This window comes from Gymnogyps californianus, chromosome 2 (assembly GCF_018139145.2).
Source record: "Gymnogyps californianus isolate 813 chromosome 2, ASM1813914v2, whole genome shotgun sequence".
NCBI lineage: Eukaryota > Metazoa > Chordata > Aves > Accipitriformes > Cathartidae > Gymnogyps > Gymnogyps californianus.
This window is the reverse complement of record NC_059472.1, coordinates 35544086-35688264: the sequence shown is the minus strand read 5'-3', so window position 1 is coordinate 35688264 and position 144179 is coordinate 35544086. Positions and strand designations below refer to the sequence as shown.

Below are 144179 nucleotides of genomic sequence, written 5' to 3'. Positions count from 1 at the left end.
TGTGTTTTCAGTCTGTTGCGAGCCTTCTGCTTGTGATTGCTCTCATTCTACCTGGCACATACACAGACTGGTCACATTCATTGATTTACATCACCCATAATGGTGGATTAAAAAATACTAGCAGTTACTCAATACGACATCAAACTTCTTTGCATGTACTGTTATTTCCATGAAAGATAAGTATATTGAGCTGTTGAATAGTAGTGTATAAATGCACCATCTACAGTGTTATTGTGTTGATCTTCCACAGATAACTGTGAACTTTTTCAGAATTTCATCCTTGGGACCTACCTAAGATTTTGTCTTTTTCGCAAGTAACCTAAAGGAAAGCTCATGATCCAGCATTACTAAGCACCACTGGAAGTCTGATAGGAGTCGTGGTTGGTAGGCAAATGGCACCATGTTCCAAGTTACAATAAACTATTTATCATGGAGATGAAGGAGATTCACTTAGGTTCTGTGACTGAGCTGACTGACAGCTGATGCAGTAGTCAGTTGTGGTAAAGGTTCATTGAGTAGTATGGGCAAAAGCATCCTCCCTGATAGGACACTTTATTGTCTCTGCCATTGCCTCTGTTTCTGGAGGATTTCTATATAAATTCACTGATTTTCTAATAGTGGTTGTGTTGGCTACACTGTATGCTGACCTTTTATTTCAGTATATCTTTGGCAAGAAGCCTTTGGTTGTTTATGGTGTCTTACGTTGCTGTCAGGACTACACATACATCTACTGTGACACTACCATTCTCAAACTCATACGCAATGTGTTAGTGATATTCAGCATATAACTGTTACACAACTTTTCCTGACGGAATATATAGTTTCCTCTGGGACAAAAGACAGCAACAAAGGTTGATAGGCAGTTTAAAATGCAATGATCATATGATTCATAACATTAATATAATAAAAATATAGTCCTGAAGTTCTTTGGCTTGGAAGTATCTTTTACTGGTTTCAGAAGACACCTTATCTTAGAGATAAGATTATGTGTAGTTGAATATCTATTAATCAATTAAAGGAGCCAGAGCTTTGTTGTCAGTACAAAGTATTTTATCTGATTAGTGCAGGTGTAACCAAGAAACATAGTTTTTCCCTTCTTGAGGGAATATATTTGCCAAGTTAGTTGTGCACCAGGACAGCAGCCCTCTTTTTTACTCTTAGTTCATGATTTGTCTTGCTTATTTGCTGCTTGACTGCTTTTGTGATATGTGATCAACTGCACATGGCACTTAACCACTGTTCTCCTGGCTTGGTCTTTAATAAATTTCAAAATGATTTGCAGTGATTCCTCTAACCTCTGTGACAACTGCTAGCTTTTTCCATCTGTGCAGTAACTGTTTCTTAATCAGATACAATTGCTTTCTCAGCAAAGGGATCACCTTCATATATCTGCTTATGCTTCAGGTGTCAGTTTTGACTTATCATTTGCTCAACAGTGTCTTAGGAAGTGCTGCTTAGAGACAGTGCAGAATGTTTTGATGCATTTGGTTCATTTTAGTCTACTAATGCTTTAGTCTTCCCTATTATAACGTGAAGTTGGTGCTTCAAATGCACTTTCTTAGCTTCCTTTTCTTAAAATTGAGGCAGTGAGATGAGAGCAGAGAAGCTTTTATGACAGTGGCTGTTGCTGACTGCTCTTTGCTTGGAGTGTTGAACCGAGGCTGGTACAGACCAGCAGTGCTACTGTAGGCAACCATCGAACAGAGTTTTTTCCTTATTTCTTACAGTGATAAAATCTGGCAGTTGTAGCAGGCACATAGTCTGGTGAGGACTTTCTGTTTGGTGACTCCTTCACCTGTTAATAGAAAATTGTCCATCGTGGCATGAATAGACCTTTTAAATAGTGCTGACAAATTGCTCAGCTGGGCATATCTTCCATTGTGGTTGTTGATGTGTATCTGGCAGATTCGTAGACTCTGATGGGTGTGAATGAATAACAGTATCACAGAATCACTGAGGTTGTAAGGGACCTCTGCAGATCATCTAGTCTAACCCCTCTGCTCAGAGCAGGGTCACCAAAAGCCAGTTGCTCAGATATGTATCCAGTCAGGTTTTAAGTATCTCCAAGGATGGAGTCTCCACAGTCTCTCTAGGCAACATGTTCTTCTTGACTACCCTCACAGTAAAAAAGATGTTCTGATATTTAAATGGAATTTCCTGCATTTCAGTTTGTGCCCATTGATTCTTGCCCTGCCACTGAGAAGAGTTTGGCTCTGTCTTCTTTACCCATTCCCCTGATCAGGTATTTGTACATATTGATAAGATCCTCCTGAGCTGTCTCCTCCGGCTGAACTGTCCCAGCTCTCTCAGTCTCTCCTTGTATGACAGACCCTCCAATCCCTTAATCATCTTCCTGACCACTGCTGGACCCACTCCAGTATGTCATGTACCAGGGAGCCCAGAACTGGTCCCAGCACTCCAAGTGCGGTCTCACCAGTGCCGAGCAGAGGGGACAGATCACTGCCTCGACCTGCTGGCAAGGCTTTTCTTAATGCAGCCTAGATGCCGTTGGCCTTTTTTGCTGCAAGAGTGCGTTGCTGGTTTAAGGTCACCTTGGTGTCCACCAGAACCCCCAGGTACTTTTCTGCCAAGCTGTTTTCCAGCCAGATGGCCCTCAGCCTGTACTGGTGCATAGGGCTATTATCCCTGTTGCAGGCAAAACAGTCTTACTGCAGTGAATATTTTCTTAATTTAATTTATTGCTAATTAACACAAACTTCTAATCACTGATTTAATATTGAGAGAAAGAAGACATAAAGAATGAAACAAACACCTAAGTAAACACATCTCCTCCCACTTCCTAGCTTCCATGTCCCCTGTGTTCACTGCAGGCTGGGGTTGTTTGCTGAATGGTTTCTGTTTGACACTGTGCTTATTTTTCAAAGCTGCACCTTTTGCTTTCTACTGACTTGTTTTCCCTCCTCCTTGTTTCTTAGTGTCCCTGCCCCAATGCGGGTGGCCTGTGGCAACAGTCCCTCAGGGGTGTCCCTGCTCCGGCATGGGTGGCCCGTGTCCACAGTCCCTCAGGTGTGTATGCATGTGCCCCTCAGCCCCACTCCGCCCTCATAACTGCCCGTTTCCTAAATCATCTGCTGATAGGCCCTGTGGGCTCCTCCGACTGCCTGAAGTACTGGTGCACACCAGGGTGCTTGCACTGGTGCCAGAGCTGTTTGGAACCAGCTGTGGCCAGCACAGAGCGGTCCATGGCCTCTTCCCACGCCCGTCACCCCCACAGCCTCCTCCTGCCTAGACCCTGCTGCTCATGGCTAGCACACTCCCCAGGTGCAGGGATTTGCCTTTCCTTTTGCTGAACTTCATGTGGTTCTTGTTAGCCCATTTCTCCAGCCAGCCCAGGTGTCTCTGAATGGCAGCACGACCCTCTGGTATATAGACCTCCCACTTCTGTAGAGGGTGTGCTCTATCTCATTCTCCAGGTCACTAATGAAGATGTTAAGCAGGACTGGTCCTACTATCAAACCTTGGGGAACACCACTAGTGACTGGCCTCAGCTGGAGTAGGTGTCACTGATCACAATCCTTTGAATGTGGCAGTTCAGCCAGTTTTCAGACCACCTCACTGTCCATTTATATAGTTTGTATTATTATTTCATCTGTTTCTCTGTGTGGATGGCAGGGTCAGAAGTCTTGCTAAAATCAAGATAAACCACAGCCACTGCTCTCCCCTTATCCACCAAGCCAGTCGTCTCATCATCAAAGGCTGTTGGGTTGGTCAGGCATGACTTCCCCTTCAAAAATCCATGCTGACTAGTCCCAATAACCTTTTTGTCGTTAATATGTTTGGAAATGGTTTTCAGGATTGTTTGCTTCACCACCCCTCCAGGGATCAAGGTGAGGCTGACTGGCCTGTAGATCCCCAGATCATCCTTCTTGCCCTTCTTGAAGATATGAGTGACATTTGCTTTCTTCCAGTTCACAGGAACCTCTCCTGATCACCACGACTTTTCAAAGATAATTGAGAGTGACCTTGTGGTGACATCACCTGGGTCCCTCAACATGCATGGGTGTATCTCATTAGGTCCCACGGACCTGTGGATGTCCAGTTTGTTTAAATGTTCCTCAACCTGAATGTTCTTCATAGAGGGTAAGTCTTCCCTGCTCCAGACTCTCACACTGATCTCAGGGGCTTGGGATTCCTGTAGGCCAATCCTACCAGTAAAGACCAAGGTGAAGAAGGCATTGAGTACATTGACCTTTTCCATATCTTTGTCACCAGGTCTCCTGCCTCATTCAGGAGCGGGTCCACATTTCTTCCTTTGACTTCTGATGTACCCACAGAAGCCCTTCTTGTTGCTCTTCATGTCCCTTGCCAGATTCAACTCCAGATGGGCTTTCTTAGCCCCATCCCTGCATGCTCAGACAGTGTCTCTACATTCCTCCTGGGCCTTCTGTCCCTTCTTCCACTTCTTGTATGTTTCTTTTTTATGTCTGAGTCCCTGCTGTACTGTCACGGTGACCCTGGCTAAATGTAGATGAACACTGAAACACAATGGATTTTAAACATGTTTCCTTCACTCCTGATTTTCTGTAATCCCTTAAAATTTAGGGGGAAAAAAAAGGAGGCTCTGTTTTAGCTCCTGTAATGAAATTTGTTGCACAGAACTGGCAGGTCCTTTGCCTCCTTGATTACATCCATGAAAAACAATCAAGACTTTTTTGTAAATTTATCAAATTCAGCATATGGCTGAATTTATCAAGTTCAACACTAAGGGAAAAAAGAACATTCAGCTGCTGGCCAATTAGTCTGCAATGGTAACATCTCAGAATGGGGTACATCAAAGCACTCATGGGACTTATTAATACACCAGTTTGGACTATATTTCTAATATATTTGAAACTCGAATGACAGGAAAGGCCATCTCAAAGGGCCTGATCTCTTCTCTGTGTAATGAATTCTAATGAAGCTAGAAAACAAGGCTGCCTTTATAGAGAAATGGGAAAGGACGTAAAAGTAGATATTAGCTTAGCACAACATGGAAAAGCCTGGAAGATGGCCAAGACCTTCTCTGTTTGTGTAACCATTAAGGAAAATTTATTGATTGTATCTCATGAGACTTAAATTAAGGAAAACCTTAAAAAAAAGAAAGAGTCCATAAATGCTGGAAAGCATGTGACACAGTAGGTGTACACACAGTAGGAATGGCCTGGAATACCAATAATTTATAGGACAATGAAAAGCAGAAGTTTTAAGATAGTTAGATCCAGGATCTGTCAGTCAGTGGAATCTGTTGAGTTACAATCCAAAGAACTGGACCTATTGATAAAAAACTACTACTAACAGCTCAGGGAATGATAACTTGGCAAAAGAAAAGAGTAGTTTCTTCTGCTGTAGTGGAATAAAATATATCTTTTTTTAATGGAGAAAAGTTTTAGGCAACTTTATCTCAGACTGTTCCTAATGTAGCTCCCACTTGTGAAACTGGAACAAAATAATGTTAAAAGACTGACCAAACATAAACAGGTCTTTCAAGGTTAATACAGTTTGTTAACTCTTATATGGGAAATTCTTGTGTATTAATAACAAAATTACTATAGGTGTAATATAAATGTGTACGATGTAAGCTTTATCACCGGTGCTGTGTGGTACAAACCTTCACTATATGTGACCTGTTACTTTAGTACCATTAGCTTCCAAAGTCACTAGTAAAAGATGTTTTCACTCCAATAACACTTTCTTCTCTGGTAAAACACGAATTGTTTAGTTGATGTTTAGCTCTTCCGTACATCTGAGATCTTGTACTGTAAAAAGCTGGAAGCACTGAACATTACTAAAGAGTATTAATGAGCTCAATTAAACTTCAAACCATGCACGATTTTTACTGAGCCTCCATATGTGCTGGATTTCCACACAAATGCACTTAATTAAAATGTTTTGTGCCGTGATACCTCCTCATGCAGGCAAATTAATATACATGCACTTTTTGATATCTTGTCACAGAAGTCATATGCAAAGAGGCAACCCAATGTTTGCGTGGATAAACACACTCATATATTTTGAGCAGCTTCTTATAGAAATAGCTAGAATAATATAACAAAGTGAGTAGTAAGCCCTACATCTAATTTTATTCTGCAATGCAGCTGTTTTCTACATTTATAATGATGGACCTGATTTGTCACCCTACTTTGAGTTTATCCTATGGAAACTCCAGTAATTTAAATGGTGCCAGAAGAAAATTTGGCAGATGTATTTTTCTGTGCAACCAGCTATTCTTCATACAGCCACTTGTGTCTGCCAGCATTGCATACAGCCTAGAAATTATGTCCAGATTACGAAAATCGGCAATAAAGCTTCACTCTGTATCATACCTAACACTGCTGAGTGCATGAAAGTAGCCACGAGAGTTTGTGGGAGAAACAAGAAGAGTCAAATGGTCATTTTGCAGTCAAAATCTGTTATCATAATCATTTAATTTACCAAATAAATAAATAAAAAAATAAATAATTAGAGAGAAAATACTAATGTGCTTGGGCGTCTGTAACACTTTCTATTCTGCACTTGACTTTTCCACCATCTAGTGTTTACTCTGAGGATATGTTATTGATGCTCCGAGAAGCAGAGGCATTACCTAAGTTCAATATATTGAACATTCTTCAAAGTTGATGTGAAAAATAAATACCAGATAATAACCTCAACATTTTTCTTTGAGGATGATATGGAGACTGACTACACTGACAGTGATTAAACATCCTGAGAGATTGATCTGAGACGTGGTGGAAAAACCCAGATATTGAGAACGTACACCTGTCTGCCAGATGTGTGTTATGGCAATAAGGGTGAGGAAGGAAGACTACTGCAACAATTAAGGTTCAGGTTTTATTTTCAGACTTGAAAGTGTGCATTAGAGTGAGTGCATGGATTTGATTCTTCATAAAACCAACTCCTTTTCATCAGGTTTCTCTTACTTTTGGTCCTTGGTTAATGCACGTGTAAATACATACACATGTAAACAAACTTATTTTAGTCTGTTACGTACAGCATCCCTAACAAATGAGACACATAAACGTGAACATTAGAAGAGCTGCAGTAAGTCTGAACATTTGGCGTTGTAAAGAAAACTTTATTATTGCAGCTCCTGTACAGTAAAGGTTAGAGCAGAAATTCCAGAATTTAATTCATGGAGTGAGATCTCATGAGTGGGAAAGGCCTCGTAACAAAATTCACCCACAATACAGTACAAGATGACCACATTAAAAGATGTCCTACAAAGACTCCATGGACTCCAGCTGGCCTGGGCACCTGACTCTGAGCCGTTGCATTGGAAAGTGATTTTCTAAATAGAAAATTCAAGAAAATTTGTGCTGCAGATTTTGAAGCCTTACCTGTATCACACATTTTGTGTGAGAATTCATCTGCCCATGACTGAGAGGAAGTATGTTAATGCCTGTGAACCATAAATGTGGTTTCTCACAAAGATCTTGTGTGGTTTGCCAAAAAAGCTAATCTCCTTCTCACAAGTAGATCTAGTGGTCCCCCTGAAAAACATCAAGTGTTGCAAAAAGCATGCTCTCTGGTTGTCCAGGAGGACACAAATATTATAGCAACAACTCTAACCAGCTGTTTTTTAATCTTTTTTCTCTGATGCTGCTTGAACGCTTGCATATGGCCAGACCATACAAATGCTCTCTTGAGTCAGACCCAGTAACTGAGGTAAGTTGCTCTAGCTCAGTATTTTTTCTGTGACAGTGTATGAAAGTGTATTTCTAGAGAAGGGTGTAATATCAGGATGATCATGTACAAAATTTCATGTTTTTCAACTGCTTAATGCACTGCAGGGTAAACACTACCCAAAAGGTTTGACTGAGGAGAAGAGAACAAGGGCTGATCATTTCTTCTGACCTGCAGTCTGAGTGAAATAAAAAAACAGAAGAAAGGCACTAACATATGCTTCAATCCCTTCAGGATTTAGGGAGGGTGGGTGTCTGCTGCTTAGGAACTGCGGGGCAGGACACTGTTGCCTCTCGTGAAGACGTACACTAAATACGAAATAAAGCAGTCTATGTCCTCTCTAAGTTGCCTAGTTAGCTTAAAGGCATGGCTAGCAAGTGAACACAAATATATTTATTAGTAATGCTTAATAAATGGTTCTTGACTAGCCTATTTTGTCAATTTTTTTCTTTCTGTTTGTCTAAGAACAGGTATCCAGCAAGGGCAAGACAAAACTGGGAAAGCAAGGTGTGTTTTAAACCGGATTAGCAGAGATGTTTTAGCTAATGTACATACAGTCCACGATCACATCTAGAACATTCATTTTAGCTTGGAAAAGGACAACGAAGTGTGCATCAGAGTTGAGTCAAGCAACCCAGTCTTCAATGGAGGTGGAATTCCAGAAACTATTCAAAGTCTCTGGGGTACTTCATGTCATTATAAAGAGCCCAATCTCACATATGGTGATGAGGAGATTTTATTTTTTTTTAACCTTTGACACTGCAGGAGTACCAGGCCCTCCAAAGTTACCAAACACATCTGAAAGTGTGTTCAAATGCAGTTTGAAGACCTGGTGAAGAAACAGAGCTCTGGGACATGGGGAAAGAAGGAGAGAGAAATAGTGAATAGGTGAATGCTTGGGAGCGATTGCTGTAAAGTAGGAGGACTCAGGGAAATTTTTTAGGAGGGCTGGTGGTACCAGGTGCAGGCAGAAGCTCAGGAAGTAGAAAAAGAAGCGCAAAAACCATTGGAAGAAAGAACAAATTGAAGACTTTGGAAGAACAGAAGTCATTTAAGGAAGGAACGGTAAATTAGAAAGAAGATAGGTTATGTTGTTTTCAGCTTTTTCTGGGGCATAATAAACCTTGCCTTGCATTTAGATTACTTATTTCATCCTAAAACAGATGACTGAAATAGGCAAGCTGACTGACACTTTAACAGGCCTTACTTCTCTTCATTCACTCTACAGAGAGCTGATCATGACTACATGGATATAGTGGGTGACTGTAGAGGTGACTACACTAGAGACATCTAACTTTCAGGAGAGATGAATGGCAGCCCATGTTTTGTGCACTAAGCTCAGTCTGAATGCGATCTAGCCTAGATAGAGCTGCAAAACCTGCCAAACAAAGGATCAGCCTTCCCTTCAACAGAACAACAGCCATTTCAGACAAAGACTCACTAGCTCTGGCAAGGGGAAAATATCAAGACAGGGGAGCCAATTCAGGCAGTGCCCTGAGCCACTGGCTATCTCCTACAGGAAGAAAGGATGGTAGGAAGGAGGGAAGGAGATATTCTGTAGCCACCCTTCACAGCTTTCCAGGGGAATGCTAGCAATTCAGCTTCTGAGTCATAGCCACACGCTGCTCTCCTGCAGAAGGGGCAGGATTTGGAGCAGAATGGCTTGAGTCACTCCTTGAAATTGGCCCAAGTGCCAACTCCCCAGGTCTGATGAAAGCAAATACATTCAACCTGGGATGCAGGACATAACTGCATGTTTCTTTATCCATGAGAGGTTGTTAAGCACTTGTGGCTTTAATATTCTGTGCTAGCTCCAGCACTGATACAGACCGAGTCCTTTAGCCTCCCTCTGGAAAAAAAAAAAAGAGGGTTTAAATTCATTCCAGCCACATCCGCACGTCATCCTGCTGTGCAGTCTCAGAGTTTAGGCTACAAAAGTATGTCGAAGACACCGTATGTTCCAGCTCCCCAAGATTCCCTTAGGCCCAGGAGTGCTAAGTACTTTCCTCTCTTTGCACTCTAGATGTGGGTTGGAAATTTGAGTGTTGCCTCAATTGGGACGACAGAGCCACCATAATGAACAGCATTTTCACATTTCTATAGAGTAGGAACATATTTGCACCAGCCTAGGAGATGGGAGAATCTATCCAGAAGCAAAGTTAACGCTCCCAAAATAAAAAAAAAAAAAAAAAACAGTAAGATGGTTCTGCAGTCATTATTGTGGCAAAGATAGCAAATAGGAAAGCACTCTATGTTAGACTGTACAAAGCAATTTGATGTAATTTTATCATTCTAGCCCCACTGCTAATACAATTAAGGTTCTGAAAGCATTGCAGCTTTCTCCACTTCCTCTGACATAGGTGAAGGGTTACGATCAGGTACAGGATAGAATAAATACATTTTATGCAAAAAATCCATAAAAATTACTGTCAGTTTGTTTCTCATATAGTGCTTATAATGCCACTGGTATATATAAAAGTTGTCCTGAGTTTGTAGGGGAACTAGTCATATTGAAATGATTAAAGCAAGCCAGAGGGAGAATTATCTGAGAAATCCGTAGTATTTTATGGATGAGCTGGCATATATAGTATTTACCATATCATAACTCATACAAGTCTTACTTACTATCTTAATGAGTGACAATAGCATATCTGGAAAACATCTGCCCTGGAAAAGGACACATCAACTACTCTGTCTGCTTGAAAAATGTAGATATAGTATTACTCTATGTCAGCCATGCATATCATATGTGGTATGAAATGTCTTCAGTGGTAAAAGAATAAGGAGTACATGTTTCATTTCTAAATGCCCCAGACTAGACTCTGATGTCCTTTCTCAGGATGAGTACCCCTTACTCCTTGAGTAGGCTAATGGAAAAAGGGGTATGCGTTTTCTACTCTGCAGGAGTTCAGGTTACTCTATGAATTAAATCCCAGCAGGGCTAAAATAATTTCCCAGCAAGTTACTAAAAAAGTATTTTGCATTGAAATATAATTGTTCTTCATGTTCTTATGAAGAGATTGGCATTAGGAAAAAGAGAGAAAGGCTTAAAGAAGGTGTTTCTTTTGCAAATTTAAAAGAAATCACTTAGGTTACCATGGCCGTTTATATAGCTGCTCTCTTTTCCTTTTCAACTGTCATGCATGTTTTGGCTGGCATGATTACAGTATATTCCTAATCCCTAGAACAGCATTTTTCCCATCAGAACCAGCAGCAGCTGCAGCTTGAACATGTTTATCAACACACCCACCTGTGTTTTTGTCATGGACCGCCAATGATGCCATAACTCCTCCTGTTCTTTCCACTATGTAGGTGTTTTTAGTGTCTTTCCAAAGAACTGGATTTTGAGAGCTGGGATATTTCCCATTTAATATAGTATTTTACTAAATTGAACTTTGCTTTAATGGAAAAACTCCAGAATGATCAGAGTTACAGCAATTATAAGAGGTAGTAAATACATCCTGCCGGTTTTAAAGAAATGTAGTGTCCAGCCCTCAACTCTTTAAAAAGCAACTGTTTTCTAGAATCAGCAGAAGTTTTTTGCTGCTACTGTGGACACTGCCCTCTTTTTTACATAAATTGCTAAAATACTGAACCCAACAGCATGTTATGTTTTGTTTTCTGGCTCAGGGTGCAGATAGAGTAATGGGAAAAAGTCAGCTTCGTGGGCATCTTGAATGTTTGCAATAATTCTCTTTCTTCAGTAGTTATGCTTTGTCATTAGAGAGTGTGAACATTTTCATTCTTGTTAACAGAGTGATCTTTAGCCAAGGAATTATCTAATAGAACAGCTGGGACACTTTGAACCGAACTGTGAACTTAGTTTAAGTTCACAATTCAGACAACTTTGCATTGGCTTAGCTTTTTCTTTTTCTTTTTCTTTTTCTTTTTCTTTTTCTTTTTCTTTTTCTTTTTCTTTTTCTTTTTTTTTTCTTTTTCTTTTTCTTTTTCTTTTTTCTTTTTCTTTTTCTTTTTCTCTTTTCCTTTTCTTTTTCTCTTTTCCTTTTCTTTTTCTCTTTTCCTTTTTCTTTTTCTATAAATAGAGATCTAAAATATTTTTCACCAACCCCTGTGCTCATCAGGTATTCTTATATTAACTAAACTAAGGAACGTAAGGTGGAGATAAAGATCTGTGTAGCAGCTGTGATGCTAGTGTTCATTTAAACTGGAGTTCCAGTTTATTTTGTTCACCAAATATGGGTTTTCATGACTATCCCACATGCCTTTAAATGATATTTTTCATCTCCTTACAAAGGTCCGTTCTTAGATAGAGAACGCTGTGGTCTAAACTAGAAATGTGAGAAGACTTATATTTATTATCTTGTTAGTTCCAGAAGAGGAATCTACCAGCACTTACAGAAGACTAAGCAGAGTTTAATGGTAGTTTATGGGCTCTGTCTCTTAGCAGAATCATGTACTGTTTACAACTGTTTCCAAGACATGCAGGTGCATTGTGAGAAAATGAGCCACTACTGAAGTCATATTATAGACACTTAGTTACAAGTGTTTCAGTCACATAGCAAGAAATTAACAATGCTGCATTTGTTTTCTTTTTAATATTTCTCATATTTCTTACTCTCATTCTAAAGGAATGCATTCTAATCCAAGGACACATTCTCATACATTCATTAATCCTGCTGCTCTAAAATGTTTCACATGAAAACTCAAAATCAGATGGCTTTATGCGTTCCAACTGGGCTTTTGTAAAACAGGGTCATCCTTGAACTTGTCATCTGCTGAGGTATTAAATTCCAGATTTCACTCAATTACATGATCTTAAGAATGTGGCAAGTTGCCATTTCTTTCTCAACTTTGAACAAATGTTATTGCATCTAACTGTTTAATTTCAGGAATTCCTCAATTATAAATGACCCTTAACAGGAAGTTGTACGTCTTTTAAAAATTTACCTATGAAGGGAATGTAAATGTTACTTACTGCCTACGTTCTGTTAAGACTAAAAGACTTCTTTTTTTCATCCAGAGTTTAGCAAACATGATTTAACAAATTAATATTTATTTCAGATCTGTATGCAAAGTTTGTTTTTCCTCACATTAGAAGACAGTATTATGAAACCTGATACACTGCCTTTGCAGAAATATTCATTGATCATTAAGATGATCCATTTATTAAAGTTACATTTCACTACAGCAAAAAATGATCTAAAATGGGGCAAACTTTGAAATAAACAAACATTTCCAATCAAAGAATTCAGTTAAAGTAAAATAAAACTAAGCATGCTATGTTAAAAACAGTTGTTTCAGATAAAACCTTAACTCTGTCCTAAAATAACTGCATACAATACATTCCTTCTTAAATAACATTTTTTTTGCTGAACCAACTTTCTGAGATATTCTCCATGTCTTTGCTTCCATAGCAGCACTCAAAAGCTAAGTTCACTGGATTTTTTGAATGAGTTCACTAGACATATCTTATTGCAACGTAACAGTTTCACAGAATGTGTACTAATTATGCTATAATTATTAAAAATAAAAAAAAATTCACATAACTGCAGACTTCAGCTGTCTGATCGTATGTGGAATATTGCTAGCCAAAAAGGGTAGATTGCTTATTAGAGCAGAGTTTTACATTTTACCAGAGAGGTTTTAGACAAGCAAATCTGCACTTTAAGCTTAAATTTATATGCAAAAGAGATAAATTATTTTTCAACATGTCTTGCATAGCTGCCCTTTCTCTCATTTGGACTTTCTCAGTTGAAACAAAATGCTCTGGACAAGTGTGTAATGTTGGACAAGACCAGGTAGGACTATGACTGGGCTCCTCCTCTACACAGAAAGGGACACAGCGGTGTTCAAAGGGTGGTGAGTGAGCTGCAAAGGCAGAGTCAGCGTCCTCCTAGCTGGGTGTGGAGGGAAGGCAGCAGGGCTTGATAAGTGGTTGCAGGAGGACTCGGGAGGAGATAAGGGAGCAGGGCTAGGACTTGAATAGCTGGGGGGGCAGGAGAGGGCAACTGGTGAGAAGGACAAACCTCTCTCAAAAAAGGGAGACCAAGAGAAGTGAACAGCTGCTGCAGCCGCAGGGAGCCCGGGAAACAGTAGCTGGGAAAAGACTGACTTGAAACGGGACCTACAGGAGCTAAGCCAGGAACAGCTGAGAGACTGCGGGAAGGAAGGACTTCTGGGGGTCTTCCCGCTGCAGGTAGAGGGCAGCTCAGGCAGCCAGCCACCTTGAAACCTTTGCCAAGCTGTAGCGGAAAACATCTTTTCAGTAAATAAGACATGGAAAAAAAGCATCAGGCTTTTCAATTATGGGCTTGTGAAGGGGAAAATGGGCTCCTGGACAGTCAGAAGTTGGAATCTACTCCTGGGTATAAAATGAGGAGGCCGGGAATGGCTTGGATTTTCTGTGGGGAAATGCACATGTCTGTGCTTGGCACTCTGGCTGTCACAGGTGGAGAGAACATGAGAGGGGAGATCTGGGCTGTCACTTGGCATGGACTTGCTGGAGACACCAGACCCTTGTCAGATCATCAGCATATGAGTAACTCACATGTTTGCAAGACCAACAATTCTAAGACTTTGCTTGTCGTAGGGAATTAAACCCGCCCAGGAAAACGCTCTGGCTGTGAGGCCAGCTAGCACAGAGTAGCCTGTGTCCATGCTGTTAAACTCTCTCATCATCCAAAAAAAGGCCAGTCTTATGCAGCTGCCTACCTGGAAGTGTCTGTGACCTACATGTTCCCCCAAGTGATGCCAGGGAGTCGTCTGAGGGAACGTTCTTTGGTCCAGACAAGAGCCATTCCTGAAACCCTTCTGATGCTTTAACCATATCGTCTGTTGAGTTTGAGTCCTCGGAAAGATTTTCTGAAGCTATTAATTTACTACAATGTTTAATTTACTAAAATAAACATAGCCTAAGGGCTCTTTCCAACCAAGATGGATGGAACTGAACGGTTCAGCTACACTGCGTACTAAGAAACAGCTTTGGATTGATTGAGGATACTTGTTCAATAATTGTGGCTTTACACTCATTTCAGTCATAACAGATCTGTATCTGTAAGCATATTTTCAAAAGCATGTGCAGGTTATTTTCTTCTTTTCCAATGTCAATAATGACAGGAGGAAATGTTCGGGTTTTGTTTTGATATGTTGCACAGAATAAAAATAATTTCAGATATTTCAAGCTGTGTAGACCCACTACTCTTTTTTTTGTAATGGCCTGCTTTGTCCTTTACCTTGACTAGTTTTGTTGTGGTCCTGCCAGAGAGTTAGAGAACACTCGGTTTGTAGTGGATTCGTTTTGCTGATATCATCTGCCTCTATCTCCATCATGCTTGACTGACTGGGGCTATAGTAGTAGAACAAACTACCCCATCCTGGGTGAATTTAGGCAAGAATCAGCTAAATTGAATGAGAACTAAAATCTAAACAGTGCAGAGAGAACATCAGCGGGAGAGGAAGGTAAGTCAGCACTACTCCAGAATGACTGCAGTCACCGCTGGTACACAGTCTGGGTTAGGGTACAGTGGAAAGCCCAGGTATGAACTGCAACCATGGCACACCTCCATCCGACGTTGGCAAGCTTCTTCTCCAAAGTGACTGCCGTTCTCCTTGCCACAATTCTCCACACAGCTTTCTCTCCAGGTTTAGGTTGCTCTCAGGCACTCTAAATACAGCATTGTACTCAGAATAGTTTGGAATATTGTAGCCTGTTTGGTAAATGGAGGTGTTGTGACTGTATTAGACTCTGGCAGTTACTGATAACTTTGGCTTCTCTAAAGCATCTAGGTGGAACTCGCATTTTAAATCAGAAATCCCCAAATCACTTCACTTGAAAGTGAAGTGCCTCTCTCCTGATAATGCAGGCTCATGAAACTGAAGGTCTTTAAGAGGGAGCTGCTGGTGGAGTGTTTTCTGTGAGGCATCTTCCATTTTGGTAATTCTTCTCTGTTAGCCTTTGGGTGCATTGTGAATCCCATTGTTCCCATCACTTATGAAAGCTGATGAGGAGAGCATGGACTAAGGCAATTTTTAAAAAAACTTAATACTGAGCTAACATCCAATTTCAAAGTTAGAGTTTTGAGCTGGCATCCAATGTGAATGACTAAATTTGAGTGGTTCTTCTAATAAATAAATAAATAAGAAATAACAGCCCTCATACTTCAAGGAATCAAGAGGTTTGTCTAGAATAAGTAAAATTTAGGGGAGTTAACATAAGTAATTAGCATAGCTGAAAATTTTACAGTAGATATATAACATGCATATTTTACCGACTGTACTGTACCTGGGTGTATACAAGATTGTGCTTCCCTGATTGCCTAAACCGGCACAGCACAGGGAAAGCTGTGGGTTGTGGGGGGAAATCCTGGGCTTGCTTTGAATCGAAATGAGAGTGGCAAAGAAAATAGGAGACTTTGCGCATCTAGATTTCACATGAAAATGGCACCAGGACACTGAGCAAGAAGCTAAGCAGAACTCTCTAATACAGTGCTCTGCGTCTGTATTAGTGTCCGTATTTCTGCAGAGATACTTAGGAATTTCTTGACTAAACAGATACAGAGCAAAATTCAGACATAAGCACGAAAACTTTGTTAAAGAAGCCTTTTAAAATAAAGCACTAATCCAGGAACAAAGATTATGTAAGTGGACATTTTTGAAAATACTCCATCCTAGTGTCAGCCATGTATTTTTTTATAGGCTGAAAGTTAGTGAAGTTGTAGAACCTGGTAAAAGGGGAGGTTTTAAATACTTGCTTCAAACACTGGAACCACTTTGCTTTAACAAATCCGTAATTTATAGTAAACTATTCCTTAATCACTGACATATTCAGCACAGCTGGTTTACTTGGTCTCTCATTCATAGCAAAGCAGTATCACAGCATGGTAGCAGGAAATAAAAGGGATTTAGAAAGAACTGGTCACAGAACAGGTTAAGTACAAAATCTAATTAAAAATACTTTGAAAAGTTATTTAGTCTCTGTAACAGTGTAGTGGATTTCTTGTTGGGAATATTGGGTGCTTCAATAATTAATGACAGCAGTGTATATTCCCAGTTTATCTTTACTGTGACATATAAGCTTAATGCTTTCATTCATATGAAGATTTTGTTTTATTCATAGTTACCTAAATTCTACAAGAATTACTATAGAAAGATTTTTCCTCCTAAGTTGATTGTAAGATATTAGGAAGATCATGGTTTCAAACCAAAAAGGCCACTGACTTCCTAGGTGAAAGTGGATAAACTGCTTGAAAAAGAATGTTTTGACAACCTTGATGTAGATTTTTTTGGGTTTTTTTTGTTTAAAGAGCCAGCTCACATGTTCATGTTATAACAAAAAATAATTCCATATCATAGCTGATAAATATAGGAATTGTAGAAACTGTTTGGTAGATATTTTGGTCTCAGATTTTTAAGCTTTAGTTAAAAAAAGCCTAGGTCACATTCATAGTAGTCGTCTGGTACGTTGCTATGAGACATGCCCATGGAGATTAGATGTGTGATTATGTATATGATCCTGATTCACTTTGTGTACAAGTGACTTTTGAAGAGGCGCAACTCTGTAACATGCCTCTGTCATTTGTCAAGGACTTTGTCAAGGACACTTTGCCAAGGACACAAAGCTGTTAAATAGCCTACAACAAATCAAAAACTTTCCAAAACAATGGTGGGACGTGAAGTTTCCAGAGCTGACTTATAAACCAATGGGAAGCTATGCCTGGGCATGAGAAATGGACCAGGAAAAACACAGATCAATTCATTTCCACTCTGATCTGAAGGTTTTTGTAACTGCAGTCAGTAGCAGACTCTCCGTAGGCTTCCATGGGCCCATGCTAATTGTCTAAAATGAGTTATTTTCTTTAGTAAGCTTCCCTGTGGCTTTTGGCAGGTTTTTGCAAGCCATGCAGCCATAATAAAACTCTTTCCAGTGATGCCAAAACTAACGATATTCTCTTTTTCTATTTTTTGTAATGTATACATGTGCAATGAGAAAGAAGAAGAAATCCCAGCAGGGAATGTTCAAACAGCACACAAAACCATATAAGGCTGCAGTTTGCAGGCTTTTATCAACTGAAATGGCTCTGGGTTTTCAGTCCCCCAAGAACCTCAGAATCAGGCCCCAAGAATTTTCTGCAGAGCCCCAGAAGTGTGGTAAAAGAAAAAAAGTTTAATGCATATTTTAGATACACACAATTACTCTTTTGCTTTCTTCTGTTTTTATGAGAAAAGATGCAAATGTTTTGAGGCATGTCGTTTTCCTTCTTTATCTCTCTCCTTAGTTCTACAGCATTTTCACAAGGAAAAAGAAGAAAGAGGCCTGATTTTCTACCAGGTATGGGGAAAGAGACATAGTATTGTATTCCTAGATTTTGAAAGGAGATGAAGGGATGGGAAGAGAGAGTGAGAAATCATGGGCTACTTTTAATTTTTCTCTTAGTTCTGCTTTTGAATAATCCTTGTGTGTTGCATTCTTGTCTTCTTTTTCCTTTGGCTTATTGCACCAATGTTTTCTTTTTGTTTACTTTAGTGATGTAAGCATCGAACCCTAAGAAATAATTTTATTTGTGCTTTACTGATTAAGGTTAGTGTAACTCAGCTCATCATGTAGCTTGGCCTCATACAACACAGAAGTAGAATTCAGTGACTGGGAAATAAGAAAATGCACATATGTATTAAGAAAATGCACATTTGTATTAAAATTAACTGTCAACAATGAATGGTTCTTATTTTCATCCTAAAGGAGAAAATAAGAAGAAGTGATGTTAAAAGAAAGGCAAGTCTTTTTACCAAATCCAGTTTCAGTGGTTCTTGTATCCTGTTCTGTGCAGGACTTTAATATACTCATTCTACTGTTTGAATATGTCCTGCTAATACAGTGCAATCCAACCTTGGCAGCTGCAGAGATATTCAATTTATACAGATTTAAGCAAAAAAGATTCTGAACATAATTTTCCTGTCTCAATTCCCTCATTTTTCCATAACATTAAATAGGTGAAGGAGAAGTCTTCTAGGATGGTCTAGGATCAGTGTACACACAGATAAATAGCATAGCTTATAGTTTGTTTTCTTGTTGATCTGCTAAACTTCAGCGCAAGTAAACTGAAGTCTCTGCCATGGAAGTGCTCACCCCTTCCTGTGTGAATTGCCCTCAAACCGTTTCCAGCCCAGATCTGTTCTTCTTTAAGGTTGTCTTTGACAGTAGCAAGCTTAAAGGTAGCAACTGCATTTATACAAACTCCTGCCATCTCTAGACTAATGAGAGAAAACTCAGCAGGAGGGATATTTTCTTCCATATTTTTGTTTGGTTTTGTTGTCATCTTTCAAGATTTAATGACCCAATTCTAGTCCTGAACCTAGTCCTGACAAAGGATTAGCCAAAAGCTGTTGTGCTGGGTTTGTGTAGCGGGTGAGGGGCTACCGGGGTGACTCCTGTGAGGAGCTGCTAGAAGCTTCCCTGGCTCCAACTCGGGCCTGCCGCTGGCCAAGGCCGAGCCCATCAGCAACGGTGGTAGCACCTCTGTGATAGCATATTTAAGAAGGAGGAGGAAGAAGAGGAAGAAGAGCTACAGTAAAAAAAGAGGAGAAGAGAAGAAGATGGAAGAAGTTAGAGGAGCTCCAGTGAGGAGAGGAGTGGGATGTGAGAGAAACAACCATGCAGACACCGAGGTCAGTGAAGAAGGAGAGGGAGGAGGTGTGCCGGAGCAGAGATTCCCCTGCAGCCCTGGAGGACCCCACGCCGGATCTGGTGGCTGGGCCCGGAGAAGGCCGTGACTCTGTGGCAGAGCCCACGCTGGAGCAGTTTGCAGAGGACTGCAGCGCGTGGAAAGGACTTGAGTTGGAGAAACTCATGGAGGGTGACCCCCGTGAGAGGGACCCCACGCTGGAGCAGGGGAAGAGTGTGATGAGCCCTCCCCCTGAGGAGGAAGGAGCGGCAGAGACGTGGGACGAACTGACTGCAACCCCCATTCCCATCCTCCTGCGCTGCTGGGGAGGAGGAGGTAGAGGAATCAGGAGCAAAGCTGAGCCCAGGAAGAAGGAGGGGGGGGGGAAGGTGTGTTTTTAAGATATGGTTCTGTTTCTCATCATCCTACTCTGATTTGGTTGTTAACAAATTAAATCGGTTTATTTTTCCCCAAAATTGAGTCTGTTTTGCCTGTGACCATAAGTGGTGAGTGATCCTTCCCTGTCCTTGTCTCGACCCTTGAGCTTTTTTGTTGTATTTTCTCCTCCCCATCCCGCCGGGGGGAGGGAGGAGTGAGCGAGCGGCTGCGCGGTGCTTTGTTGCTGGCTGGGCTTAAACCACGACAGATGTATACCAGTATTACCATTGACACAATTTGTATATTGGCAACTGTATAATAATATGAAGCAGAATTAATCAGCCATCCATAAATGCCCATCAATGTCACAATATCTACCTGTTACATTGTATGAAGATAACAAAAGATTGTGGAAAAGATTAAAAAAAAAAAAAGGTTCTTCAGTAACTGTTGGAATTAAAATGTAATAACTCTACAATAATACGTACGGTAGAAATGTAACATCTGACAGCCAGAGTGACAAAAGTCACTAAAAAGGGAGTTTTCTGTTGCGTACAAGAATTGAATAATAATATTTTGCCTATGATGGAAACAAAAAAACTCCCATCGAACTAGAGTTTCTGAGACTATGTTGTTCTTAAATCGGTGAACGTGATATTTCAGTACCCAGTAATTCACTCCAGGCCATGCCATTACTGAAACTGTCCATTTTATTTCAACTACTGCGAGGGGAACGGACAAAACTTGGGGCTGGCCACACGTGTTACACCTTGGTGGGCAGCTCAGAAAACCCCAGCCCCAGGCGGGACTGCAGGAGTCTCCAGCGCTCTGGGCAGCAGCTCTGCGGCAGCACACCTCCACACAGGAGCATGGTGTGCCCACCCTGGACCAGCAGGCACTAAAATCTTGGTGTCACCAGCCCTGGGACAGCCTTCTTGAATCACCCAGGCCTGCACATCTGCCTGGGCACACAATGTCTGCCTGGACAAGGACCAGCAGGCTCCTAGCAGCCTACCCTGCAGCCGCAGACCCCGGCTTTAAGATGTTGCTGTCTTTTGGGAAATTTGCCAAAAGATCCCATCAGCAGCTGCCTTTGACTTGGCTTAATACAAATTGAACCCTCATAGTTTACATCTGTGGCTCTAGGTGGGTCTGACCACTTGTTGCACAGGAGAAACAATTAATCTTCTGTCCTGCGGAGCCTGGACTGATGGCAAGAAACAGAAAAAGAATCAGAATGAAACAGCATTTTAGCCCAAACCAGCAGAAATGAGGCAAAACAACACACTAACCAAATGCCCTGAAGTGCACAAGAAAGCTTGCAGCATTTGAAGACAAGGGAAAGCCTCCAAATGATCGGAGGGTTTAACAGTGAAATGAGAAACTACAGAGAATGGAGAGTGCATCAGTAGATTTAAAACAGGCCAAGGAAGGTTGAAGGTAAATCAAGCTGAACTTCTGCATCTTGGCTCAAGATAATAGTGGATACATGAATCTTCCAATGTTCAAAAGGAAGATTTCGGCAAATTACTAAGAGGTTAAAGAAAGAGACTGAACAGTGTGCAAAGAGGGCATGGAGGAGAGTCGCTAACACACAGCAGGCTCTGATAGTCAGTAGAGTCCTGGGGATGATTGATGAGAGAAACTGAGTCTTGGTACCAGCAAGGGAGTTAGCGCATAATTAGCTGGGCTTTCCTCATGGGATTTGATTTGCATTGCTGTATATTTAATAGCTGTCAGTGGATTTGCAGTCACAGAGTCAGAGTCAGTCTGGGATGAGGATGAAAGAGAAAGTAGAAGATCATAGGGGAGCAAGCTGGCCAAGACCCAAGTAAGAAGAAGTTATGGAGCAGGGAATGACAGACAAAGAGGGGAAGAGTCAGTGAGAGAGGAACCCAGAGGAAACATGCCTTCAGCAAGAGCTAGAGGTATAGGATAACAGAAAGAAATTGTAAAGGAACAGGGTGGATGATGTCACTGACTGACTTACATATTCTTCAGGCCACTAGCTATTAGAAAGAAGTATCTCAAGGAAAAATCTCCTGGAAATAATTTTCCTATTTCAAAGAGAATTCATAGAGGTACAAAAGTACCCACAAAGGTCTGGTTTTGCATGCAAAAAGTTGAATTTAATGTATGAATTAGATGCTCCCAAGCCTGGGAATACAGTGGGATAAGGCCAGACCAGGGCCCAGATTCAGCAAAGGAATAAGCAAATGCTTGAAAGGTTTGTAGAAAAAGTAACTGAAATCATGTAAGAGGAGCTTCTTCCAGGAACTGAACTTGATCAACCATCTCTGAAGTCTGGATGGGATGATATCTGAACATCTCATTTGACCGGCTCCTTCTTAAATTTTCCTTTATCATGCAACAGCCTTAAAAATAACAGTATTTTCTCAATTAAATACTGAACCAGTCATTAAAATCTAAGAGGGAAAAGATCCAACAGTGCATAAACTCTTGTTGTGATGAGTCCATTTAAAATCTCCATAAACAGTAAAATAGTTATTGCACAGTCACTACGTCAGTCAGTCACTAAAGGACCGTAATTAAGACTATATATACACTAAAATTCTGTTCTTTATATCAGATCTAATGGGAACAAGTTTGCATGTAACTTATTGATTTTTTTTAAACTTGCGTCCCTAGCATAAACCCCATAGCATTTAAACAAAGATTTCCCCTTCATTCATGTACTACATTGCTGAAAAAGACAGAGGCTTTTTTTTGGTAGAGATAAACAGAAAGTATGAACACGAAAATGCCTAGCTTGCTTTTGCACAGACCTGCATCTCATACAAAGCAAAGCATGTCTGTTCCCTGACCAGCATGTTGTATATCAAATTTCAGCCCAAGTAATCTTTTAAGGGTGAATTATACACTTTGAAAGTGGGAACTTACTTTCATTACAATCAAACAATGAAAGAGGTAAATGTTATAAGGAAATTGCATCTCCCTGTTCAAAGCACAGTGCTGTATAATCTGTGCTGTGACTGCAGAATGCAGGAGTGATGCAGAGACATAACCCCTTCTGACAGAAGTATACTACACTTGGGAGACTGCAAGAGCAAAACCACTTTCAACAAGTTCCCTCAGGCTTTCCTATTTGCTCTTTAACAATCCTCATTTTCCAAAATAGTCTTTGGAGTAATTAAGTCTTAAACTCTGTGAGGAAGACCTGTTAAGCCTGGAAGAGGTCATCTTCTTAAGTCACTGCAAGTGATGAAAGAGTTTCTGTCAAATACTTAAAAAGATTGAATAAAAAAATTGACATAGTGCAAAATCATTAAAGATGCCTAAACATTGAACATAGTCTATCAGATAGGTCTTAAGCTGTGACTTAAAATGGGGAAATGTCAAAATGGTGTTTGGAATGGGATTCCATTCATACATTTAATAAAATTATTTGGCAGAAAATATAAAATACTTACTGAAAGAGGCTGAGGATGATTCAAAGTATATGGAAAGCATCTTTTTTTCTAAAAGATGATCTTGTTCATACAACAATTAAGGCTACAGCCTATGACATTAAAGGAATGAGACAAACAAGAAATCAAACTGGGTGATAACACTGGGCCCTTCTGAAATGATGTCTTTTCATCTAAGAATCTCTGAAATCCAATCTTTCAAATAGCAATCCAGACATGAACAGCAGTAGAGGTGAACAAGAAGTTAGAATTTCAATTTAGATATAACTCTAAATATGTTTGAGACAATACTGGTTACATTCTCTTGTCAAAAATACACTTCTCTAAATTCTAGGGTCTTGATTTCCCTCCTTTTAACTGGACAGGCTTTATTCTTGATAACTCAAACACAAGATCATAAATTAACTATAACATATGTCATCATCCATATTAACCTGTGAGTCCCTTATTTGAACCAGTGTTGAGTTGATCACAAATCTAAACCCTCTCCTTGGAATTCTGTTGAAGCATATTTTACAAAAATGGAAAATCCTGTCAAACAGGAGTGCACATACATGCTATATTGTCTAACCATTGTCAAGATGAGGAGTAGGTAAAAGAGGACTTCCAGGAAAAAAAAAAGAATAAAGAAGTCTGAGAACCGAAGGAAGAAGTCAAATGTCTTGCACTAGCCGTAACTCACTATGAAGATCTTTCTAATTGTAACTTAAGACTCTGCAATGCAGACGTACTGCACGTCCCTTTTGCTATATGGTGCAGAGAAACAGGCATTTCTTGGGCACAGCAAGCACTGGCACCTGACTGTTGACCGTCTACTTTAGGCTGAAGTTAACCATTTCTTGCAAGTGCCAGCCATAGAATTATAGAATCATGGAATATGCTGAGTTGGAAGGGACTCACGAGGATCATCCAGTCCAACTCCTGACTCAACACAGGCCAACCTAAAAGTTAAAGCATTTATCTAAGAGTGTTGTCCAATCACTGACAAGCTTGGGGCCATGACCACTTCCCTGGGAAGCCTCTTCCAGTGCTTGACCACCCTCTCAGTGAAGAACTTTTTCCTAATATCCAATCTGAACTTCCCCTGGAGCAGCTTTAAGCGATTCCCTTGCGTCCCATCACTGGACACCAGAGACTAGAGATCAGCACCTCCCTCTCTGCTCCCCCTTATGAGGAAGTTGTAGGCAGCAATGAGGTCACCCCTTAGTCTCCTCTTCTCTAAGCTGAACAAACCCAATATCCTCAGCCACTCCTTCTAAGTCATGCCCTCTAGTTCTTTCACTTTTGTTGCCCTCCTTCGGACACATTATAATATTTTTATATCCTTCTTATATTGTGAAGCCCAAAACTGCAGACAGTACTCGAGGTAGGGCCACACCAATGCTGACTATAGTGGAACAATCACTTCTTTCGACCAGTATCTTGATGTTGATTATAACGGGAGTCTAGGGCACTAGCTTAGATGAAGGCATCTGCCCTGTAGACACCTCCACTGGGAGAGAAGAATCCTGCCCTTACAGTCCATCTCAATAAACAGTTGTAGTAAGGTTGGACTCCTAAAGAGGGCATCCACAACCCAGCGTTCAAAGTGAAACCCATTGGACTGGACCACACTTCCATTTGAAAGTGAAAATGGTCACTGCTCATACCTCTTATCTGACTGCTGCTTTGAAAAATTCATTCAAGTAAATCTGTGGGACTCCCTTGCATATGGACAAGATTACTCAGGTGGGCAAGAAAAAATAGCTTGCGGAGGGCGAGATTGCAAAAAAGTAGGCCTGAAGTAGCTGAATCATTAGGGATCAGAATTAATTTCCTCCTTTTACCTAATGACCACAGAGGAAGCCAAATAAAGCATGGAGACTTGGACTGACTCAGTGGTGACATCCACAACAGTCAGGCTCATCTTCGCTGACATAGTCAGACTCCTGCTAGTAATAGCTCAGAGTAATGGATATGCATATGTACAACAAACTTACCATTTTCAACAACTATTTTAAAGTCTTAAGTGGCACTTAAGTGGCAGAGTAATAAAATGATGTATTAAGTAAAGGCTTCGTTAGCTGGCATAATTCCCAGAACATACTAGGGTAAAATTTTTGATTTGAGATATTAGTAGGTGATAATTTTTTTAAAGATTTGTGTACATTTTTTCACAGCCTCTGAATAAAGAGAAGGCCAAGCTATCACAAAAAGGGAGTATTAAATTAAAATTCCACCCTAAAGTAAAGGTGTTTGGCTTATGCTGTCACATCAGATTTTACTTCTGACAAACCAATATATCTGGATTTTTTCAGAGAGTGAACAAGAAGTCCTGTGCATTTCTGAGACCTAAGTAATTACTAAAAGACTAACAAAATCATTTCAAAACAGCTGATGGGTTTTAGGAGAGCTAGCTGAGATTCATCTGTCTTGAGGCTGGAAGGGATTGTTATGATCACCTGGATTTGTGGCCCTATGTGCCACACAAGGAGGTGGTCCAAAAAAGATGCCCATGTAATAAAGTATTACATTAAAGACTGCCACTGTAATGAACTTTGTCAAAATAAAGGCACCAATTCAAAGGATTTCATTCTGCCTAACAAGTGTAGGTAGAAAGCAATATATGAATCAGAAATGCTCCCACATATATATATAGGAAAGCATCATCCCACCTGCATGTTCTCCCTCAAGGCTTGTCTCTAAGAAGAGCGCTGTTACAGTAGGTGTTGAAGAGAAGTTGAACCAAAGAACTGAATTGAGAAGAAGAGTCTGGAGAATGGTACTATCCTTTATGATAGTATGTGTGGTCCTCAGGCCCCTGGAAATGAACCATAGCCATTCCCTTGATTAGATTGGCAAAAATTGCTTGCTCCAGCTTCTGCTGAAGGTTCATGTCTGTACAAAATGCCAAAAATGCACACTAATAAAATCAACCATCCCAATAACTCTGCACATACCCTCTTATTGCCATGCAATATCTAAGTGCTTTTTGGCAGATGATGAACAAGCTTTTGTCATGCCTTAAAATTAAGCCTGTTTTACAACTGAGAAAAATAAGAACCCAGATACAATTTACTGAGATTTAGGGGCTGTGCCTGAAGTGTATTCTGGGATGAGAGTCCTCCTCCACATACTCCTGGGCTACTGCCCAAACAAAATAAAAGTTCTTCTCTTCTCTTTTCTTTCCTTTTCTTGACGTGATAGCACCAGTCAAGAAGGGACTCTATCAACTGTGTTCCTTCAAGCTCCTCTTCAGAAAGTTGTTTCTAGCCCCAAAGCACCAGATCCCTGTTCTAGGAAAATAAAGAAAGAAGTCAAAGAATTTAAAACCTGTTATGATTAATTTTTCTCTGTGCCATGGTTTAACCCCGCCTGGCAACTAAGCACCACACAGCCGCTTGCTCACTCCCCCACCTGTGGGATGGGGGAGAGAATTGGAAGGGTAAAAGTGAGAAAACTCATGGGTTGAGATAAAGACAGTTTAATAGGTAAAGCAAAAGCTGTGCCCGCAAGCAAAGCAAAATCAGGAATTCATTCACTACTTCCCATCGGCAGGCAGGTGTTCAGCCATCTCCAGGAAAGCAGGGCTCCATCACGTGTAACGGCTACTTGGGAAGACAAATGCCATCACTCCGGAATTCCTCCCCTTCCTTCTTCTTCCCCCAGCTTTATATGCTGAGCATGACGTCATATGGTATGGAATATGCCTTTGGTCAGTTGGAGTCAGCTGTCCCGGCTGTGTCCCCTCCCAGCTTCTTGTGCACCCCCAGCCTCCTCGCTGGTGGGGTGGGGTGAGAAGCAGAAAAGGCCTTGACTCTGTGTAAGCACTGCTCAGCAATAACGAAAACATCCCTGTGTTATCAACACTGTTTCCAGCACAAATCCAAAACACAGCCCCATGCTAGCTACTGTGAAGAAAATTAACTCTATCATCCCAGCCAAAACCAGCACACTCTGATAGATTTGCCTTTATACTTCCATTGGTCCATTCGGTTACGTGGTAAGGTCCTTAGGACAAAGATCATGTCTTCTCAGCCTTGCACAGGACTGAGTGTATCATGTGAGCTGAATGAATAAAAGAACATGACTCAGTTAACATTTCCTCTAACTCTGATTTTGAAGGCTGCTACCCAGCCATCATACTTCCTCGTTCTCTTTCTATGATACCACATACATTGCCTTCTGTTTCTGGCGGAGGGAGTTTATCCATATCTTGCTCCTCAAACTGCAACATCCAATGCACATAGATTTAAATATTAAAACATATAAGCACAAACAATCTATGCTTTTTATAGTTAGACACTACATCAATTATTAAGAATTCTATTCCAATCATCTACATATGCAGATATACCTAAATTAGGCCTCTATTGTAGATGATGTGCATGCAGACCTAATTCACTTGCCCAGACCTTGGATAGAATCAGGCTTTGAATCTCCTTCTAGTCCGGACTTTCTGGACCAGAACTACTCACCATTTCTTTGATTAAATCAGTGTCTACCTTTCTTGAACTAAACTGGTAAACAATTGTTTAGCCCTTTACCAAAGTTCCTAAAAATCAGACTAAATAAGACTGTTCATTTATTACATTTATTTCTCTCCATTTCCTTAGCTTGTTTGCTTGCTAGCTTGCACATGTTAGCCTGTTGTCTGTAAAAGAACATGTTTACAATCATCTTGCCTGTCATGTATCTAATGCTGCATGGGTGACTAATGGTTCCTGGACAGGAGGCTGGGAAACACTGCTTTTGGTTTCTGTTTAGGAATTTCTGAGGATGTCTTGCACTTCCTTCCCTACAACATAAGCGCTAATGAGACTTAATAAATCCATAAACACAGATACTTGCAAATGCACTGTGGTTTACCATAGATAAAACCACATTCTGCTCTTGCAGCTCTAAGCTTATGTAGACCACATGCTTGAAGCTGTTATTCTTTTCTATACTGTGTTATGTTCCAGTTCCTCTGCCTACAGATAACTGGGAGATCGAGGGGCATGCAGACATTCAAATACGTACCCCTAGAATGGAGAATCTGGGAGCACTGCTACTCTCAGGTGGGTCTGGTTTCATACAAGCCATGAGCTGACTTGTGCACTGGAATGAGACTCTGGTGTACCCCCAAGGTGAGGTGGTCTGCAAGCTGCGTAGGAGCTATGGTGCACTCCAGCAAATCCCCAGTCTGAATGGTCAGGGAACCAATATCCCAGAAGGCAGCATATCACACACCTGGAGGTCAGTCTTTCAGTCTAAACACTTTGTGGAAGGACTGTAAGCAAAACAATCAGTTATTTTTTTTCTTCTGCAGATGCTTTTCTTGTCTTCTCCTCCTTTTCCCAGAGGAGAGTTGCATGCACACCTGTGGTTCTTGGTTTTGGTGAGTGACAGGTTCAGAAGGATACTGGTCATTTATGAATGACAAAATTTGTACTAAGGTAAATTGAGAAGTTTTGTTCCTAGCTATTTTCCCTAGTGCGTTGCATTGTAAACTCACACCATGGAAAGGCTGGTACCAGCAGAACAAGGCTATGTGAATGTTAAAGTTAATAAAAAACCAGCATCAGACACAGAAATTCTGTGCTAACAGCTGATGCTTGAACACCACTGGTGAAGCCTCACTGCTGCAACTGGTTGCACTCAAGCAGACCCTGGACACAGTCAGATGAAAGCTCAGTGAACATAGCAGGTCTTCTCAAAAAAGATCTCCACAGGTCACACACCTACATTCCTTACAACTTCTTGTGTATTACATAGCACAGATTTGTTTTGTGGTCATTCTAGGAAGTAGAATATTTTTTTCACTGATCTTTTAAATCATCTGAATAAGTAAACCAGCACTGTCTGTTAGGTGCAAAGAATGAAGTGATGTTATTTCAGAGTGGGGGAAGGAAAAGAATTGCTGAACGAAGTTTCAGATGTCTTCAGTCATTTTGCAAAAATGCATTGATTTACTGCCAAGGCAGGCTGACCTTTAGCACTGCCTTGGTGTCCTCCAGAAGATTCTGTGGTCTGTGGCTAACCGTCAAGGTAAACTGTTGCTTTTTATGCTTTATATTCCTAGCGTATTGATCAATAAACCTTAAAGTGAAAAATTGGAAAAAAATAGCTAAGGTTTCTGAACTGTCCAGCTGTTCCATGCAAGTATCCTACATATATCCTAGAGACCTAGGACAGCTGCTGAATAGGTAGTTGGCATGGGATTGAAAAACTAGTGCCAGGAAATGATGAGCTTTGTCTTGGCACTTCACTTTAAAAATGACCACCCTTTACATGGCTGAGAAGTTTTTGTTTTATTAGGCATTTGACTTTTAGCAGTATGCATTTATTTTAAAAACATTCTAGCAAGACCCAGGTCATGGATGTTACAGGTCTGGTAGAGTCCCACTGCATTTGTTGGAATCAAAAGGGTTCAGCACTTTGCATGCTCGTATCAAAAAACCAATGAAAACAAAACCATTTGAATTTGTTTGTTGATTCACTCTATGCATAGACTACTCTCAGCTATCAAAAAAGGTTTTCACTGCATTGCAGATACAACTGACTACCCATAAAACATAATATTAAACATCCAGTCCATATAAATACTCTTAAGACTAAGCTGCTACATTCCAAACTGATCTCTTGACTCTGATTCCTTCCAGCTTTAACTGGGAATTCTTTGGACTGCCAAATGTAGTGATAAAAATATACTTACTTTACAACATTTAACTATTGAAACTAGAACCAGCTAAAATTTCAGCATAATTTCTTGAGCCAAACCAAGCTATTTTTTTTTCTAAAAGTAATAATAAAATTAACCAATAAAGCCAGAATTAAATTACTACTTTGAATGATAACCAACAGGGTGAAGGAGTGCAAATAGGTTAATAGTCTTCTTTCTGAGAGGTAAGGTATAAGCAGGGTCAGTATATTTTCATAAGATTAGTGCATACCTGTTGGAAATGAAGTCTAAACAGCTTCTAAATATATCATGGGTTTTTTTCATACAAAATTTCCATGGATTGTACCTCCATTCATCAGCAATGTAAGATTATCGTCTCTATCACAGCATTGTTTGATAATTTCTTATATCAATCTGGTTAAAATAAATAACTGGGGATCAGGATTTCCACATTGCTTTAATGTTTTATGTCTCTATTTGCAAAAGTTCAGTCCTCCAGGATATGTTCTACTATAGGTACTGGGATGGGGATTATTTGAGTAGAACAAGTTTCTGGAGCAGAGTGTCTGTACAAAACCTCTTTCAAAGAGAGGAGATTTTTACATTTTGAGCTGACTAGCAGAATACTTCCTCTCCCCTAATACATCTCTATATTTTTTTCTTACCACAGGATAAATGTGTGGAGGCAAAAGACATGTTGGTAAAGGGCTCAAATTCCTGACTTATATGATGAGCAAATGTTTCTCAGACTTGCCTGCAAGGATATTTACTGTGAAATCACTGGAGTGCAACACAGCATGACTAACATCATGTCCTTTAAAAAGAGTGTTTACAGTAGCCAAACATTCACTTTGGAGTTTAGAATTATTAATTCTTTTACTAGTGCTAAAGCAATGAGAGGAAGAAGTAATGTAGGAGAAGTTTATTGTGACTCCGTTCACGAGGGCCAAACTTGAAGGTGCAGAGTTCTTCCTGCACTGCTAAATCAAAGTTAAAGCTTGAAAATACAAGACCTCCTCCCTCCTATATCCTTTCCCAGTTACTCTCACTTTCTCCCAGCAAAGGCGGATGACTGCTACTTCAGCCAAAAGTGCCTCAAACAAGGTCTGTTTCAGCTAGATTAACAGGATTCAGCGTAATCCAATTCACGGCAAAACCCCAAATTCTTCTTTAGGTATAACAATTGCACTTCTCAGTTTTGGAAAGAAAGCTGACAGTTTCTCAGTTTGGGCTGGGACCCTACCTAAAGCCATCTCCCGGGAAAGATGCCCTTCAGCTAATTCCCAGTGCTCACATGCTCTTTTCCCACACACAGGTTCACCTTCCCTGTCCCCTTCAGCAGACCTATAGCATGACTATATACAGGAACACTAGACACAAATGTTAAAGAGCTTTTTTTTAAACAAAAGGTTAAAAATTTACTTCCAAGTGGATGAAATGGGAGGATCACATTCGTAGCAGTTATCTTCAAGTGACTGAAAAATGTCTTCCCCAGGACTTAGTTACCAGAAATTTGAGCACCCTGGCAGGGGCTGCAGCTGTCGTACTCTCAATTATTTCCCATCTTATCTCCCTGGTTTTAACTGTGCGGCTGCAGCAAAATTGAGTCTGAGTAATAATAGGATGTGCACTGGGAGCATCCGACTCCTCGTGTCGAGTGTGAGGAGAACCAGAGCTCCTGTAAACCTCCCAACAGCCTGGGGCAAGGTTAAGGAGAGAGGGAGGCACTTAGGGAAGATTATGTCCCTCTCCCTGACCCGTCTATGTACAGCAACTTGAAAAAAAGATCGTTCAGCTTGCTCCTGATTAGGTGAACTCTTGTTAGGGAGAAAAATAATGACACTTGTGTGCATGGCACATATCAAAGGCTTTCTGTGCACGTATCTCCAAGACAATGACTGTTAAATATCTGTCTATGAAGTTCCTATGATTGTTTGCTTTTCCTTTATAAATAAGGAACACTGTATCACAGTGTTTTTAACTGCTCAGTTAAAGTAAGTATGAGTAAGGTCAGGTTTTTTTCATTTGAGAAATTATGTTTTAAAATTATAATTTTCTTCTTCCTTTCTGGTTTTATGATCTCAATTTATTCTTGTGCAAGTTTATCCAACTGTTTTCTTAAGTATCAGTTACATTTTAGATTTGAAATAAAAGATTTTAATCGGAAATGTTTATATTTGAAATGTTCATGTAGGCATAAAAAAAAAGCTTGAGGCCTAATTAACTTCATTATGAGGAAAACACACGTTCAGACATAAAGGGACTTAGGCTGTGTGCACAGCCAAAGCTCTCTTCCCCCGTATAGAAATTCCACAGTTATAAAAAGCTCAAATGTTTTGTCTAGGCCTACTTTTCCTTCAGGATTTTTAAGGAAATTAGTATCCTTTAGTCATGTGAGATACGTCTCCACAGTGCAACACTGAGGAGCTTGATGTAGAAGAGGGCAGTGTTAGTGACACACATCACCAGCGCTCATTAGCCCAATGACAAACACAGTGTATTAGCTGGAGAAAGATGCATTGGTAAAACCAGCTACATCGCTCTGATACCCCTAATCAGCACTCACTTGGGTTCCTATATTTGAAAAATTTGTCCTGGATACACACACACACACACACACACACACACACACTCTCTCATACATACATATATAGGCATATATGTATATATACATACATATGCATATGTATATTTAAGCTATAATTCCATTAATTTATTTAAAGTTAAAATAAGATTTATCATTGCTGAAGCTGAAATCAACTTTCTTTTACTATGACAAAAACTTTATTCCACTAAAAGAAATACATTTACATTAGATACAGCCTTTACCATGCAGCAATACTTGCATAACCATTTACATGATTTGGGCCTTAACTTTTATAGCTTAGAGCACTTTCATGAATTTGAAGTTAAATATCCTATCAACAGCAGTGCAAAATACATAAATAAACAAATGAAAACAAAGAAAAAGCCGTTATTGTAATAAAGTTTTTTCTGAATTTTAATTCAAATTTGTAAAACCGTAAATGCTGGAATGATTTTACAAATGCTCAACACACTTTCATGCATGCAGTTAAACATTAAAAAACTCCAAACCTACCTCTGATGTAAATCAGTGCCTGATCTCATTTACCCTGCTGCTAGCCACTTTGTCATCCTTCAGTGGAACATTTTCAATATCAACTATATTCTTCTTGCAATAGGTAATCTAATTAAGATGTATAACATAGCAGCCAGGACCATATCATTGCTCTATGTAAATATATATCCTCATTTCCAGGGGTGCTGAGATCTCATCATGCTTCTAATAGGATCATTTTTATATTAAATTATATTAGTTTTATATTATCTCCTATCTCATTGTTTAAAAGTGCTACATTCCCTGCCACAGCAGTGTGCATGTAGTTTGCTGCTGGTTCCCTGGAGTATCATTCTGAACTAAATGTGAGCACTGCACTTTTAACAGGATACACTTATCGGTATAAATTTTTGATTGGTGGTATAAGAAGAACTGATTTATCTTAACTAAGATTTTGGTTATCTGTGTGAAGGTTCTTCGATGTAAAATAAAGTCCCTGTTTCCAGAATTCTTTAACTTTGTACTTTGCCTCTAATTAACATCTGAATCAGTCAGATTTCGTCAACCAGCTCTGTACAGCAGCCAGTAAATTAGCAAGGGCAAATCTGGTTCAGATGACTCATTTTTGGAAGTTTCTTCCAAAATTGTTATGAGAAAGACAAAATGATCAGCTGAAACGTAGTCAAAGCTGAAGTTTTAAACAGTAAAAGTTGGGAACAAGCCTGGATGTAAGTAAAGACAAGCCTTCTTGGGAAAAGCAAATTGTTTCTGAAATGGCTAGACGAATGTAAAGAGCCAACAAAATTCAGGCTTATAGCGTAGTGCTTGTAGTGAAAAACAAGCTGGTGTTTTGCATGGATAGGGAGGGGAAGAACACGATGTGGATTCAAGCAATTCTGTTCCGGCTGGGAGATAACTAGAAACTCACTGGGATGAAGTACCTCGTAAAACAAAAACCTTTAAAAAGTCAATTCTTATGTGAGATTTCCAGTCCAGGGACCAAGATGAGAATTTATTGTGAACCCATCCATCTGGTGCAGAAATGGAGCAAGTGTGTGACAGTTCTGCTGCCGAGCAGATTATATTTTGGCTGACCGACATCATGGTAATGAGAAATTTCTGAAGATCCAATGCGTACTTGTATCAACTGGCAAAAAAACCCTTGGCAATGGAATGGATCTGTTAGGCCTTTGGATTCACCCTTCAAATTCAATGTCAAGAAAAAAAATTGAGCTTGATCTTTCACAGCTGTCTAGCAGCTGAGTTTTTGGTTTAGGCAGAGCATAGTCAAGATAAGCTAGTAAAGCTTGGTATGGTCACTATTCTCCTGTGGGGAAGACCAGAAAGTTATTGTGGGTTATAGAGATGGTTCATAACTCTGATTTTGCCCATTTAAGCTCCCTAGCGTATTAAAATTGATGGGCTTATCAGCAGGTGCATTTCCTAATATTTCTATCTAAAAATGGCGTAGTCTGTTTTCATACCACTCATAATGAATACAGTGTATTATAAGAATCATGATGGATTATCCTCGCTGAATACAAAGTGAATTTCCCTGAGCTTATTCACATTGATTAGATCTGGTGTTAAATTAAAAGACCTGAGTCTCACACTGGAGATTTTTCACTGCGGACATTCTCTAATATTTAATTTCTATCATCTGCCCAGTCCCACGCAGGTTTAATTTCTGATTTTAAGGGTTTTAGTTTCCATTTCCTCATTTAAATCAGCAGCGATGGGCTCCGCTGATTGTTTATCACTGGGACACCTCGTGCTAGCAGACACTGCGTTGTCACTGTCCAGGTGTGAATTCTGCCATTATTATTTCACTGCCACTCACAACTGCTTTGGAAAGACATTGGCGAAGAACTGAGGTTGATATCTACCAGCTTTGAGGCAGCCCCTATAAATCTCCCTACCCGAATGGCACTAAGCAACTATATAATGACAACATACTAACTGAAGCCCCATATTGAACAACTTCCACTTCGTAGCCATGCTGCTAATCATGCACTGTCAAAATAAGCTCCCCTTTTGTGCTGAAATACAGGCAGTGAGGTTATTGAATGAATTAGAAGGAATAAGTACAATTTGTCTCAGAGCAAAGTTAATGTGAAACCTTTTATCATGTCTAATCCGTTCGGCATCTGTCAAGGAGATTTTTCTTAACACAGGTTAACCTGGTGCAAATAGCCATAAACTCGCAAGAGTGGACAGTGGAAAATATTTCATGTTTCAATATCAGGAAAATATTTCAAAGATTCAGAGCCATGCCCTTGCAAAAGCAGAAAGCAAGTGCCCATTTTTAACCCTGGCTTGATTGTTCACTCTGGGAAAATAGGAAAACAAACCCATGGCCAGATCCTGACCTCAGTTCCAGAGATGTACCTGGATGGCTCCAGTACCATGGAGGTGACCTGCTGTGACTCTGCTGAGGCATTAATACAGATTTACCCGCTTCTGCACCGCAGTGATTAAAATTGAAATCTGCCCCATATTTAAGCAAATACGGATCCTCTCAGCGGCTAAAAGCTACATGACACTGAAAAAGAAAGATACACAAATATGACCTTTTTCTTATCTGCTGATGTGAAAATCCATTCTCATAGTCTCTTCTGCTGTAATAATTATTGTTCTACCTTTCTTTATTGCTAACAATTCTAAAATATTTGTACATAAAATTAACCATCAATAAAATAATAAAATGATGTTAAAGGGTAGCAATCATTGGTTTTAGCTAGCAGCTCACTCCATACATATACATGTGTATTAGACTGACAATTTGAGAGTAAACCTATTCACATCAACACATGAGTAATTTAATACATATATTTGTGGCTATCAATCAAAAGCACTTCTTAATGACACACTAAAAAAAAGACTTGGTTGAAAGGAAAAGAGGAATCCAAACTCTCAAAAGAAGCAATTATATGAAAATTTGTATTGTAAATGCTTAATAAGCCATTTTTAGCTCACAGGGAATCCCATTGCACTGCTCTAACTCATAAACACTCAGCAAACACGGGATATGATACAGAGCTTTATCTCACCAAGTGGCTTCCAGTATGTGCCTGGAATTTTTTTTTCCCCTCAATCATTATATGTGATTTTAGTAGTGAGCAACCTATGTTTTAAAGGGAAGGAACACAAAAGCTATGTTTTAATGCAATGAACAATTAGGAATTCCAAACAATTTGACTCATCAATCAAAACGTTCGCATTTTAAAAAAAAAAAAAAAAAGAAAGACCCATGTCTAGCTAAATAGTCTTTTCACCTGGGGCTCATTAGTGCTGCAATTGTTTCTCTCTCCTGTTTCTAACTAATGCACTGCTGGGAGTCCAGGCCAGGTGCTCCTTTCAGTGCTGTCTGCTCCCAGCAACTCTATCTGAGAGCTCCATGTCTACTCACACCAGGCTAATGTAACCTTTGGCTCTGCCCCGTTAAATTAGAGCACCCTCCAACTCTACATTAGCAAATGGAATAATTAACAAGTAGCAAGTCAGCAATGCTTGGGTGCCTCAGTTACATTTTGAGGGGTTTTATGCTTTTTTTTTGGTGGGAACTGGTCACATCAACAGGTTACGGATTTCTAAAGGGCATATTGGAAAAGTGAATAATGATTTCCTTTTTTTCAGTGGTAGACTGGTTTTAGTTAAAAAAACCCCCACGGTTTCCATGATTTGGAAATTAAATGTGGGCCAATTCCCATCCTTTAGCCCACCAGCATGAAGCTAGCGTGAATCTAGCATGAATCTATTTGACTGAATCTGCAAATAACTGTACGGGTTATAAAGCACTCAACTAAACATATCAAGCAAAAGAGGACTACATTTGTACGTATCATCAGTGAATCTGATGCCACCCTGAGCCTGAGAACTTTGTTTGATTCATTCCTTTATGCATGTAATTTCAATTAGAGACCACAAAATCATTTAAAAAAAAAATATCTATTGTTTTCCAGTCCATTACCTTTCAATGTAGAGGTAAACTTCTATTGATTTCTGAATGTCAGTCAAATAAGAAATGAAGTTTATGATTCTTCCTGGTTCTGCCTAAACTCACAGCAGAAATACTCTGAGCGACCACTGAAAGCAGGTGATAGATTTTTGAGAAGGGACTCACAGAGCATTTACACACTGTGAGCTCCAGTAGTCATAATTTCTTGGAGTTTCCACTAGTGTATTGTATCATAAAGTGATGCTGTTGTTAAAACTGTGGTGTACATCAACATTGCAGCTACAATTTTGATGCTAGATGCTCCTTCATGTCTCACTTCTCACCAGTGCATGAAGGTGCTCCAGACTTAGAGCTTAAGAGAAAAAACCTTCTGTCAGATCGAAATTTGTCGTTGGGAGCTGCACAAATAGGCACACAAATAGTTGGAGTATGAGTGTATGAGCCATATCATCTACTTTAAGATCTAAAATGGGCAGGAAATTGGATGAAGAGAGAAAACCCTTGCAAACACTAACACAGGCTGATCCTGTATCTTACCTTCTCATCAGCTGTGCTGCCTTCCATGTCCAACCCAAAGAGCTGGACATAGAGTTCTGTTTAAAATCTCTACATGCAGATGCTGTGGAACAGTAGGATGCTTTGAACAAATTTTAATGGGGAAAAGGTCATTGCTGTTATTAGGAAAAGATTCATTTACATATTATTTCCTGAACTGAGTATGCTGTAGACAATGACTTAGATCTATATTCTTCTTGTAGTCATGTGAGATTTCATGAAAAAATTCACAACAGAGCTTCCTTATTCAAGAATTCAGAATCAGGATCATGATATATTGGTTAAAGCAGGCACTTTTCAGTTTGCGTCCCTTTAGAGAAGAGCTAACTTTCTTTCACTATTGTCTTTTTCCCTAATATTATTTTAAAATACATCAAGTAGAAGTCCAATGAACTCTGATGAAATGTTTTGTAAAAGCAGTGTCAAAACTTTTACCTAGAAGAACACAAAATAGTGTTAAATTTGAGATTATGAATCAGTTTTCAGAAATGAGCACTCGTAGATACATACTTTCACAGGCATAAGCAAACATCAAACTGCATACTATCATCAGTAGAAAGTTCACATTTTTGGCTTGGTAAATGTGCTTGGCAGCCCTCTACACTGCCATGCCTTCTTTGTTGGATCTACCTGATAAGAGATATTTCAAGGATACACAAATTATCATAATTGTTGGAATATGGAATCCAAATTATTATTGTGGATCCCCAGAAAAGGAAGAAAAACTGCTTAAGGTATCTCTTTTTAGTTTTATGTTGGATTTTGGATGCCAATAGAAGATTTTTTATATAATTTTTTATATATATATATGTATGTATATTTATATATTGCCATGATCCAACCCAAAAAAGCAATCTGGTAGAGGCAACAGGCCATAAAGGGCATTGATAATAATTTATAAATGAAAAGTCATCACAGAATATTAGGTTTAACAGTAAAAATGACCCTGAGTTGCATGCCTGAGTGTAGATTTAAATCCAGCTGTGTATCTAAATGGGGCAGAAAATTTCACTTCAGGACATGTATCAAATCAAAATCACCTGAGTGCCAAAATCCTTTCAACTTGGGGCAGTTCAGGTCCAGATCTGGATTCCAGCTTTACAGCCGGAGCTCCTCATTTGACTTAAGTCTTGATTTCCTTAGCTTTTGTGGATTTAAATTAAATCACGTACTTCCCATTCTTTCATCAAAGCAAATGTATTAATGTGTTTCTTTACCTGCTAATCTGACTAGGACTAAGTAAGTGCATAAGAAACACTTTTAAAAGGGTTGCTCTAGATCTAATTGTTAGTTTCATCATGGCATTGCTCATTTTGTCTTCACCTTGCCTAGCAGGCCTCAATCGTAACATATACCACTTGTTATACAAAGATCCTGCAAGTGATTTATGGAACTCAGCGTGTATTTTATTTAAGGGGAAAATCACAGCAGGGACAGATTTCATGCCTGTATGTGGCCCTCTCTTAGTTCGCCTACTTGCTGCCTCACAATAAATGACACATGTGCAACTCCAATAATTTCTGTGCTTTTACAAAGTATTTGTAGTATTTATGTGCAGGCAAATGAGACCCCTGGGTACATTTTGGAGTTCATGTTTGTAAATTTGCGAAATTTCATCTCAGGTGACTGTCATAAAAACCACAACGAAATTTATATTGAAAATTGTCTTAATGAAACATGCAAGAATGAGCAAACAAAAAAGCTGCTGAGAAAAACTGATAGTGTTTGATGCATTAGAAATCACAACTGCAAATCGTTAGCATTTTTAACCAGACATTTTCCTGTGCAGCAGAGCTGAAAATGGACATTAACATTCAGAAACATACCAAAAGCTAGTAGACTTGAACTCCTGCCACACCGAGGTTATTAAAGTTTAATATGTAGGGAAAGTACTGAGAAGGACTGAAATTACACGGCTGTGCATGGCCAGAGACTTTTACTGTGCTGAGTAGAACTAGCACTAGTCCCTTTCAATCAGTGGGACTAATTGACCGAGTAAAGTGATCCTCAAGATGGATATGGGTACCTGCAGATGACAAAAAGTCAAACACAGGGAGATTAGAGGCCCCTGGGGTCTGTGGAAAGACGCTGACTAGCCGTTGCGTCATTAAGCAATCCATCTTTCCAGAGAAGGTCTGAAGGACATGAAGAAGGTGAACTTGGTTGCCTCTTGATCTGGAGTGGCAACACGCAGCAGCCTTTCTGCTCAAGGTGCTGTTGAAATTGCAGGCGTAACCGGTCCTGAATAAGGAATACAATTAGTGAGGTAGGAAAGGGAGAAAGGTCCCTTTGCTGCGTATACAGTGCTGTGCAGGAATAGGAGGCTGGGCTGTATCCCTCAGGTTTGCCCAACTTGGAGGCCATCCCAGATGCTCCTGCTCTGGCATCATGAAGACGGCATCAAGCAGAAAAGTGAGCCTGCAGTCCCTCCTGTAAAGGCCAGACGCTGCCCACTGTAGGGACAGACAAGATTTGCGGTGGTAGCCAGTTGCAAGCATGCTCATGCAACCCATAGTGATGGCCGTGGATGACCCAATATGGGCCCAAAAGATTCCTCAACATCAGCAGGAGCAAGATAAAATTAGCCTGGTGAATTAGTCAAGCCAGGCATGAGAAATGCCAATCTTTACTCAGTTACACTACTATAAAATAGAAATATCTCTCAATTTACACCAGTCGAAGTGAAAGAAGCAGCTGTCCCAAGATAACAGAAGCAGATGATAATGTGAAAAGTGGAGTAACCCTGAAATGTGTCAACCACCCCCATGCTTACACCATAGTAACTGAAATGATAGCTAGCTGTTATCATAAAGTTTCACCAAAGGGCAGAGGAAACGATAATGCTGTGTTCTTGTCAGCATTTCATCACTGCGGTGCATGTGTTCTGGGGAAGCTCTGCAAAACCTGTACCTGTTTTATTCACTCACTGCACAGGCGTGCCTTGGAGCACTGTAAGAATGCTGTAAGAAAAGGAACGCTAACCAGAATAGAAATTAAGCTGGGCTTGACAGCTGTGAGGAAAGTGCAGCGCTGGCAAGATTGATAAGGTGCTTTCTGGAAGAAGATTTTTTGAATATTTGTCCAGGAATTCATGATACCCAAAGGAGTGAACAAATAATATGAGAGAAAGTAAAGGAGCAATATTCTTACCTCTTTAGTGCCTCTCAATGTGTTGTGTATTCTCTCTGGCCTTTGATAGTAGAAAATGGAGGACAGCCCAGTTCCAGAGTGCTATTGGGACTTCATATAAAAGAGAAATCCCTCATATGCTATAGCTATAAACAAAATATGTGTTATAGGATATGAATTGTTGTGCAAATCATTCTGTTCATCTCAGCTAAATTCATCCTGCAACCATAAACCGAATCACATCCTGTAAGGGGGGAGAGTAGCAGGGTGGGGGAAAGGCTTTCTGCTGAACTAAATTTGTGTGGCAATCTCTGTCAAGTGGGACTAAGACTTTAGGAGAATGCAGATTTCTGTCTTTAAAAGCACATGTGCAGCAGGGCAAATCTGATTTAAATGAGGTATTGCATGTAAATTCTGTGTGGGTAGACTAAACTAGCTTTCAGAAGTCTCATTTGCATTCATGTAAGGAATATTTTGAGTTATTTATAAAATTGATGTTTTCCCATAAACTGCTCATCTTGGACATCTTTGTTTTCCTCCTCCTTCGCAGAAGAATGTCTGGCAATAAGCTGTAGGACTGGAAGTCCTGATTCATTGGTGCTATAGGGTCATAATTCTCACAGGATGGATACTAGGATCCTAAAACCTTTGCTCATGGTGTTAAATAGGACCATACTTGAAGTAAATTGCTACTCAGCACAGGTAAGCATGCACAGTTTGGTTGGAGCCAGTAGGAGCATGGCATGGTGGCAGAAAGTAAGGTTGGGAAGACTGCTCACCCTCTCCAAGCAGCAAGGAGAGAGAGTCTGAGACTCACACAGTAGCAGTAGCTGTCACGTAGGATCACAAATGTATATTCCACAAGATCAGTTTCCTACTGCTGTAAGGGCAGATGTTTCTGGGGCCTCATTCCTTCCAGTCATCATCTTCCTGGCCTGCATGCAAGTGCCAGAAGCACCCTGTCTGGATGGCAATATTTCCAAGAATGCTGTTAGAGTACACTAGCTCATTAGACCCAAGGATTCACAGATATTTTGTTTTCAAGCTGCCTCCACATTGCAATGCTGAGAAGCAGTCTGTAGATTTTGTATAATTTCCAATTTATCTCTATCAACAATCATGCATATTCATATTTAACATAGAGTTCCTGCCATTGATGTATTAGGCAGAGGAAGACATGGTAAAGCAGGCTTCCCTCAGATGGTAAATGTCAACATTTTCAATGTGATCGTTATTTGTCTAATACATACCAAATCCATCAAGTTTACAAAACTGCTGCTATATTTTATAGGGTCTCAGAATATAAATCTCTTAAAAATATGGGATTTCAAAAGGTCTGGAGAGAGCTGGGACCAAAGGTCTCTCAGTTAATTTCCATGATTTTTTTTCTTCTAAATGGCTTAGGTATTTTTGAGCTTCACAAACAGATTTTAAGATCCCTTTAAATTGGACTGAGCGTGAAGAGCTGGTCTTGAGAAGTTATAGCTGCATCAGCATAAGGATTTAAGCTGGTGTGGGAAATAGACCTGGACAATCAAACCAGAATTGCTCCATGACACAGGAAGTTTAGAAGTTTACCCGCTTCTTATCAGAATATGTTCAAAATTTAATTTGCATGAAAATTATGGTTACTATAATATTTCACAGAGGCTAAAATACTCGAATAACGGAAACATCAGATAAAACCAAATTGCTGCAGAGATTTTTTAAATTATTTGTAAGTTCTTTGATCTTTTAGATTTGTAAGCTAACATAAATGAGCACTGTTGCTCTCTTTGCTTTGTTTATGTGTCTAGATTTGTCTTTCAGTGAAGGTAAACGTTTCTCTGTTTTTAGCTGAGTAGTGATTTTTCCTTTAAAAAGATTCAATCCGTCCTTACCAATTATTAGCAACATCTTGAAATGAGGTTCTGCTAATTAATCAAAAACTTCTTGTGAGCTCAGACAAGCCAGCCCCAACTGACCTTGAAAGTATATGAAAGCACAGAAGTAAAAACAAGAATTTCTTGGCCAAAGAAAACATCTTTATTCTTTTAATAGGCATGGAGGAAAAGATTGCTTAGTGCAAAGAACTCCATACAGCTGAGCTCTTTTACAGTTTTAGATGGAGCAAATGAGGCCATGAAAAAGGAGCATTTTTAAAAGTATCCAGGCCCTCACTGAAGTCAGTGGTAAAATTTCCTTTCATTTCAAAAAAGCAGATCTACCAGAGGAGGGCAGATCTGAAAGTCCCATTTTAATTGTGGTGTTGCCATTACAACTGTTTCTCATCCCACTCTGTGGGAATTTACAAAGGCAGGCTATAGTCTGCAGTTTAGTATCAGCATCCCGCATGCCATTAAAATGGGAAGAATGGCTTGCTTCTCCACTCACCTCATTATTTCTTGCAAAAGAAGTAGACCGTCTTTGCAGATACAAATTCACCCCTGTTTTCTGGATGAGCATAAAGCAAAACACCAGCAAAGCCCTGCTTAAACTTAGGGGAACGGCTGTGCTGGGCAGAGCACTGGGGTGGAGCTCAAGCAGTTTCTGTTCTCAACTTCTCCATTAGGGCCCGTGAATATTAGCCTGTAAGGAAGCATGTTTACAAGATAGTCAAAGATACTGATTAAAGATAACATCCAAGATTTAAAAAAATATTTTGTGTTTTTAGCAGTTGGTTTTACCTTAAGCAGACTGGAGAATGCCATCAAGAGCCTCCAAAAATTCAGAGGTTTGGCTAAAATGGTCTCAAAACGTAATAAAAACCACTTAGGAAACTATTATCATCTTGTCATCAAAACTTCAAGGTAAGGAAGAGCAGCATACAGTAGAGTTCAAATTTATTTCCATTGTACTCTCTCAATGGCCTAGTCCAAGGACATTTATACAGCTGTCCTGATGCAGCAACCCATTCTTGATATACCCTCAGGTTAATTCAGAGAATACCCAGCAGTTCATCTCATTTAGTCCTTTAAAGAGATGTTTTATAGCCACTCAGGAGGGTCCTCTTGCACCCAAATGCCTTTACTGAGCCAGATTAACCCTTTATGCCTAGCAAATAACTTTCTGCTTACAGCTTCCATGGCCTTTGGCAGGTCAGTGTGAAGCAGCTTGGCACTATTCGAGAGAAACAGCAAAACTGCCTCATACCATGCATTTGCTTTGATTTGGGGTACAGTCTTCCCATCAGCCAGAACTGAGCAAAGTGATGTTTCAGAAAATTTGCACACTGTGCAAGAAGGAGAAAGGTCTTATGGGATTAACTCTGTCCTACTGACCGAGGTGGGTCGGCATCCGGAGGGGCTGTTACGCACTGATGCTTGGTCTATTGTCTCTCACAAAGAATAAATAACAAGCTACTTGTTGATGTTCACAGCTTTGGGCTAGGTTTTGTCTCGCACTGTGCGGATGCAAGGTTGCAAGTGAGAGTATAAGCTTCACATTGCACAGGTCCTCACTGCGTGACGAGAAGAGTGAGGGCATCCCGGCCAGGCTCTGGGCAAGAGTCACCGTTCCCTTTCCCACATGCGGATCGGCAGTGCTACGTGGAACAAATCAAGGGAAAGAAACTGTATCTACCTGTCCCAGATTTCACACACCTGGGGTGACTCTTAATATGAGACTGCCTATCCCCTTTTAATTTTCTGTCAGTATTTTCTCAAGGAGACAGCACACACATTCCTTACTTAGACCTATCTATGGCCAAGACTGAACTTTTAACTTTCAAACCACTGCAAGTCATTCCAGTACAAAAACAACTTTTGAAGAAAGGCATTCACTTTAAAATAACATCTTTTTGTGCTTAAAAAAAGAAGTGAGCCACTTTCTTTCAAACTTGAAAAAGATGCATTTGCCGACTGAGAATATACAATAAATATTTAATTTGTGTAGGTTTTTTTTCTTTTTCTCCGTCTTTTTGAAGATGGAGCCACTGGAGACTCCAGATGTATTGAACGAACTGTTCTGTAGGTCCATGCTCCCCATAAGTTTTTCCACCCTCACTGTACCAACGTCTAAAAACAACAAACATGACTTTGCAAAGGATGCATATTGTTATTTAAAATAGATTTCTGAACATTTTTTTTTCCTTTTTTTTTTCTTTTTTAGAGCCTCCTTTTTATATAGAAGTTGGCTGACCAGGCTTGAAAGTACTGCCTGTTTAAAAATTATTTACTGTTATGCAAACAGTCATGTGGTTTCCTCAGCCTTAATTTAGAATATTTATCCCCACAGAATCCAGGACCCTAAATTTAAGGATAAACTAAGGCTGTTTGTTTCCCTGAGGAATCTGCTCCGCAAATACGACAGCAACCGTGCACTAAAATGGCAGCAGTGTCACAAGTTCATTTGTTTGCCAGACTTTGTCTGGAACAGCAACACAGCAGCAAGCTGTTGCACATCTGCCCAGCGTATTGTTACAGTCAGGGTAAGGCAGTACTATGCCCACTATGAAAATGTAGATAAAAAAATACTTCTAATTTAGTTATAAAATGACACAAACACTCATTAAATGATTATTTGAATAACTCTGACTTTGAATGTTTTAAACCAAGCTCTTCAGTTTCAGTGTTTCTTCTCAAAAAGCCCTTCTAAGTTGCCACACCAGCAGTGCCACTAATCTATCATTGCCAACTTCCCAACAGTTAAAAATCTTTTGCCGCAATTTTTAGCTCTCTTTTCTTTTTCACTTCTGATGTGGATTAAAGCCTGCAGTCACAACTGTGATAGTTTGAAGACATTTGATCCTACAGTATTTATTCATTATTTGCTTTGTTTACCCAAGGGAAAATTAAGTGCCGTGCCTCAGAACAGTGAGATCTGTAATACACTGATGCCTTTGGTGATCTCTGGCAGATGTTAGTCTTTGGGAAAAAAATGAAAAGCTGCGTCACTAACTTGGGAAGCCAGTTTTGAAAACTGTCTGCCTTTGCAGGTGCACACCTAATTATTTGTCATGAAAACTATACAAAGGTGAGAATGTTTCTGATGAAATGATGATTCAATGTTATTTTAGTTAACAAAAAATCTTTTTCAATATGGTAAATGCATCTTTCATTCTCCTTCTTCTCATCCTCCATGGGTAACCCAGTGAGACACATCTAGGGATATACAGTTTGCTTGCTTTATAGAATGCGCTTTTTTGAAGACAACCACAGAGAATTTCTTGCCTCTTAGATTTAGAAAACGCAGGTTTCTTTAGCTAGCAGTAGGACATATGTAGCAGGACACCCAGCTTCTCTACAGCAGTGTGCATGCTTGCCTCAAGAATTGCTAGGAAATAAGAATGCCCTATTTTATTAGGGGTATGTCTTAAAAATATACACAATAAATTTCTGATATAACTTTAATCCTTATTCATATACAAGGGCATGTCTAATATATATTAATGTTGTAAGCAAGTAATATTTCCTTCTTGCAATACTTTGTCGGCAGTAGGGAAGTTTTTTATATCTTTACTGTTTAATCTGAATATAAAACTGAAGAGATACTAGGTGGAAACCTGAAACCCCTCAGTACGACATCGAACACACAGCTCTACCACAGGAGTAAACTAAAAGTCTCATTTTGCTAACTTCTGGTAGACAGTGGGCTCCCATTGAATTTCTGAGCTCCTCAACACTCTGCAGGTTAAAGTCCAAGAGAATCTAAATCCAAGTCACCTTAGGGGAGTTTGGCCGTGTCTGTGGCAAGCTCTTTTAGGTTGATTCATGGAATAATACAAAACATCAGCCCCACAAAGCTTTTCTCATATACTTGGTTAGGTGGCAACATGATATATTAATGCCCTGAATCATTACAGCAGAAGAGCAGAATAAGCATAAAGGACACATTAAAATGTAAAGCCTTGACCTACTCACATTTAACGTAGGAGAGCTGTTCTCTGGTATTAAGTTATGTGATCAAAATCCTATTAAAAAGATTGAGGTGATTTACACAGCATTGAGCAAAAGATCCCTAGAAATGCTATTATGGAATATTTGTTTTCAAAAAAAGCAGGGAAGGGTAGAGGACCAAACCTCTCGCTCTTACACTGAATATGACAAGTGTTACACGAACAGTCCCTGTGAGTTTGAAACAGGACTTCAGCAAAGAATTTCTGTTAATGGAGGAAGAGGTCTTTTTGAGTCTTTTTGCTGACATTTTAAAATTATGTAGCTACTTATATGAAAGCCTATGAATAAATCTACAGACTAAGAAACTCCATGAGAAAATGAGATCAGAGCTTGACGAGTAGCTTTCATCAAAAACATATCAGGAATGGAAGCCCATCTTTTAAGAATGATATATGTAAAACCTGAGGCAAGAACAGAAAAGAATTCTCATTTTTTAAGGAGAAAATATAACCTGAGTATTAGAGTCCAGATCTGTAGCTGAAATAAATTGATATATCTTCCCTGGAATCAGTAGAAATATGCTAGCTGAAAGCCAGCAACTTGGTATGGACAAAAATGGCTGTAGCAAGAAAACCAGGATGGCAAAAAGCCTGGTTGTTTGTATACGTACTTAAAATTCTCAGTATTGGCCCATTAGTAGGAATTAACAACTACTTTTAAGAAAATTCAGCTTTGCTCCCAAATACACGACTCAGACTAGGCTTAGTTAGCCAAGCAGACACTTGAAGGCATTTCTTCTGTACAAAGTATTGTAATTGCTTTCACATATGGCAAATACAATTATGCATCTCACCGGTAGGGTGGATTATAAATGCGATCCATGAACAATGACTTGTATTTCAATAGATAGCAGCTGCGTTTCTGTAAGGAATGTTACAGGAACTTGTGGCCAAAGCCAAAAAAAAAAATGGCCAGTCAGGTAAAGGGGAAAACGTAAGTTCCCGATCCTGAGAAAAGAAAGAGCTGGCCTTAAATTAGCTGCTCAGCTTGCTGTACCCAGCCCTATTCAAATCTGCAAGAATGATTGATTTAAGAGAGTATGCAAAACTTCCCTCTCTCAGTAAGGGTACAGTTACTATTGAAACATGTGTGCCTTGTTTTAAACAATCTCCATGAAAGAAGGGCACAAAATGCTCATTTGGGCTAAAATTATTTCACAGATTATGGAATTTACTGTGTCTTATTTATAAAAGTGGCTACCATCACAGATGTGAACTGTACAAACGGACAGAACTGATTGATTACTCCATAGATAAACTCATTTCACACATAATCAAGAAAAATTAACATTTGAAATATGGGAATAAGTACAGAATCAATTCAGTTTCAAGCATAATAATGAAGTTGTTCTAGATGCATAAGAAGTGCGATTAAAAGGGTGTCCCAAGTAAAAAGGAAAATGGTTTGTTATGAACACATTATTTTATTCGTAGCCTTTTTTTTTTCCTTCTACTATCAGACAGATCACCCTACATTAGCGATACACTATTGCTGCTCCACTAAATATCAGCCCTGGCAAATGAAGTTCAAGACAGTATGTGAGCACAGTAAGAGAACAGTCTGCTGGTCTCTGTCTTCACAATAGCATCCAAAGAATAACATAGTTGTCTGTGGCATAAATGCCAGCAACAAGACCCAGTCAGACATGCATACAGTAACATCTGGTTTGGAGCATGATCTAAGATTTAACCTATGTTAAAAAGAAGGTAAGTTTCTTTTTAGACTTTTTCCCCAATTTAAAATTAAATTTTAAATTTAAAATCCTGACTCCGTTGAAGTCAAGGGAGTATTTAGCCATCAGCCTTCAACTTCTGTGAATTAAGATATTCCACAGCAGCCTCCATATAAGGCTTTACTGACTAATGGACATTTACATGGCAGTAGAGTCGAGATGCCCCAGCAGAAATCACAACCTCTCTGTGCTCTACCTGCTATGCAAACCCATAGTAAGAGATCATCCCAGCCTTGGAGATCTATCATCTCCATCTATTATTATCTATCTGGGTGAAGCAGGCTGAGGTCAGAGCAATAACAGAGACAGGAGAGTGATTTGCTGAAGATCATGCAATACAGCCAAGTATCCTCTATCCCATTTTGCCGCCATGGCTGTTATGTTGTTTTGCCCTGCGTTTGAGTTTGCCCACAAAAAATACTCTTTAAGCTATACTCAGAAGAAGTAGATATTATCTGACAAAGAGCTAATAAATAGTGGTGAGCTTCAGAATTCTTCTCATGCATTTTATTTTCTCTGTGATGTTCTAGGGGACCAGTTTCATCTGCAGTTGTGGGATGGAAAGAGAAAACAAAACAAAACTCCCCAAATTTAATACTTCCCAAAGGCTCCCACAGGCTGCACTGCTAGTTAAATTCACCTAGCTTGGTTTGCCTCCTAGACAAGATGTATATTTTTTGTTGTTTGAAAATTCTATGAGCAGTGAATGTAATTTCCTCTCCTTATAAGTGATATTTATAAAAGCCTTGTTTGCCTGGGCTCCCAGGTATTAGAACCCTCTTAAAACCTCATATGCAAACTCCACGGTGAGTGGCTCTGACCACACATCTGAAGGGTGGGACTCTCACCACCAAACTGAGGAGAACAGGAGGGTCTCTTGCTGTGCTGTTTCCCAAGTTCCATCCAGCCTCTTTAACCACTCCCTCGGGCCCTCCAGCAGAAAATAAATTCAACTGCTCTTTTATGTAGGCTTTATTGCATTTAAAACAAAAATAAAAATAATTACAAACCCTTCCCCTGAACCAACATCAGAAGTGCTTTTTGCCCCAGCTTGGTTCTGTCTCCGTCTTTTCCCCTCGCCGTTCTCTGAGGGCTACCTGGGGAAATTAGCCAGGAAAGAGGAACTGTTTCCCATTATCTTCAAATATATTATGGGATAAGCATCACTCAACAACCAGCCTTACTCAATCACCTAGCAATCCCCTCTCTTCTGAACTGTAACCGATCACGTCACCACTTCAGCTGTTTAGCCAGATTGCAATGTGGGTCTCAGGGAGGCGAACTGCTGCACCTCACACCTTGCTCTGGCTGCAGCCTGCAGGCTGCATTGCCCTGGGACCCTGACAGGCTCCGTAAAATCTTGGTTGCCCAAGATTGCATTCTCCTCTCCCACCAGCCATTAGCTGCATGTGCATCACCTTTCAAATCCAGAGATCTTGTTTGGGTGAGCCTCAGAATATCTTTAGAAATCTAACCTCACCTTGTCCTGCAGAGGGAAAAATGGGCCAATGTAAGAAAAAAGATCTCACAAGTATGATACGTTTCTGTTAGTCGGCCAAACACATGCAGAGGAACCCAGCAACTCCTGGACAGCAAAGTGACAGCGTGGGATCATACTGGTGGTGTACAATTAAAAGTTCTGCGATTTCTTTGAAGCATAGCCTAGCCCTGTGGTTGCTAAGTTAGGTCAGATAAGTAGTCTCCTAAGCACTACCTATCTATCATGTTGAATAGACCATTAATGTTCCTAGCAACGTTGCTGTTTTTAACATACCAGTCAAAAACTCAGCTAAAAAAGACAGTCATTACTAAAAAGCTAATGTGATAGGTGACCTGGTATAAGTGTTCCTGAAGGATAAATAGCTAGTCAGAGTATGTAAAAATACCCTAAGACCTTGGCTCATGCACAAGGAGGAGACTCACAGGGAAGAAGGAGACTGCTCAGTATTCACATGAGTGGGACAATCCTGGGAACAAAATATTGGCAAGAAGGGCACAGCTAATGCTCTGTTGTGCAACCCCACGGACTGTTTCTGCACACTTTTCTGTGCGGTAGAGATCTTTGGCTCAAAGCGTTTTGGGAGATCACCTGAAAGTTGTAAAGTTTAAGCAGTTTATCTGATGCTAAATCCAGAGCAAAATAAGAGCTCACTCACTGTCTCTGTGGTTGTGAAAGTAAAAACCTTCTTCTTCAGGACAATGGAAGGAAGAATACCTTAATTATCTGTCTATCGTTAGTGCTGTAAGCACGGATCTGACCAATTCCCCGTCATGAGCAAGGTGATGTTCTTTGAAGAAAGTGATGGCAGAAATGTTCAGGTGGGAAATTGTGCTACACCCCCCCCCCCCCCCAAATCTTTTTGCTGTAGTGTTTGCATACTGTTTGCTGGACTGTTCTGAATCCTAAACTATATTTTATGTTTGTCTTATGGGCATAAAAACCCTTGACTGAAGCCATTCCTGTGTGTGGTCTGAAGCTGGTTATCACAAAGTCAATCAGTCACACCTTCACACACCTCCTCTGTAAGTCTGTGGAGTATGGAGAGAGTTATTTTTATACAAAACAACCGTATCTCCCTGTACCTCTAATGAACACAAACCATGCCTCATATTTTCATCACAGGCATAGGCAAACCACCATTCCCTGCAGCCCTGTACAAATCGCAGATTGTGTATGCTGGAAACTTTGTCATTTACTGGCTTTTGTGAAATCGAGATGTATATCCCTTCAAGTTTCTATGTATCTTGTTTTCTCCATTTTTCAGCTAACCCCTTTGCTCAAACAGTGAAATCTTTGTCAAATGTATGGAGAGCAATGCCCACGAAGTTTGGCTCTTCTGCAGGGGAAAGTGTTTTTGGGGTGAGGGCCTGCGAGAACTATCTGAGGGAAATACTGCATGTAAAAGATTCACAGAATCCCAGAAAATATTTTCAAGGAAACCTGCAGATATTCTCGAGGGTCTCTTACAAATGACTAAGGAGGTGCTGCCTTCACTGAGTTTGAAGAGCACTTTCAACTTCAATCTCTGTCTCAAACACAAGGTGAAAAGTCCTGTGATGTTTGCTACTACCCACATCTAATTTGAACCATTTAGCAAGGCCTCCAGTTCATTGTTTTAAAATCATACATCTTAAAACTGCACAGCTGTTCACCTCTGATTGCCAGCTAGATAACAGCTATAAAATACAAACCATAAGACAAATATTTCTGCAGATTTGCTAAGTTATAGCCATCCAAAAATATTCCCTCTGCTGCCCAATATGCAAACACCCTTTCTACTGTTAGGTTTTATGACTGCCGAGGATGGAAGTTGTAAAGAATGTGATACCATTGTGCTCTACCATAAACTGCTATTTCACTAGATTCCCCAATTTCTTTGGGGAAATCTAGAGCAAAAAAGCAATTTATGTGGAAAAAACCTAATTTATTAGAAATACCTTTCTTCTCGGATGCAGTCAAGTACATTACCATAAATATGTTTTACAAATATGGTGCTCTGAGTACAGACCACCCTTATTACTGCCCGTGGATTGAAACCTGGGGTTTGCCTGCACAATACTGCTTCTCCAGTTCTAACAGTTCTACATTAATATGGTGTGAAAAACCTATATATAGAATGCTTTTGTTAAAATCAGATTATACTAATTCTATATGAAGTGCTTTAATGAAAAATGTTTAATGGCTGAAATACTATAAGACTGCAGTTAGAGTGCAGGTGCAAAAATGATATTCTACACTCCCTGGAGAGCAAACTTGTACATACTGTGAAATATCAATTAAAGTTTATAGTTGCCTGTACCGGTTAAATGTCTTTTTCATGGGAAATTTTCATCTTCTCTTATGAAGCAATCACGCGGGTTAAAATGTGTACTGAATTATGTGGGCATTTTGAGTTATTAAGGAATAGATTTGTTTTACAAGCAAGCTGTAAGCATTCTTTGCAGTTTTTATGAGGTCATCTACATGACTTTTAAATGGCGCTCTTGGCCAACCTCGATTCTCAGATCAGTTCATTAATTCACACAGCTGTCTTTAAAAACTACAAGAATAATATATACTGGAGTCTGGAAGAAAGAGGTGGATTTCAAGGCTGTATTTCAATCAAGGGGCCTGTTGACATCATAAACTATGAGAGGACAGCCTAAGCTGTTTCGTGAACAGCAGCAAGCTCGCGACTGAAATACAGCCTGCTTAATTGTTTTCTTTTAGAATATATGGAGAAAGGATGCAAAATTTCACTTTCAAGTGAGCACACCTCCCAGAAGGTGTTATCTGGGACATATGCAACATCATACAGTGTTGGCAGAGGTCATCCCAATAAAATCTTGTATTCTATGGTATATGCTATGGTAGTCAGCCTGCTCACAAGCTTCTGGATCTGAACGGGGAAGACCTGGATTTAATTTCTGATTCTGCCACACTTCCTGGGTGATTTTGGACAGGTGTCTGATCTCCCTGTGCTTCTGTTCCATATTTTTATATTTTTGATTAGTACATCTTCTTTTTTCCTTTCTTACTTACCTTTTTTCTATCTTATCTTGTTAACTTAAAAAGTTTTTGTGCCAGGGTCTGTCTGCCAACAGGTGTTTATATCATAGTTAATGCAACCTGTTGAGACCTCAAGATCCTCCTGAAGAGCAAATAAAATCTTAAATGTACTGATACAGGAAAAAACTGTTAGGGGGATGTTTAAGAGAATGCAGCCTGGGCTGACAAATTTGAAAAGCTTTCTAACAAGACCACACTCTCCCTATTTTTAATATGGGTCTCCACAGTCTGGTAGAGAGCAAAAGTCAAAATCAAAGAAATGCTTGCAACTAAGCAGGTGCATAGTGGAAAAGTGACAATCCTCACAGAGCTTTGTTCTGAATGGGATGACTAAGACAATGAGGATCCACCCCAAGATTTTCTCTCTTCACCTTGATTGCAGGTAGAAAGTGGCACAAACATTAAGTACAGAGCTAACAGTTGTGATACATTTATTCTTGGTTTTCTTTTTTCTTTTTTTTTTTTTAAGGTGTTTGAATCAAGTCAAATAAAGTTGATTAGAGGCGTATTTGAGCTGAATCTCCTGCAGCTAATTCATGGATAACATTTTATAGTTCACTAAATTCTGTTTTCTGAATGTGCTTGAAGTAAAAGCAGTCATCCTGCGATGCTGGTACCAGGCTTAAGCTCTTTCCTTTCTTTGACTTTCGGGTCAATCCGAGTTGAGAGCTGTTGGCAGCTAGAACCATTTTGTAGCCTGCATGGGCAAGGTGGATGATCTGAGACACCCTTCAGCTCAGAAAACATGCTGTAACCTCTGTTCTCACTGCCAGCCTCGGCAGGCAGCTCAAACACAGAATGTGCCCACTGTCAGTATGCTGCAGTATCAGTGAGATCCCTGAAGGTCTACCGAGGGAAACAGAGTTAAATCAGCACCAACAAGACCTTGCACTGATGCTGGCATATCCATTTGCCAAGTAAATATTTGGATTTCAGTCCTTGGGGTTTCTCTCTTTAAAGCCTTTCAGAGAAGTATTTCAGTAAGTATTACAGTTTTTGCCATAGATTTTCCTATAGTTATAATTTAATATAAAAACATAAACCTCAATCAAGTTTGCTTAAAACTACAATATTTGGAGTCTAGAAAGGATTTAATTGCATTTACATCTAAATAATCTACTGTTGTTTAGAGAAGCCTTTTAATGAAACTCCAGATCAGCAGACAGGCCTGGTGGAATATAACCTGGAATATCTCAGATCAGCTGGAGTATTGAACTGTACAGAGAGACCCATATCCCACCCAGACTCCCACAATACCTGAGCCAGGGACAGTCAAGAACAACATCTTAGTGAGTCTCAGTTATTGAATGGGGCACAAAAGAGTCCATCTCCTGACCACAGAGCAAGAAACTCGGGGGGGGGGGGGGGGGGGGAGAAAAAAAAAGCTAGGGAAGTTAAGATAGGACAAAGAGAAAAAAGTGTCCTTCAAAATTATATATGGAAATTCTCTCTGAACTCCTAAACCAATCTAATTATCTGATTTCTGTGGCAGGAACTGGAAAACCCCTGGCATTGACACACTTAACACCCATTGGAGCTGTAAATGTGTGGCACACAGATGATTTGCCTTCTATTTCCTCTCTGCCCAGCAGCTGAGAGACTTAAGCAGGACGAGATGACAGGCAGTGTGTGCTCCCTCTGATCTTCCTCCATAGCAGACCCAGGAGCACTTTTTCCCAAAGAGGCGTGCCACAGCTATGCATTGTGATTACTGATAACTGTCTGTCATCCTGCTCAGCCTGACCCAGGATGAAACATGGGGGTAGGAGAACAGGACAGCCCAGCCTGAGGTGGGAATTAAGCTTTCCCTGCCATGTAGTGAGAATCATGAGGGTTATGGTCAGCAAGCCACTGGTGCATCGCAAAGGTGCAATACAAGTATCTGGCAGAGGCACGGTCAACCAAGCAGCGTGTATGAGATGCTGGAAAATAAATTGTGGAAACTGGCTACTGATCAAACTTACAGACTTTGAGAACAGAAACAGAATTAATAGGATCCTTCATTTAAAACATGATGCAGTTAAATACAAATGAAGGAGGAACGTGAGGGATGCTGAACAAAAAGAAGTGGAGTTACTATGCTAAGCCTCCAGGATATGACTTTATTAACTAGCCTGAAGAGAAACACTGTAAGCAGATAGCTGGGGCTCTATTACCACATCCTGTAAGGAAGTCGCTGTGCACATTAAAATCTATAGAGAGCCCATAAATGACATTGTAACAGTGGAAATTGCTGAAGATCAGATATAGCCGGCTTTTTAACTTAGAGCAAGGAGGAATAGCATAAACCATCAACATTGACTAAAGAAAGGCCTGAAAGAATGCAGGATATGTGCTCTGATGAATATAGAAACTGCTGTATCCCCATTTTTGCCAGAGCTCATAGCATCTCAAGGGCTGGAAAGAGCAGAGCATTGTGCTCCCACTAGCTACACCACTGCAGGACCTCAGGAAAGGTGTGAGGTGATGGTTTGCTGCACCTGGCACTCTTCTCTCCTGCTGCCTGTGCGATAACTAGCAAAATCCAGAACTGCATAATTTGCATACCAGCTACTTATTGAGATTACTTTATTTGATGAATGCCTTCTCCCCTGAAGAATCTTGCTAAGGGCTGTCACTTTTTTTTTGGCCTGCTTTTGCCTTTTTATCCTCCTCTTTATTTGTTAATTCTGGGTATTCCAAGCCTCTCCTGTAAGACAATGCATCTCAGTACCATTAGTAATAGATAATATACGCAATATACAGGCAGCCAGAGTCCTACATTTTGTTTCAAGCATTACCTCCCAAACATCTCATTTACAGCATCTTTAGTTCACCAGTGAACAACACTGTGCTTTCTCATAGTCCTGTTTGCCAGTTAGGAGACAAGGGGCAAGTCTTCAACGTGTATCACCTAATGTACTAAAAAAAAATCTGCAAAGGCCTTTTGTCGTTGTTTAAGCCCAGCCAGAAACAAAGCACCACACAGCCGCTCGCTCACTCCTCCCCCCCCGGCAGGATGGGGAGGAGAAAATACAAAAAAAGGCTCGAGGGTCGAGACAAGGACAGGGAAGGATCACTCACCACTTATGGTCACAGGCAAAACCGACTCAATTTTGGGGAAAAATAAACCAATTTAATTTGTTAACAACCAAATCAGAGTAGAATGATGAGAAATAGAACCGTATCTTAAAAACACACCCTCCCCCCACCCCTCCCTTCTTCCTGGGCTCAGCTTTGCTCCTGATTCCTCTACCTCCTCCCCTCGCAATGGTGCAGGGAGACGGGGAATGGGGGTTGTGGTCAGTTCATCCCACATTGTCTCTGCCGCTCCTTCCTTCTCTGGGGGAGGATTCCTCACACTCTTCCCCTGCTCCAGCATGGGGTCCCTCTCACGGGGGTCACCCTCCATGAGTTTCTCCAACTCAAGTCCTTTCCACGCGCTGCAGTCCTCCGCAAACTGCTCCAGCGTGGGCTCTCCCACAGAGTCACGGCCTTCTCCGGGCCCAGCCACCGGATCCGGCGTGGGGTCCTCCAGGGGCTGCAGGGGAATCTCTGCTCCGGCGCACCTCCTCCCTCTCCTTCTTCACTGACCTCTGTGTCTGCGTGGTTGTTTCTCTCACATCCCACCCCTCTCTTCGCTGTAGCTCTTCTTCTTCTTCTTCTTCTTCTTCTTCTTCTTCTTCTTCTTCTTCTTCTTCTTCTTCCTCCTCCTCCTCCTCCTCCTCCATCTTCTTCTTCCTCCACCCTGCTCCTCAGCAGTCTTTTCCCCTTCTTAAATATGCTACCACAGAGGTGCTACCACCATCTCTGATGGGCTCGGCCTTGGCCAGAGGCAGGTCCGAGTTGGAGCCAGGGAAGCTTCCAGCAGCTTCTTCCCATTGCTGACGGGCTCGGCCTTGACCAGAGGTGGGTCTGACTTGGAGCCGGGGAAGCTTCTAGCAGCTTCTCACAGGAGCCACCCCTGTAGCCCCTCCCCCACTACACAAACCCAACACACCTTTCAAGTACTTATTTACAGTCTATACATCTACTTTAAATATTGAACTTTAAAATTGTATCTTTCAGCCTCAAGTCTGCACAGGAGCTCATGACAAATATATGTGTCTAGATTGCCCTTAAAATATCTTGGGAAGTGTCTGGAAAGAGCTATAGGCTCCAGCCATGCCTCTGGAAACCTCATTATGGTCCCTGACTCATTCAGGGCAAGCAGGCAGGAGCTCCATCATCACATAGAGGGTGAAGAAAGCTGGATGGGACATTGGCGATGACATTCCACACATTGCACAACCTGTGCCTTGTGAGGATAAATGGTTTCCCCTTCCAGGACAAATCCCTTTTTCATTTTAAACCAGAATCACTGCCATTGAACACATTGCAAAAAAAAATCCCAAACCCTGGGTGCAGGGCTTCCTTACTCCTTGACAGTGTTGGCATTTTGTGGAAAAGCAATCACACAGGTCATAAAGTATTTTGTGCTGTAGCAGGCCATTTGTAACTGTGAACCAGGCAAGGCTGTGACAGCACATGTGCATCCCCAGACACTCTTTAAAAAGACTAACCCTTGCTTCTTGTGCTTCTGTACATTTTCTGCTGGGAAAGCGGCTGATATGTGAAAAGACAACAAAGATGCAATATGATTTACTCTTCACCTCCATAGCTACTTCGTGCTCCTAAGGCCCCAAGTAATACTGGCTATGGTTAGCGGTACGGTTACTTTCTCTTTGTGGTCTTTGCTATGTTTGGCTGGTAAAGGCCATTAAAAGGAAAGAATAACATGGCTGCCCAGTATTGCTTAGTTTGTCCGCGTGTTAACTGTTCACGTTTGACGATACCTTTATTGTATAACTCTGCCATATAACGTTCAATCATCTGGCCTGATAGCTGGCTTCTTGGACAGAAAATACACCTTTCCAAAGTCACTTTCTTCCATGGATCATGATATCCTTGAATATTTTGAGTGATTTTGCTGCACAGTTTGCTTCCCCCTTAATTGTCCCAAAGGAATTTATTGTAAAAGTCCCCCGCATCTTTGAGTCTGCCTCATCTAGCAGTTGAGAAGATGGCACCATTTCCAGTATTATTTTTTTTTAGCACTGTTTGCTTCCAGGAACATTTGAAAGTATTAAGGTCACCTGCTCCAGTTTTCTGCCAGTTCCCTTCCAAACTTAGACTGCTTCAGTTATTCCATTTTTCCCACTTATGTACTTTATTTCTAACACTGTGTAAAAAAGACATGACACAGGAGTTTTGGCAAGGATCCTCGGGGCTTTTCCTCCTTAGGTCATTTCCAGGACATAGTCACATGAGACTAGCAATGATTTTAAAAGAGTCACCCCTGCTGCGGGCATGAATTGGCTGCAGCAAGTGCTATACTTCACAGATGCTTTTGCCCCTCTCTCCTACTTAACTCAACAGGATTTCAGGCCACGGGGCGAAGCAGACGGTCCTTAGCTGTCGTAACTGCTCCTACGTGACTTCCTCTTCTTCTACTGCCTAGAAGAGAGCAGGAAAAGCAAACGGCAAACACATTTTTTTGCAACAGTTGTTCTAGTCTGCAGCTGCGTTTAATTAATTACTTGGGTAACTGAGATGGGTAGAAGAGCTTTTGAAAGCTGTTGAGAAGAGAGCTGTCTGCAAGCTAATTATACTGTTATAATAATCCCTTGGCATTCCTCGGACTTTTCATCCTCTGACTGAATAATAGTATAGCAAAATATCCAAGGATCCCTGAATAAAGAGCAGGGAAGAGCGGTAAAGCAAAATAGGATCCAGCTAGGAACAGCTAAAAGTCTTTCAGCTTGCTCACAGACAAATCATAAAAGATCAGATCCCAGGAAAATACATGGAGGATTTTCAGAATGTTTCCCCTCCTTCACCCAAAATATTTATTTAAGTTTGCTTTTTTGTGCTTTAGGTAGCTGACATGATTCATTTTAATGAGAATACTTAATACTTATCAGAACTACTTGGGAAAGTTCCTTGTAACAAGCAGCACTGCCAAGAGGGAAAAACGACCAGAATGTCACGTAGCATTTTTGCTCATTTTGGGAAGAAAAATGTATATGTGAATACTGAAATACTAATACCACAGAATCAAATGAAAGATTTTTCAAGGACTTTAGAGCATGGAGGTTTTTTTGCCAGAACAAACTTTTATTGTCAAACACCCCAGGTTACACCTGAGAAATTAGACTGGGGGGCAGAAGGGAAACGCTAAGAACCTGGTGAATTGGGAAACCTGTAATAACAACCGGACAAGTTGGGTGGTTCTTCTGTAAAATGCTGTAAGACAGTTTTTTTTTTCTTTGTGTGCAGAACTCGATGTTGCAAATTGCTCATGCAGGAGACACAACGCATGAATCACACTGGGAAAAGTAACGAATAAAAATGAAAAAGATCTTCCAATCTGTGGCCCCGAAAGTGTTTTTATTTTAATATGTTTATCTCCACATAAGCCTCAGTGAGCTTTCAGCGCATACATCAGTCCTCAATGCAGCTACTGATTATAAACACACAATACCAAGAGGCATACATCTCCTGCAAACATATCTGAAAATAAAGAGCACATATGCAAGGTGAGTAAAATCAGTGCCAGCCAATGCCTAATGATACCCGTCAGAGCCACTTCTACTAAAGGTCTTCTGTTTGCTGAGCTTCCATTCAGCCAAAAAAATGTGATAGGAGATGACACTTAGTTAATGTCAAGCTATATCCCAGTTTAAACACCATGTTTTTTAATCTAGCTACATACAAAAACAGGTTAGCTCAGCATGTTACTAGAGCATGACAGGTCTAAATATTAATGGAGGTATTAATTCAGGTGTTAAGATACAACAATAAAATTATTAGAAATAACACCTCAGCTGCTGTGTCTCCAAGCATGGAAGTTATTCCAGAGTAACAAAACCAAAAATGACAACTCTATAATGCAGTCACACAATGCTGGGTCGAATGGACATGTCCAGAGCTCTTGTATTTTCAGCTTTCACGTGGATAGTCCTGCTAATATTGCAGATGCATTAGACTTTTTCACTAGTGACACATATTTTCAGAGCTGGGTATGCAGCAGCTACTACTATTTGATAATGTGCCAGTTGCAGACACTGTAGGTAGACAGTGGAAAAATATCTCACTTTTGTGGAATAAGTCTGTGTATGGGCAGGCAGAAAGGAGCCATTAGTGTCATGCACTGACAGCCACTGCAGAGACAACCTGGAGATTTTGTTTGGCTGCCAACTGCAGAGACTTTTCTGCAATACTTCAGGGTTCTGCATATCTAGCAAAGACAACATTTTTCCAAGCTAAAGTTATGCCTGACACTTTCATTTAGGGCATGTCATTAATAATCTGGCCAAAAGGAAGTATCCCAAAACCCAGCATCAACAAAAAGGTCCTTAAAGCAGCTGTTGCAACGCAACAACTTCAAAATCCAGTTGGTGATTTTCTCATGTCTTGATAAACCCCGTTGAGTGGGAGGGTGAGCTTGACAGTTTTTCTTTTCCCTTTCTGCCCCTCAGCTTTCTTGTAAAGGCACAGGGCACTGGTTTTGGGGGGGTTTCTCAGTGAGCACTATCAACACCTGAAGCCCTAGAGATGTAGCTCCATCCCACCAGAATTGTGTGTGCTCCCAGTCCAACCCCATGGTGTCCTTTGAAGGTGACTTACAACTGTCTTCTGAAGTGGCCTCATGGAGGTACCCCCTGCCTGGACGGACATGGACTTTCAGAGCTGCTTTCCATCTCTTGAACCCTTTTGGATCCTGCAAAATGGGATGGAGTATGGGGGGAAATGCTAAATGTGCTCTGGGTGATGGCTTGTTTCTTTCTCTGATATTCCTTCTGGAATTATATTTTCTTGGTTTATAGCCTGACAGCTCAAGCCTTTCAAATGAGAAGACACCTGCAAAGTCAGGACCTGGAATTAAGTACTTGTCATTGTATTGGGTTTGCATGGCAAGGTTTTGGTAGCATGGGGGGCTACGGGGGTGGCTTCTGTGAGAAGCTGCTAGAAAGTTCCCCTAGGTCTGACAGAGCCAATGCCAGCCGGCTCCGAGATGGACCCGCTGCTGGCCAAGGCCGAGCCCATCAGCAATGGTGGTAGCACCTCTGGGATAACATATTTAAGAAGGGGAAAAAGTTGCTGCATGACAGCAACTGCAGCTGGAGAGAGGAGTGAGAATATGTGAGGGAAACAACTCTGCAGACACCAAGGTCAGTGAAGAAGGAGGGGGAGGAGGTGCTCCAGGCGCCGGAGCAGAGATTCCCCTGCAGCCCATGGTGAAGACCATGGTGAGGCAGGCTGTCCCCTTGCAGCCCATGGAGGACCCCACACTGGAGCAGGTGGAAGCGCTCAAAGGAGGCTGTGACCCCATGGGAAGCCCGCGCTGGAGCAGGCTCCTGGCAGGACCTGTGGCCCCGTGGAGAGAGGAGCCCACACTGAAGCAGGTTTGCTGGCAGGACTTGTGACCCCGTGGGGGACCCACGCTGGAGCAGTCTGTTCCTGAAGGACTGCACCCCATGGAAATGACCCACGTTGGAGCAGTTTGTGAAGAACTGCAGCCTGTGGGAAGGACTCACGTTGGAGAAGTTTGTGGAGGACTGTCTCCTGTGGGAGGGACCCTACGCTGGAGCAGGGGAAGAGTGTGAGGAGTCCTCCCCCTGAGGAGGAAGGAGCGGCAGAAACAACCTGTGATGAGCTGACCCAAACCCCCATTCCCTGTCCCCCTGCGCCGCTGGGGGGAAGAGGTAGAGAATTCGGGAGTAAAGTTGAGCCCGGGAAGAAGGGAGGGGTGGGGGGAAGGTGTTTTTAAGATTTGATTTTATTTCTCATTATCCTACTCTGATTCGACTAGTAATAAATTAAATTATTTTTTTTCCCCAAGTCGAGCCTGTTTTGCCCATGACAGTAATTGCTGAGTGATCTCCCTGTCCTTTCGTTACATATTCTCTCCCCTGTCCAGTTGAGGAGGGGAGTGATAGAGCGGCTTTGGGGGGCACCTGGCATCCAGCCAGGGTCAACCCACCACAGTCATGAAAACAGAAGCCTGGATTCCAGATGGGACTGGGTCTCAGTCCTCTATGAAAAGGTGACCAGCTCTGTTTAGCTTGTGTGTCAGGAAGGAAACTTGTCTCCAGCCAAGCTAAACGGTGTTGATAATTCAACTGTAACAATACAGTTTTAGGCTTTGTTTCATCTCCTTCAGACTAGTCCTTCCAGAGTTTTCAGTAGCCTCTATCTTTGCAGTTCCTAGTTAGGATAGGTGTGTTTAGCAAACACAGGCAGGAGCACAAAAACTTTCGTTAAGATTTCTTGCTAGCATTATTTGCTTTTTTTCAATTAGGGGTTCAGTTAGTCCTACTGAGCACTTGAAAGATCAGTTTCCCATTTAAAGGGGAATAAATGCTGGTCTCTTGATTTTTACTGTCTTCTGTAGTCTACTGAACATGAAATAGAAAATGTCATCACAATCAGGTGCAGAAAGTATGATCACAGCACTAATATGAGCAAGCATGGCACCCAGCCCCATTTGAGGTAAAACCACGTGTAATTTCCATTTGAGATTTACACTGCTAGTTACAGCTGAAGTCAACCAACCACTGTTTCAGAGAGCTTTTTACAGCACATGTCATGATACAGGGACTCCCCTGTGGCAGAGGGAATAAAGTAAATGAATTCAAAGGATTCCAAGATAATATCTGATAGGCTATCTCACATGGGATTTGCACACCGAGAACAATTCACAGTGCTCTGGACAACACCAGACTGATGCGGTAGTGCTGTAATAGATCAGTTACAAAGAATAACCCTTCTCTCCCCACACCTAAAAACCCCAAAGTTGAGGGAACAATAAGCGATGATGAAAATCATACAAAATGGAGAATGGAAAGAGGAAGGAGAGGACGGCAGACTAGCATATTTCTATAGTCACAGATGTACAGTGTTTGGTGATCCCATAAAGATGTGGAATACATGGAGTTTATTGTATTTTCTGTTGCTTCTCTAGGGTAATTTCCCATTTCAGTGAAATATCTCAATGTTGGAGACATTTCTCCCTGGAAAACTCTGTGCCAGTCCTTCCACACCTCTGGGTCACAGTGGTGAATGAACAAGATAAGGGGGAATCAGGAGGTAATACATGGTTTCTCTCCCACCTGGCCTTGAGATAACGCCTCCAAAAGATAAAACTGAGAAGTGACCGCTGAAATGGACAACGAAGCAAATATAAAGGCACAAAATGTATTTCCCTTAACAAACAGCTCCACCAATGCTAATCGCACACGACATTTATTAATGAACTGTGTATAATACAGTAAGGCTTTGTTGATTTGATATGTAACAGGGGGATTTCATTTTTTCTGTTTCACTGGCATAGTTCATGGATCACTTGGCTTTCCATAACTGATTGCACAGCAGTCCTGGTGCAGCAATGAGTGCTTACATGGTAAGTTGATATTCGGGGAACGTTTGTAGTATAATTTAGCTTTCTTTTAGCAAAAATATCAGATGGAAACCAGGATGGGATTCAGCAGCATGTGACCAGTTAGCCCCTGACCACAGCTCAGGGGCTGCCATCTGATGGTCCCTATCCTGTATTATACACCCACCACGTGGAGGATCTGCTGCGTGGCGGTGGTAACCGCCTCTACAATTAGGTGATGTTATTTTGATATGTGTGGTGTTATTTAAATTCCTCTGCGCTTGTTGCAGAGAAGATCAGTTGTAGAAAAATTGCAACGTGTTGCAACTACAGTGTAACGTTTATATTAATCTCAGGTAATTGAAATGATTTTTAAAGGCAGTCACCCTATACTTCATATCTATGTATAGCAATGATTTAATGTCAAGAAAGTGCAATTTATTCTAATCAAATTTTCTTTGGAAATGAAACTTAGATTCTAATGGGACTTCATAGATTATACACATTTCAGGACTTGAATCATAGATTTTTTTGAGCTGGAACTGAACAATAAAAAATCCTACAGCGCTATTAGCTCATTTTCTCTTTAATTTTTGCCAAAATAAAACTGCTTTTTGAAATGCATTCCCAAGAGCTTTGTCTAATGTATTTTTAAGTGACTCATATGATGGGACTTCTGGCACTCTCCTTCAGAGAATATTCCCAAACCTAATCAACCGATTAATATATTTTTCCTGCTATTTGAATGAAATTCACTGCCTTTAAATATTTTCTTTGAAATTCCACTTCGGTTCAAGATTTATATGCATGATAGTAACAAAATAAAAAAAATATTCCCAATAATAATTGTTATATACATAGGTTATTGCAGTAGCTGTGTCCTCTGTTCAAAAAAATCCAATCCAAATTTCAGATGTACTCTGGTGGACAGTGGTACCCTTGCGGCATGGAGACTGGCAAGGAGATTGGCATCCTAACAAAGCCAGAGCGCTTGAGGGTGAAATGAGGAACAAGCAGGAGGTTCACTAACCCAGTGAAATGCATCTGATCTGCTGTGCAAGATCTCTTTATCTTCTAACTCCTTCTAGATTCCCCTCCCCTGCAAGGTCAGGTACTCGGAGGAGCAATTTATAAACTCACAGCTCATATTCTGGTTGCAGTTCCAGAACTGACACAAAATTAAATCAGTCTTGAGTGCAGTAGGATACAAAAATTACCTTCCCAGTCTACTGAGCCCTTCAAGACTTCCAATAAATCTCCCAGTGGCAGCATTCCAGTGCCGGTTGCCTATCTTCCTTGCCTTACAAAAAGACCTTGAAATGAAAACAGAAGGGTTTTCTTTGAAGTCATATTTCATAGCACAAAAAGACATGCACAGAAGCAGCTGACTTAAGTGGTTTCCCCCTCTTGTTCAAAGTATTTTCTGAAAAGTTTTAAACGGGACTTTTTACTTAATCCCCAGAACTCCTAATTGCTGGGGCCACACCACGTGTGAAAGCAGGAGCTGATGTCAACAAAGGCTCCTTTTAAAAAAAGATAAAGGCAAAACTCTTTAAAAATATGCTGGCTAGCAGAAACATTGTTAGGCTTCATCTAATTGCATTCCTCCCCTAAAAATTATAGCAGTCCTCCCTAAAAAATATTAAACTTAAGCAAATACGTTCTCTTCAGCTTAGAATTGACACTGAGTGCAGATGAAATATAGCCCTGTGTAATTATTAAATTGAGCAAGCCATAATTATCTCTAGTAAGATTCCCTGGGCTTCAGTAGAGATATGCTGAAGTTGAAGTCTTCTCTGTTAGAGCGACCCTTTCACTTACACTTTGTAGAGCAGCAGGAACAGGTCTCGAGGCTGGCTCGGGTCGGTCCAGAGCCTGTCTTGCTGGTGCATGGTCTGGTACGGGCTCCCTGTGCTATTTACTGAGCTGCGCTCGCCTGGGGAAGAAAAAGCTCATCGCGTTGGCTTACTCCTCTTTCCCAAGAGCTCGCGGAGCTGGGGGACTGGCAGGGCCGCTAGCCCTCATGGTCCTCGAATTGAGGGGCCCAGGAGATGCCCCCACACTGACCATTGCCTGGGGATGATGCTAGCCGGGCAAGGGAGCAGCTCCCAGCAGGAGCAGAGGTGCCCTCCTTTGCTGTCCCCAGTGGAGAGTGGGCAGCTGCCCTTGCCTGGGTGACTGTGGGGATGCAGAAGCTTGTCAGAGCTTCCATGAAGGTCACCCTACCATTTCATAAAGGGCTGCTGTGGTTTCTTTGGTGTCAGGCTCTCTGTTGCTTGAACCAGCTTAAAATACTGCACAGTGGACATGGGCACCAGCCCTGGCACCTCCCAAACTTTGGTTCCGATGCTGATCCAGGCTTTGGCCTGGGGCCCACCTCTATTTTAGGTACAGAGCCCTCTGAACCTGTCTGTGTGCAAGTGGGCTCCGAGAGGAACTCCCACGTGAGCGACCCGTGAAGACTTCATTTTGTTTTAGGCTGCTTAAAGTGTTATTGGAAAATTTTGTAAGGCAGCTCAAGTGAGTGAAAATGATTTGCTTAGGATGAATGTAACCACCAGTGCATTACTTCACATAATCTAAACAGAGTTTCAGGCACACTTCATCTATCATTCGCTGAAAGAGAGAGGCTGAGTTAATGCTCTCTGACAAATATTATGTTTCTCAGGCAGCCCTGGTGCTGTCTTTCACATTTCCTGACCCACTTTGGTTAGATATATAAACAGCACGAGTAAAACACGGGTCGGGTTTTGCTGTTGGAAATGCAAGATAAGGATACCATAAAGGCTCATCAACACCCCAGCGCTCTCTGTGCGAGACACGAAGCACTCGGGAGATCGGAGATTCCTTCTCAGTGCTGTAAGATGAGTCACTTGGCTAATAACTATGATTTATAACAGCGTTTTAATAGCTCCCTGGGCTCTCTGACGAAGGCAGGAGAGGGCAGGGTGTCACACCTTGGGATGGTTGCCTGCACAGCAGGGGGAGAGGGGAGAGCGGGGCTGATGTCCAGCGGCAAGTGAGCATCGCTCAGAGGGTGGCCGGAGAAGCCCTGGAGGGAAGCAAGGCAGGCACACAAGGCAGAGCCACCAATATGGGCTCCTGACAGCAGATTTGCTAGTGCTGTCACTCTCCTCTGAATCTAACGTTAATGTCAGGGACAAGGCTTGGAGCTGGTAATGAGGAGGGAAAGCTCCATCTCCTCTACGTTGCCTTTGCTACAAAAAGGTGTGTGACTAGCGAGCCTCTCAGTGCTACAGCCTCTGTAGTGGATGATCGAGTGGGTTAAATTTGCTTTAAGAACACCCAAAGCCTCAAGTGTATTTATTAATTAGCTCTAAGCGGGCCCATAGCCATGTCTCTGGGCACGTGTACAAAAAAGTAATCAGAAGAAAATTGGAACACTTCTTTCCAAACGCGAAAACCTCCCACATCCTTCAAACTGCGATTCCCCTAAAGTCAGTCCTCACTGCTTGCTTTCCCAGAAAGGAGCATTACAGAGCAACTTGGAAGTCAGCAAACAATGTACAAGACACACATCTTCACTGTATTGCTAATCCAAAAGTCTCGGGGGTTAACTGAGAGCTGGCAGGAAGAACAAAACAGAGATTTCTCTATCTGGTTTCCCTGATACAATCATGCTAAAACATTGGCTGGAGGAGCAAAGGCTTAAGACGGCACTCCGGAGAGCTGGGCTTGTGCCCTATCTTTGGATCTTCACTCATTTGTTTGAGCAGGAGAGTACAAACTGAGCGACTCCACCTTCCCCAGGCTGTCCAGAGAGGCAAGCACAGCTCTGCCCCATGGAGCTGAATAGTGACGTTTGGGTTTTCAGCTCCAGGGGTCTGAGATGCAGTCAGCCACGCCAACGGACAACCTGGAAGCACCCAGATAAGTCTGCAGCTAGAGCGGGGTGGGGATGATACACCTCCCTATGACATGTTGCAGGTTTTAAAAATATATTTCACAGGGCAGATCAAGACAACAAATTAAAAATCTCAATCCGAAATAAAAACCATGAAGCTGATGGTTAAAAACTTTATAACTAAAACTGTCTTATATTTAATTCTGATACCTAATTTTGATGAATCAGTGTTTTCTGATGAAAATACTCTTTCTGTAAAAAATCTTTTAAAATAATCCAATGAGCATGTGCTGATGTTTCCTTGCTTGTGTCAAACAGTTAAAAATAGTGGCCTCATGAAGATGCCGTGAAGTAGTGTCTACAAAGCGCTCTCAGCTTCCTGGGTGCTAAAGAAATGGAAAGCTGTATTTTTTTTAAGCATTATTTTATTTTTTTATAGGGAAAAAACCATAAGAATGGTGATTGCTATCTAAAAATATCTTTCAGGCTGCTAAACTGTCACTTGTTACAAATAAGCACACAATATATGTATCCTGATTAATTGAAACTCAGATTTTTATTTTTTGCACTAGGAAGTAAGAGTCTATTCCTACTGTCTTCTCTAGCAGATATCCAATTTACGTTTCTACTGAATATTGAGATGGGGAGAAGAGCATCCCAGGGTCAGTGGTATTGTCTTACATGGGTTGTAGTAGGGGGGTCTTTTATTGTGTTTGGTGAAATCCTTATATAAAGAGAGCAAACTTTTTTTTTTTTAATGGAAAAAGGAGAAAAATAGTAAACAAAAAGACTGCCACTGCTAGGAAATCAAAAATAGCCATTGTTGTGAGCCATGGTGACAGAGAAATATTCAAGTTGGTTTTAACTGCCCCTGGAAATAGCCACACCAAAATGGTGTGAGTGGGGGAGCTGGGTACGGAAGTCTTAGGTTTAGCCTGGTCAGGCACTACCTCAGCAGCCAAATCTCTAGTTAGGATAAATTTACAAAAGAAAGGGCAATTTATTAAGGGTCGGTTTCTACAGTTAGCAAAGACCCTCCAGCATGTTACGGGCTGATGCAGCAGGGGTGGGAGGATGGCTGACAGTCCAGTCACTAACTCGGCATCCACAATCAGCTGGCCGCTTACCCTGCCCTGCTACAGCCGCAGGAAGGGTAAACTGGCTTCTCTGGAGCCTGCTTTAACCTTCTGCGGGTGAACATTAACGTCTGAAGCTCCCTCCGAGCACAGCGAGGCTCTGTGTTGAGTGTCGCTGCTCCATGCAGGGACGGGGGACCTTTTGGCAGCCTGGAGCCTTGGCCAGAGTCAGAATAGCAGAAAAAGAAATTAAGGCGAATCTTAGTCTGCACTGACAACTGAATTAATTCAGGAGTTGTGAAGAACAGTCTACTGTTTTCTGTCCTTCCAGCCTTCTCGATCGGGACTTGCTTTCCGTTAGTCTACCCATCGTATTGAATATGCCTGAATCATCTTCAAGTTGCTGCCTACATTGAGCCACACCTGGAAGCTCACTTCAAGCTCTCTGAAGTAAAAATGGATCTTTCCTTTGCTTTCAATGATCTGTGGGACTTGCTGCCATGGTCATTATAATGCTGTCACTTCTATGCAGTTATTAATTAGCCTAACAGCAAAATATGAGGGGGGAATGAGGAATCACTGGCAGGTTTGAGGGCAGCTACACCATCCCTCCACTCCCATGGCTGTGAGCTATGCTACAAATGCTGCCAAGTGCCAACACGCGACATTAGAGAAAGGGCACCCACAAGGCTCTGCGATTCTGAAAGCCTCTCAGGAAACATCATGTGGCTTCGATTTGGGAAAGACCACACATGTTACAGTACTTGTGCCACCTGCTACATGTTTCTTGCCAGTCACTGCTTTGCTTTGCTTTGCTTTGCTGGTTCTGGTGTAGAAGGTGATCTTGAAAAACCTTCTTATTTTGATAACAACATCACAGTAATACATATTCTTCTCCTTATAAACATCCCAAGGGTGTATTGCAGGAAAAGCACAACCCACTGAACCAGAGAAAGCCAAACAGTTGGTAAAAGTTCAGTTTCTGCAGCAGGTTAGAAGTTTCCCAGCAGACTAGGGCAGCCACTTGGGCCAACATCATTTTTGGAAGTTATTTTTGTCCTGGAATCTATAACTCATGCTGCAGCACCTGTTGTTTGGTTTTCCCGGCTGCTGCTCTGCCGAGTGCACCCCACGAATGGAGCCAGGGAAGTCGGGGGTCCCCTCTGCAGCACTGGTTGTGCTTCACAGCCTGGTGTCTTCTGCTCGCGCTGGACGACCTGCTTGCTGCTGCTGCGTGCCAGGGAAGTGCTCAGGGAGAACGGCAATGCCCACGTGCCACCACAGGTGCCCTGGGAATAGCTTGTGCCATGTCACCGCTGACAAAAACTGAGCAAATCTCCTAGCCGCCCCCAGAAGGAGCCCAGCCAACTTAAATTACGGATAGGAGGGTGTTAACATAAGATGGATGCCACTAATGACAACACTAATGCTGCCACAACTAGGATGCCTTGTATCTTGCTTCCCTGGGAAAATGATCTTGCTGATAGAAACCAAGAAACAAGTGCTGTGCTAGCATGGAGGTCCTGGCAGTAAACAGAAGGTTGCTGTATTTTGAACAGCAAGGGACCATATACTCTACTCATGCTTTGAAACAAGTACAGGTTTGCTGCTCCGTCATCCAAGAATGTGCTTGGTGGGGGATTGTGTAACACAGGGCAAAACGTCACTGGTGGTTCTCCTCTGGATGTTTTCAGACACCCCACACATGGTCTGAAATCTGGCTTAATTTGCTGAAAGGTTTGCATGAACCTCTCAGGCGTTTCCAAAGTTTTATCAGGCTGGGAATGCCATACCTGAACTAAGGTGCAGCCACTCGTTTGTGTCCCCAGGCAGGGACCAGGATTGTCACCTGCAGTCAGTAGGCCCTTCAAGCATTTTCTAAACTCCTAGGCAATGTGACGGGTAATTGTGGCAGAAAAGCAGGGAAGACTCACTGCAAAAAACAGCCCTAATTAATAACTAAAAAATGGAGTATCTGAAATAAACTACCCTAAGGCTATCTCGTTCCATTTGAGTAAACCAGCAGAGCAGCAATATATCGCACTCTGTGGGGGTGCAGGTGAACAGCTGGACCTGGAGAGCACGGGCTCAGAGCAGGTTGCCTGGGCTGGGTGAGGCTCGAGTCCCATCGCAGCGGGGTGGCATTCAGTGTGACTGAACAAGAATTACCACCCACAGGTGAGATTCCCGAAGGAACGATCACGTGAGAGAAACTGAGATCTCATGGAAATCAATAGCGGATTTATCACTGGGGCCAGAATAACCAGGAGTATTCATTCCCCCTTTTCATCTGCTGTCATCTAATGCAGCACTGTTCAAATGCATACATCAGGGCAGACCAGGAGTTGGGATAACACAAAAGGATTGCGGGTGCTGGATCTAAGAACGACCAACCCTGCTTTAATTTTGCTTTAGTCTCACTGAAGCATTTCACCTTTCACGACCCTAACTATTCAGATACACTATAAAATAAACCAAATATCCAAGCTTAAATGATGTTTATTTTTATTTTCTTCAGCCTCTCTTGTTTCTCTTTAGGTACAGGTTTTAGCTATTTCTAAAGCCTAAGAGGAAAGAAATCCACAGGTCTAGAAAGGTATTATTACTTGATTTCATAATTCAAGAGTAAGCTCTTTACCAATCATTTGGTCTTTATTTAAAGGCTATTTTCTAAAGTAGGATCGTAGGCATTAAAAAGCAGACTTTTACATCAGAAAATATGCATGCTGGAGCTAGGATTCTATTGTTTATCTCTAGAGTCATTAATACATGTTTTGTAAGTTCCTCAGGAATAATTTGTGCATTGTTGTGTTTATTCAGATAAGTGGAGGACGCTTTTATGACTCTGCTGGAAAACAAAAAAAGCTCCCTGGTGACTCACAGTGCTTGTTGTGGGCTATTGGCTCCATCATTAATTCCCCCAGAACCCCTTGCCTTTTCTTTCACCAGTCAAACTTAAGAAGCTTTATAGCATTGATAATTTTGCTGTCCCAAACCCAGAGATCACAAGTGCCCTTTAAGCTAGCTTCTCTATAGCACCTTTCATGTTGTCTCCCCTCCTTTTAAGTTTGGCCATAATTGCCTACAGCCCCCAGGTTGGGTCAGCTATGCTTTATATTTGCACCTCCTCCTCCTCATCTTGCACTCACTACTCCACGCTGATCTTTCTTAGCCTCTTTGTCCATGTCTATAGACTGTATAGTTAAGAAAATAGTTATTTTAACAGTGCATGTTCACTTGCTCGTGCTTTCCAGAGAAACCCAGCTTGTGCACCTCAGGGGAAGCCTCAGCTGTGCCCTGGCCAGGAAGGGGTACTGAGGGGTGCATTCTCTGTGCCACCCTGTGCCTGACCTCTCCCTGTGGTGACATCCATCGTACAACTGATCTCAGGCAGAGAAGACATCATAGATCCACCTCAGCTGCTGCGAAGGCAGATGGGAAAGCAACAATTGGGTTTGGTATAATGGAGGAAAAGACACCGGGAACCAACAGGTCATGGGAGACTTCCCAGCTTCAGGCCACAGCTGATGCTGTGGCTTGGAGACAGCAGAGGTGTATTCCGGCAGTCACCTTCACTTTCTAAGGTACTTTTATAGCGTTTAGCAACGCATATTTCTGCCCTACCTTCCTGTAACAAGTTTTTGTGGGAAACACTTTCTTTCACTTCTCCAGCTGTTTTTCCTTGGTTGTAGCAGCCTGACTTTTGGATCGCCCTCAGTCCTTCACAAGATCCAGCCTGTCTGGTGGGCAGGAGGCTGTAGGTGCAGGCTTCTGATGTGGTCATCTGTCTCTGTTTCATCTGACGTAATTGTAGCATATATTTTTACACCCCCCCGTACTTATTTGCTTATGTTACAGAATAACAGAGACCTTTTCAAAGCAAAATATCATTTACTTGAGTCAGATGAAGGAATGAAGAGAGTAGTGAAATCTTTTGGCTAGTTTTATATATTAATGAAGAAACATGAAATAACTGAGGTTTTTTTACATGCTCAGAAAGAAAGTCTTACTGTAACTAGCAAGGGAACAAATTACAATGAAATGAAACCAGTCCACCTCTATTAATTATCAAAGTTTTTTGGGTTGAAGTTAAAGGCTGAAGTAATGCAGAACTCCCTAGCTTTTTCTTTGTGTGTGAAACTTGTTCACAAAGCAATACACATTTTACAGGACTATCAGCTAGCTTTCTTAAGGGAGAAATAGTCAGTGCCCAAACTTAGACCAGATATGGATTTGAAATGCTAATCCTAGGTCTCCTCAAAACCAAATGAGGTAAGCACACTCAGAGTATCCTACAAACTTACTAGAGCCCTCTGAGATTCAAGCTGTCGCCTTTTCTTCTGCTGCATACCGACAACAACCCGGCTAAAGTCCAACAAGAGGAGGCATCTCTCCCAGGTGGGCCCTTTGGGTGCCAGACTGCAGCCTGTCCCACACAGCTCAGGGGAGAGGTGGCCCTCTGCCCACTGACTACCTCTGCCTGGGGATGGGGGGCACACCATGACCCCGTGTACTGATTGCCACTCTCACAAGTATGAAATACCTGCCATCTATTTTTTATATATAATATTTGTAACCATATATAGTATATATGATACATATACTAAATAAAATATGTGTTATATGTAATATGTATGAATGTGGGTAAAAATAAAGACTATTTCATTATAAGGGTGTGGTGTATGATTACAGTCAGATGGTCAGATATAAACACATGCATACAGTAACCTACATTTTTGTTTAGGTCGAAGAAGTTGCCTCTGTTTCCTCCAGACAGCAAGCTAGTTTGCTTTCTGTCTGCATGAACCAGAGAGGCAATTTCTTAAAAGCTGTATGCTTGCACGGTGTCAGAGCAAGGATCGAACCCTTAGGCAACTCCGTCAACCCAAGGTGTTGCCCCTGCTGAATAGAGCAGTATCACTCTGAGGACAAATTTGCTTTTAGGTATCTATTTTGTCCAAGAGCATTTTAGAAATGCTGATGTCCTGTGGGCAAGGACAGACAAAGCCACCTCCTGGCCAGACACCAGACAAAACCACTAGCATAGTCCTTAACTTGACAATAAACAAAGTGAGGCCTCACAGTACATAAAACACCCTTGCAGACTGTCAAGGCCACAGGTAAACCTCAGTACATTTCTCTTTCTACACTAAAAGTTAAATTTCATATCAACAGTCGGCAACTGTATTACAAGTTCCTGTGCTGGAAAGCAATGGATGCAGTTTATTACTGTTCTGCTTTTGGTAGAGGCTGACCACGATGGTAACCAAAACAGCTTTGGGCCAATAGCAGGATGAAGGAACAGCATTCTCACATTTTATCTTTTTCTTCTCTAAGTGATACACATCCCATGTGTCTTAGTAAATGTGAGAAACGAGCCTGTGCTGAACGATAACAATGCTGGTTTTTGACTAGAACAAATACTTCTTTGGTTCCTCTTCATCACAGTCCCAGCAAGATCTGTCTTGAACATGCAAACACAGAATTTATCTTCTAGTTATTTATTTTTACAGAAGGAATTGCGTACGTAGATTCTACCTGTAACACCCTGGGTGCTGTACTTCAGCAGCGGCATAGACCAGAGGAGATGCTGACGTTTTCCAGAAGCAAAGCTGTTTCCCTCCTGCTCCTGTTACTACAGTGGAGCAGTCATATTAAGTATCTGAAATACTATATTCCTGTCATCACCATGGATATGTGAGAGCAAGATCCCATTGGAGAAAACTGGGGTTCTAGATGATAAGAACTCTCTGCATCCCAGCTTTTATCTAAAATACAATTTATATATAAATATATATATATAAAACTGTTACCTACAGATATCTTGCTCTCAGGACAACAAAATAAAGGTGGTGGTGCCTTCGCTGAGTACTCTACCCAAGCTGAAGACATGAATCCAACTCTGTCTTTTCCCTCTAACTTCGAATTTCTTCATTTTTGATGACCTGTTGGAATGTTGTTAGTAATCGTTGCCTGCTTCATTTTCTTTTCAGTTTAGGTGCTTGAAGGACTTACCCAGCTGTGTTTAGCATTTTTGTTCTTGTAGCTTTGCAGAGGCCTGGTGGGCACTGAAGACAGACGGAAGTGGCAGCAGATGCAGTGGGGGAAGAGGCTCAACACGGTGCAGGGCTCAGAGAAATGAGTGCTTCTGAGGGAACACTGCTGCAGTGCCAAAGCTGTGTTTGGAGGCTGATTGGTGCTAGTGCAAACTGGTGTCCCTGATTCTCAAATGCCTCAGATGCACTTTTTACACAAACTATTTCAGCCTAGGAAAGTGCAGTTGTCCCTTGCCTTGAGAATCCCTTCCCCTCGTTAGGGTGAAGCCACCGTACTTCAATTCTTCATGCATGCAAGATGTGGACACAACCTTCAAACTGAAATGAGGCAGACCAAATCCTTTGAAATACACATGCTCCTTTCCTCACAGCACAGTAAGAGTGCCAGTGGTAACTTTTAACTATGATTGCTTTCAGCTATTTAATGCAATTGTAATTATCCCACAGACTAGGAAAACATGCCAATAAATGTTAAAATTTGAGTCTGCAGGAAGTGAGTCAGCTCAAGTGATGAGAAATGACTCTGAAGTCCATTATGGCTATCTATCACTGTATCGCTTCCATGCTGCCTTGCTGAATCATTCCCACGAACATCGCCAGCTCCAGGGATTATCATCAGGACTGAGTCGAGAAGCATGCTTTCTGGTTTCAAAAGTCTAAATGATCTTAACTCTCCCTGTCCTCAATCTCACATGGCTGAATGCAGCTGAATTTGACATTCCTCTGAGCACCCTTGTTGTACTCAGACTGGCCCAGTGGTGTCTTGGGGCTTTCGATCCTTTTTAGTGTGATCACACTAATGTCAATGTTACTCCCAGTTTCTCTCCCTTAATTTTTCTCCAAGTTACTGGCCTGTTTGACCTTTCTATTTTTCTCAATCCCCAGTTTCCTGCTGCTGATTGATTTTCGACTGCAGTCACCTCTCTGGATAAATAAATATTAACAATACTACTACTCATTTCTGAAATGAATAGCTTTAAACTTTGCTCTGCTTTTGAAGCTGTGATTCCCAGTCATGAAATGACATAAAATGCATTGCTTCTCATCACTTGCATTACTTCCCATCTTCACTTCTAAACCAAGTCTTACCATTGCTGAGATTTCTCCCTGCCTGAGCTACTTGTTCAAGAGTCTGAAGCACCTGCTCTTCTGATTACTGTGACATTGTCTTGTTGCGTTTCTATAAGGATGCCAACATCTTTACCTAACAGGCTCAGATACAGTCGAGTGCCCTGTGCACAGACCAACCCATGCACAGGCTCACACGGAGCTCTCTTGCACTTCACGTGCCAGTACTGGTTTACACCTTGGCACCACCCAGTATCTGATCAGCCAGTATCTGATGTGTACTATGCTGCAGCCTAAGTGATTCCTTACATTGACAGGGTGGGGTAAAAGGGCATTAACCTAAGGGAAAATCTGACTCTGGTTTCTTCTCTTGGGTCCTGCAATATGGATTAAGGATGTTTTCTCATGTCCTTTTCTTTCTCTCACTACATGCTTTGCTTATGGGCATTTCATCTTACAAAACAAAAACCTAAGCAGTTAGGAGGACCACCACTTTGTTCATACAGATTTCTCTTCTTCCTCAATACATGTAGCCCCCAGGGGTTTTAAAACCTTCCTAGCTGATTTCAGCAGGGGTGTTCTCCTCTACCCATCCTCTATAATCCAATTTTTCATGTAGCAGGTACTGTCCGGAGATCTGAAGGGACGACATTTTGGTGTGAATCATTTTACAAAGCCACGTCTCCAGTATGTTACAGATAAGAAAATGGTATTATACAACAGAGTAAGGAGAATGCAAGGCTATTTCTCTGGAGACAAAATGTGAGTCAAAAAATGATGGAGGCTTACTTATAGAGTGGCTCTGTCTTTGTTCCAGCAGTGTAAGATCATATAAAGAACACAAATAAGCACACTAGACAGCTTGAAGCAAGTTATTTACTACCTACTGGGTTTTCCAGCCCTGACATAGTCTCACTCTAGTCCACTTCAAATTTGGGCACTTCAGGTTTTCTCATAAGGACGCATTTTATTGCTCTAGCTGATTTTAATTCACTTGGGCAAATTATTTTGCTAGTCAGTCCTTCTCAGCAAGAGTCTGATGCATTCACTAGAAAGCCAGGCATCTGGACGTTTGGTTTCAGCAAAGGATTGCCAACTTGTTTCAGACTGCCAGATCATACAGTAATGGCATTTCTTGTCCCAAATTGTGACCTTCCTGTGTGTCACACAGGTGAGGCACAAATCAACCCTCCCGGCAAGAACTCTTGGGGACACCCTGGTTTTGGTGGAAGGAGATGGAGCCATTGCCTGACCCACGCTGCCGTTCACTTTGAGGAGAAAACATTGCCAGAGCTGCTGAGCAGCAAGAAATGAGCCAGAGTATTTACCGTCACTATTAGAAATATTTGATATACAGTCCTGAGAAAGAGAAATGATGACCATGTATGCCTACAGAACTGTCTGTACCCTGAATGAAGAGCAGGTGGTATTTCCGTACAGATTAAAGGGAAGTGGGTGATGAAGATTGGATACAGGTATACACCCATGACAGTTTGCAGATACTATATTCACAGCCAAAGAATCAATTTCAATTGAATTTATCCATGTTAATTCCCATGTGTGAATTTAAAAATTCACGTGATGACACTTTCAGTTAACATATATGGACATATCTAACAGGATTGCTTCTAGAGGCTGCTGAAATGGTCCAGTGTCTTCACCTCAGTCTACACAATTCTTTTAAAACATAACTGTGATTTGTATTCCAATTGATACTACTTGTATTAAGTTTCTTAAGCTCTCTACTTCTCAGACTCTATTAAATATTTCTATCACATGACAATTAAATAATCTTAGTCTGATGATTTCCATAGAAAGTTAAATAACTAATTCAATGTTGCAATATTAGCTAATTATAAAATAGCTTCTTATCTGTCTTTCCATATAAAAATTGTTGACCAAAATTAGATTTTCTTTGCATATTAATTAACATACAGGTGGTTTAACTGTTTTCTATCCACTGTTATTTCTGTATCTGCTGAGAACTGCTCCCTCATGAAGCTGAAAGGCCAGGTTCTAACTTTGCATCTTTACCTTAAACTGCAGGAAACACCTTTTTTAAACGTCTCTCTTTCCCTCCAGGAATTGCCCAATTTTGGCTCTGTGTAGCACCATGAGACTCCTGCTCTGCAGGCACCCAAGGGTGGCTGAATTAACAGGCGCTCTCTATATCCCAATCACCATAAACTTTTCTTCTACCCTTGATTTGTATAGTCCTACTGTCACCGCAATGGCAAATGACCAGTTCCCTTGCCAATCTGTCCTGACGGCCACGGTAGCCTGAGAATGCATACCAAACCTAGGAGCAACTACCTAAAACAATGTATTGATAGATACTAATATCTATTCAACTACTTATTTGCGTGCAAACTACCCAGTAAGCAATGTATATTTGGCAATTTTTCCTTAAATCCTTAAATGTGTTTACCTTTATAAATAGTGTTATGACACACTGTGGAGTTTGTCAAGAAGCATTTGCATTGCCAAAATCACTTCTGTATGCGATGACGTGCATTGGCTTCTTAATCATGAGCCAATACTGGATTTAGACCCACATTGGATGTCCAAGCTGTCCAGTCACACTAGTTTGTGGAAGAGCAGTTGCTAAGAATTTTAAAGGGCTGTGAACCTGCTATGGCTAAGTCACAGAAAATAAAATAAAACAAAACCATGCAAGCAAACTATGCAATGGCGTTAGGGTCAGCTTTGGATGTGTATGTGGGAAGGGTGGATATGGTCATTCATATTTTCCACCATAATGACAGCTGCTAAATGAATGAAAGAAGCAAAGCCTGACAAAAAAAAAATAAAAAAAGGAAAATGTTTCTCAAATTGTAAGTTAAATGCTCAGAAAAGCTGAGAGGCTGCTGTGTATAACTGTCTTGGAGTTCTGTTTAAAGAGTCTTGAAAGGCTCAAACTTTAAAACTATGAATGCTGACTACTTTGGTTCTGCTGTAGCCATACTGCTGTTCCTCTTCACTTAAAACTATGCATTTAGGCCCAATTTACTAATTCAAAAATGTTACCACTCACTGCCATCTAGTGTTAATAGAACAGATTGTCAGGAATTTAAAATTACTTTTCTGCCTTTAAGGATTAAAAAAAATCTACATTTTTCAAGTTTGGCCTTATCCTGAGACCCTGGACATTGCTGTTTCCACTGACAGAGGGAGCTGCAGATGCACAGTAGCTCACAAAATCCGAACAGTCTATTCACAGGAATAGATCTGAGTTTAGAGGCCACAACGCAATTTCAAAGACTACAGTTACCTTCAATTTTACTTTCTTGATTCTGACTCTGCTTACTGGTTCTCTCCCTGTTTCACTGTGTCATACCAGACTCGGCCCTGAAGCAGAACCCACAGGTGCTACTCCTGCAGCCTGCAGGGCAGATACGGCGTGCTTTGCAGCACACGTTCCTCATCCCCTCCTTGTCAAGAGAAAACTGGAGACACTGTTATGCTCCACTATCTATGCAATGCATTTCTTTCCACCTGGATAAGTGAGAGTGATGGTACACACCAGATCTCAACAGCACAGTTAGAATGTGATCCAGAGGCAGACTTAAGGACGGGGCCTCTGGGGCACCCAGGAGTACATCTGTGGACACAGTCACACAGCAGTGTGTATGTCCATGCCCCCAATTTGCTGTTTGTATGGAGTAGCCAAGTGCTTATTTTCTGCCTCAAACTCTTAACTAAACTATTACAATCTGTACTGTGTTTGTGTGGCAAGGTTTTGGTAGCATGGGGGGCTACGGGGGTGGCTTCTGTGAGAAGCTGCCAGAAGCTTTCCCTATGTCCGATAGAGCCAATGCCAGCCGGCTCCAAGATGGACCCGCCGCTGGCCAAGGCCGAGCCCATCAGTGACGGTGGTAGCGCCTCTGGGATAACATATTTAAGAAGGGGAAAAAGTTGCTGCATGACAGCAACTGCAGACAGAGAGAGGAGTGAGAATATGTGAGAGGAACAACTCTGCAGGCACCAAGGTCAGTGAAGAAGGAGGGGGAGGAGGTGCTCCAGGCGCCGGAGCAGAGAGATTCCCCTGCAGCCTGTGGTGAAGACCATGGTGAGGCAGGCTGTCCCCCTGCAGCCCATGGAGGTCCATGGTGGAGCAGATATCCACCTGCAGCCCGTGGAGGACCCCACACCAGAGCAGGTGGATGCCCAAAGGAGGCTGTGACCCCATGGGAAGCCCGCGCTGGAGCAGGCTCCTGGCAAGACCTGTGGACATGTGGAAAGAGAGGAGCCCACACTGAAGCAGGTTTGCTGGCAGGACTTGTGGCCCTGTGGGGGACCCACGCTGGAGCAGTCTGTTCCTGAAGGACTGCACCCCATGGAAGGGACTCATGCTGGAGCAATTTGTGAAGAACTGCAGCCTGTGGGAAGGACTCATGTTGGAGAAGTTCGTGGAGGACTGTCTCTCATTGTAGGGACCCTACGCTGGAGCAGGGCAAGAGTGTGAGGAGTCCTCCCCCTGAGGAGGAAGGAGCAGCAGAAATAACGTGTGATGAACTGACTGCAACCCCCATTTCCCATCCCCCTGCGCTGCTGGGGAGTAAAGTTAAGCCCAGGAAGATGGGAGGGGTGGGGGGAAGGTGTTTTAAGATTTGGTTTTATTTCTCATTTTCCTACTCTGATTTGACTGGTAATAAATTAAATTAATTTTTTCCCCGAGTTGAGTCTGTTTTGCCCGTGACGGTAATTGCTGAGTGATCTCCCTGTCCTTATCTCGACCCACGAGCCTTTCGTTTTATTTTCTCTCCCCTGTCCAGTTGAGGAGGGGAGTGATAGAGCGGCTTTGGTGGGCACCTGGTGTCCAGCCAGGGTCAACCCACCACACAGTGACACTTAAATGCAAAATGCCAGTGCAGATTCTGGGAGGCAAACCCAGAACAGAACTTCAGTTTTAACAGCAGACGTCTTCAGTTACAACTGGCGTGGATTTATGCCACAGGATTCAAAAGTATCAATGAATCTTGCTAGTGAAGAGAAACAAATTCCAAATGCTTCCTGAATCTCTACAGATGCCACCCACCATTTGATATTAAGCAACTGTTCACCTTAGTAAGTGTAGCAGAATAGGGAAAACCAGTGATAACCTCCTCCTTTCTCTGTTGTACCAGGCAAGGATTTGAAGTCTCAAAGCCGGGATAAAGCAGCTGGGTGAAAAAGCATTTTCCCTACTGAACTGCGTGTCATCCATGGCAATTTTAAGGCACAGGTCTCACTAATTTACAGTGCATCTTCCTGTGTTTTCTGAAGATTGTACAAGTTCTGTACGGTGTGAATTACCTTCTGGTGGTTACCTTTTAAATAAACAGGAATCATAATTGTTCTTTACATGAAGAATTAACATATATTAAGTTCTTAAAGAAAATGTCTGAATTCAAAAGCAGACCAGAGAGCGTTACAACCACATCTAGTTTATAGCTATAATAAGTTTATTAGCACTGTTTTTGAAACAAATATATTCAGGTACTTAAACACAGTTTAATTCATGTTTATTTCCACATTTGATATATTACTGTATATTACATAGTGCACTGAATATCCAGTAAATAAATAATAAAACCAAAGTGCAGATTAAAGTAGCAAGGTCAGTTTTAGGTTACCGGGAAGGCCAAAATCACATTAGCAGTATAAGGACAGCAAGTTGTAAATGACTAATATTTAACATGTCATTCTATCATTGCTATATGCATGCTAGTACAAATGATCCCTCTGAGAATTGCATATAGTTATCTACAAAAGAAAACAGTCCTACCCTTACGTTACATTTTCGTGATCTTTTTATTTCTTACCTTTCAGGCCTGATCCTGCAGTCCTTACTCAGCAAAACTTCCAACGCAATCTGTCAGGTTAGTTTCTTACTTTTTCTTTAAGCTACATAAAGCCCATTGGCTCTCTCAAAACAGCTGAATACTAAATGATTAGAGTTTGAATTTCTAAAAATTCAGAAATCCTAAAAATATTCCTAACAGAAAGTAATGTAATCAAGTACAGATCTGAGTATTAGGGCCAAATCCAGGAACAGATCTAGGCAGAAGCCTTGGGAACTATCAGGACAGCAAGGTTGGCATCTGGTGAGTTAGGCACTTTCCTGATTAGCCAGCCACTTTTAGGATCACGGTTTTGGATGTAGACATCTTCAGTCTCCTTAAATACTGTTTCGAGCACCTGCATCCTTTTTTTGGATCTGGCCTTTTTTTATACTTGAATACATGACGTATCACATGAACATTATGCACAGACAATAAGAGAAGTGACCCTAAAGTAAAGCAAAATGATAATACAACATGATATCATAGCCATGTCTAGAAGAAGCTATTGTTCTTTTCTGTGCTTGGGTTAGGCACATTTGTTTTAACAGCTTTTAACACTGTATCCCATTTACTATTCTTATGCTCTAACTGCCTTTTCCTAAACTTGTGCTGAAATAAATCATTGCTGTCTTCATCCTCAGCCTCTGACACTATCTCCATTTTCTGGATAATCAATTTAATGAGGTCATGTTGCTTTTCCAACAGTGTTGATATATCTTTGAGCCTAAAAAAAACAAAAAAGAAAAAAATATACATACAGTAGGCTTTGTCATTTGGTTTCAAAGGACATTTTAGTCATTAAAATTACAGATGCAAAAGACCTGACAGTCTTCAACTTCACCCTTCTGCTAACAAAGAATATTATCTGGAGTACATTTAATTTTTCAAGCTGTGGTACTTCTCCAGGTTTCAGGAAATATAGGATCAAAGAACAAATTCCTGGTTCTTGAGAAAAGCAACTTTTACTACATACTTAAGGTAAGAGCAACTTCACTCTCAAAATAAAATTCTGAAATGATGAAAGTTCTATCAAAAGTTTTTCCTATTGACTGAAGTAGCCTGGCAAGAAAAAAGGGCCAGATTTGCAATGGCAATTAAGCATCCACAACCATCTAGTGAACTTCACAGCTACTTTAACAGCATATGAGAGATACTGATGAGGCACTTACTGATCTCTTTTAAAGTGCTATCCAAAGTGCAATTGATACAAATAAAGAGTTAACATCAGTTAGTATCACGCATACAGAACACAATATTTGTTATCTTTTAAGAAACAATGAAAGAAATAGGAAACGTGTCTAGAAACTGTCTTCATAAAACTACCAAAGAGGCTTTTTCAAAATCTACTTTTTAGAACGTCTAGACTCACAAAATTGCAGCGTGAAATATACATTGTGACTGAAAAGGTTCTCTGTGAAGAACAGTTAGGGGCTTCTTTAGATGAAGTTGCCCTTTTTTTTTTCCTTTTACAAAAAAGTAAGTACGTTTTAAAATATGTGAAAACAGCAAGAATTAAAATAGTGCAGCAATTAGCTAACATTAATATAAGCAAAAAAAAATCCCACCCCAATTCAAAAACCAAAAACATACACTCAGCACTGATTGCCACTAGCTTCAGTAGGAACGGAACTGTGTTTTGAACTCTGACAATAAAAACATACTGGCAACATAGTAAAACAAAGTTTGCAGCCAATATTTTCAGAGCAGTAAATATAACTTTCCATAGTCAAATGGCCACAAGTTATTCTATTCCAAATAATTTTATAATTTTATAAAATGATAGTTTTCTTCCTTCTCTGTAGGGGAGGGGAAAAAAAAAAAAAGAGTATGTGCTATGCTGATTCCTAATATATTGATGTAGTATGGATTTGAAGAAAGACTTGTTAAATTCCATGGTTTGCCTACATCTGTAGGGTGTATTCTCACCCTTTCAACTCTTGCTGAGTCCTTCATGCAAAAAAAATACTTAATCAGAATCTGTGCAGGGAGACAAAAATTTAGTAGATTAAAAAAAAAAAAAGGGAGAAAGAAAAAAAAGAGAGGAAAAAAGACCAGGGGAGAGTGAGACAGAGTGAGAATGAACAGATTTTCCTAGCTGTACATTCACAGAAGGCTTTTCTGAAACCTTTCTTACAGATATATTGGTACGATGAGTAAGAAAAGTAAGTACAGAGAATTCCTTCCAAGGCTTTGGGAAACAGATGATTTGTTCAAAGGAGAACCAGGACACCAATCCATTTTTGGTGAAACAATCTGAAGCAGATTTACCATCCGGCCAGTGGAAAGTCAGTTACAGATTGTGTATATTTGCAAACCAATTGGAATTACATCAATTGTGAGTTTAAAATAACCCCTGAAAACCTCCATACACAAACCTCTAATTCCGAAATGAAAATGCATTTTCCCCATTACTTCAGTTTACTTTAATGAGCAAACAAGCCTGTCTTCTTTCTCTGCCATGGGATAAAAATATTTCTCTAACACACAAGTACTTTGAAGGTAAATACATTATAGAATATAAAATACTAAGTTACCATAGTGAGGGAGCTTACTTAAGGACACTAGATACATTGAATTTTACTTTTTAGGTACAGTGTGGAGCTTTAGAACACTTTTTAAAATAAGAGTATATTTGTAATATTGGTTCTACTTATTTTTACAGCAGTAAAGTAACACAACGAATACCTGTATTTCTGCTTCAGAACTTCCAGTTCTAATGTTGTATCAGTGCTCTGTGCATCCGTGGTAGAGTCCTCACACCCAAAGCAATACTGGAACACGCTCTAAACAAAACATGGAACCAAAATGAAATCAGATATTATAGTCTGACAACAGATTAAAAATCCCAAATAAGTGAATGGTAACAGTCTCCACACAGTGTTAAAGTTGAAAAGAGTTTCTGTTATGAAGTTATTTTTTGTATATCAAACATTTGTTTTGCAAAAGTTGTTTAATCAGAAAATTCAGTCTACCAACAACAGCTGAAATGAAAAGTAAACAAATAAAAGAAGAAATGCCAAAAGGGAGTAATTCTATTTTCTGTCTGATAACTTTTGCAGCTTCTCTCACTTAATAAAGTCACAGATATTCTGAGAATTCAAACACTAATTATATCTGAATAAGTTAGGCTGCACTCAAACTGATTTATCATTTTCACTGAAGATTGTCAAGGTCTAATCACGATTCCACTGATGTCAGTTAATGATTGAGTCTTATTAATGCAATGTTCCTAGCAATCTGTGTACAAAGTAAGTCGATCATATCACATTTTAGTAAGAATTCTTTAGTCTAAGATTCACCATCTTACCATAAATCCACAGTATCTTGGCCTGTTGGGATATACAGTGATTGATTCCTGGTCCACCCGACTTAAGAACCAAAATGGTAGCTTCTTCTCTAAGTTGGTGTGAAGATTAACCTAAATGTAGTTTTGCATTTAGAATAAGATATACTCTCTTAAGATAAAGACATATTACCATGTGAAAATAACCATCGTGCCATTATATTCAAATCACTATTACTAGATGTCAAGTCTCAGAGGATATCTACGCTGCAAACAATGGTATAATATTTGAACAGTCCAGCCCAGACACTAAAACCATCTAGTCATAGTAGTATTGAGTATCTTAGCAGAATTAATTATTCCACATAGATGCGCACTCTTATAACTAAAATGGTTCCAAAACTGAGTTAGCTCTTGTGTAATGGCTTGAATAGCTCCTTAGTCCACTGTGGGTTGCAGTATAGAATTACAGGGCAGAAATGTTCAAAAGACAGAATGCCTATCATAGCCATGATAGGTTTTAAGACCAAATAATAATGGGAAAGAGAGTCATCCTTCTCTTTTTAATTGCGCTATATCCTTTTACTAGATTATGACAGAGTCAGTATAGATTAAGACACCAGTGGAATGCCTGTGAGAAAAGTTTTCCCTTGGGTAGATACAAGTATGTTATAGATGAGTGCCTTTTGAGGTGATGCTACCTTTCCAGTCATTCTCAAATTGCTACAGAAATACTGAGCGTATGTATCTAAAAGAACAGGATGTACAGTATAAGCCTATTGCAGACAACCATAATCCTGTCAAACATACAGAAGGTTACATGCTTAATAAATATTTTGTAGTACTGTCTGGAGTTGAAGGACAACATCCTTCCTGAGCATTCCTAGGCAAAGGAATACCTAAACAGGTGAACAGCATTAATTGCTACAAGAATTGCCCTTATACCTCTGCTTGAGTCGTTTGTCTCTCTAGCAAAAGAAACATCTCTTGGGAGGAAACGTTATTCTAAAAGAGAATTCTTCAAATACGCTTGAACTAAGCAAGTACAGCACACAATTTAAAGTTATGTGACTGCCAGAAGTTATTTCTGAGCTGTTCTTGTTCTTGGCTATTCTGTCTGTGCACACCTCTCTTCTTTATGCTCAGCCACTAGGTAGGCTTTGAAACTTTTTAGAAAAAGCAGAGCCAGCAGGGAACATAGGCAAAGCCACTTCCTGCATCAGTTTTATGAATGATCAGTTCCTCTTACAATACAGACTTTGAGCAGAACTTCAGGGAAGCATGTGGACAGACAGTTTCTAAGAACATGTTAGTGAGAAGTAATCTTTATGCTTTATTTGACAGGTGTATACTTTGTGTATTTCCACTCGTGAAAGTCAAGTTTGATATACAGTTCAAAAGGAAAAAAAGGTTTTGAAAACTGTATGCCAAAGTTATATTTGTTAAAATGAAAATTTTATGAAGTTCTGCTATTGCCCTAGCCCCAGTATGTAAGCTGTAAGGACTACATTTGCAAAAGCTACTTTGAAAATATCTAAGATGCACATAGTTTTCAAAAGCATATAGGTTACTAAACTCTTCTGATTTCAACAGAAATTCTGTTAGGCGTCTTTATACATCTTAAGGTAACTAAAAACATTTAGAAATGTGACGTTAAGTTCCTTAGTCATACCTGGTATTGCACAGTTATCTCCTCAGTACACAGACCAGCACGAGCCTTCAGTATACTGCAATGAATTTAGTGTCCTTTTGTTTTCTGTGTACCTTAGCCGTCTTTCCACTGCATCAATTCTCTCCTTAAAAGGCAACTCTCCAATTTCGAACATTGCATTTACTCATTTTGAGATTCTGTTGTTGGAATAACTCAGAATTCATTGAACTGACTGTTCAAAAGTTCCTTAAAAATGCATTTGCTTATACATTTCCTTGACAATGACTCACATGACTGAAAGTGAGATTCAGAATAGGATGCCCATGTTCACCCATTTGCTTTACAGAGATCCTAAGATGTTAGTTATGTTGATGATAAATCAGCTAACTATCTAAATGGTGTTCTAACAATATCTACTTCCTATAGTTGGTGTTGCTATGGTTTGCTACTTACCTGCATTGCAATCCTTTTGAGTGCAGCATATTTTTGTACTTCAGCTATGTCCCCAACAGCCAAACCAATCTACAAATACCAAGAAAGATTTCATTATCTGTTTTTTCATAGTCTGTGATTTCAATTGTATTTCTTATTCACATTTAAATCCAAAATTACCCTAAAGTTAAATTTCTTTTGTTTCACTTGAATTTGGAAACATACCGCTTTTGTGTATATTTGGAAAATCCATATCAAGAAATGTAGTAAGCTTTTTTAATGCCAACTATCTGTCTACTAGTAAGTCACTAAAGAGCTACTTCAAAGATTTGTCAAGAATAACATCCCTTCTTTTTGATTCTTCATTACTGCTGTTATGTTAAAAAACTTGTTGACCTCTTGATTGAATAGGATCATGGCAGCAATGAATAACTTAAAAAACCTGAATTGTTTGATTTGTATTGCTCGGCTCATATAAAAACCTGATTTCCTAAAAAAATTTGATGTTCCATGGAACATGGCTGAAGATGTATTACATATTTTACCCCTTTCTCACCATTACCAGGTTTTCTGATTATTTTTGTTCAGGTCAGGCTCGTTAGTTAGTTTTAACACTACTGTTGATTGCTGTTTTGTGTGCAATAAAGATCTGGGTTTTGGCTTTTTTTAAAAAAAATATTGTTAGCACTAGGTTATGATACAGCAAGGGGTTGAACAACTAAGACTATGTCTACTCTAGGAAGCATGCATTTATCAAAGTACTTCTTAAAATCTTTGTTCCCCAATTTTCTTTATCAAGACCTCATAATAATACATTGCAGCTCCAATTCAAATTCCATTACAGTTACTACCTAAAGATATACAAGATAACCCTGCAAGAGTTAACTGTGGGAAAATACTCAGAACAGTAAACTGGAGGGAAAATGAGTCCAGGGAAAGGCAACTTTTTAATATGCTACTGAAAATATCAATTTGTTAAATAATGAATGAATGTCACGAATCAGCACTAAAGTAATTCTATGTGCTAAAATTGTGTATAAACCCGTGCTTAGCCACTTTTGTATATTAATAAGTAGTTTACTTACTAGCAAGTTCATAAGAAGGATTGGAATAAGCAAGGTAAATATAATGAGAACTGTGTAACTCAGGAATGGATATGGCAATTCATTGCTTAGTAATGGATCAAGGAATGCATCATGGTAATTAATGTCTCCCAGCATCATTGCAAATGTCTTCATTACAGAAAGCAGAGGTGTGCTATATGTTTGCTGTGAAAAGAAGAAATATCAAAATCAAGAAAAAACCCAACTGATGAAATTTGTGAATAACCTCTTGAGATTCTTTATTCAAAAATAATATTTATAATGATAAAAAATTAACTGTGCCATTCAACTAACCTGTGAACCCAAAAGGACAAAGAAACTAAGTCCAAAGGCCAATATCAGGAAAAAGAAAACGACAGCAATCCGAATCAAAGTCCTCAAAATTTCCCAGAACATCACAACATAGATGCCATAGTTTTCAAATCTAGGCAATAAGTAAACAGAAAAGATATGCAAAATTAAATACTGAAGTTAGAATTCCTTACAGTTATTTATGGAAGGCAATAAGTAATCCTGATTTTCATGTGTGAGAAGAGATACTTTGCCTCTCTGAGACATTCTGAGATGGTATGATCATGTTGTACTTTCACATCCAAAAGAATGCCAGTGGTCTTATTTACAGCAAGCCTAAACTACATAATCTTATATTTTAATGCACCAAAGCAGTACTTCTTCAAGATATTATTTTTCATGGACAATTTTTACTCTCACCATAGGCACAGACAGTACCATATTGTACAACTGCTGCACTCGGAATAATAACATTAGAAAATTATCCATTTTTTTGCTGCTTTTTGAAGCAAATTAGCAAACAGAACAAAAACAACTGGCACCATGATCCATCTAGCAGCCACATGCCTGATTTAAAAAGACTTTGCTTTTTATGACACTACAAAGTATGGGAAACAAGCAAACAAAAAGAAACACATTGCTCAGGAAGAGAAGGGGAGTAGCATAATTTTAAGACACCTGTGTTTCCAACAACAGTCTGTCATCTGGCAAGCCTCTCCCATTCTTGGCTTACACAAAAACTAGATCTCAGAACATGAGTTGTCATAAAGCAGATTCAGCTACTTTTTCGCCCAAACCTGAACTTGGGAATTTATGTCCTCTGCCAGATTCAGGGACCAGATGACTGTTTTATGCTATAACAGTAGCAACTGGGAAAATCCTGTGGAGGGATTTTATGCGCAAGGCTGAAAAGATCAAGCTGGAAGCAAAGCAAACCTGATCTTCTCCTATTTATTAGCCATTTATTAGGCAAAACTCCATTGAAGTCAATGGAGCTACAGGTTGCTTTGAGAAGAGATAGCCTGAACGAGTCAGTAAAATGATGTGTAGAGTTTTACTGTATACAAATGAAAAATATTCAGGCCAGGGAAGCATTTCATCTAGCAGAAGAAGGAAGGTTGGGCAATCATGAATTTACTTTTTACTGTTTAGGTTCAACCCCCATTTTGCCCACAGCACACAGCAGACGAGAGAGGACATGTCCGTTCATTAGTCATCTAAGGTCAGGCACCTGTAGGACAAGGTTTGTCAGCAGAGGCAGTACCATGAAGATACTCTCTATGGCATTAACTCTGTTTACAAACCTTGTCCTTAAACATCCCAACTACAGTAAAATGATCCTGAAATTAATCAGCAAATGCCGTGTTTGTCTGTCTGCCAGACCTCATGGGGGTGATTAGTGCATATACACAATAAGAATCAGTAAAGCATATATGCAGTGTTATCACATACTGTCATCCTTATTTTCTGAACAGCTCCAAATCACCATTTTTTGCTGACCAGCCACACCTCATCTTTGTGCAAGGTAGTCCTGCTCAGGCACAAACTTGTTTAATTTATTAGTCTTAAGCACTAGACCCACACTATTTTTCCCTCCACCCAGCTCTCCTGCGGTCCATGACTCTTGGATACTATTGTACCAGTGACAGCATTAACATCATTAATGGCAATAAATAGACCCGATGCAAATAAAGAAATACTTTCATCCATTATAATTCTTTTACAGGACACTATGGTGTAGAAAAGTGGGGAGTGCCATTTAATCTGTGAAATGATAAAAGAATTTACCTTCTCCCAGGTATCACTTATAAAAACAGACTTCCTTTTGCCTCTTGTAATTCATATCCTCTTTTTTCTTTTTAAGTGAAACTCTATACAGTATAATGAAACACGTTTTTAAAAAGACATATGGGGTGGCTTTGCTTAACATTAAAATAAATCTTGTTGTTTCTTTAGTTGCCATAACACATGCTGTGATTCTCTACGTGAAAAACACTGAAAACTACTTTAGAGTTCATCAGGTTAAAAAATTCCTATGGTCCTAATCTGGAAACTTGTACAGCTTGAAAAAAAACAAAAATAAAAAATAGGGCTATCACACTTGATCAGTCACGGTCTAGGATACATAAAATACCTCAAAATAAGTAATTTATTGTAATTAACTTTTACCGTTGAAGATAAAGCAAGAAGTTCATCCAAGACAAGTATACAGCGATTGCTCCACATTCCCACTGCAAATGAGCTGGTGTATTAATAAATAAAGAAGACACAAAAATTATGCTTGTAGTATAAATTGTCCAGTCCAGCAGATTGGAGTAATCCAACAAATATTTCAATTTCTAGGATTTAAGAGAGACAGATACACATTTACAAGTCATGCATCATTAAAGGACTGAATTCAATACACTATTTAAATCCTCTTCTCACTTTTAATCTTGTATAAATTGGTATTTCCCTGTTAATTAGGGAAAAATCAGATTTATTTCAATATCACACAAACTGCTATGCAAACACACTGTCTGCTTAATGCTATTTCTCTATGTATTTACCTGCTGAATCAGCTGAAATATTTCTTTGCAGATTCCCAGTAAACTCATAATTAAAACTAAACACATACACACCCTTGTGAAGTATGAGTTCTGAAACAAAAATCAGAGCACAAAACAGAAATTATTATATGAACGTTTATTTCAGCTCTACCTACTACAAATACATTATATTGCCAAATTAAGAAACTCTGTTAGCTTGCTTCATAGAAACTTATTACTATCTAAATTCTGTTTTACTAATATTTATTGTGAAATCCATGTCATGCATATTGTGTTTAAGTAATTCAAACCAAGTGTGAAAGTTTGAGCATTCCTATGATAAATAGTTGCTTTGCAGCTTCCTTATTACTACTATTCAAGTTTGGGAACTGAAATTGCAGTATCTATGCCACATTTTCAGTAGGTTTTTCCACTGGACGAACATAAAGACAAATTCTGTTGTCCATAACTTCACTATCATATTGCAGTATCCGGAATGGCAATAGAAGTCTTTGGACAAATTGGAAGTCCTGGCATCCTTATGTGGCTGCTCCCTTTGATGTCTCTCTTTACAACCAATATAGGCAAAGACAACTTTGTTGTGAAAAGCCTTCTATTGGCATAGATAACAATAGTGAACTTCATCTTTAATAAATAACTTCTAGAGCTAATTCCCCACCTGAGGGGTTTGTTAACTCATAAGCAGACCACATATTCATGGCACTCACTTTTCAGTGCTGCTGCAATACACATCAGCATCTGCCCCATTGCGATGTCCCTCTTTAACCTGGGTTAAGAGTATAGCGCCATGTTCTGTAACACTGTGCTCCCTACAGAGCTGGCATTCCCCACTGCATTCCTATTACTGGGTCATTAGGACACTGTCTCCTCCAGTGCGCGACATTTCATACACACTTCTGTTGCTCTAGTCTCTAACGCAGCACCTTCATGGCTCCTGTTCAGTGCACTGCTTCCAGTGCACCAGCTGGCATCATTCCTCATTGAAGGACAGGACTCCCTCTTCCAATTATGCTTCTTCCATCCCGTCTCTGATGATTCAAGGACCTGGGTCAGTCTGAGCTATTCCTCTGTCTGCCATATGCAGCTCCTGTCATTCTCCTGTCTTCCACCAGGAAGATGAGTGAGTTAGTGGAGCATGAATTCTTCCAGTTCTGCTAGTTCTTCTGGCTTCTGAACCTTTGAGAATCCTGCATGTACTGGGCTGGCTGGGTATGTGATTCTCCAGATTTTTTTCATATATCAGGATATCCTCATGAAGCTTTATATCCCTTGAGTTTATTTTGTTTCATATTTCTACTAGCATATCCTTTTCGAGTTCCTATTTCAGTTTTATGTCTTTTCTCTCCCAAAAGAACTGTAAAATATTTTCTTGCTAAAATCCTTGGTTTTAGTGATAAAATCGCTTTTTTGAAATGGATTAGTTGAAAAGTTCTCCACACAACAAAATGTTGTCTCCATTAACACCAGTATGTTACTGTTTCAGGGCTAATGACACATGTGTCTTTTCTCAGAATATATGACTTCATGTCGTGGAGACAGAGCTCTGTGACTCTCCTGCCCTTCACATGGACACGGGAGTGTAACACTATGTATGAGTTGTACTCACAGGTTCAATAAACAGCAGAACTTGCAGTTCCTTCTCTGGAAGTCTAGTACAACGTTCAGCTTAGGGACAACACAGCCTTCTTAGAAGACAGAATACTGCTTAGTTTTAACTGCAGGAAGGAAACACTTACAAAAAGGAGATCAACCAGTCACACCAAAGTCTTTCTTTTCTAAAGCCTCATTTTCCTGTAGCGGTGGACCTGGCAAGTCTAACTTCTTCGGTTCGCTACGGTGTCCTAATTATTCCAGTTCCAGCTTCTAAAAAAAAGTTTGAGGTCTGTCTCTTAACAACTCCAAAGTATCTATGGAGGACAGGTTTATCCTGAGACAGGGTTCATCCTTGCTTGCTTTCCTTATGGCCTCAACTAAAGCATCATTTCCATCCAATGCATATCATGAACAAGATCAACATTCATAAATTACTAGAGTAGCCCCACACCTATCACAGTTGTGACTGAGAGACAAATTTTCAAAAGTCACCATGATGCATATGTACTTTGCTACCTCATCAAGTTTTTTGTTTTGAGATATCGTAATTCCAAAGTGGGGGTATATCATTCACATTTTGGCACAACACAATTTTTTCTATTTTTTTTCTTTTAAGTTCATAAACAGGGATTATAGGAAACAACCAATATACTTAAAAACCTTTCATAGAGTTTTCCATCCATATATGACTGAATTCCGCTGTTATATTTTTCACTACTGTTGTACATGAGGTACCTATATACAGACTGGCAAAAATTGTTCTGTCTTAGCCTTATAGTTTATGAGCCTAGTGACGAAATACTGGGCCTGCAAGGGAAAGTAATACATAATATGGGCAAAGAAAGACATATTTGAATACCCAAAAGCACTTTATTATTGACTACTCTTTCTATGTCAAATTTTAAATGTGCATTATCCAGTTATTTTGGTTGAAAACTAAAAGGACATAGAAAGCTAAAGAATTCACTGTTTTCTGTCTTTTCATAATTAAATACAAGTTAATCCCTTTTCTTCAACATTAAAGAAATATTCACTTCAGGGAAGAAATTGAAGTAACCATGTACCAGATGTAGAATTTTCAGAAAAGATTAAAAATAAGAAATAAGAACTGAAAATTACCTACAGAAGTTGCTGCTGAATGTTTAAAAATATACACTTCAATTCTATTCCTTAGAGTTGTTAAATCATAAATAATTCTAGAAATTATTTAAATAATCATACCTTTTTGCTATAAAAATCCTAAACATATTGTAACGAGTAAGAAAACTCAGTACCTCATATTCTAATGGTCTTGCTTCATAGATCTCTGTTCCATTCAAAGGTCTTCCTGGCTGTATGTGAGTGACCAGAAGAGTCAGTGGGATGAGACCGAGAGAATATATGCCTAAATTCATTAGATGTGCTCGAAACCCATAGGCCATCCTTGAAAGTGAGAACGTTAAAGTTACAACACTTTACAAATTTAGAAGAGCATGCATTCATATGTAACAACCACCAATGTTTTCAAGATGAGGAAATAAACATTTCTTAAAACATCCTTTTGTGATGAATGTGTTCATCGAGCTTTATGTGGACAAAAGTGTATCAGCCATTCTGAAATACTGTTCCTTTTCAACTCAGCAATCCTATTATATATTTTTGCAGTAAAGCGGAAACAAAGATAGTGGTTGTCTTTGCTGTAAATATCAAAGAATCATTACTAAATGCTAAGCTACATTTTATATGATAATCATCAGCGTATTCTAAATACGCCTATGAGAGATTATATGGAAAAGACATTTGCTTCAGTCAACACTATAAATATGTACATCTCAGTAAACAACTCTCAGGCACAATAGCCTTCATCCTCACATGCAATATTATATTTTATGTACATTAAAATACACCTACCATTTCATAAGCAAATATTCTTTACACACGGGATGACTGAGTAGCTCCATGCGATTGTGGCGTACCATGGCCTACAAAACAAGAAAGCAGAAGGATCAAACTTATCTCATCTAGCTAAGTAAAGTGCTTACAAAACTGGCTAGGCCGCCTTCTTTACTTGAATATTAGCCTAACGAAAAGCAAAATGTCTGTAAGATATTGCTAAGTTCTTTTGTTTATGCAGTCTGGCCCAAAGCTATTACTATCTTGCCTTCTCTGCCTACTGAGGCATCCAGCTTCTCTCCTGCTGCTCTGTTAGTCTATTTCAAGCTTTAAACAATTGTACAGACTATTGCTTTTCTAGTCACATTTAATGAGAGAATACTTATTTATTTATTATTAGACAGTATACCAAGTCTAATTGCCAACAGGAAGCCCAAAAAGTAATCAAATTAAGCCAGAAGGTTTGTTCTGTAAACATTTTCTGACAAAGAATGAGAGAACAGACTGGCAACGTGAAAGAACAGCAAAATTTGTTTTAGGCACAGAAAGTATTTTGCAATTAGCATATGAAAAAATCAGTTTTGTCAGGTTTTTCAATGCCCTACATTCCAGTGCATGGTTACTACAATGACTGGAGTATGGTTTTTTCATGTCTTACCTGCATGTACAGCGTGTTCTCTTGAAACATTCATAGTTGTTTAAATAAACTAAGAATTTTTATCTAAACCTAAAAGAAATGTTATTTATTACTTAGACTATAAGAACTTTTGTCCAGACTTCATTCCAATATACTTTAAATATACAGAGTTATGGGCTTTGGAGAAGAAATATTATGATAAAAAATTGAAACCTCTTGATTTTATCTAAAGCAAGACAGCATGGAATGATGTCAGAGTAAAATAAAGAACTTACATTTAAAGTGGTAAGTGGTTCATAGAAAATGTCTTCACCATCCTTTAGTTTCTTGTTAAGTGTCAGGGGACACTGAAGATATCTGAAGTTATATTCAATCTGAGTAATAAACATACACCAGCGTTTAAATATGATGAAACTGAAAATCTAAGACTGAGATAATGTGCTTAATTTAAAAAAGGTTATCCTCCAGAGAAAAAAAAGGCATATTGTGTCAAAGTAATTAGAACACTGATGTGTACTGATTGTTATTCTGCCAGTGAACACATGCCATCAAGATACACATCTGTGACTGTAAGATGATTAAACAAACAGACATTTTGAGTTGTAAAATAAAAAGTACACATTTCTTCTTAAAATATTACAGTTTAAAAAGGTCATTCTCATAACTGTAATTTGTTTTAATGTTGACTTTGAAGAAAAGCTTGTATTTAAAAGTTATATGGCTTTCATAACACACTATAAAGAAAATGTACAGTAGCAGAAAATTTGCAAGTTTTCTGTTAATGATGTAGACACAATCCAATATAATAATTGATAAGGTGGTTTTCAATATGGTTTCAAAGGTAACATAACTGTAGAACATTCATGCCTCCTTAGCATTGTGAAAGCAATCTACTGCTTAAGATTTTGGACAAGAATTTACAAGGAAGAAACACGTTGGACTCTGAATTATTGATGACAATTGTACTACTTATGATAGGCATGCTTTTGATATGCATAGATACGTCTTCTATCACTGTTATTTTGAAATATCCGTAACCTCTGATACCCAGCTTGATTGCAACAATTAACACAGCAAAGATAAAGTCTATAGATTGCTCAAGTTTAATGTTATACTTGTTAAAATGCATAAGCATGAAGATTACAGAAACTGAACTTCAAAGCCGTTTACAGCCCAAAGGATAAAATCAGTCATCTGTGTTTTCTGTTAAGATCTGATATTAACCTACAAATGTATCTTATCCATATGAACTTGATATATACATTAAAGGATATATATTGTGTACTTCCCAAACTTTCAAGTAAAAAATGTGTTCTTTTCAGTGTCACAGAGGCAATAAAAAGAATTAAATCAGTGGCTTTTCTGAGAAAAAAAGAGACTAATTGCTAGTATCCTAATACTGAGGAGTTTTTTGCCAAATACATATTAAAAGCACAGATTCAAATACAGTTATTGTTCAATAACTACTGAACTATTCATAAATCAAGTTAAAATATTGGCTGATTTCAATTTACCAACTATAGAACTATAATTGCAACTATTGAAAATTTTTAAGAGGTATTAGAATTTAGTCCAGTACTAGTAGCTAAAAGCCAAGCTGATGATTTTCTAACTTTATTATTATTCAAATAATGTACCGCTGCTAACATATAGCCAGGCATATTGTGACTTATTCCATCCTAAGACCATAAAATGTACTGTCTTCATAAATTTTTTCATCCACTTACATAGAAGTCTCGACTTGTCTTTTCCTCTGAAGACTCAATTATGCAGTTGTCCAAAACCAGCTTTGCAGATGAACAGAAAAGTGAATTAAGGTGATATAGATAACGTTCACCAGAAAGAATATGAAGAAAATGACCTTCAAATACAGCAGTCATCTAATGGCAGTGATGATTCAGTCAGATTTTATGGTGTATGTTTTGAAGACATAAAACTCCAGTTTACATGTAGGAGTTAAATAACGAAACTATGCAGTTTACAAGGCTACATGCCAGATTACAAGTATAAAATGTGAAGTGTTTATGAATATATACATACCAAGTCACTTGCTATTTTAATAAAAAGCATTTCTGTAGCGTCATTTAACAGTTAGCTCAGAAGGCGAAAATATCTCAAACGGTTTTGAACCCAATTCTCTTCTGACTTACATCACTTTTATGCTCCTTTTTATACTACTTTTATACTCTTATAACTCCATTGACCTCAGGAAGCTATGAACTTTTTCTAATACTAAAGAAATTAAACTGGCCAAACTGATAATATCACTAAAATACAATTAAATCAATTTGTGAATTTATATTGTTTCTATTTTATAATAATACGTATTAGTGAGGACAGCATTAGAAAAACAATGGCAAATGATGCAATGTAACTAAGGTTTTTTTGTGCAGTCATTTCTTTAATATGTGCAGAAAACTCACTTTAAATGAATCAGGAAGATACTCAACCATTTCCAGCAAAGGACACTTATTTGCACTAGAATAGTGAGAGAATGTCACAACAGCTTCTTCCCATCTGCAAAAATGAGTTAAGATAATGGAAAATTAATTATTTGCTGCTTTTTTAAATTAACTAATTTTAGATTATTTGAGTTTTATTTAAGATATTATCTTGCAAATCACAATACTGAAGAAGTTTACATACCATTAATTGGAAAATCAGCTGTTTGGGGAGTAATTGAGTAACATTCTGGATGCTTCTCTAAGAATGATTCATGTTTAATTCTGTTATCAGTTAAACAGAAATGCTTCAACTATGCTAAGACCTTCTAAAAAATATGAAACTTGAACTAAAGCTGGAATCTTGAATTACAAGATTAGGTGAGTAATAATAAATACAGTGAAATACTGGCAGTGTTCCTGCAAATCTTACCAAGAGATGTGATCATTAGGCAATGGTGCAACACTTTTACTCCTGAAGTGGGGCTTCACTATATTGTAATATAAAATATTCTAAACTGCAGTTAAACTGCCACATTTTTAAATATTTGCAACATTTAAAACAACAATTTTAAATTAAATCTCTTGAATGGTACCAGTTGTACTCACATTTTGATTAAAATTCTGTAGGTATTGAAGCATTATGTGAAAGGCCAAAATTATGTATATAAGAAGAGGGAAGACATGGGAAGGGTCACTTATGTCTAATGGCTTCTACGTGTTTTTTTAAACAGAATCTGAATACTCAATCTAGTATAGAAAACAACATGCCACATATCTGATGTCCATTACAATTATGCCACTTTTTATTTGCTCTCACTAGAACACAATATTATCTCTGGAATTTTAAAATATGTACTCAGTCTTACTTATTAAACTATGGGTTTTCAGAACCTAATCTCAGTTAAAAAAAAAAAAACCAAAACACAATGGAAAATAAATTCAAAAAGCATTTTCTGTGTACCTTACCTTTTGTGCAAAATGACAGCAGACACTACATCTTTTCTCCTATTGTGTATTGCTTCATGGAAAAAAGAAGCTACTGCTTTGTTGAATAGAATTTTCGCACCATAGTCAAGAAGTAACCTTACTGCTTTTGCATGTCCTTCTCTTGCAGCCAGGTGCAAAGCTGTGTTCTGTGCAGAAAAGTAGTGCAGCAATGCATCCATGAGAATCATTTTAAAAAAATACATATTTCAGTCCTTTCCCACATTGAAAAGCCACATGCTATTCTCAGTTGCAAGTCCTGAATACTTTTACTAGCAACATTAAAAAGTAGAATATTGTCACAGAGATTCTGATAGAGATTATAGACAAGTTCTTTATTCTACGTCTACAGCTACAGTAGTACTAAATCTGAAGAGGAAACTGAGCTGTAGGTAAGAAAAGCCAATTCATTAATATCTTTTAGTTTTGCAACTAACAAACTGCAAGTCTCAAATAGGTAAAAATGATGGTATCTACAGATACAGAACACCTGCACTTGATAATCAGGAAGAGAAGCATCCAATTATATCCAGATGTGCTCATACAAACAAATCTGCAAGAAAATCTGCAGGCACAGTTTTATAAGAGGAACACTTTTTTCTCTGGTATTTTCATAAAAGTAAGGCAATGAGTGGTTTAGGAATCAAGTCACACTGAAACAGGCTTTTGAAAGCCTTCCCAACTCACCCAGATTTTTCTGAGGGAAACGAAGAACTAAGCATTGGCTTCCCATTAATTTCTATGCAAGATTTGTTCCTAATCTAAAAATTCTAAATGTTTTCAGCACCAGTTCTCAGAGAAATTAGCAACACCTTCTGTGTTGGAAACTGAATAGTTCTTTAAAATGACTACTCTGTGTTTTCTGATGGGGAACTGTTAGGCAGGTTCATACAAGAGATCTCCAATCCAGGAAATGGATTCTGTCTTGACCCAACAGATACTGCATTTGTCCAAACTTCAGAGCAAGACAGGAGCTCTATCTGTTGGACATTGCTGTGCAGAACAGATGGATTTCAAACAATATGTTAATGAGCTGTAGTTGATATTACATTTTTTTAAATCTGTATAAGGTCTTTAAATTTAAATTACCAATGTTTGTACTACATTGTTAAAATACTCTTGCATTGTAAAGGGGGCAAGAAGGACATGTCTAACATACTCAGTATTTTACGTTTTCTATTAGGCTATTTGCATTTTTTTTTGTCTCCCACATATAAGAATTGGATAACAATTTAAGCCATCATATATTTATCTAAGCAATAAACTTTAACAGTGGTGAAATAGAAAGACTTTAAATCTGCCACAGGAAATGAAATATTGCACATGTAATGCACAGTGGAAAACTACTAATAGCATACCATCGACGTTTGGTCTAGGAGTAATAGCAGACAAGAAACAAATAATGCTATGTGAACACATACCCCTTCTTCATCCACTCTGTCAGTACACTTCACATTAGTATCCAAAATGATCTGCATTGTGCGAGTGTATCCTCCGAAGGCAGCATGGTGCAGGGCTGTCCAGCCTTTATAATCACTTACATGTAGCAGTATAAAATTAGTAATTATAAATGGAAAACTTTTTATAAATTTAAAGTAAATGTAAATGCCTCTTGCTTTGACTCGAACTTCTTTTCTTTGGCATGACTACTGCAGAGATGTCCATGCCTTCTGTCAGCTATTATGTGATTATCAATGCATCATTCGGAAGTAAAAGGTTCAACTCAATAATAGTATTTGGGTCTCCCTCTCTCTTTTCTTCTCTCTCTCAGTTTCTGTATATATCTGGATTGCACGCATTTTCTTATATGTCCCTTGAAAATGACACAAATGCTTGCAATATTCTGTTACTAATACTTGGCAACAGACATGGCATAGATCATGGCCATATTACAGAATTTTGCATTTAAAGGTAGTGAATATACAAAACATTATAAGCACACAAATCTATTCCTATTAATATTACTTCATCTTAGTATAATGAAACTCATTAAGCCTTTTATCACACAGAACCTACCAGGACATTTCTTTAAAAAATGCCAGATTTAAATCTAATTTAAGCCTAAATACACACACACATACATGTGTACACATAGATATACATACATACATATATATACTTATATATATGCATATTATCACCTCTATCCTTGCTAGGTCTACTAGTCCAGCTAAGGACACTGGAAATAAAGGGTTTGACAGTAGTCCAGTTAGTGCGTCCTCCGCAGTCACAAATAATGAACGTATGACAGGTCTGTTTGCTAAAGGATCTCCTCAGAACGCTTAGGCCCCTAGCTCCAAGGTGTGGCTGCAGTGGACTCAGAAGCACAGGACTTGAAAGTTAAAGCTCTAGACTGTACCTTGGAAACAGGACTCTCAACTTTTGGTAGCTTTGGCTCCTGGCTTTACAGGTGTGAGCCTGGAAGCTTTTGTGCAGCTGCCAATGATCTCAGGATCTTTGACCTGAAATCAGGACTTAAGAGTGCAAGGCAAGCTGCCTGTGAACCACCAATCCTAAGAACCCCTACTCAAGCCTGTAAATGAAGCTGACGTGATTATAGTATTTCCAAAACACTATTTCTTCCATCAAAAAGTTCAATATTCTTCTCTCAGTTGGATTTAGAGAAACCTCAGTTTCCCCAGCATTAGAAGCCTTGCTTTACAGCTAGCCATGATTCTATGTGTCAGGCTGAAGCAAGGCACAATCAGCTTAGTGTTACAAATATTTTACAAATATGCTTTTATATTGTATATTTATATTTGTATATTTTAATATATTAAATATTTTCATATATTGTATTTATATTGCATTAACTTCCCAGCACATGGACATAAAATGTAGGGTGATAGTTCTTTTTTGCCTTAATGAATGGAAATCTGTATACTTACCAGAGAAAAAGGGCCCCTCTCTTCAGAAGAAACTGAACTACCTTCTCATGACCATTCTGGGCTGCCAAATGAAGGGGAGTCATTCCCTTCTTATCACCTTCATTCAAAAGTCTTGTGTCTTTCATATCTCTTATAAGTCGTTGACATGTATTGATGCGCCCATAGCTTTGACAGATAAACATAGAAATTAATGTCAAAAAAATACAGATGGAAAAAATGGCATTGATTCCATTGCCTAGACTGCGCTACTAACCTGGCAGCAAAGTGTAATGGTGACTTCTTGTCCCTGCTCTTAGAGTAGATGGAAACGTTGAGGCTGAGTAAATTATTTACAGAGAGGGCCACACCTTGTCTGCATGCATAATGCAATGGAGTGCATCCTTCATTGTCTTCATCCACTACAAGATTTTTAATATGTTCCATCTGTTACCCCCCAAAAAAACCCCAGAAGTACAGAATTACATTTATATCACTAATGCTCCACAGCTTCTAATAGCTTGTAACAATAGCATTAATACTTTAAAGCAGTATAAATAAATAAATAAATAAAAACAAGAAACAAACTTTAGGAAAAGTAAATTTAGCAACAATGAGCATTTAATGTCCGCTGATTTGTGGGTCACCATTTTTTCAACTACTCTTTGAAGAACACAGAAGTTTGCCGCTCTGCACCCTTACTGCAATCCATCCACAGTATAATACAGGAGATTCTTCTTTGCTGCCATTCAACCATAATACTCATTGCTGTCAGCAGAAGGCTTGTACAGAACGTAAGGGTAGTCTATAGTCTGTATTCAGTAGCAAAACTTCTGGCTGTCAAGAACCATCAGTTCACTGGTTTACAGTGTAATTTTATTTCCCCCATTTCTCTTGCTTATCTTCATTTCCCTGTTTTTCCTCCATACCTTGTCTAACACTATCCTATGTATAGGTTTCCTTAAAGCAACTAGAAATCTCCTCCCCCAGTCTGCTCCACTCTTTTGTCTGAATTATTAGTATGGTCGATAATTAGAAAGTCAATGCAGACAACTGAGAGTTATCACTCTGGTTTAAAACTAATTCTCTACATCTGCTGAAAAGGGAGGTTAAATCCATTCTGCATTGCTAATCAAAGTTGTTTACAGATTTCAGCAGATGTTGTAAGATCAGTTATACTTGTTTCACATTTAAAAGATTGTTTTTGGAGCTCTGGAGGCTAGCAAATTTAACTCTTTCAAGCAAGCTTGGGCTCTAGCAATATGAGTGCTTCACCTCAGTATAGCCAAATACAAATCCATGTTTGAAATCCTTTTTAAAACTAAATCTAAGACTTCATTACAGTCCAGTCCACAGAAAGCTCCTGCAGAATATGCTGTAAGCTATTTAAGTCCTAGAGCTTGACTGAATATGAGCACATCCCCTAGCTTTACTGCATGCAAGCTGGGAAAATAGAAGTGAAAAGTTCTATATTTTATTGCCTACCTCTTGAGCTATTCAATCCCCCAACAGCAAAATAATTTATGGGATTATGTTATTCCTTTGCCTGGCAATAAGAAAACTGTATTATTGGCTTTGAAATGTTTTCATGAGAGATATGTACCTCTTCAAACTATTTTCTGTGACACTGGGCAACTTAACAAGTACCACAAACTTTTACAAACATTCCAAAATAAAATGGTAGTTACTTCTTTAAATTTTCTATTAAGGGTAACAGAAAGACATAAATCAATGCCTACTGTACCTGCAGAAATTTCTCATTCAGATGCTGTAATCCTCCAGGCTGCAATACCGTCAAATGCAAGAAATTCCGACCAAGATGATCTTTTAATGATACATTTGCTCCTAGATAAATATGGAAATAAATACCAGCAACTTCAAAACTGCTGGCCCCTGGCACTAATTGATTATGTTTAAGACAAAGGAACAAATGTTGAATAAATCTGTTTATAAATCTATAAAATAACAAATACTATTTCAAGTCAACGTTATATAATTTTAATTTAAAAAAAAACCCTACTGACACTCACATTTCATCATTATCTCATGAGTATATGCATTTTGTATTTCACTGCAGCACTAAGATTTCTGTGGGGGCCTTATATTCAGAGATACTGAGCACCCGCAAATCAAGACGTAATTTAAAGATGCAGATGATCACCTCTTCTAATCTTTTAAAGTTGTAATCTTGTTACAGCTTCAAAACTTACTACAGGGCTTATTAACAAAATCAGTTATATTACTATTAACAAAAGGAAATACAGTAACAATAATTAGCTCGCACCAAGAGTGTAGCAATTCAAAGATATAGCTCAAACATTTTCAAAGTGACTGTGATTACATAAAATCACAAGTAACGCTTGAAATATGGGCTTTAACATTTAAAGATTGATTGCTGGTACAAAACATGGCTCTGTATAAGTGGTGTATTTGTTCCACAGTTCTGCTTACTTTGTGAACTGCTAAGGAATGCAGTGCCACCTCTACCTTGAGAAGCATGACACATGGCATACACATTTTTCTACAGCCTGTTCACTCTGTATTAAAAAGGGTGAGATCATCACACTAATTCTTCCTGTATCTCAGGGGATACCAGCACTGTGCAGCTGTTTAGCTCAGCTGCTCCTGGATTGTATGCTGAAGTACTGAACTGAAATTGAGAGGAAAGTTAGATGCAGAGTTTCACATGTATGAACCCTGCTCAAAGGAAGCATATCATATGTGTATATTCCTTTTTACCTTTTGAGAGCAGTAAATTCACAATTTTCCATGATGCACAGGAAGTGGCCAACAGAAGCGGTGATCGACCTTCTATGTCAACACTATCAATATTAGCCCCCTGCAATACAGAATTTCAAGTTTATCATGAATAATGAATACATAAAATTTTAAAATGGTGCTGCCCTTTATATGCATAGCAGAATTACAGGCATTCTTAGTAACTCCACATGCTCCACATATGTAAATTCAATAGACACATTATACCTCTATATAAAACTACTATGTTTTCAAACTATCAGCCACAGCCCAGTCATCCACACATATACATTTAGATGCCTAAATAGAAGTGGCCTATACTTCAGGTATACTGAACTCATAACTCATGATCTTTTGTTAGGGTACCTTTCCATGCATTTAAATACTCAAAATATATAACTCTAACTTGAAAATACTGGGATTGAAGCTCTGAAAAAAACAAAAAATTGCAGCCCTTTTGAATGATGTGGTCTTACCTATCAAACAATTACCAGAACAAGACCCTTCTGAACCTCTACGCTATATGAATACTGTTCAAGAAGTAATGCATCCAGAGATTAGTATAGTTCTATCTGTATAGCTTGGTCTATCTTCATTTTCTATTCTTCATCATAAGCTCCATGAGCCAAGTTAATTTTGACTCCAAAGTAGCTGTATCAACAGCGGACACATTTTTATTCTCCAAACTCAAGGTTTTTGATATGACCTTTCTCCTTAGGGGAAGCACAAGGACTGGAATGAGGTATTCTGGCAAGAGCCCAGTTTTGCTGTTTTGTCTATTTTTGCACAAGATGCATATTGTCAGGATAGTATGGTCACTATGGTCACAGTATCACTATGACCTTATCAGCAAAATACTATGAGCATAAACATATCCATCTAAAAATTCCTGCCAACAAGGGAGTATGAAGATACAAGTAAATGAACCAATGAGATGTACGTCTATTTTATGACAGTTTAGATATAATTTTTCTTCATATTGAGTTGCAAGTCAAACTGGATGAGTGAACAAAGTACACAAAAAAATCTATTTTATTTCAGATAATATCCAAAGATCATTGAAAAAAAAAATCAATGGGAGTTTTTCCATTAACTTGAATCATCTTTGGGTCCAGTCCTAATTCGAGAGAGAATTAATCATAATCATGAGCAATATTTACTTTCTAGGATGGTAAAACCTTTGATGTAGTAATAAGAAACATTTAATAAATGTACAATGATTACTTTACCACAGAGAACAGGAAGCTTCAACGTATGTTGATGAAATGTTTGAGTAACACATGCAGAACCCTTTCCCCAGTTACCTTTCTACAAGGTCAGACAATCTCTTAAAAATGTTCTTATTCATCAAAGAAACAGAGACCTTTTTTATCCAAGTGGCTCATTCATTTCAGTGAATACAGGGCAGCAATTTCCAGTTAATAATGCAATCTTTAGTCTCCTTCCCTCCAGCTAACATCATTGTTCAGCCTTCAGCAAAATGAATTCAGCAGCATTCATCATTATTTATCACAATAAGGAGTAACTTATATATCGCCACATATATTTGCCACATTTACCATACAGCTGAATTAAGAGTTTGTAAATTTAGTTTCTGAACTCCTTTTCCTTTTGCATTTATACATTAATATATATGAATTAAGCAGATATTAATATAAAAAATAAATATTATGCAATTTTTGTAAATATTAATTAGTATTTATACCAATTTAATCTTTCATTTTTCTTTTAGTGAAGACAAAAGAAGCAAAAAGGGAAAAAGGAATTCCAAAAAAAAGAAGCAAGAAAATGCGTAAAATTACTGCTTATTTATTTTGAATAAGCACATTTCAATAAAATTAATGAGTTAAAGTCAGGAAGCACCAGACACCTCAATACTAAATTGTCCAGTACACAAGAAAAAAAACCACTAAAAGATGCAGGGAAATTGCTAAGATACTAGATAAATCATGAGAACTTTCTGATTTTCATGTCTTTATTCTTCTTTATAGTTGTGTACATAACTTACAAATACAATCATGCCATTTGCATGCACAAACCAGATACTGTGCATCTAATTGTCAAATGTGACAATGGCCACTTTGACATTATTGTTAAAGTCATAGTGCTTAAAATGCTTAATTTGCAAACGAATTTGTAGGTAGTATTTCTTCAAAGCTATAAAGTTTTGTAATGTTTGGAAGTTGGGAATATTGATCTAGGTTTCTGTCTCTTCCCTTTTTTTAAGGCTTCAGTTAGCCTTCAGTTATGGCAAACCTTAGCTGTACATCTCACCAACAAAAGAGCATGTACTCATTGCCATGTTATGTTGAGACCAAATGCAAAATAATGAAAAGCTTTGCAAGAAGTATCTGTAGAGTTTGATTCTCTGGTTTTTGTGTAGCACATTGACCTACAACTTACAAAAAAATAGGTGTAATTTAAACGTAAATAGCATACATAGTGTGCCCGGACAATTCTGCTTAGCATAGGCAATCTCACCTTTTCTATCTAGAAGTAACACTATATCTGTTTACAATGGCTTTTATTTTCAGACACAAAAAGTACCAAATATAAGATAAAGTAATCATTGTTAAGTTAATGTGCATGAAATGTGGATATTTAATGTATAAAATAAATAAATGTTGTTCTTTATTAAAACAAGAAAGCTATTCTGAACTGGAATTTGCTATTCCTTTTGAGCAGTAACATTGCTCCACCTCTTTTTTCACCCTTGCGTACACCACAGCATAGGCGATACCTAGTGATCTTGCCAGGAGTCCAAGAGAGCAGGCAGCACAGGTTGTATGTGCCGCATCCCACTAACCCCAACTGGCATATTTTGATCCATTCCCAGACAGGGCAAATGAAAACAGTCCTAAAGCTTCAAAACTGACATACTTTGTATGGAAAGCCAAACAAACTCTCAGCATAGATTCTATGGAAGAGGCCAAAATAGTCAAAATGGCACTCAAGGAATAAAAGTTTGTTCTTAGCAAATGCAGTGGTAAAGATATTCCCTCTAATATTTTGTGCACACAAGCCTCCACATGCAAAAAATTGTGCTTGTTTTTCTCAGCTAATAACTTCTGTAGGTAGGTTGTTTTGTCAGAAAAGTTTAAGCAGTTAAACCTCACCATTTCACATGTGAATTAAAAATAAGCACTACATCTAGTTCTGACTAAATCCAATCCCTACAAAAGTTTCTGAGAAAAGCAAAACTGTATGTAGAAGAGAATTTTTCTTAATATAATTGTCATGAAATTAAGTAAAAACCCTCAACATACATAAAATGAAAAAGAAGTCTGATGACTTCTGAAAATTTCCTCAGCACAGTGGGGCATATAATGATTATATGAGTCTTAGTTTAATTGGTATAAATGGACACCTGGAGCATAGTCAGCAGCATCCCTGATTACATTTCTTCTCTTTCTCCCTCGTAAGTATTCAGTGAAGAAATATACCCAAACTACATAGAGTAAAAAATATTTCTAGATCATGCACAAACTTCAATATATGGCTATGTGATCCCAGAATAATCATATGTACATACTTTAAAGAAAGGATTTCTTTCTGGAAAAATCAGATTAAATTCAGTGCATGTTTAGCATTTATTTCATATTTCACATCCTAAAAGTGAGAATGACTAAACCAGTTTGTCATATTTGGTAAAAGACATTTATGAAACCTTTCTGAGTAAGTAAAATGGAAATAAAGATTCAAGTTTTTATCCTCTGTAACTGTAGGATGCTATTATGGAGCCATAACTACCACTGTACTGTAACTGTCAATTATGCATTATGAAATATATATATATCTAAATAACCTATACCTGAGAACACATTCTTCTTTATGAATTTCTCTATGCAGACCTGTAGTAATAGATATCAATAATCTCTATAAACATGTTGCTTGATTAAATATTTACCATTGAAATCAAATACTCTGCCAGTTCATAATGATCAAACAATGCTGTCCTGTGGGGAAAAATGCAAAAATACAGTAACATTAGAAAGGACAATGAAGTTTCAAGCCAAAGGGTGACATTTTTCTCCATTTGCTGCATTTTCTAATATTTTCAAATAAATACATTTTAAAATAAAGAGACAGAGAGATACCTTTATTACATAATTCATTTTAATAAATTGTTTTGGTTTTTGTCATGGGCTTTTGTTTTTAAACTAAGTTCAGTTCAATTAATACATTGAAAACTCACTGCAGGAAACAAAGACCTCATTGGTAGGTCAACAGGCATTTTACCACTGATTTTTAACAGAACCAGTCATTTCATATGTCAGATCTTTTGCTGTACGACACATGGTCAGTATAGAATTCCACAAACTTCAGACTCAGTTTGTTCCAGGAAGACCTAGAGCCTCAAATCCATTTCATTGATCCAATCTTCAAAAACAACTTGCTATATATTTTGCATAATAATGCTAGAGTGGGGTTAAAATGGCAATGGCTAAACATGTATTTTGACTGTGGCAGGGAAGTCTCCTTGAAAAAATATGAAGAAATATAATATACTGATATAAATCATGGTGACATTTATTAATTTACTAAAAGAATTTTAAAGCTGTCTATACACATGAAAAACTCTCAGGTTTTATTCTACAATAAGACATTGAATTATACATTATAGGAAAAAAATGGTCAAAGCAGGAAGCATAGCACAGTTAATACACACAGTCTAAATGTTTTCGGAAGTCAGACCTCTGTTAAATATTTTGGCTCAATGAGCAACACAGGACAGTTCCAAGGTTGTACTATATCTCAAAGGTAACAGTTCCCTTAGTATTATACGAGGTAATAACACTGGGTGTACATATAGTTAGAACTGATTACTCAAAAGACGTATTTTAAAAATCATGTCATGGTTCTATATAAGTAGAGATGCCTCCATTATCTATAGTAGACCCCTCCAGCCAGGTGTAAATACTGAATGCTTCACACATACTCAAAATAAATTCCAAGGTGACTGAAGTGAAAGCGAAATCATTTTATAAAATATTCAAAAGGAAACATGACAGTAGGAATGTGAAATGATCAAGCCCTGCCTATACTTCACTGCTCCTTCACTTCTCAACAAGTTAATGTTCCTATTCAGTTTATTTATATTCTGAGAGATTTGAGTGACTTTCTACCTTTCTGATAATTCTTGATAACATTTTTTTCCTGTTTCACAGACACAGGGAGTAAAAGAGTGTCATTCTTTTTCCAAGCTTTTTCCAAGGACCATCATTTTCATGGATATGACAGCCAACTATCTATTTAGTATGTCGTGTCTGCACAATTTTCTTTGGCATTCTGTCATCACTTTGTCTTCAATTGTGTTATATGGCATTTCCAAGTGTACCCAAACCTTATCTTAACTTTACAACACGCTCCCCTTTTAATTTCTTCAATTATCTTTGAATCATTCCACTTTATACCGTGTCCAAAGAACAATCATCTCCACTGCCTCTGACTTTTGATGAATTATTTCATATTGTAAAACTCTTGTAGAATAACACTGTAAAATTATTACACTTAAATGCAGTGAGACATATCCTTCTTGCAAAAATGCATAGATGGGGAAATACACTGTCTTCCATAGAGTTGGTAGCCAGCACATTTAACTAAGCATCTTTCTGCTACAGAAGACTAAGGAAACTTCTCCACAGTCTAGTGCTCTGGTTTCAAATGGACTGTGAAAGACTAGGAGTCTAGAGGATTATTACATACACAAACGCCATCTGCAACTTTGTAGTCATAGGGAAGTGTACCATCATCTACTTGTAGCTGATCAGGTATAAGATAATTTTTTGGCGAAAAAAAAAGAAAATATTTTTTTAAACTGTTCATATTATTTTTCATTCATTTTCTGGAGAACATAACCCCATTAGATGAGGGCATTTGTTCCACAACCTCAGAAGCTGTTAACAATTCCATAAACTTGTTCACCTACTACTTTACTGGAGTAAATTTTCAATACAAACTGTTAGTGACCATTCCTTGACATGGTTCCAAGGTAACTAAAACTGTTTTGATTTTGATATCAGCACCAAAATCTTTAACATTCTGACCAAATTACTGACTCACTTATATTGTACTAAAACCGTCCCCCAATCCCATGGAGAAGTTCCAGCCCATGTGGAAGGGTGTTCCAAAGTATACTATATAAAGTATAATTGGATGCTGAGAATAACTAAGAATATCATGGCTCTCAATTTATAGTGAAGTCTGGCAGAGCAGCCTCCTACCTGTGAAGCAATGTTTCCTTATTCCCATCTACAGCATCAATAATGGATTCCTCACCGCATAGGATGACATCATTAACTTTACAATCTCAGTTGCTCCTTGAGTGGCAGCAAAATGAAGTGCTGTGCATTTTTCATTCTGTAAATGGGAAAAAACATTTAAATATTTAAACCCCAACAACCTAACCTCCAACATATTAAACACACTAGTGATGTAGCCCAGGATTTGTAATTCCTAAATGCCTAAATTTCTACACAAGTAATGAAACTTTAGTCTTTATCTAAAGTAGCGGAACTCTAAAGAGATCTTAAAGACCAGAAAAGACTAAAGAGATAGTTTCAAAGGATTACTAGAAAGCTTCTTATTCTATTGCAAGTCCCTAAGATATGAGATAATTACACTCTTAACAATCTTTTGTAGTTGAATTAATAAACAGACACATACAGCACCCTTTAATACAAGAGACAAAACAAAGGAAAACTACAGAAAACCATAGGTAGACCAGTACAAATGAATAAGCAAACAAATGTGCCTATATAATACAGAAAATGCATTATTTTAAAATGTTTTTTACTTCCTTAAATGGAATCTTCCTTAGAAGTTGTTCTTAAATAAAATTTTCTGCAGGTTAAAAATAACTTAGTCTAATATGTTATTAAACTATTATAAGCTAGACAGTCATAAAATTATTAAGCAATAAATAAATTATTAGAACAATATTTGCCAAAACAGGATTTCATTTAGCTAGATGGGACAAACTAGCTTTGATACATGCCTGAGGGTTTTTGACTTTCTCCTTCTTAGAACAGGAACATTTCAGGGAATGTATTGGAATGGGCTTTTCCACAATGCCATAAGCATTCTCAAAACAGTCTCACCCATCACAAAATCAGCAGCATAAATAATCTCATTCAAACACTGTGTGTTCAAAGAATCAAACCAATAAAAGAAGGCTAAACCATGTCTATCTTTGCTCTCATGAGCTGATTTCAGCCTTGCAGCAATTTGATTAATGATAGACATTTTCAGAAATGTTTATTCATCATGAAGCTGGGCATAGGCCCTTATACCAACAGTATTACAGTAGCAGCAGTAGTATCATGAATTTGTGCTTGCTTACAAAGAAGATACTGTAAAGGTCAGGGCAAGGCTGAGGATAAACAAGAATGACAAGAAAGGGTCAGACTGAAGATCCCATTTCTGGGAAGGGATGATAGCAGTTGCATAGTAAAGAATTTGTGAAGAAGGCTGTACCATAGTGATACTTTTCCAGAGTGCTCTCCCAGACTCCGTCTGTTTATGACTCAAGGAATTCCTGAGCCAGAGGGGATGTTGTTGACGACTGATTTTTCTTCCATGGATCTGCCCAAATGCCTTTTGAATACATGCAAATTTTTCATAGCCACAACATCCTATGTAACTTGTGTAAAGAAACCTGACATTTTGCCTGATTTGAACTAGGACTTGTTTTCATTTGCTGCTCCCTAGGTTTTGCATTGGAAGAGACAATGAGCAATGATTATCTGCTTATGTTTTTTTCCATACCACTCAGAGATTTAGAGATACCTAGGTTTTACAAAAATTATATTTCACCCCACTCTGAGTTTTACCTGTTTTAGATCAATTTGGGCTCCAAATTCAATGCACATTTTAATCATTTCAAGGTCCCCACTTTGAACTGCCAAATGAAGTGGACTGCACTTTCCATTATTGGTAAAATTGATGTGGGTTTTAGCAGAGTGACCCAATTCTTCACCTGAGAGATGAAAACAAATAGAATTTTTTTAAGCGAGAATGAGATAACAGAAGATATAAAGGCTTTCAAAACAAGTATATTAACTGTGGAATAATATTCTCCCCCCCCAAAATAAAAATCACGTCTTTCACATCTATCATTAAACAATGGATGGATACACATTTAGGAAAGTAGTTAAGTTGCTGCTGCAATCCTACAAAAGTTACTAGCATGAATTGCCCATAGGAATAACAGCATTAACTTCTTGTAAGTTCAGTCACAGTTATAAGTGCTTGTTTGCACAGTTCTTTGAGAATTAAAGCAGTAAATTGGCAACGCTACTAAAAATAACTGCTTGGGAACAACATATTTACCTTTTTTTAAAAGAATTTCCATACATGTTTTTGCACCTGAAAATGCAGCTGCATGAATAGGCATACATCCTGTTTTGTTTGGTTTACATATTTTCCCTCCATTTTCAATCTGAAAAATAATGCCTGGATATAGCTTAATGACATACAGAAAATTCTGACTAGTGAACATACTATTACAGATATAGTCTCCTGGATAGTTGTCTCCTTTTTTTATGTTGTATATGCACTGTGAAGTTTATATACAAACATCTTTAGCATGTTATATCCATACGTCTATACATACATGTGCTTCATTTTGTGTTCTGTTGACCTTCAAAATTAGTTTAAGTTTTTTCTGTTTGCCACTCAGATATATTTATATGTGCTCTTAAAAGATTAAAGTTTCTTAGTAACGTATGCAAACTAACTTGAATATTAGGTGAATGATTAACCTTCCTCCATTGAACAAAGACAGAATACAGGAATAGAATAACACTGCATCAAGGTAAACAGAATCACGTCAAAAGATGATGGATAATTATACTTACCAGGAGTGTCAGTGCTTCAGGATTATCCTTGTAACATGCCACAATTATAGGTGTGTTCCCTGCTTCACCTTCCAAATTAACATCTGTACTGCTATGCTGGACTAAAATCTAAATGTTTAAGAAAACATTCAGTCAACCATAAGCCAAATACAACAACAAAGACCTATTCCATTACTTTTGTTGTTTATCACCCATAGCACTCTTGCAACTTGTTCTTTTTGCATGCCAGCAGCCCACAATGCACAGGCAGAGGAGGGACAAAATGTAGGAGAATGTAAAAATATGCAGGTGAAATGCAGGTGAGAACAGACAAAGCAAAGTAAAATTCTTTAGAGCAGACAGCTGGGTAACTAGGATAAACATTGCACATAGCTGCAGAGTATCTTAATGTTTTATTTAACAATTTCCCCAATACTGGGAGAAAACCTTTTCTGTAGCAAATTGCAGATGGGGATTTTCAACTGAAGTTTGTTATAATGTCTTGTAATATTCCGTATTCCCTGGAAAGCGGCAATGTTGTAGATCCTGCTCGATTAGGCATCTATTGGACAGTTATATAAGATCAAGGGAGATGGGACTTGATGAAAACAGGGACCCTTCCAGTCCTGAATTCCTGCTTCAGTCCCTATGTTAACAGCTAACACTGAGCTATCAGTATCATCAAGTACCTCTATGACTGCTTCCAGCATTTTTTGAGAAGCAAAGGATCTGGAAATAATAATGTCTATACTGCACCGCATATTTATTCCTCTGTCTACATATTTATTTAATTGTCTTTCAGTAATTCCAATGATTTTTTCTGTACTGGAAGAACTGGCACATTTTAATCACTCTCAGGCAATTTGACAATAGAAACCAAAGGAGAATTAGCTTGAATAAACAACAGAGTGGGGAAAAAATGAGAGCATATATTTAGTCAAGAGCAGAGCTGCAAAATAACCCAAACCCAGAACTTGATACAAAGCCCATTTTTAAAATGTCATTGTGTTTCAGATTTTATTGTTCTTAATTCATAACAAATACAGATTTTGTAAAAGATGTGAGGACAGTGAAATATTTTAGCATTGAAAATCTCTAAAGGATTTTAAATCTTGAATACAGGAATATGTTTTTCTTTCTTTTGTTTGGATGACATAGAAAAAGAGACAAATTTAAAGGGAAAAGCAAGTGATGTGGTGTTAAGGTTGTATTCACCTAGTAAATTCAAGAACTTTACAAATTCTCAAATTCTATCCAAGTGCTGCATATGGAGTGAAAACATTCTCATTGCACTTGGACAAATGATGAAAAAATTATGCTGCTTAAAATCTCAATGCTGTTGCTATTTTACAAGGTTCAAAATGGACACCTTAGTAATTTCTTTACAATATATTTTTGTGATTTTTAATTGCAGCCTTAGTTCTGCTATTATTCAAATGATTATTAAAATGTTGGTTTTAAGAACTGTGTTTTCCGACTAATTTTAATCTGGTTTTCATTAAAAAAATGCACTAGTTTCAAGAAAATGTTGATATTTCCATGACTCCCTATACAACTGTAAAAAACAAAATTAGAACATAAAGATTTTAAATAACACATGCCTACATGAAATTTTAGTATTAAAAAGATCTTTTTTAAAGAGAATTCCTTGGAAAATTTAAAAGAATTTTCCATGACACATAACAACTACTATCATAGCACAAATATCAGTATTTACATAAATCAGTAAGTTACTTTTTACTTACTGTGCTAAGAAGACACAAACATTTCTATAAGCATCGTATGTTACACATCCTGCTCACTAAACAAAGCATATGAGGAGATACAGCACATATAAACAAGGTTTTGGTGTTCTGCACGCAGCTGCTGTTGAGCTACTTATCAAGTCTGTATATTTATGTGGACTTCAGACTTACCTTAACAATTTCATTATGCAGGGATTGCACGGCCATATGCAAAGGTGCCATCATATTGGAGTTGAGAATGTTTGGATTGGCTCCTCTGCTGAGAAGCAAACTAACACTTTCAACCTGGTTTTTCTTTGTGGCCCAGTGCAGGGGGGTATTTCCAGAGGAATCCATTACATTTAATACTAGGTCAAAGGAGAGAAAACAAAACAAAACCAAAACCAAAGCAAAACCATGAAATGTTCTGATCCCACCGGGAAAAAAAAAAGTGTCTTCAATGGAGGTTTAGGTCTGTGCTACTGCATTTCTTTGAAGAGAAAAAGGGAAAGATTGCATGTCACGCAGTGCATTGTGTTAAATTGATTAAATATTGTGCTGAATACATGGTATGGGTTAGAGAAAATGTTCTATTAAAAATATTAATATACTAAAATAGCAGAGAGAAAGCTTGATAAGGTTAGCAAATAGCAATAAAGCTTTTCATTAGATCTTTTGAAATTATAATAGTGGAGAGAGGGGAGAGGTGAAACACCTGTCTATTTCTTTCCCATTATTATACACCTTTTTTCTCCCCCCAAGAGTTACTTGATTTCCCTCTTCCCTTGCCTCTTCACTTTCCTATCTTCTTTGACTTTGCAGCTATTGCTTTAGAGGCTGCACAGAACAAGTTAGTGTGAATAACTAAAATAAAAGATAATAAATAAGTGCTTACAAATTATAAGAAGATTAAAGACCATATCTATTCTGATTCACTTAAGAATACAGAATTAAATCAGTTCACACCAGTTATAAAACTGGTCTGTTCTACACATATATTTTGAGCTTCAAAACTGGAACTAAACTTCAACAAATGTTCTTAAAAATTAAGACAAAAATTATATATTGAAAAGAAAAAGAATGTTTTTCAGACAGAATAATCTAAAACTAGATTTGCCATCATTAGATGAAAAAATGAACTTTTAGGACCATTGTATGTTTGCTCAGTAGCACACAGTCCATCAGTGGAGTTGTACGTACTTTCACAATGCTTATTAATAACTACTAAACAACATCTTTTACACAGAGTGTTTTTCAATCATTCAAGGCCCCATGTTCTCCTATTTACCAGTTCTTCCCTAAATTTCTTTAGATGGCCTATCTCATGAAATGTTTATTCTTCCTCATTATTAAGTAAACAAGTTGTGAAGACAACTTGAATGACAAGTATGGGAAACCAAATGAATTCTCTTTTGTTACATTTAAAATACTGGAAATGTAAAAGATACATAATGTATATAAGGAAGATAAAAAGTCAGGCCTACTGTACTTCACTGCAGTTTTCTTTTTCATATCTGAAGACTGTAAATCTGAGTCCCAAACAAAATAAGATATATTGAATCACTGCATTAGAGAGAAAACAGCCCTAATATAACAAGGGCGACCCAAACCGCACCTGAGACACTGCAAACTGTGGCAGACAGTTTGAACTATATTTAAATCTATAAATGTAGATAACGCACACCAGTTCTGCTTGTTGGGTAACAAACACTTTGATTATTGAACTTTTTTATTCTGTTAAATAGAACAGTTCATAAAATGTGTGTTACCTTCACAGGAAGAATCATCTATGATCAACTGCATTAATTCTATTTGACCTCCTTCTGCAGCATGATGCAGTGGTGTGGCATTTAATTCATCCACTTTGGTAAGCCCAGAACGATTCTTCTTAATGAAGCTCCGTAGCCTACAGGCACTTCCATCTGAAATCACCTATTTTGGACACAAATATTCTCATTTTCACATTTTCCTAACAGGTAAGATGTTAGCAATGCTATAATGTGTTACTGTGGGCATGTTACCACTCAATAATTCTCTCCCAACTGTTCAGTTTCATACAGAAGTACACAAATTCTGATCAGATTGAGTGAACAGTGAAACTCAGATTGATTAGATTGATTGCAAAATCAGACCCAGTTGCGAAACAGTGCAAAATTAACAAAAATGGAAATTATCTTGAATACATTATTTTGTCTTCTGTAGTGAGCTCAAGATCTTCCCTCCACCACAGAAAATCTCAAACAAGCAAATTCATCACTTCCTGTTTTATACTCTCTCCAGCTGTGGCCACGTCAAATGAATTCAACAGAGAGGAAAAACTAATAATCTTGATAAATTCCTTTTCTAGACTTTTCTGCAGAGATTTATATTATATCCTGGACTTTCAAGTTCAGCTGTTGGGTTTCTGTGCTGTTCTTTATGTCAGAGGAACCAACAAATTCTTTAATTTCACCCGTATCCTAAGAGCATCCCATGGGCTACTCTCTCAGTCTGAAAAAACCCAGCATCTTCACAGCATAATAAACCCCCCCGCCCCTGACAGCTCAGCCCTCTGACACCTTGATACCTCCCTGGTACTGCACTTTGCAACCAAAGCCCACTACGGAAACCCTGCTGATTCTTACTTTATGATGTTCTCCAAATATTTTTGTTAGTGTTTCAAAACCCATACATGTCTATGAAGAAAAGTGATACAAAAAAATAATTGCAGTAGAATGGGCAAGAATTTAAAAACAAGTTATTAAAAAATTAAGAGGGAATAAAAAAGAAAAACAAGTCAACAAAACTGGGAGGAAAAAAAGAGAAAAATGCACGTCAAAAATAATGCAAATATTCCCAAAGATGTGTGAGCAAGCAAAGGGTTAAAAAAAGGAAATCCCCTAAAATCACTGTTCCCTCCTCAGCTGCAAAAGAAAAGGAAAACTTTGCTCTCCAGGATCCCCTGAGCAACAAAGACTCAACATTTTTGCTTTCATTAAGCAAATATATATTAAGGGGCAGCCCATTCATACTCTTAAGCACGTGTTTAACTTCCTTCAGCTTAATAGTCCCATTGACCTCAGTGAGCTTACTCATGTGAATAATGTTACAATTGTGTTCAAAGATTTAGGAGACTGGGGCCAAATACAAGGGTAGCATCTGCTTCAAAATGCAATTAGAAAAAGCTAATAAAAAACAGGTGATATCATTGTGGAAAGGGTATTTAAGATGGCTCAATTGTCATAAAAACAAGAGGTTAATTACATAAATATCTATACAATTTATACACATCAAAAAGCTATTTAAGAAAACCTTATTATAGAGCCCAGTATCTTCCATTCCTTCTAATATTCTAACTTAATTTTAATTGTAATGAATTTCAAATCTTTCTATTGATTTAGACCACATTTTGCCACTCTTTACATTGGAATTTTTTGTCAGTGTAAGACAACATGTGGCCAAAATGTGACATGATGATAATTTCTATCAACAAAAATAAGATTTTTCAGCCAATACTGCAGTGTTTCATTAACAAAATAGGAAAGGAAGATATCAGTTAGGTGTTCTCAGTATTTTCGTTGGTTCAAAACAGCAAAGCAAGCTATTTTAAACAACAGCAGCTCCTTTGCACTTCGTCTGAACAGCTCCGTAGTGGCAGATCACCCATCAGTGTGACAAGCCGTGTTACGCTGAAGAGGTGTTGCTCAGGACTACAGCTAGCACACAGAAAACAAGTCTAGAAATGCTCTCAAGAGGTCATTAAACCCATCCACATACCTTGTCAAATTTGTTTAGCCTGCTCTTAAAAATCTCCAAAGTTACCCAAGTCATCCATCCTGTAAGCAACCTCTTCCTTTGCTTTATTATTCTTACCCTTAAAAAAGGGTTCCCTAACATTTGGTCTAGGCCTCCCTAGCTGCAGTATAAAGACATCACTTCTTGTCCTACTCTCTATGGAAAAGGGAAGAGGTTATATCCTTCCTGGCAGCAATTTCGCATTTGTAGGTTGTGCTGCTGGTTCCACTTCCCTTCGTAACAGTTCCAGTGCTTCTAAACTTTCCTTTTGGGACACTTTTGCTAGATGGTCTACTCATTCCTATCATGACCTCTGCACCTCCCTCTAAGATGGGGGCTCTTTCTGGGGAGCCAGGCCCAGTGGGGACATGAGTCCCGCAGCAGCCACCCACCCCTGCCACCCCGCGTCCTCCTTCACCTCCTCCCCTCCGGCGTTCCTGCTCACCCCAGTCCAGACTTGTCCACACAACACCACAGCCTTCTGTGCCTTCACGCCCCACGGCCAGGGCAGCTCCCAGCCTGTCTCCCACCCCTCACAGCTCTTCCCTCACGGCTCCGCTGACGAGTGAGGGGAAGGAGCCTCCTGGAAGAAAGGGTCTCTGGGACGTAACCAACGCCAAGCCCGCACAGCTGCCTCCAGAGCCCCACCTCACCCTCTCTCACCTTCACTCCTCCTTGTCCCAACGCTCTCAGACGAGCCCCAGTCTTGGGCACCATCTTGTCCCACGCCGGCTCGGCTGCCCCGAGGCTGTCCCCTCACGCTCACACCCACCACCCAGCCCTCGGGACCGCCACCCCCTCCGCGCCCCTCCGCACGCACCTTGAAGACATCCTGCGAGGCGACGGAGGCGGCATCCGCCTCGCAGACGACGCCCTGGTAGGAGCTGGAGACGGCCGCCTTCTCCCGCGACTGGCAGAGCCGCAACAGAGAGCGCTTCATGGCGCCCGCCCGCCAGGCTCCGAGCAGCGCCCGCCCCGCCCGCTCCGGAGACCTGCGAGGCGAGAGACCGAGTGACTGCCGGTGCCGAGGCCGCGCCCGGCCACTCCGCCGAAGCGGCGGCGGCGGCAGCAGGCGGGGAAAGCGGGCGGGGGCGCTCCCGCCGCTGTCCCCGGGAGGGTGAGCCGCTGCCCGCCGGGGCGGGCTCCCGCCGCCGAAACGCAGGTCCCGGGCGGTCCTCGGGGGCGCGAAACCCCGGTCCCCTCAGGGGCCACCGCCGAAACTAGCGCTGGGTGGGCGCTTGGCGGGTGGCGGCTGTCCCCGCAGCCGGCTGGCAAGCTGCGGCGGCCAGAGGCGCCGCTGGCAGCGTTAATTGCGGGAGAGGGCTAAGCGGTCCCCGTTGGGTTTTGGGAGGTTTGTTTTTTTTTTTTTCGTTCCCTGATTATCTGGCAGTGACAGAGGTCCCTGGAGATGCGCGCGTCTGTACACGCAAGAACTGGAGCAAAAATTAAAATAAATAAGTGCAATGCAGAACAGGGGCAGCGAAGTCAGACGCTTCGTAGCGCCCGCGGTGCAACCTGTGAGGAGAAAAGCTGTCCTGCCCGGGCTGGGTGCCGTAGGGCGGTCGGGCAGCGCTGCTGCGGCGGCGAGGGCGCCGGTCTACACCGGCCTCGCAACTTTAAAATAGTTAGCTGAGTTTTCTGTGATTAACTTCTCAGCATTTGCTTTGTAGACATAAAATTTCCTCGTAGAATTTGTTTTACCAGCAAATTTGGAGCAGCGTAGGAAAGCTATAGGAAGCGTATAGAAAGAAGCAGCGCGAAGCGTTTCAAAGGGTTAATTACTAAAACGACTTTAACTGAGTCATTCTTGCTGAGTCTTTAACGGAAACATTTGTAACTCGGAGAGCTAACAGTTTACTTAATGTGGTAAGAACAGCCCTACCAAAGGTCAGGTAGCGGCCGGGGCAGGCGCTCAGGAAAAGCAATAGGAGGCATGCGGGATGACTTTTTGCCTGTGTGTTCATGGTTTATGGCAAGCGGCAGCTTAAGGACTGCCAGAACCAGGTGTCGCATCCAGTCCAGCCTGTTTAATAACCGTCAACTGGCAATTCTCCATTACTTCTCTCATGCCCTTTTTGAACGCTTTTTATGCTGTCCGTGCCACAACATCCTGTGGAACTAAGTGCCATAATTTCATTTTGTGTTTATGAAAAATGCTTTCTTTTACCACTAGCTTCACTTAGTGCTCCCTAATGTTTTTATTTTGAGAAATGGAGAGTTATTCCCCATTTTTTTTGTCCCTGTTACTGCTCATAATGTCACAAAGTTCTTCCAGCTCTTTGCTCACTGATGTGGCTTCATTCATATGGTTTTCCTTCTTAGGGATGCCATTCTGTATCTCTGAACATCCTCGTCCTGCTACTCTGCGTCTTTTCCATGTTCCTTTGAAATGGGATGGCAAGACCTACATGCTGAAGTCAAGGTATATTCAAGCAATAGTACTAATTGTTCAATTTTTTCTTCATTTGTCTCCTAAATTCTCACAAAGGTATTTGCTTTTTTTGCATGCCACTGAGCTAAGTTTCATGAGAATTTTTGCTGCTCCGCCACAATCCCTTTTCTGAGTGGTGATAGTATAAATAAATAGCAGTCGTGCTACACTCACTCATATGAGAGTAGTTAGGGTTATGTTTCCCCTGTGTACCCACCTAGCATTTATCAACATTTAATTTCACCTGACATTTCATTACTGTATCACCAAATCTTGTGGGATCTCCCACAATCATCTGCATTTTTGGTCATTCTGAAAAATTCAATAGCGCCTTCCAGATCACCAGAATGTCTTTGCACCATTGATCTCAGCATTGACTTTAAGAGGTCCTAAGGAACCTCCCTGCTTTGCGAAGATGTATTCCTATTCCATATTTTTTAACCCTTAACCAGATTCAGGAAATCCTTCCTGCTTGTCCTATGACAGTTTAGTTTCATTAAGAGACTATGAGGAGGGACCTTGTTGAAGAGCTTCCCCAAATCCACTTATCACTGGCATCATTTGTACCTTTACGCTTGCCGATTCCTTCAGAGTTTCACTGGCGTGTGTAACGCCAGACTTCTCTCTACGAACGTTGTGTTTGTTGTTTTGATCCTAGAGCCTGTAACTCCAGAATTGTTTATAGTAAGTTGCTTAAGTTGCACAATCTTAACTAAGTAGTCTTAAGATTATAGGACTAAATTGTCCTAAGACTAACTGGGTGGTTTTAAGTGCTTGTGGTGTAGAGCTTTGATCCTATTAATTATCAGGCAACATTAAAAAATGGATCAAAAAAAGTTTATTCAGCCCACATTCTGCCATAGCCATAGGTATTGCATACGTTCAACAGCAGTACATTAGGGTACATTTTTATTGTTATGTCATCATTAATTGTGACCAAAAGAAACAGGGTCATTTATGCTATAGCAAGAATGCTATACTCAAGAAAGCTAGCCATTAGTGACTGCAGAGATTCTAATTAAGTGACTTGGGATTAAGTTACTGGAGGAGCCCTCTGTATTTCTAAACCCTTTTCCTGGTACTTCGATTAGGAGCAGCCCCAGTTGGTAAGACTGTTCACCTTCCCATGGTGAGGTCCCTTTGAATTCCCTGTCTGGTCTTAACTTTTCTGTTGCCCATAGTCCTCTTTACGAGAAATTAAGCTCAACAAATAACAGTCTAGGTCTTGTATAAAGAAAATAAATGCTATTTTCTGCAAGAATCATTAAGTGGAAATAGAGGTATCACGGAAACATCGGTAAGCATTAGTAAATCTATCATCCATTTTTTCTTAAAATCCCCTAAATTGCAGTCAGAGTAATGCTGTGAAACAATAGAAGTCATGATCCTCGAACAACCATAGTTTTACTTATTTTCTTAAATCTGATAATACTGCCCTCTTCTTTTAAAATTACTCTTGGTTTTCAGTCTTCTAGTAAATGTTCAGCAGAATGTACAGAGCATGAAAAATAATACAAAGGTTTTCCATTCCCAGGAGGAATCAAATGGAATTTTAAGTGGGCTGACCACAGCTTTTGTTTCTGCATAATGATTTGACATAAGGAACTAATTCACGTAAGTAGTCAAAGAGTAACCTTTCTTACAGCTGTTGTTCCCAAGAGTGGATTAAAATACATTTATACCATTTTATTTCAAACATGATCTTGCTAATGGAAGAATAGTGGATCCATTAGTACAAGCAAAATTCACTAAAGGTAATCATAGAGCAGCATTTCATTAAAAATATGATTGTTTAATAATTAAATTGTATATACAGTAAATATGCACCATTCTAGTCCTGTAGCCTTAGTAATACAGTACTGCAATTAAGTTAATTTTGCAGGCCTAGGAACCATAAATTCAAGCAAATATCAGTAATGAAAAGGATGTACTGTATGGTTTTTTGCTTTGGAAGTGATTTATTTGGCAACAGTGTTATACAAATTATGATTTGTAAAATGATATTTAGGATTTTGTGTTGTCAGCTTAATTCAGTAAGCCAAATGAATTCATGATACTACTTCAGATATTGATTACAGCCAACCAGAAATTAATCCGAGCTACTGCCTAAATAAGCAAAAATGCATTGTCTCCTACAAGTTTTCAGAAACATGCTTGTACTTACCGTGGAGAAAAATGCTACTGTCTTTTTAAACCAGTAAGGTGAATTTAACTCACATTTTGCACTTACGTCTAATAGATTTTTCATTGCATTTTTTCTTCTTGAGATTTTGCTGTAGTAAGGAACATGCTGCTATGCTCAGCAGAAGGATTTAAGTTATTGACAGGTTTAATACATGCCTCATTTAAAAAAAAAAAGAGGATTTAGAAAACAATAATTCATTCCACTACACCACAGAGTGGTTTTTTTTTTCCTAATGGTAATCAGATATGAAATAATATCTTACAGATTTTGAGTCCTACTCTTAATGTCTTGGACAAGAAGAAATTTGAATAGAGGCCCATAGAGTAGCAATCTATGCTTTGAAAGTAAATATAAATTGATCTTATGGTTAATATCAATTGCAATAAGTAAGGGAGGTGACACTCCATGAGAACATTCTTGGTAAGGATACTTCCCAAGGTGTGCAGTACAGCCCAGCAATTAATTGCAGCAACTGTTGGCTTCAAGTTAACTCCTAGACAAAAGCTTTCAAGTATATAAGCTGGATCTAGAAAAGGTTTAGGTGTATGGTAGCAAAAGTGAATGCAATCCCTGTCCCTGTGAGAGTTGGATGCTTCAGAGTGGAGTGTGTACAGGTGAGGGGCGACTTAAGTACCCATTTCAGACAGTAATCCTCCTGTGAAGCTTGGAGCTAAGCCATCTCTTGCAAATTATCTTTTAAACAAGTGGAGGGCCTCTTACATGCCAGGCATCATATGCCTCCCTCAAACTAAAGAGATTGAAACATACTCTGTCTACTTCTTAATAAAGCAATCATGGCCACCAAATGGCAGCTTGCTTTCTGCTAGTGATGCTCTCTCCTCCTCCTGTTGAAGCTGTGCCAATGTACAGCCAGAGACTGTCAGGGTCAAAGTGCTGAAGTCTGGTTCCCTACCACACTGGAAAACTTACCTTCTTGTTTCTGCCTCCAGGACTGGTTTGTTGGTTTTACATTCAGCTACCACTGACCAAACCCAGCAACCATCTGTGAAGCAGAGACCTCAGTCCTGGGCTTCCCCTAACTACGGAATTTAGGAAAAGCTGAATTATCAGGCTTCGGAAACTTTCTGGTCCATAGAGTCCAATCAGACTGAGGCATGGCATATATGCATTACGCTGCTTATTATGGACAAGTTTATTTCAGTTCTGGATATTGTGAAGATATACCTCCAGTTGTACCAACTCTAAAAGACTGGAGAGTCTTAGTAATGAAATACACAGAATCATAGAATAGTTTGGGTTGGAAGGGACCTTTAAAGGTCTTCTAGTCCAACCCCCCTGCAATAAGCAGGGACATCTTCAACTAGATCAGGTTGAAGATACAGTTGCCTCAGGATATTTATACATGTAACGGTTAAGCAAGGGTTTGTTTTAAGCAAGACACTCCTAGACTTCAGAAGCCTAAATCCTACCTGCAATCTAATTTAGGCACTTTCTTACTGACCAATAATACATTCAGAAAGCATTATTTCTTAGTGCTACTTGGTCTTTTCTCATCAGATGTGTATTTTACATCACCGTTGCTGTCCTAACATGCATCCACAGATTTCTCCTACACACTATATATACTGCTGTGCCTGTCAGGGATCAGCACCCTCATTGCAACGGTGCTTTTCATTCATTAGTCTGACCACTTAGAAACCCTTTTCTCTTCTGGACATCCTATCCAGCAAAACCTGTCCTCTATAAAGACGTCTTAATCACACAACTCCTACTCTCTCTCTTCTCTGAAAAGCTGGAAAGAGCCTTGGATGACTTTTCTTCTTCCAGAGATATAGTCTAGTCTCACTGGTGGTTATTGATTTTGACCTGTTATTGATAAACATCTTTAAAGATGGAAGTTCTTAAAAATGACTGTATGAAGGAAAACCTGTCAGAATATGTCCTAGTAATTCACAACACTCTTTAGGAATTAATTGAATTTACCATATACCGTAACAGAAAGGCAAAGTAAGTAGGAATAATTCCTTATTACAACTATATTAAGTGCTTTATTTATCATTCTGTTGAATGTTTCCATGCATTCATTATTTCCTAATGAAAACACATAGTAAATTTTAAGCTCACTGTCTTGGAGTTTCCCTATTGTGTAGGATGTCTGATATACTTTTTTATGTATAAAGTAAGAAGCTTTCCAAAAGAAATTTTATCATTAAGGGATTAAAATAGTTACGGAAATATGTTACAAATTACTAGGTGAGTGTGAATCTACCCATACTTACTCATGTTTGTAGAAAATAACTATTATATCAAAGATGATTTGTGCCAGAAAGTGCTTGAAATCAGAATGAAATAGAAAAGTCTCAACTTGGAGGGGGAGTGGGGCAGGGAACCCAAATAAACAGAGAGAAATGAACTAGACTTTAGGATCATAAAAATAGGCAAAATTGTGGAAAAATGCATGTCAGCATTTTCAGGGGGGACATACTGATACTATTTTCCTCGAAGAGTGCAGTGTGCATCTCACCGCTAAACCAGGGTGCTCAAACGTTTTCATGCTCATAGTTGTTCTGGGGAACCACTGATGGAAAATCTCATGGATGTTTCCCCTGCACCAGTTTGCAAGCACAGAAAATGAAGGGTGGCAACCTCAAGCATGGAAAAGTAGCATTAGTAAAACAATAGCGCACATTATTTCCAGCTGTCTTCATGTTGGCATTTCAAACTTATTTTTATGACCGTATCTCTATCCTTCCTACTATCTCCTCTCTTGCCTGTTCTTCTCCCTCAGCTTCTCTGTTTATATTTCAAGGCTGCTTAATCCTCTTTCTTCTCTTTCCCTGATATTATTTTCTTTCTATACATATTATCCAGCCAAAGTCTGTCTTCCCCTTAGCTTCTGCTGACAGTACTTTCATTTTTTGAACTAAGAGGATTCACTTAACTCTCTAACTCTTTTATGTACAAGCATTTTCTGAAAGCACTTCCATCATTTCTAATATCTAAGAGAGACATGGATCCTACCTTTCCAGTGGTTAACCTGAATTTCTTGTATAAGTAACTGGGAATAAAGAATTGAATCTGTATCGCAGAAGCAGCCAACACTGGAAGTCTTCAATAAATGCTTTCTATGGATCATCACAGATTGGTATAACTGCAACAAAATACCAATTTTTCAAAATAGAATGCAGTTCCTATTATCTATGTCAGATTACACCTCAGGTTTTCACTTCTTTCAAATATCAATAATTTATATTGCAAGATGTCTATCACTTTTATTTCTTCTCAATGAATTGCCCATGCAATTGCACTGAAATCGTAAAGCAGAACTTTTGGTATATTGAACTATATTTCTATCAGGTTAGGAAAAAAAAAGACTTTTTAAAAGCTAGAATTATTAAAATGTATGTTATATAGTGCAAATAAACTATATATATTATTTTAAAATGAAAGAAAACATTATCTTGAAAATGGTTGCATATATAATTGAGTGAAGTTTATGCTTACATACCTGAATTTGTAAAGTATGGAAATATATAGTTTCTTTTTAAATTAGTCAGTTTAAACAAATATAATTCAAGAAAGAAGAAAAAGGCCAAAATATCTTAATGAAATTATTTTAAGTACAGTATTGCATATTTTAGCTAGTCTTTAAGACTTGCTGACTCTTGACTTGACTTCCCCAAGTCCTGGACATTCCTGTCCTAACTGAAGGATGGTAGTCATATCAAAGTCATTCAGACATTGTGTTTCACTGGCTAAGATTAAGTTCTGTATGCTTATTAGATGGAATAGATACGGGTATTTGTTTGAAATATATTTTATATTTCATATTTAGTAGATATGAAACTATGACGAGACGCTCAGTAGTAATAGTCTATTTTAGTCTAAACAAATATAATTAAATATTTCATTTTTACAAACACTACTTAGAAATAGAGTTAATATCTACCAGTAAGGTAGGTGCAATACTTAGAATGTTTTTTCATATGGATCTACTGGGGAAAATAAACAATGTCTGGTGGCCAAAAGAAAAACTAGACTGTGATAAAGTTTTGCCAATAAAAAGAAATGTAAATTCATACTGAACATGAAAAGATGTCATATTACTTGTATATTACTTGCATTTTCCTGCTTGGAAAAAGTAGATTTTATTAAAATTCACTAAGGTATGTATCATACAGTTCTTCAATTAGCTGAAACTATGCCAAATTTACATTTAAATATGAATTCCAAATATTCTACCTTGTATTTTTAACACAGAAATCTCCCTAAAAGCAAAAGAAAAATAGGCCTAACAAAAATTTGAGCGACAGAATCTGAGCTACAGGAAAACTATATTACGCTTACCATTCAAGAAGTTTGCAGGTGATTTCTCTCTGAAGCAACACATATATAAAGAACACAAAGATATGAGTGTTTGAATCCTTGTCTGATGCTTATATCAGTAAGTTCTTGTGACGTGTGAAGCCACCAGTTGTGTCATCTGGTGGCTCGCTCTGTGTAGACAGGCGCTTATTTAAAAGAGGTAGGTATGCATTGCTCAGTGTGGGAGGAGTCTCTGTACTCATCAAGTGATCCCTGAAGCTTTCTTTTTTTAGTACATCTAATCCAACCCCATCCATTTTCATTTCTGGCTGCAAATGTACCTTCCGTACCAGAAGTTTTTTTCTAATGCAATATCTTAGAGTAGTTTCAGTTTTGTTAGGTAGTCACTTGAGGGTACTTGTTTACCTATTTGCAGTGAACTAATTGCTTTTAATGGAAAATCTAAACATCACCAAAGAGAAATACTGTCTACTTATGAAGATTCACTTTACTAATAAATGTTTCAAAAATTAGAATTGCCATATAAAAAGTAGTGGACTGTGATCAATACCTAATGCAATATGGGGCAGCAGAAGAGATGCATGTGCTTTCTTTTTGAAATAGAAATCATATTTTGTTTTCTGCACTTTATTTGCAAAGTGCCACAAAATTGCTCAGTTCATTTGAACTAATTCTCAAATGACTCTTTGGCCCCATCTGCATTAGACTGAACATCGGACTACACAGTTCCCTGATGCTGGAAAAGTTATTGTGGCCAACATTTTGATACAGAACAATGTTTCCTCAATCAATTTCATTGTTTTCAATCAAATTGTCTGAACACATATACTAAAATACATAATTGTGCAATCTGGGGAAAGTAGGGAAATATACGCCAAGCAGTATCACAAATTTAAGTTCTTTGTGATTTCATCTTCTTGCTTCAGAATCTATGAGCCTTACTGATTTTCAAACAAGGGATTCATTTTGTGGTTCAGAGAGGCACATTTTCAAGCCTATCATTTTGATCACATAGAAGCTGGACGACACCAAAATATTTAAAATAAAATACTTATTCTAAATTTAGATAAAGTTTTATCTAAATTTATTTTTAGATAAAGAAATGTAGGTAAAGTCTCCTAAATTGACATTTGACGAGGATGGAGCTTCTGATTCTGCCGCCCATCTTTCCCCAACCTGCTGAAACCTACCAAACATTGTAGCTCAGCCATGCTAGCTCTGTTCGTGACCAGATAGCTTAGTGACTCAAGGAGACAGACAAAGAACAGCTTTCTAACCTCGCAACAATCAAGCAATTTAGACATTTCTCCCTACAAAAGTTGTGTACCATCACTGTATAATTATTTATCTGTCTCTTTGGATGTGGAGTCTCTGTCTCAGTATATATGAAGTAGGGGCACACACAAAAATAGTCCAAATGACAGTTGAAGCTTTACAGCACAACATGATTATCTTTAATCAATATGCAACCTGAGAAAGACTGGTCTTGATAGACTTTGTGGACTTACCAGTACACTTTGAGTTATTTTCCAGTGCTGCCATACAGTGCTTGAAGCATGAAATATGTCGTGTTGACAGACTCTTGTTACAGAAGGTAACTAGATGATACAGTGCACTGATTCATTAATAAGCACGTGGTTGGAATTTTGTGGATATTGAATAGTAGTTCTCAGTCAGAAAACCTAATTTCCTCAAAATCAAAACTTCAAATCACCATGTTGTTTTCTGTGGGGAAACTTCAAAATGAATGGTTTTTAAAAAGGGATTTCTGCAGTCACTAAATTCAGTCATCTTATAACGCGAGTGGTGACACCATGTCATTCATCAGGTGAACAATTTCTACCTTAAAGCCAGTTATGTTTCTTGCCCCTATTGCTCCTGCTAAAAGGCTTCTCCAATACCTTATTGCTTTCATAGTTAGCACTGTTTCTGTAATTTCCAATCTAAAGTTATTCATGATCTAGGATTGGTCATTTCCTCTTGGTTAACATCGTCTTCTGTTTTAAGCTATTCTTCCCTCACCATGGTATGTATCCTTCCAATTTGCTTTGAAGAGGCCAATTGTAGCCCTTTGTAGCCTTGATTTTGTCAGACTCAGCAAACCAAACTATTCTTTCATCTTCTTCCCAAAAGTCCTAACAGCCTCTTGGGACCTGTTCCTGTTTGTTCTTACTGTTTCCAAATAGCAATTTGTAGTTTTTTTCTTCTATGAATATTAAAACAGGCAGCTACGCAAGTAACAGCACTTTCAAGAATTCCAGGTGTACATTAGGACTTAATTTCAGAACATTTAATGGGACTAATGAACTCATTGTAACCCTTTCTGTTGCCCTGAGAGTGAAGTCATGTTTTGACTACTCAAACATAGACTAACAGTGTTCCAAAGACGTCTCCCTCTCTCCTTTCCTGATGGTTAAATTGCATTTTTTTTCTCCTATCCCTCCGGGGGCAGGGATTTACAAATCAAGCATAAGGGCTGAGAACCACTGGGACCCATGCTTCAAGAATATTTAGGTCCCTAACTCCGAGATACCCCGCCTAAAGAAAAAGCAAAGTATAACGTGGTGAAGGAAGACCTCCAGGATGCAACTGTGTCAGCCAGAGGAGTGCCTAGGCTGCATATAGTGTGGAAATAAACTTTGCAGCATCTTTTATAGAGCTCGTCACGTAAGTATTGAAAGCATTCTTTAACATTTAAAAGTCATTAAGTACCAACTTAAAAATAGGCCCTGGTCAAATGAATAGGAATTAGATGCTTAAATACCACAAGGATCTGAACCTGAACCATTTATCCATTTTAAGAATTTATTTTTTAAGACTGACACTAAAGGATTAGGAAGACTACCTGTGAAAAGTTTATTGCTCCATCGCAGGAGAGGTAGATACAAGTCAGAGAGGGTTTGGGGAGGAACTGGCAGGGCTCCATAAGTCTTGTGATAACTGGTGATAATATATACAGAGAAAAGCAGAAAAGGACAGCAAAGTACACCGTATCAGAGAAAAAAGTTAGATGGTATTACAGAATCAAAAGCAGCAGAGAAAGCAAAGAGAATGAAAGTAAAAAAAAAAAAAAGAAAAAGATAAATGCAAAGATATTTTAGTGAAAATACCTTCCATAGAGCGGAGAAAGTGTGAAGGACTAGCAGTGGTAAAGTCAAAGTAAAGATTTTAGATCTTGTGAGTCCAGAGTTGAGATTAATAAAAAAAAAAAAAAGTAAAAAAAGGATAAATGGAGAGGTAGGAGAAGGGGCTTTTAGAGGATATCTTCATATGGTGGTACTGTGAGGAAGGGAGAATGGAGAGTAGTTGAGAAACTAGTAAAATACTATTCAGGTGTTTTCTTTCTTGAAGGCAAGTTGTGCTTTAATGAGATTCATTATAAACTGAAGATGAGAAAACACAGGTATAGTTCATGCATAATGTCAAAACACACCAGGTACTCAGCACTGTAAAAGGTGAAACAATTTGGCAGTTCACAATTAGAAGATTTTAATCAGAAATATTGTCCAAATACATCCAGTTGAATATACCCTGGATAATTTGTTGATTTTTCTTCAATGTTTTCTCTACATAATGATTCAATTTCTGTTCTCTGGAACAGAGATACTGCACTGGATTTCAAAGCAAGAAGCAAGATTAATGTTGCTAAAATAATGTAGAATATATATCTAAAGACAAAACCTGTATTAAGTTCAAGCTTAGTGTTTGCACTGTGCTATCTTCTCAATGAATGTGTGGCTTTCATGAAAAGACAGATTTTTTTTTTCATGTATGATTTCATTATCACTTCATTTAATTAAAATATAAAAGTTAATGTCACATTGCAAAAAATGCATTACACCCTTGGTTCTTGGATAGATATTTATTTTTACTTAGTGAAAATTCTGATAACTATGGATACAGCTGACTTCAATGGGATGACAGTGTGAAGTATATTATCCAATATATTTAAGGCATTAGTATGTAATTTAAAGAATTTTAACACTTTGACAGAACTACTTCAATACAAATCATTGTGAATCACCTCATCTATTCTGCCAAACCAGAAGATATCTTTCAAACAAATTAAAAATCCTTCATTTCTCCTCATCTGTGATTTCTGGCATATATTAGGAGAAAGTAAAAATTGTTCCAGTAATACACTGGCTGTACCAGTCTTTGGGTTACTGGTTCAGCACCAAGAACATTAGCATGCTTTGCAACTGCCCTGGGAAAGAGGGATGGCATCAAGCCACTCCTTTGCTAGCACAGGATTCTCAAATATTGGGTACATAAAAGCTATGTCCGCTGTATTTTTGCAGTTTCACCAACCCAGAAAGGCATAATGGGATGCCTTCAATGGAAAATGTGTCCCTTTTGATTTCAAAACTAAAGAGATTAAAGCAACTAGGGCTCATTCATCCATTCTGTAATTGTCTTAGTACTTGACAAATAGTTGTTTTTTTTCTAATATCCTATATTCAGTGCTAAACAAGAATGAGCTATTATGAATTTCTTTTCCTCTTAAGTCTAACCAGCTCTATGCTGTCGCTTAATATATTATATTGAGTCACAGACAGATTCTGTATTTATACTCAGGAATTAAAAATAGCAATCAACATATTTTATCTGGTCTTCTTTACAAATGTGCTCAGTTTGACGTAAGAACATACAGAAACTTATATGTCAAAATATATGTATGCATTAATCTGGATGAAATATGATGTGAAAAGAGAACTTCAGAAAAGCTTCAGTTATACTTTATCTTAAGACAAAGAAGGAGATGCTGTTTCCAATATTATTAGCCAATATATTTGCTGTTATCAAAACCTGTAGATTTTATGGGAATGCTTATAATGGAAAAAGCATATATTAACATTAAGTAATTATTTAATAAATATTTATTAAAACTCTGCAGATTTTGCCAACAGTCACTGTTTAGTTGCTGAAAAAACTAGTAGGTCGTGCTATGGTGCATCCTGATAGTCATTGTCACAGAAATGGCACTGGATTTTTAGATAAAATAGTTCACTGAAATAACTATGAATAATCTTTTTCATTTTATCAGAAACTCCATGGAATGACATATGAATTACACAAAACTAGTAGGGAGTTAAGTTTCTGTCTTTCACAAGTTCATAGAGAACCTGAGTTTATATGTATAATTCCAAATATTTCTTCAATGAGAAGACAAAATAGCCCAAATCTTATGTCAGGGAAGAAGGGGAGGGAAGAAAGAGGGAGAAGGGCTGGGAGGCCAAGGGAGAGGGAGGTAGGCAGGGGGGAAGGAAAAGAGAATTCTTCGCCATTACTGCTTCTATACTGTCTCTTCCTCTTTGGCAGTAAACAAATTGATTTGTATGTACAGATCGTTTTTTATAAATAGTCCAACTGGATTGACCTTTTGTGGCATTTTTGCATCCATGACAGTAGCCAATTTACTTTATTTCTTATTAGGACGTTTCAAAGATCCCCACAGCAGTAAATACTCCATTAAAATGTGGTTCTTAACTCTCTTAGACCCTCTGAAATGATTTACCCTTTTACAGTATTTGTCAGCTTTGCCCACTGCATTAAACTTCCAAATGTATGTTTGGAGTGGCCATAGTGATTGCATTACTTAAATAGAGCAACAAATAGGATGACAGCCATATGCCAATCAATTAGGTTACATAGGAAGTCACAAGATAACAGTATGCTTACATCTGGTAACAGGCAATACCACATCCGTTAATATGACTCATTCTGTTTATTGAGAGTCACAAGCCATTCGAAAAATAATTGTTTCTCTAAAAGTACTGTTAAAACTACACCAAGATAATCAGTCACTCCAGCCGAAAATATCTTGCCATGAAAAATGAAAACACAGCTGAGAGCTGCTGAAAAATAGGAGTGTGTTAGAAAGATTTGTAAGATGTTTGTGTCAAAGAGTCTCAGATATACAAGCTGAAAGTCTGAAAATGCTGCGAGCCTTTCAACTAGCTCATAGTAACTGAGACATCAGATGATGGAAAAATGGGCTGTATGACTTCTCCATCAGAGCTAGGTCATGCCTTGCCTGTGTCAGAAGCTGGCTAAAAGACTTGAAATACTATCTGTATCTGCCACCTCCATATACCCTAGCCTTGGCTGGATAAGTATCTCTGTGGTTTAAATATTTACACTGGGTGCCTTTTTTGTGTTTATAATGTTAGTAGAAACTTTATTACGTGGATTGTGTTAGGACTGTAAATATTAGCTTGGATATTAATAGCGTTCTTGGAAGCACGGTAAACTGTGACTTTGTTTACTTCCCTATTCAGTCTAAATTAAAAAATATATTGTTGGAAACAACACGACAAGAAGCAGATCACAGCTGATGAAGCATTCAGTATATAGACACAGAGTGTTTCTGCACTTCTTTAATGACAGAAGAGAAAACCTGGCATGCAATTGCACAAAGCGATCAGTCTGCTTATGCCACTTACATTGCACTGATCCAAACCAATTATCAACTTTGGGGCAATAAAGCTGACGAACCTGAGTTCAGTGGAATGTTTTATTAGTTAGCATAAGCAGCATAGTCGTTATAGATGATGCTTACGGGTTCGACAAACTGAAGGAAAAAGGGTAAATAGAGCGAGGTAATTACAAAGTAATAGGAGGAGTAATAGAAGAAAATAACCTTAATTATGCAGTCCAGTTTCAAGAGTAAAACCTTGGTTATTGTGAAATAATGACTTAGAAAGAACAATATAATGTGACAGTCTCCTCACAGAATTCCTTAAAAATAGGTCCAGACAGCCCATCTACCAAGTGAATCTAATAAATTCTCTCTCAGTACCATTTGACCTAGCAAATGGGCTCAGTCTTTCCATTTTAAATCCATTTTATACCTCTTGATTTTGTGCAATATGATGTCAATACATGCATTCTGTGATTGTTACTTGTTCAGAAGAGAACAAAGCTAGGTCTGTCAGAATCGGTGGCTGAAATTCTCACCAGATAATGAAAACTATATTCACTATAGCTGGTTAACAAAAAATGTATTGACATATGTGTGTTGACCAGAGATTAAACTGGCTCAAGATTTAGCATTCAAAGCAAAATAATTATACATATATATTTATAAGTTTATATTTAGCTACATATTTTTGCTTTAAAAAATGGGGCCAAGATGTATAGTATGTTATACAGCTGTATATACCTGACAGTACTCAGCTCCAAACTGCATGATAAGATCTTCTAAGAAAATAAAAAAGGCCATTCTTAAAGTTTTCTCGAAAGGCAGAAGAAGAAAACCACAAGACGAGAGGGGAAATATACAATCCAGATGGAAGATGTTTTAAGTTTGTAAGAAGAAAGCAGCAGAAAACTGTAGCTGAAACTCTGCTATGATTTGATAGCCCAACAGCTGACCAAAGCCTGTGGCTACAAAAAGGACTGGGTTGAGAAATTTCACCATCAATTGTGTTGCTGCATGTTAGGGAAGATGGCAGCACACTGCGTCAGGAAAAAAAATCAAGATAAAATGAGGTAATTATATGCTGAGTTGTGAATCGATTGGATGAGGCTACCGATGAGTAGATGCTTGAGCACAGGGGGACCTGAGACCGGACAATGAAAGTACAGTGTGCGATTCAGTGTAGGCAATCTTCAGTTCTAGTGTAACCAGATTCAACAAGCAATTGCTCTTTGTTCAGAGGTAGCATCCAGATGTTACAATCATGACTCCCTGGCCCTATGCACAATACAGACCTACAGATCTCGCTTCACCTGCCTTACAATCCAGGTCACAGTAAGATGTAACAGGTAGCAGGAGCAAAGGGAGAATACAGCTAACCTGAGTCTTTGTGGGTAATGCCAAATCCATTTTAAGGTTAGTGATTTTTACTGTCCTCTGCCATAGCAGTATTCTCAGTTTCTAGTTTAGAAACATTAAAAAAAAAAAATTACATATAATTTTATATAAAATTTTTTAAAGTGACTAATTAAAGATCTCAGCACTAACATGCAATGCTTTACACAGTTCATTCAGTGTGTGTGGCATAGCAGCGGAAAATAGGCAAGGTTTTACTGACTTATTCTATCTAAAATGGTTTCTTCTATCTAAAAATGTTTATTTTTCCTATCTAAAACTGTTATATTTTTGTTTTCAAGCTAAAACCATAATACATTTTTCTACAGTGCTTTACATACCCATGGCTAGTTTAGGTTTATGAAACTGAAAGTCCTGTGCAGGTTTACAACTTTTCCATGGGTTCACAACATCACTATGTCCTGGACAGCACATTAAAACCTGAACTCTTCTAAACATTAGAATTTTAAACAGGCAACTTAAGATAGCAAAACTAATCTGTTGATTTGGACACATGCCTGTCATTGACAGGATCTGGGTTCAGTCTGCTCTTCCAGAGACTCCCTAGGGTGACAAACACAAATCATTCAGCGCCTCCAAGCTATGAAGGCTTTTATGATTGTCATTGTTTTCTCTGGCTAATCCTACAGTATGACATTGGCATATCACAAGATCCCCAAGACACCTGGACCTGAAATATTTAACCCCAGGGGAGTTTTAAACATCTCTCACCGTGATTCATGTCCCCAGCTTGCTGATCTTTCTGCATACTTCTTCAGCGTCTGTGTTGTGACTCCTGGCTACACGATGATTTTGGCTGGTAGCTCTTAGGATCAGGAGTATTGTCTCCCTCAGGTACATAACTCCATCAAATAGCCGGAGAGCAACTTTTGCCAAAAACAACTGGTTTCAGAAGATTCTGCAAATGCTTCTTTCATTCCCCAGTCTTTTAACTGTGCCATGCTGGCCTGGGAGTCAACTACCATTGTCTGCATGAGAAACTTGTAGGGATCCATTAAAATCCATGGCATCTCCTCAGAGACTTATTCAGCTGCTGTATGTTCCCATCTCCTAACTTAAGCACACAAAAACAATCTGTGCATGTGGTAGCCTTAGAGATGTATTGTTGTCAGATAATGTAATACAAATTGTGGTTATGTGTAGAACTAGCAGCACTCCGGCCACTTGAAAATGGCACATAGCACATCATGGAGCCCAGAACAGTGGCTGCTGCCGTCACTGGTGGTGCTTGTTGCTGCCACCGCAGGCAGCAATGCCCAGCAAAAAGGTTAGGAAACCTTGGTGTAACTGAGTTTGAGGCCAGAAAGGACACTTAGAGACATCACACATGTTTGTTTGCATAAAAATAGAATGATACCAGCTCTATATTTAGGCCATTGTGCCCATGAGAGTGGGGATCAGAATTACCTAGTCATGCAAATGAAAGATGTAATATAGATATGATAAGGAGATCCTCAGGTGATGAAAACAGTCATAGATTGGCTGAAATAGGCTCAGAGTGCTTGCCTGTGGTATTGTCATAATATATTGTCTCTTTATTCTTCTCCAGAGACCTTTGTGCCCTTTGTGCCCTTTTACATATTAGTAGAATGGTTAGAGTTGGAAAGGACCTTAAAGATCATCTTGTCCAACCCTCCCTGCCATGGGCAGGGACATCTTTCACTAGATCGGGTTACTTAAAGCCCTGTACAATCTGACCTTGAAAACTTCCAATGATGGGCCATCCACAACTTCTCTGGGCAACCTGCTCCAGTGTCTCACCACCCTCATCGTAAAAAATTTCCTCCTTATATCCAATCTACCCTCTTTCAGTTTAAAACCATTGCCCCTTGACCTGTCACTACAGGCCTTCGTAAAAAGTCTCTCTCTGTCTTTCTATAAGCTCCCTTACAAGACCGTATCAAAGGCCTTACAGAAGTCTAGGTAGATGACATCTGTAGCTCTTCACTTGTCCACTGGTGCAGTCACTCCACCATAGAAGGCCACTAGATTAGTCAGGCATGATTTGCCTTTGGTGAAGCCATGTTGGCTGTCTCTAATCACCTCCCTGTCTTCCAGATGTTTTGACATGACTTCCAGGAGGATTTGTTCCATGATCTTACCAGGCACTGAGGTAGGGCTGACTAGTGGGTAGTTCCCAGGGTCCTCCTTTTTACCCTTTTTAAAAATGGGCATGATGTTTCCCTTTTCCTAGGCACTGGGGACTTCACCTGACTGCCATGACTTTTCAGATATGATTGAGAGTTGCTTGGCAACTGCATCAACTGATTCCCCCAGGACTCTGGGCTGAATCTCGTCTGGTCCCATCGACTTACGTATTTTCAGGTTCTTCAGGTGGTCTCGAACCTGATCTTCTCCTACAATGGGAGAGACACCATTGCCTCCATCTCTGCCTTGAGGTTCAGGGGCTTGAACCTCAGTCCCTGAAGGTAGGAATAGAGATTACCATTGAAAACTGAGGCAAAAAAATTGTTGAGTTCCTCAGCCTTCTCCATGTTGGTTGTCACCAGTTCTGTCTTATTTATCATTTTCTTTAATCTTCCTTTTCTGGCCAATGTACCTGTAGAAGCCTTATTATTCTTTGCGTCCCTTGCCAAATTCAGCTCATGACTCACAAATTGCAAGAAGTTCGAAGTCCAAATCCATGAAGACACTTTGCACCTAACATCGCACTGGCTTCAAAGTGAGGTCACTGGAGTTAGGAATGGACTTAGGTTCCTAATATTTGGTAGAGCTGGGTCTTTGTCTCATACATTATTCAGTCAACATAATAAAGAATAAACCACAGAACTTTAGCTATTAACTTTTTTTTATCACTTTTATGTATTGTCTGGAAAAACATTTGAGCATTCAGCATTAGTAGATTCAAAACACATTCTTACTGCCTTTTCTTCCAGGTTTTTCATTCTGCATTTCAAGTAGTTGAGAATTTAGTTTTATGTTAGAATGTTTTTCCCACTAGGTATTCCAAGTAATTTTAGCAATTTAAATGCTGATTCTGAGGTATTGATGTGGGCAAATGTAACATTCATTATACTTTCTGCAGTAACTTGAAAGTAGCTCTGCCCATTAAATCTTGTTTTATTGAAAATTTGAATACAACCTAGGACACCACGGCTTCTCATCTTTTGTGCATGTTCTATGATTTAGAAGAGAATGTCCTCTTCCAGTGCTATCAAGCCTGGCATTACTGAGAGTGAGCTCATGCAGACTTTGGATGGAAAAATACCACACATGATTTGCAACTAGGATGAACAGGTATTTGGGCAAGCTGCTGATGTGTTTAGGTAATGGTCATGAACAACTGATTATCAATGCAACTGAAAATGTTTTAGCTGCAGTGACTACGAAATCACGAAGCTCCCCACTATCACCAACTGTCCAGTAACCCACCATCACAAAACAGTCTTATCTCTTATGATTTGGGTAGAAAATACATGCATTTCTCATGGGGTCATAGCAGAACTATCATGTAAGTTATGCAAGTGCTGCTTTTTTCTCCATACGTTCTGAAAAGGTGGGCTTGGGTTTTTCCCCCCCCTTAGTTTGAATTTCTAATATAAAGCAAAAAGTAGCAAATCTATCCAATAATGGTTTGGTGTTCAACGTTATGACCCAGTTTCAGCAAAGTACAAAATTAAACACAGAGTTAAGTAATTTGAAGAACTGGGGTAAACAAAGCATTTGAAATTAATGAAAAATATATATTGGGCTAACAATATGTAAGCGTTTACTACATGGCACTAGCAATATATAAGTACATTTATAATGTTGTGAAAACAAACGGTCTGCCACTGGTACAGGCACTTTCAATGCCGTTAGAATTTCCTGGACAGTTGGTCCTGTTACAATCAATCATGCACGGATCCTTCTTTTTTGCCAGAACCTCTGGTGCTGCTGACATGCCATCTCTTACCATTACAAGGTGCGATGTACCCAGCTAACAGATAAGCTTTCTGTCTTTGATATCTTCACAGTGTCTAACACAGGCCAGATTGTTCCTATATTTTACTCTCTCTGCAACACTGTTAGTAGTGCAAAAGCCCTATCATGCAGATAACCAACTGGTTGTGAATTCTGTAGGTATGAGGAGCTCTAAACCATCACACCCTGACCTTCGTCTCCACTGTGGGAAAGGCACTATGTTATTGGAGTTACAGGCACTTGAGCAGCTTGCAGATGACTTATAGTCACTGGTTTTCTAACAACTGCCCTCCAAAGATAAGAAGCCCCAGTCTGGCACAACCACTTGTTCTGTGATCATAGGAACCCATGTATTCAAAAGTCAGTACTCACAGAGAAAATTTGCATTAGGAAACCCAAACACAGTAAGCATAAGGTAGAACACTTTGGTCCTGTGGTTTTCGTTCAGCAAGTAAAACACACCTCAGATACTTCAGTTTCTTGAATCTCCATCATGTCAGTGTTGAAATTGGAAATAATCATAGTGTAGAGAGCACTCCCACTTCAAAATGGAAAATATCCTGTTTTGATCTTCCAAAAAAAATCAGATTTTGTGATTATAAACAAAGATTTTTATGAATTTCTTATTATTTAAAAAAATTAAGCGGAAAATTGAAAAAATGCTTTCTATTGTAAGATTAAATTGGGTTTGAATTATCTGTTCACAAAAATAGTTATTACTGTTTTTCTCCATTTGAAATAGGGAAAAAAAATCTACTTAAATACTTATTGAACTGGAAAAACATGTCTGAAGTAGCTGAATTCATCATTCTATTGTACATGAAATGCAAAAGGACTTGGGAAACGTCACTGTTCCCAAACCCAAGAGACTAGGAGTGATCAAATGAAAAGAGACAATGACGACTCTGTTATAAGCATGAGCAAAAGCAGGACACATGTTCACCCCAGAAATTATAGAAGTGGAAGGCTACTATCCTCTGCCCCTGATGGGGAGTTGTATTCATGCTTGACTGATCTCTAATTCAAAGTAATCTACAAACATCGAGTAAATCAAATATCATAGTGAAGTAGGGAGCTGTTATTCTCCCTGTAGGCTTTACAGGTTGCCTGTCAGAGGGCAGAGAGGTCAAACAACTTGCATGAGGCCATGGAAGGAAAAAGAGTGTTTCACATCAGTATTAGCTCTCAGTCCAGTGCTTAGACAACTGAGCTATTCTTTTATCAACTTCATTTACTTTTTTTTTAACATATCTATAAAAAACAAACACGAGAAAACACCTGTTGTTTGAGAGTCAGCCTCTACATGAGAAATATAAGTCACTGCTCTACACATCTGGTCGCATATTTTCTCTCTTCTCATATTTATACTTTAAAATGTCTGTTTAAATACAGTGAGACTATAATATTTACATTAGTGCCAGGTGTGATGCACTAATGGGTTATGGTGGGATAAGAAAGGCACTAAATGTTCCTCTGCTCCTTTTACTGTATGTTGTTTTGACATTGTCCATTTGCAGGAGACTGACCAACTGCTTCATACGCATTTGAGTGGAAGTGAGGCAGAGCATACATTAGTAGAGGTAGGAATACAGTGAAAAGATGCCACCCTTTAATCTAGCTTTCTATTTAGTTGTTCAATCTCCTTCCATGTTTTCATCTCCATAGGCTTACCCTCTGAACACTCTATCTTTTTGCAAACCTATGTATGCATTCCAGCGCAGCAAAAGTCGTATCCATATTAAGTGCACAGGTACTAAAGTGCAAGTATGGAACAACATTTCCATCCAAATGGAACATCCATACAAGACCTGTCAAACCTTTAGATACAATTTATTCTGCTGTCAGTGAAAACAGAAAAGCAGAAATACATCTTCTGTGGTTCATTTATTGTAATACCCGAGGAATGGAGCTGCTATGGCACAGTAAATCTGAGTTCATAGTATCCATACTTTCCTTTCCCCCCTCCTCCGTATTATAGACGAAGACTGAGCACTTTCAGACTGAAGAGGGGAGGGGTGGAAAACAGAATGGCAAGACAGATGTCATAAAATATTGCTAAGGAGAAAAGTTATGAAGTAAGAGGAGCTACCTATATAAAATCGGTTTCACTGTTTCACAGCGTTTATGTGGGGTGCAGTCAATAAGGTGCCTGCTCCACCTACATGGAGGTAGCCAGAGGCAAGTCATCAGCTCCCTGTGAACCTGCATGAATGGGATGTACTGCCCCAGGTAAGAAAGCCCACCAGAAGAACAGTATGCTAGTGAGGATCTGGGTGCATGCCTCAGTAGTTGGCCCTCACTGTGCAAATCAGCCCTAAGGTGATGCAATTACTGCTTTCTTCTTTCCTCCTGGAGAATCTTTCTCAGAAATGCAGATTAAACCTCAGGCCTTTTATTTGTGTCCATACTTTCTCTTGCCGCCATAGGCTCCACAAAACTGCAGTACAATTTTTTTGACTGTCAGTCTGATTTTATGAAATGTGCTGAGCAAGAAAATATATTTTGAACCACAAATTTAGTCTACAGTTGTATCTAGACAAAACCAGATATTACCTCCAACCTAAAGCACTTCAACATCTTTAATGTTTTAGTTTTTAGAACGTCCGCCTTTTTAAACATGCCTGACTTTCAAAATGCTTAAGTAGAATGACTTTCTGTAACTTGATGTCAATGGATTACCCACAGCAGGATTTGATCACAGCAAGTTTTACAATGTACCAAATGCACAAAGGTAAGGAGATGCCAAAACTGAAGACCAGTAGATGAAGTAAAGTTCCCCAGTGCAGATACATTTTCTACTAGAGAGACTTCTCTGTGCTTCCTTAGGGACAGGGAAGAACAGTTACTTCCTACCAACTTGCAATTTCTTTTGACCTCAGTGACTACACTATGACCTCATTCTTTCATGCCTTTTTTTTTTTTTTTTGTTTAGATTTAGAAAGTGCCTTAAACTTTGACTTCTTGTGGTCTCAGGAGTGTCAGACTTTCCAGGATAAATTACCTCCTGTCACTTGGTTAGGATGCAGAAGGACCTTTATAAAAGTTCACTAAAAGTATCTTAGACTTTCTGAAGAGATCAGCTTCTTGTTGATTCATACATCCCTATTAATACTTCTCTCTATACTGAATAACATGAGAGGAAAACCGTTCTACAGAGTAGAAGTCAAAAAGGGCAATGTCTACATTCCTGGTACCTTTCCACTGGAGTTACAAAGCAAATTTTCCATATAATGTATGTGGGGATTAAGCCCTGTTTACTAGCATTTCTCTTGACAGAGAGGAAGCAAGGCTGTTGTGAAAATCTGCTAATGGTTTAAGTATAATTTGAAATCAGATTATTTCCAGCATATCCTGTAGCCTACAAGTTGAGTTCCTCCTAGAGAATTAGAAAGAACTGGTTCAGATCCACTCAAGAAGAAGAATACTGCAGGTTTAGGACTCTCATATTCTGGGTAAAAGCCCTAAAAACTGAGTCACAGCAAAAAGGGACACAGCCACTGCAGCTGCCAACTTTTTGTGCAGGCCTGGCATTATTAAACATGCTCTAAGGACACGTAACAGATTAAGCCTACATGGCAAAAGCTAGGTGGATAAAGCTTAGCTTAAAGAGTCTTCCGCAGCATCTGGGCTCTTTTTCTATTACTGTAATTTTTTACTATAGGCCCTAGGCTCCTCCAGAATTACACAGCAGGTTTTTAGGATATAAATTTTGGACTGAAGCGCTAAAATTAACATTTTAGGATTTAGCCTGTTAGTGAATTAACACACTTTGGACTTAAAACTTCAGAGTGAAACTGAATATGGATGAAACATAAAATATATATATTACACTTCTGTCACTTTTAAAATATTTTTAAAGTGCTTCAGCTGCATGGCTAGAAGAATTTGCATTCTCCTCTGGAAGGGCTTCAACAAAGAGTCCAGAGAATACTCGAGTCCTAACTGCCCTCTGGTTTAGCAGGTTGACACACTCATGAAGTGTGAAATACGGCTTTGGACATCTTCTGCACTAAGAGAGAACTAAATGCAAGCTTCTCACATCCTGCATGGGTGAGCTAATCAAAAAAGCTATTAATTAATAAATAGTATAATACATGCAGTATGAGCTACAGAGATACTGCTTCAAATGAAATGGGATGTGACAGCAACATTTTGTAAGGAACCCAAAGTAGCAAGCATTGAGAATAGCCCCAGCTCACCTCCTGGACTGGGTCAGCCAGAGCAGATGGGCAGACAGATGTTTAAACCAAATCTTCTAAGAAAGATTGTGTTACAGACAAGGCTGAGCACCTCAGAGCATGACAACGGGACAGCTGTTTTGGGCATGTGTATGAGCAGAAGTCCTGCCAGGCACCTACCTGTGAGACAGGCATTTTGAGGATCTTTCTCTTGGACACGGGATGTGCTTAAGTGCCTAAACCCTTTGGTTTATTGACTGTCTTCCATTTTGCCAACAGACAATATTTTGTGGACTCTGCAGTACATTTCTTTCTAAACATTTTTCCTCATCCACTCAAAAAGGAACCATTTCCTGAAGTAGTTTACAATTGTCATGAAAGTCAGGAAGACACTTCTAATTGTGGCTGAAACCGTCAACCTAAGCTATTACAAAAAACCTCAGTTCTCTAAGGCAATACTGGGATTAGTTGCTTTTAGTGTGCAAGTTTGAAATGTCTTTCTTAAAGCTTTTATTGCCAATGAACTCCTTATAAAGCAGAATACTTGCTGTACTACAGAACTTTGCTTCAATTTTAAAATGCTTTAAAATGAAATATATTGAAAATGTCTAGCCTAATACTCAACAAAAAGAAACAACATTATTGACCACTTAGAAATGTAATTCTTACCACAAGCAACAACAACATCCTTATGGCAAAAAATATGAATTTCAGGGAGGGTTATGAGCTCAATGGGCTTTTTTTCCTCCACTGTATAAAAGTAAGTGGTGTCTGAACTGCTGCATACAGAAGAGAAAAATTAGAAACTTAGTAGGTATAATCCTTGCTTTGCTCAGTAGCAAAGCATACTTATTCTGCAAATAATTAGGATCATGGCAAGGGCTGATTTTCAGCATCATAAATATAATTCATTTATGTTCTATCTGGCCTCAATGAAAGGTGGCAATACTGTCTGTTTATGACTTTAAAAGTTTGTTTAGTATGGAAAGATATGATAGGGAGATCCTGTATTTAATTTTCTATTTCAGTTCATTACTGAATAGTGTTTTATGACAACTATCATTATAACAAAGATGTGACATAAAAAGATCCGGTTTTAATACAGAAGTCTGAAGAGACATTGTCTTTTAGTATATTAGGATTTTTATGTGGTTGGTTTCCTCTCAGTTCTCATGGTGTAATTCAGCAGTGTTAGTGTGAGGCCTGTTGAGCAAAGTATCTGCCTAATGATTCTTTCATTCATACTAGCTTTGTAGCTTTAAATATCCTACCAGTATACTCAGTCTATTGTCCATGAGCCAATGTCATATTTTTGTCTGTCCTTTGCATTACATCCTACACCTAGCTCCATCTCATTCATTTTTCAGAAAGAATTTTTATGATATTTGCTTATGGTTTTCTTCTTTCTTCTTCTCTTAATATTTTGTTATTTCTCCTCATATAATTTTATCATTCATAATGAGGAGAAAATGTAAAATGCTAATAAAACCTTTAGAAGAACTAACAGCATCCTTATTCAAATCTCTTTTCTGCCTGTCTGTTTGGATCAGTCTGCATACACACTGCCTAGATAGTAAGAGGATACCACTTAAAAATTTTCATAGAAAATATACATAGAGAGTAAA

General features: G+C 39.1%; 1 protein-coding gene across 1 annotated transcript; it reads right to left on the bottom strand.

Annotated features, from left to right (window-relative positions):
- Positions 1-80542: 80542 nt before the first annotated feature.
- Positions 80543-118667, bottom strand: TRPA1 (transient receptor potential cation channel subfamily A member 1). The gene is given in 28 exon segments (XM_050891879.1): positions 80543-81641; positions 83603-83700; positions 84225-84335; positions 86305-86373; positions 87369-87551; positions 87681-87810; positions 89847-90016; positions 90227-90316; positions 93094-93241; positions 93710-93780; positions 94604-94702; positions 96056-96115; positions 96752-96845; positions 97739-97905; positions 99178-99292; positions 100645-100809; positions 100898-101067; positions 102365-102465; positions 103360-103459; positions 107285-107333; positions 109602-109659; positions 109662-109737; positions 111210-111355; positions 111709-111817; positions 112236-112343; positions 114131-114306; positions 115708-115870; positions 118533-118667. Coding segments are annotated over 28 exon segments (3378 nt in total). The 5' UTR covers positions 118653-118667; the 3' UTR covers positions 80543-81409.
- Positions 118668-144179: the final 25512 nt, after the last annotated feature.